Source organism: Mytilus trossulus, chromosome 14 (genome assembly GCF_036588685.1).
Source record: "Mytilus trossulus isolate FHL-02 chromosome 14, PNRI_Mtr1.1.1.hap1, whole genome shotgun sequence".
Taxonomy (NCBI): Eukaryota; Metazoa; Mollusca; class Bivalvia; order Mytilida; family Mytilidae; genus Mytilus; species Mytilus trossulus.
In genome coordinates this window covers 44,667,365-44,807,785 of record NC_086386.1, presented here as the reverse complement: position 1 = coordinate 44,807,785, position 140,421 = coordinate 44,667,365, and the positions used below count along the sequence as shown (strand labels likewise).

Here is a 140,421-nt window from a genome sequence, read left to right as displayed (position 1 = left end):
AGATATGGAAGATGACGTTATTCTGGTAAATCCATCTAATACAACCTTTATATATACAGAGTCAATGATTTGGTTGAATTTTATGGACATTGAAAGACCCGGGGGGTCTCAACCTCATTTAAGCGGTCTCGGGTAGGTTTTCGCTATATATTTTGAATATCCAACTGGCACTTTGGGCGCTCCGTAAACATAGAAGACAGGAAGTATACCCAAATTCCTTTTAGTCACGTTTGTATCTACCTATTGACTAAATGTCTGTCAAATATTAGAAAGATTGAGAGTTCAGGGGGCTCTCACCATTACCCTGTGCCCTTTGTCCTAAATTTTTGACATTTTTCGACTGAAAAGTGACAATCTTAGCCCTCCGTAGATATGGAAGATGACGTTATTCTGGTAAATCCATCTAATACAACCTTTATATATACAGAGTCAATGATTTGGTTGAATTTTATGGACATTGAAAGACCCGGGGGGTCTCAACCTCATTTAAGCGGTCTCGGGTAGGTTTTCGCTATATATTTTGAATATCCAACTGGCACTTTGGGCGCTCCGTAAACATAGAAGACAGGAAGTATACCCAAATTCCTTTTAGTCACGTTTGTATCTACCTATTGACTAAATGTCTGTCAAATATTAGAAAGATTGAGAGTTCAGGGGGCTCTCACCATTACCCTGTGCCCTTTGTCCTAAAATTTTGACATTTTTCGACTGAAAAGTGACAATCTTAGCCCTCCGTAGATATGGAAGATGACGTTATTCTGGTAAATCCATCTAATACAACCTTTATATATACAGAGTCAATGATTTGGTTGAATTTTATGGACATTGAAAGACCCGGGGGGTCTCAACCTCATTTAAGCGGTCTCGGGTAGGTTTTCGCTATATATTTTGAATATCCAACTGGCACTTTGGGCGCTCCGTAAACATAGAAGACAGGAAGTATACCCAAATTCCTTTTAGTCACGTTTGTATCTACCTATTGACTAAATGTCTGTCAAATATTAGAAAGATTGAGAGTTCAGGGGGCTCTCACCATTACCCTGTGCCCTTTGTCCTAAATTTTGACATTTTTCGACTGAAAAGTGACAATCTTAGCCCTCCGTAGATATGGAAGATGACGTTATTCTGGTAAATCCATCTAATACAACCTTTATATATACAGAGTCAATGATTTGGTTGAATTTTATGGACATTGAAAGACCCGGGGGGTCTCAACCTCATTTAAGCGGTCTCGGGTAGGTTTTCGCTATATATTTTGAATATCCAACTGGCACTTTGGGCGCTCCGTAAACATAGAAGACAGGAAGTATACCCAAATTCCTTTTAGTCACGTTTGTATCTACCTATTGACTAAATGTCTGTCAAATATTAGAAAGATTGAGAGTTCAGGGGGCTCTCACCATTACCCTGTGCCCTTTGTCCTAAATTTTTGACATTTTTCGACTGAAAAGTGACAATCTTAGCCCTCCGTAGATATGGAAGATGACGTTATTCTGGTAAATCCATCTAATACAACCTTTATATATACAGAGTCAATGATTTGGTTGAATTTTATGGACATTGAAAGACCCGGGGGGTCTCAACCTCATTTAAGCGGTCTCGGGTAGGTTTTCGCTATATATTTTGAATATCCAACTGGCACTTTGGGCGCTCCGTAAACATAGAAGACAGGAAGTATACCCAAATTCCTTTTAGTCACGTTTGTATCTACCTATTGACTAAATGTCTGTCAAATATTAGAAAGATTGAGAGTTCAGGGGGCTCTCACCATTACCCTGTGCCCTTTGTCCTAAATTTTTGACATTTTTCGACTGAAAAGTGACAATCTTAGCCCTCCGTAGATATGGAAGATGACGTTATTCTGGTAAATCCATCTAATACAACCTTTATATATACAGAGTCAATGATTTGGTTGAATTTTATGGACATTGAAAGACCCGGGGGGTCTCAACCTCATTTAAGCGGTCTCGGGTAGGTTTTCGCTATATATTTTGAATATCCAACTGGCACTTTGGGCGCTCCGTAAACATAGAAGACAGGAAGTATACCCAAATTCCTTTTAGTCACGTTTGTATCTACCTATTGACTAAATGTCTGTCAAATATTAGAAAGATTGAGAGTTCAGGGGGCTCTCACCATTACCCTGTGCCCTTTGTCCTAAATTTTTGACATTTTTCGACTGAAAAGTGACAATCTTAGCCCTCCGTAGATATGGAAGATGACGTTATTCTGGTAAATCCATCTAATACAACCTTTATATATACAGAGTCAATGATTTGGTTGAATTTTATGGACATTGAAAGACCCGGGGGGTCTCAACCTCATTTAAGCGGTCTCGGGTAGGTTTTCGCTATATATTTTGAATATCCAACTGGCACTTTGGGCGCTCCGTAAACATAGAAGACAGGAAGTATACCCAAATTCCTTTTAGTCACGTTTGTATCTACCTATTGACTAAATGTCTGTCAAATATTAGAAAGATTGAGAGTTCAGGGGGCTCTCACCATTACCCTGTGCCCTTTGTCCTAAATTTTTGACATTTTTCGACTGAAAAGTGACAATCTTAGCCCTCCGTAGATATGGAAGATGACGTTATTCTGGTAAATCCATCTAATACAACCTTTATATATACAGAGTCAATGATTTGGTTGAATTTTATGGACATTGAAAGACCCGGGGGGTCTCAACCTCATTTAAGCGGTCTCGGGTAGGTTTTCGCTATATATTTTGAATATCCAACTGGCACTTTGGGCGCTCCGTAAACATAGAAGACAGGAAGTATACCCAAATTCCTTTTAGTCACGTTTGTATCTACCTATTGACTAAATGTCTGTCAAATATTAGAAAGATTGAGAGTTCAGGGGGCTCTCACCATTACCCTGTGCCCTTTGTCCTAAAATTTTGACATTTTTCGACTGAAAAGTGACAATCTTAGCCCTCCGTAGATATGGAAGATGACGTTATTCTGGTAAATCCATCTAATACAACCTTTATATATACAGAGTCAATGATTTGGTTGAATTTTATGGACATTGAAAGACCCGGGGGGTCTCAACCTCATTTAAGCGGTCTCGGGTAGGTTTTCGCTATATATTTTGAATATCCAACTGGCACTTTGGGCGCTCCGTAAACATAGAAGACAGGAAGTATACCCAAATTCCTTTTAGTCACGTTTGTATCTACCTATTGACTAAATGTCTGTCAAATATTAGAAAGATTGAGAGTTCAGGGGGCTCTCACCATTACCCTGTGCCCTTTGTCCTAAATTTTTGACATTTTTCGACTGAAAAGTGACAATCTTAGCCCTCCGTAGATATGGAAGATGACGTTATTCTGGTAAATCCATCTAATACAACCTTTATATATACAGAGTCAATGATTTGGTTGAATTTTATGGACATTGAAAGACCCGGGGGGTCTCAACCTCATTTAAGCGGTCTCGGGTAGGTTTTCGCTATATATTTTGAATATCCAACTGGCACTTTGGGCGCTCCGTAAACATAGAAGACAGGAAGTATACCCAAATTCCTTTTAGTCACGTTTGTATCTACCTATTGACTAAATGTCTGTCAAATATTAGAAAGATTGAGAGTTCAGGGGGCTCTCACCATTACCCTGTGCCCTTTGTCCTAAATTTTTGACATTTTTCGACTGAAAAGTGACAATCTTAGCCCTCCGTAGATATGGAAGATGACGTTATTCTGGTAAATCCATCTAATACAACCTTTATATATACAGAGTCAATGATTTGGTTGAATTTTATGGACATTGAAAGACCCGGGGGGTCTCAACCTCATTTAAGCGGTCTCGGGTAGGTTTTCGCTATATATTTTGAATATCCAACTGGCACTTTGGGCGCTCCGTAAACATAGAAGACAGGAAGTATACCCAAATTCCTTTTAGTCACGTTTGTATCTACCTATTGACTAAATGTCTGTCAAATATTAGAAAGATTGAGAGTTCAGGGGGCTCTCACCATTACCCTGTGCCCTTTGTCCTAAATTTTTGACATTTTTCGACTGAAAAGTGACAATCTTAGCCCTCCGTAGATATGGAAGATGACGTTATTCTGGTAAATCCATCTAATACAACCTTTATATATACAGAGTCAATGATTTGGTTGAATTTTATGGACATTGAAAGACCCGGGGGGTCTCAACCTCATTTAAGCGGTCTCGGGTAGGTTTTCGCTATATATTTTGAATATCCAACTGGCACTTTGGGCGCTCCGTAAACATAGAAGACAGGAAGTATACCCAAATTCCTTTTAGTCACGTTTGTATCTACCTATTGACTAAATGTCTGTCAAATATTAGAAAGATTGAGAGTTCAGGGGGCTCTCACCATTACCCTGTGCCCTTTGTCCTAAATTTTTGACATTTTTCGACTGAAAAGTGACAATCTTAGCCCTCCGTAGATATGGAAGATGACGTTATTCTGGTAAATCCATCTAATACAACCTTTATATATACAGAGTCAATGATTTGGTTGAATTTTATGGACATTGAAAGACCCGGGGGGTCTCAACCTCATTTAAGCGGTCTCGGGTAGGTTTTCGCTATATATTTTGAATATCCAACTGGCACTTTGGGCGCTCCGTAAACATAGAAGACAGGAAGTATACCCAAATTCCTTTTAGTCACGTTTGTATCTACCTATTGACTAAATGTCTGTCAAATATTAGAAAGATTGAGAGTTCAGGGGGCTCTCACCATTACCCTGTGCCCTTTGTCCTAAAATTTTGACATTTTTCGACTGAAAAGTGACAATCTTAGCCCTCCGTAGATATGGAAGATGACGTTATTCTGGTAAATCCATCTAATACAACCTTTATATATACAGAGTCAATGATTTGGTTGAATTTTATGGACATTGAAAGACCCGGGGGGTCTCAACCTCATTTAAGCGGTCTCGGGTAGGTTTTCGCTATATATTTTGAATATCCAACTGGCACTTTGGGCGCTCCGTAAACATAGAAGACAGGAAGTATACCCAAATTCCTTTTAGTCACGTTTGTATCTACCTATTGACTAAATGTCTGTCAAATATTAGAAAGATTGAGAGTTCAGGGGGCTCTCACCATTACCCTGTGCCCTTTGTCCTAAATTTTTGACATTTTTCGACTGAAAAGTGACAATCTTAGCCCTCCGTAGATATGGAAGATGACGTTATTCTGGTAAATCCATCTAATACAACCTTTATATATACAGAGTCAATGATTTGGTTGAATTTTATGGACATTGAAAGACCCGGGGGGTCTCAACCTCATTTAAGCGGTCTCGGGTAGGTTTTCGCTATATATTTTGAATATCCAACTGGCACTTTGGGCGCTCCGTAAACATAGAAGACAGGAAGTATACCCAAATTCCTTTTAGTCACGTTTGTATCTACCTATTGACTAAATGTCTGTCAAATATTAGAAAGATTGAGAGTTCAGGGGGCTCTCACCATTACCCTGTGCCCTTTGTCCTAAATTTTTGACATTTTTCGACTGAAAAGTGACAATCTTAGCCCTCCGTAGATATGGAAGATGACGTTATTCTGGTAAATCCATCTAATACAACCTTTATATATACAGAGTCAATGATTTGGTTGAATTTTATGGACATTGAAAGACCCGGGGGGTCTCAACCTCATTTAAGCGGTCTCGGGTAGGTTTTCGCTATATATTTTGAATATCCAACTGGCACTTTGGGCGCTCCGTAAACATAGAAGACAGGAAGTATACCCAAATTCCTTTTAGTCACGTTTGTATCTACCTATTGACTAAATGTCTGTCAAATATTAGAAAGATTGAGAGTTCAGGGGGCTCTCACCATTACCCTGTGCCCTTTGTCCTAAATTTTTGACATTTTTCGACTGAAAAGTGACAATCTTAGCCCTCCGTAGATATGGAAGATGACGTTATTCTGGTAAATCCATCTAATACAACCTTTATATATACAGAGTCAATGATTTGGTTGAATTTTATGGACATTGAAAGACCCGGGGGGTCTCAACCTCATTTAAGCGGTCTCGGGTAGGTTTTCGCTATATATTTTGAATATCCAACTGGCACTTTGGGCGCTCCGTAAACATAGAAGACAGGAAGTATACCCAAATTCCTTTTAGTCACGTTTGTATCTACCTATTGACTAAATGTCTGTCAAATATTAGAAAGATTGAGAGTTCAGGGGGCTCTCACCATTACCCTGTGCCCTTTGTCCTAAATTTTTGACATTTTTCGACTGAAAAGTGACAATCTTAGCCCTCCGTAGATATGGAAGATGACGTTATTCTGGTAAATCCATCTAATACAACCTTTATATATACAGAGTCAATGATTTGGTTGAATTTTATGGACATTGAAAGACCCGGGGGGTCTCAACCTCATTTAAGCGGTCTCGGGTAGGTTTTCGCTATATATTTTGAATATCCAACTGGCACTTTGGGCGCTCCGTAAACATAGAAGACAGGAAGTATACCCAAATTCCTTTTAGTCACGTTTGTATCTACCTATTGACTAAATGTCTGTCAAATATTAGAAAGATTGAGAGTTCAGGGGGCTCTCACCATTACCCTGTGCCCTTTGTCCTAAATTTTTGACATTTTTCGACTGAAAAGTGACAATCTTAGCCCTCCGTAGATATGGAAGATGACGTTATTCTGGTAAATCCATCTAATACAACCTTTATATATACAGAGTCAATGATTTGGTTGAATTTTATGGACATTGAAAGACCCGGGGGGTCTCAACCTCATTTAAGCGGTCTCGGGTAGGTTTTCGCTATATATTTTGAATATCCAACTGGCACTTTGGGCGCTCCGTAAACATAGAAGACAGGAAGTATACCCAAATTCCTTTTAGTCACGTTTGTATCTACCTATTGACTAAATGTCTGTCAAATATTAGAAAGATTGAGAGTTCAGGGGGCTCTCACCATTACCCTGTGCCCTTTGTCCTAAATTTTTGACATTTTTCGACTGAAAAGTGACAATCTTAGCCCTCCGTAGATATGGAAGATGACGTTATTCTGGTAAATCCATCTAATACAACCTTTATATATACAGAGTCAATGATTTGGTTGAATTTTATGGACATTGAAAGACCCGGGGGGTCTCAACCTCATTTAAGCGGTCTCGGGTAGGTTTTCGCTATATATTTTGAATATCCAACTGGCACTTTGGGCGCTCCGTAAACATAGAAGACAGGAAGTATACCCAAATTCCTTTTAGTCACGTTTGTATCTACCTATTGACTAAATGTCTGTCAAATATTAGAAAGATTGAGAGTTCAGGGGGCTCTCACCATTACCCTGTGCCCTTTGTCCTAAATTTTTGACATTTTTCGACTGAAAAGTGACAATCTTAGCCCTCCGTAGATATGGAAGATGACGTTATTCTGGTAAATCCATCTAATACAACCTTTATATATACAGAGTCAATGATTTGGTTGAATTTTATGGACATTGAAAGACCCGGGGGGTCTCAACCTCATTTAAGCGGTCTCGGGTAGGTTTTCGCTATATATTTTGAATATCCAACTGGCACTTTGGGCGCTCCGTAAACATAGAAGACAGGAAGTATACCCAAATTCCTTTTAGTCACGTTTGTATCTACCTATTGACTAAATGTCTGTCAAATATTAGAAAGATTGAGAGTTCAGGGGGCTCTCACCATTACCCTGTGCCCTTTGTCCTAAATTTTTGACATTTTTCGACTGAAAAGTGACAATCTTAGCCCTCCGTAGATATGGAAGATGACGTTATTCTGGTAAATCCATCTAATACAACCTTTATATATACAGAGTCAATGATTTGGTTGAATTTTATGGACATTGAAAGACCCGGGGGGTCTCAACCTCATTTAAGCGGTCTCGGGTAGGTTTTCGCTATATATTTTGAATATCCAACTGGCACTTTGGGCGCTCCGTAAACATAGAAGACAGGAAGTATACCCAAATTCCTTTTAGTCACGTTTGTATCTACCTATTGACTAAATGTCTGTCAAATATTAGAAAGATTGAGAGTTCAGGGGGCTCTCACCATTACCCTGTGCCCTTTGTCCTAAATTTTTGACATTTTTCGACTGAAAAGTGACAATCTTAGCCCTCCGTAGATATGGAAGATGACGTTATTCTGGTAAATCCATCTAATACAACCTTTATATATACAGAGTCAATGATTTGGTTGAATTTTATGGACATTGAAAGACCCGGGGGGTCTCAACCTCATTTAAGCGGTCTCGGGTAGGTTTTCGCTATATATTTTGAATATCCAACTGGCACTTTGGGCGCTCCGTAAACATAGAAGACAGGAAGTATACCCAAATTCCTTTTAGTCACGTTTGTATCTACCTATTGACTAAATGTCTGTCAAATATTAGAAAGATTGAGAGTTCAGGGGGCTCTCACCATTACCCTGTGCCCTTTGTCCTAAATTTTTGACATTTTTCGACTGAAAAGTGACAATCTTAGCCCTCCGTAGATATGGAAGATGACGTTATTCTGGTAAATCCATCTAATACAACCTTTATATATACAGAGTCAATGATTTGGTTGAATTTTATGGACATTGAAAGACCCGGGGGGTCTCAACCTCATTTAAGCGGTCTCGGGTAGGTTTTCGCTATATATTTTGAATATCCAACTGGCACTTTGGGCGCTCCGTAAACATAGAAGACAGGAAGTATACCCAAATTCCTTTTAGTCACGTTTGTATCTACCTATTGACTAAATGTCTGTCAAATATTAGAAAGATTGAGAGTTCAGGGGGCTCTCACCATTACCCTGTGCCCTTTGTCCTAAATTTTTGACATTTTTCGACTGAAAAGTGACAATCTTAGCCCTCCGTAGATATGGAAGATGACGTTATTCTGGTAAATCCATCTAATACAACCTTTATATATACAGAGTCAATGATTTGGTTGAATTTTATGGACATTGAAAGACCCGGGGGGTCTCAACCTCATTTAAGCGGTCTCGGGTAGGTTTTCGCTATATATTTTGAATATCCAACTGGCACTTTGGGCGCTCCGTAAACATAGAAGACAGGAAGTATACCCAAATTCCTTTTAGTCACGTTTGTATCTACCTATTGACTAAATGTCTGTCAAATATTAGAAAGATTGAGAGTTCAGGGGGCTCTCACCATTACCCTGTGCCCTTTGTCCTAAATTTTTGACATTTTTCGACTGAAAAGTGACAATCTTAGCCCTCCGTAGATATGGAAGATGACGTTATTCTGGTAAATCCATCTAATACAACCTTTATATATACAGAGTCAATGATTTGGTTGAATTTTATGGACATTGAAAGACCCGGGGGGTCTCAACCTCATTTAAGCGGTCTCGGGTAGGTTTTCGCTATATATTTTGAATATCCAACTGGCACTTTGGGCGCTCCGTAAACATAGAAGACAGGAAGTATACCCAAATTCCTTTTAGTCACGTTTGTATCTACCTATTGACTAAATGTCTGTCAAATATTAGAAAGATTGAGAGTTCAGGGGGCTCTCACCATTACCCTGTGCCCTTTGTCCTAAAATTTTGACATTTTTCGACTGAAAAGTGACAATCTTAGCCCTCCGTAGATATGGAAGATGACGTTATTCTGGTAAATCCATCTAATACAACCTTTATATATACAGAGTCAATGATTTGGTTGAATTTTATGGACATTGAAAGACCCGGGGGGTCTCAACCTCATTTAAGCGGTCTCGGGTAGGTTTTCGCTATATATTTTGAATATCCAACTGGCACTTTGGGCGCTCCGTAAACATAGAAGACAGGAAGTATACCCAAATTCCTTTTAGTCACGTTTGTATCTACCTATTGACTAAATGTCTGTCAAATATTAGAAAGATTGAGAGTTCAGGGGGCTCTCACCATTACCCTGTGCCCTTTGTCCTAAATTTTTGACATTTTTCGACTGAAAAGTGACAATCTTAGCCCTCCGTAGATATGGAAGATGACGTTATTCTGGTAAATCCATCTAATACAACCTTTATATATACAGAGTCAATGATTTGGTTGAATTTTATGGACATTGAAAGACCCGGGGGGTCTCAACCTCATTTAAGCGGTCTCGGGTAGGTTTTCGCTATATATTTTGAATATCCAACTGGCACTTTGGGCGCTCCGTAAACATAGAAGACAGGAAGTATACCCAAATTCCTTTTAGTCACGTTTGTATCTACCTATTGACTAAATGTCTGTCAAATATTAGAAAGATTGAGAGTTCAGGGGGCTCTCACCATTACCCTGTGCCCTTTGTCCTAAATTTTTGACATTTTTCGACTGAAAAGTGACAATCTTAGCCCTCCGTAGATATGGAAGATGACGTTATTCTGGTAAATCCATCTAATACAACCTTTATATATACAGAGTCAATGATTTGGTTGAATTTTATGGACATTGAAAGACCCGGGGGGTCTCAACCTCATTTAAGCGGTCTCGGGTAGGTTTTCGCTATATATTTTGAATATCCAACTGGCACTTTGGGCGCTCCGTAAACATAGAAGACAGGAAGTATACCCAAATTCCTTTTAGTCACGTTTGTATCTACCTATTGACTAAATGTCTGTCAAATATTAGAAAGATTGAGAGTTCAGGGGGCTCTCACCATTACCCTGTGCCCTTTGTCCTAAATTTTTGACATTTTTCGACTGAAAAGTGACAATCTTAGCCCTCCGTAGATATGGAAGATGACGTTATTCTGGTAAATCCATCTAATACAACCTTTATATATACAGAGTCAATGATTTGGTTGAATTTTATGGACATTGAAAGACCCGGGGGGTCTCAACCTCATTTAAGCGGTCTCGGGTAGGTTTTCGCTATATATTTTGAATATCCAACTGGCACTTTGGGCGCTCCGTAAACATAGAAGACAGGAAGTATACCCAAATTCCTTTTAGTCACGTTTGTATCTACCTATTGACTAAATGTCTGTCAAATATTAGAAAGATTGAGAGTTCAGGGGGCTCTCACCATTACCCTGTGCCCTTTGTCCTAAATTTTTGACATTTTTCGACTGAAAAGTGACAATCTTAGCCCTCCGTAGATATGGAAGATGACGTTATTCTGGTAAATCCATCTAATACAACCTTTATATATACAGAGTCAATGATTTGGTTGAATTTTATGGACATTGAAAGACCCGGGGGGTCTCAACCTCATTTAAGCGGTCTCGGGTAGGTTTTCGCTATATATTTTGAATATCCAACTGGCACTTTGGGCGCTCCGTAAACATAGAAGACAGGAAGTATACCCAAATTCCTTTTAGTCACGTTTGTATCTACCTATTGACTAAATGTCTGTCAAATATTAGAAAGATTGAGAGTTCAGGGGGCTCTCACCATTACCCTGTGCCCTTTGTCCTAAATTTTTGACATTTTTCGACTGAAAAGTGACAATCTTAGCCCTCCGTAGATATGGAAGATGACGTTATTCTGGTAAATCCATCTAATACAACCTTTATATATACAGAGTCAATGATTTGGTTGAATTTTATGGACATTGAAAGACCCGGGGGGTCTCAACCTCATTTAAGCGGTCTCGGGTAGGTTTTCGCTATATATTTTGAATATCCAACTGGCACTTTGGGCGCTCCGTAAACATAGAAGACAGGAAGTATACCCAAATTCCTTTTAGTCACGTTTGTATCTACCTATTGACTAAATGTCTGTCAAATATTAGAAAGATTGAGAGTTCAGGGGGCTCTCACCATTACCCTGTGCCCTTTGTCCTAAAATTTTGACATTTTTCGATGATTTGTTTTTGTTTTTTTGGCTTTCCATATATATTTCTATTTATAGTTATAAATATTTCTAGAGTTAAGGGTTTTTCTTTTTGTCTTAAGAAATATTATACACAAAAGTACATCTTTGAAGTCGTTTTATTGACAAAACTCTATATTACATATAGACAAATATGTAACATGAAAAAGGGTTTATATTCGAGGACAACGAGAAATTACGACGAGAAATTACGACAGCTTGAAAAGGTCATTTAACGATTTCCTACGTATTTTATATGAAAATCATGCTTTTTATGTTATCAAGTATTTAATTTTCTTATAATTTTTTTCACTAAATTTTGAATATCAAACCAGCTGCTAGCAGCTGATTTGATATTGAATATCGAATAACGAATAACGAACCGGCTGCTAACTTCACATACATTCTTCCAACAGGTGATACAGGTTTATCTTATAAAATGTACCAGTGTAATGTTTTAATTTAAAAAAAATAAACTTCAACCCAACATTTAGTGCTATCTCCTTGTCTTCAAAGATCTTCAAACTAGAAATGAGGATACCTGAATGGTTTAAATTCTATTTTTTTTTCCCTTATACCATATTCATATCCCATCTTCGCTAGCCAAGGGTAACGATCCACTCCCGCTCTCTTCACCCTTGGCGGATTGAGCCAACATTTGTGATAACAATGTTGCGCCATCTATCGGAAGATAAAAATCACGCCAATTCTGAATACATTAGTCTTGACCAATGGTAGCACTTGAACTCTTCAATTTGGAGGTAAAAACACGGTAGCGTCTAGATTCTACACACTTGGTAAAGCCGGAAATAGAAGCATACGTCAACATTCATGCATTGGTGCATGAAACATACACAGGAACTTCTATTTGTTGATTAAAAACATTCAAGTTTTCACTAAATATAGTCGTATGTTTAGGTATGTAAAGGCTTGTTGCACAAAAAACACGTGGCAATTGTTTACAAACACTTTCTACATTTACACGTGATCATGTTATAGGCGCATTTTGATTGGATGCAGTGAGTTTTGACTGCAACCAATAAAAATCCTTACCTTGTGTCTCCGAAATGTTATCTCAATCCGCCAAGGGTGAAGAGAGCGGGAGTGGATCGTAACCCTTGGCTAGCGAAGATGATTCATATCCATACAAAATCTTTGTGTGTTCATATAATGTTTTTGTATCACTACTCAGTATTAGACTGATGTTGTAAAAATATGACAGAAACATGCGAAGCAACAGACTGTGTGCTTGCATCATCCATTTTGTTCAGCAGGTCATAAAATACTGATAACTTGTACACAAAATCTGTACAAATTATAATTTGTAAAACATTACAACTTGTACACAACATATTCATTTCATAGATTTAGTAGATAACCTGTGCTTGTTATTAGGGATGTCAGTGCCTTAGGAAAGATTTAGAACAAGTTCCAATCTTTCAAAAAACGATGATAAATTATTTTTGTTTAAAAACCGACCTCATAGACCTAACAATTCGCAAAAAGGCACGTTTCACTAAAATACGGTCAAGTTTAGCGTTTGATAGTTCATTGATAACATTCTGACGTATCACAAACAAACAACTGGTAACGTTTCGTTTCATTGGCCGAAAGATTCAAATACAACATAAATCGTAGTGTGCTCGTGAATTGACATAGATGACCGACAATGTAATGTATTACGAACGTAAATAGTTTACAAATATTTGGTTAAAAAAATTAATCAAATATTTTCTGAATTTTAAGTAGTGGGGTCGAAAACTGATATTTTGTATTAATAATATTCTAAGTTCTTTATGCATGCCGCAAAACAATCATCTTGTATCGCATTATAAAAAATATAAGGATAAAATAAAATACATATGTGCCGCATTTATACGGATGAATATATGAACAATTTTTAATTTCTTTCATACTGACGCTGGGTCATTATCCCGACAATGTTACATCGGCGAAGATTATTTCTTTTGCACATGTGGAAATAGATAATAAATAAATACTTTTAAGAACTGTCGTGGTTTATTAGGAACAATATAAATGTACTATTTTCGACGTTATTTGGATAAACATTTATCTTTTAATTTCATACCGTAAGAATAGAGCTTCACATAACATAGTTGAAATATCCGCCAAAGTTATAGTAGTATTAATGCGTATTTGAAATGAAATACAAAAGCATCACATCGTATGATAAACTGATAAACGAAACATCAAGAAATTAAGGATGACTAAATGCATGTACAAGAAGGAACTCACCTTTTATCAATACATTTAATGAATCACACTTTTCAAAACTGATTGTTTTCTATTTTTCTATTTAAAGATTTATAATATATAATCTACGTTCGTTTTCCAACCGAGAACAGCAAAACCGTTAATTGTAAATTCATGAGTTATATCGCTGGAGTTTATAAAATATATTTTCTTCCGCTGTGCCATGGTTTGCCATCTTTATTTTCGCTAAACAAAGCGTCATGGTTGTTTACATGCCCTGAATTAACTCAGAATTCTGCGATTAATTTTTTTCAAAACCAAGTAAACTGTTTCAGAAAAAATAATTACACTATCCTATGTCAAATACCTAAAACTTGTGGAGGATATAAATAGTGAACATGACAGTTTATAACACAGACCCATTTACTAAAACAAATCGAGCAATATCTTAAAGAGTTTAGTATGTAATTTGGTTAGTTTTCAAGTACAACGATAATTCATCGAGTCCAATTAGTAAAAGAAGAGACTGGATGAGTAACTTGACAAAAGGAAAGGCAGGATGACGATTTTTGTAAAAAAAAACAAAATAAACTAATAAAAAAGGCAGGACTAAATAGACAGAAATTTAAATTGACGGGTTAGAGATTACAATTACAAAAAATGCGGGACAAAATGTTTCATCTCATTAAAGGCCCCCCAACCCCTCCCCCCAATCAAAATAAAATGGTAGCTTTAGGGACGTCATCAAAAGATCAGTGAAGGATAAAAAAAAAATCTAATTCAAATAGTTTGGGGGTTGGGGTAAAAACTGCTGCATTTTTTGTTTATTTGACATCGATTTTACATATATCCATAATTGGTCAATCAATTGTTCCAAAATTTATTTAAGAGGGATCAGTCAAAAAACTATGGGAATTACGTTCTTTTTTTTATCCTACATTATACTTTTCGTTTAGTCCCTTAATCCAGAAAGGAGACAGTTGAATTAAATATTGAGACGTGAAAACTGTTAACATTTTAATGTTTAAAATTTTACTTTTGCGACCAATTATAAAATCAATGAATTTTACATGCACATGTATAAAAGCTAGTATTGTAATTGAGTAATCAAGAACAGAATCATATACGCGAATACGATGATGGAAGCTTTTAACGACCTTGACCAGCTACTTGAATATTTATCAGTCCATCAACGTTATAGTACGCGTGTTCTATTTTTCGAAGGTGTGAGGTCGAAAGTTTGAATTGACCAATGAAAACGATCGTTCCATAAAGAGTTAATCTAAAAGTTTGTTTGAGGCCAAATTCAGATGGACATCTAGAGTAGATGGGATTGACACTGTAAGTTAAATGGGGAGACCAAACAACCCAACATGTCAACATACAACGAGGAATACGTCAAGAAGCTAAACTATCTACTCTCCTGTACAAAAGGTATAACAACACTATCCTAAATGCAATCACAGGCAGTCACCTCGGAACAAAGATAGGTACCATCTGCGTAGCTTCACCAATCTGTTCGGACGACATTGCTCTACTAGGTGAACCACAGGATATACAAGCAATGCTCAATATTATTGAATTCCATACAATGAGAGAGACATGGTGAAATAAACCCAGAAAAATCAGAAGTCCTATGTACATCTAAAGGAAAGCACTACTTACAAAAAACATACACCCTCGTTGAGAAACAAATCTACAGAGTAGACAAGCTAAAACATCTTGGTATCACAAGGAATGTCAAAAGCAAAGTAAACACTGATGAAAGTCTAAAATCTGGTAGACAAACCATATAGGATCTGGTCACATGCACGTACAGGAATGTGCCCGCTAGTGCAAAATCTGGAAAACATTTGTAGTCCCAAGATATCTCTATGGTCAGGAAGTACAAATCTGCACAAAAGCTGATGTATACGAGCTGGAAAAACTACAGAGAAAAATATTTAGACAATTCCTTAGTCTACCTGAAAGGACTGCATCATCTGCCCTCTATATTCTCCTAAGAGCGGAACCAGTTGAAACTATATTAGACAGAAATATGCTATCATTATTCCTTACAATCTCTCCGCTAGATAATGCAATAGAAAAGAAAATCGTACAATGGGAACTTGAAATTGGAAAGGACTTCACGATATCCTTCATAAACAGAATAGGCATAATTTTAAATAAATAGTCTGCCAAATCCAAAAGAAATTTTAGAAAACCCGCCATCAAAATACAAATGGAAAAACATGCTGAAAAAAGCCATAAATATATACTGGTCAAATATCTGGATAGAGGAATGCTTAACAAAAACAACGATTAAGTACTTGACAACCCAAGAAAATCCTACTGAAAACCCACATAATATCTGGAAAGCTGCCAGAAACAATCAGAATGACATTCGAAAAGCAGAATTCAAAAGTAAGCTAATAACTGGAACCAACATGCTATAAACAACTAAAGCAAAATTTAGCAAAAATCAAATATCAACAATATGTGAGCTATGTACCAAAGCTGAAGAGGACATTAAGCACTTTCTGCTGGAATATGAGTCGCTGGAGAGTGTTCGACTAAAACAGATGAACAAAAAAAAAGAGGAGGATGTGCTTCAAGTTATAATGGACTGCTCTAAGCTATCAACAACTAGCATATCCCACCTAAAAGCAAATGACCTGATAGAAATAGAAAAACCGTCTCAAAATTTCTGTCACCAAATGCATAAGAAACACACCAACATGCAAACACGATGATACATGAAGTAGACTCTGAAGTGAAACTGCTAAAACACCCAAGTACTTTTATTCAAGACCCTCAACAGAGTTAATTTAAATGTAAACAACAACATTGTTATTGTATCAAGCTATACAAACTACATATATACAAAACAGGAAAGATGGACTAAGTAAGCAGTCTGCATGGAATGCCAAGCTAACTCCATCTACGACTAGATCAGCTTCTTATATCTTATTATATGCTTAGACCTTGACAGGAGTTCACCTTTTACTTAAATTTTACGATATATGAAAGATTTTTGTTTTGTAACTGATTTTTTTAAAATTTAAATTGGTAACTTTATCTCTTAAAAGCTATTACCATACTGCCAAAATTTAATCCCTTTCTTTTTGTTTTGTTTGATCAATTTATTTTTACCTTTTATACTTTGATTTTATCATTTTTCTTTCACATTTTAATCCTATAATTTATTAAACAGATGATAGAAATGTCTCATAAAAAGGAATCAAAACGGTTTTTAAAATCATAAACTCTAACCTAGGTAGAATCATAAATAATGTAAATAGCACATTATTTTAAACAATTGTTCTTAAAATTCACAGTTTTACCTGTATCTAAAGTTTTTTAAAACTTGAGCACCCCACCACACTGTAAATATCTGTGTAAATATTTTAAAACCATATATCCCAAAGTGGGCGTGTTCCGATATATAACGGAGGAAATTACCTGAACAGAACAGAACATGGTCATATATAACACCTGTTATGATTGGATATAGCTTTCCCACCTTTAGAACTCGAGAAGCCCTGGGTTGTGGCAGGGTTCCTTGAGTTCGACTCGATATCCCGGATGTTATGACGTCAATACAATCAAATTTGAATGTAAACATATTCAGAGTAGAGGCCTTGTACTTTTAGTAGGGTTTTTTTGTGAAATCGACCCCAGGTTCATATGGAACTCTAGTCAGAACTCGAGTTCCATTCGATGTCGCACCACCATTCGCTAACCTTGGCCGCAGTTAGGTGTATATACGACAGGTTTCAAATGTGTAGATTAGAGCATTCCTGGTGAAAAAATTCAGAAAAAATGTTTAAACGTACAACAATAAAGTGTCATTATTCTGAAACATTAAGACCACTGAACCTGATAAGTATATGCATTCAAATATGAATATTACTTACAACGAATTAAGTGGATGATATATGTAATCTATGTTATGCATCATTTCAAATAAATGAATGTTTAGGCAACAGTAGTTTACTGATGTTTAAATTTCATAAATCGATTAAAGAAGAAAAACCAAGATAACATACAGAAAGAGAGGGATTAACTTGACATCGCAAAGCAGCAAGAAATGTGTGCATCTACTGATATGCATGCGGCATCAATAGACAATGAATGAAGCAAATTTTCAAAAAAGTGGTATTTAGATATTGTGACATTACAAAAAAAGTTTGTGAAGACATTTTGTCTCCTTTCACTCAGTGAGGAAATAGTGAGTGCAAAACAAAAAGGACTCATTATAAATCTGGCATGGTATTTTTACTTGAAACAAACAAAAGAAGAACAAAATTCAAATCTAATCAATCTATACAGACGGATAAGATAAGATATAACATTGATCATGAAAAGTATCAATTAGTTCAGGATACAAATATGAGAAATGACGATGAACGAATAAACTTAAGAACAGACATTTACATTAAAATGTGATGTCAATCAGTAGATTGTAATACTATATACTAGTTTTCATGTATCTATAGTACAAATATGTGTGTCTCTTTGGTTAGAATCATCTAAATATTAATTATGAAATGCGAAAAACAAGAATTATATATAATACGGTTATTTAAATGTGTTGCCTGAAAAAAATAAAAGTAAAACTATTTCTGTTTCTCTGGTAATAACTTTCAGTATGTTCTGAATGCTACTAATATAAACCTTGTAAAGCTCAACATTTACCCATAAACGAATAATCTAAGGATCAAAGATAACTATTATTCGTATGTGTTGCCTTAATGCCCGCGTCACACTGTCCCGATTTTTATATACGATGGACACCCGAATGCGAAAACTGTAAGTTCGTACGAAGTTGGTTCCGATCTCGTTAAAATACCAAAAAGTGACCGAAGCAAGTACGATGAATAACGGAGTCTATACGATGGTGCCGAAATTATATACGATAGCAAAAGATGGACATACGAAGGTTAACCGAAGACGGGTATTTAAGCTTCATATCTCCGCCGAAGACGAGTATTTAAGCTTCATATCTCCGCCGAAGCCTACACGATGGATCACGAAGGCTACACGATGGATTACGAAGGCTACACGATGGATTACGATGATGGCGCGATGGCCATACGATGTATAAAAGACGTCGTGTACAGCTTACGATGCATTTAAATTATATGTCGAAGGCATCACGCGTTTTAAATTGTTTGATCAATACTGAATATATATTATATTGTACATTTCATTTCTGGTTTAATCATAAGACGGAAGACCGTGGGCTTGAAGGGTAAAACTTGACTCTGAGTCTCTGCGCTATTGACTTTAAAGTTCAAAGTTCAAGGTCACAGTGGCAGTTGTAATACAAGGCAATATCACCCTTGTGGACACTCTAAAACCAATACGCTTCAAAAGATTTTAACCACATTTGGTATATTGTTCCTCCTTGTAATGATCTGACAATTTTTACGTTCAAGGCCAAAGGTCAAGGTCATGCAGATGGACTTGTTTTTTCTCATTGAAATAGCTTAATACGCAGGAAATTGGTTGCTCATTTTTTTACCTGCTGGTTCTAAAGACAATATTAAAGGTATTTCCAGTTACTGAATGTTTTGGTTGATTTCTAAAAAAAAATAGTTTATGTATCAAATATGCATATTTAATTTACCATTTTCTGCATGTGTCATATACAAATATAGCGTCCATATTTGTCCCCAATATGTTACATACGAGGGGATGCCACGCTCGGCATTGCCTTGTTTGAACTGTAAAATGTGTGCACTAGTCTGAATAATCATCCATAATTATGCCCATGTTTACTGATCTATCTTAAAGGTAAGGTAATGGGTTCGTTGATCCCTTTTATTCAAAAAGAGCTCTTTCCAGGAGAATATCATAATAATATAGACAAAAGGAAGGATGTGGGGAAAGCAACAAATGCGGCAAAATATGACATATAGAAGAAAAAAATGGTTATGGAGGAAACATTCGTGTGACAACAACTCAGACGATACATAAAAAAACAGAATAATGAAGCAAAAGTTGGTTTCCCTATATACGTGTACCTGCAGTGTTGGTGTACGAGGCGCGTTTATGATTTTCATAATGTTACTTGATATGAAAAATTGACAAAAAAATAATATTTCTCTTGTAAAAGTAAATCCTGAGCCTGTAATAGCTGCTCTTCTTGTTCCATTTGAATTAATAGAAACAACGCTGTCGCCTTTCTTGTTCTCATAGAATCATATGATATGAGCTCCATGTTTTTCTTAACTGTCGTATTAGACTGACCAGTGCATATCGCGCATGGCACTCTAAATGTATTTTAGCGCGAAAATTAACTTACATTTAGCTGGATTTATTTCCGTCGTAGTTCCATCTTGTTGCCTTCGTGTTTTTATTCGATGGCAACACGATGGGATTACGACATCTTCACGAAGTCGTGTTGCCATCGTAAGACCTTCGGGTAGCTTCGTGATTCATTCGTGTAGACATCGTAATGTCAAAACTGCCCGATGGAAACCATGGAAACACGAATGCAATACGATGTTCAAAGATGCATTCCCGGTGACATTACGATGGTGAGGATGGTGATACGAACTCAATACGAACCCTCAACATCGGACGTACCTTCGGGGATTTTTTAACATGTTAAAAAATTTAGAACCCTTCCCGAAGTTGTCCCCGAAGGCTAGAAAAAGTGGCCCATGGTTCTACGATTGTTAAAGATGGCACTACGAATAGCCCGATCTGGATACGATCAGTCCCGATTTTGAAAATTTCCATAATCGTGTTGCCATCGGCGTACAAATCGGGACAGTGTGACGCGGGCATAAACAACAACAACGGTCCAACGATTTACAGAAAAGAGCGACGATTTACTGAAAAGAACCGAAAAGGACCAAAAAAAACGTAAAGGACCGAAAAGAACCGAAAAGAGCATATATATAATTATTATTTAAAGTTAAAACAATGTATAAATATATACACCAATTTCCCCCCTCTTAATAATGGAATGCATAATTCAAATTTAGATTGTACATTGATATGGATATGTAGACTTACAAAAAAGTTAGATTTCCCTGTATCAGATTAAGGCATTTAGATATTTTTGAAAAAAAAATCAAAGTGTCATTTCCGTTTTTAACGAAAATAGAAATTGTAAAAAAACATTTGAAGAAAATGTCAATTCCTGCTACATGTAAACCTTGGCAAACTTTACGATGTTCTTGATTCATTTCAAATTCTTAATTCAATTACGGTATAAAACGATGGGCTACATGAGAATAAAAGGAGATTAATCAATGGAAAAATACATCATTATCTATATATTATAAATTTTGTGCAAAACACAGTCATTGCATTTCGTCTGTCAATAAATATAAATAAATGAAAAGCGCACACGCTTTCGGTATAATTGATAATTATTTACTCTTTATATAGCCGCCATAATAGCGTATAGATTAAAGGGTGTGAAAAAGTTAATGGCCTGTTGATTTCTATTAATTTTATCTAATAAACCACTTAAAACAGATATCTAGATAAGTGAAATTGTGTCAGATGGTGATAAATGTTGGCCTGTGGTGCTACATGTATCTATAGAGATACTTGTGCATGGAGATAACGGGACTTTTCCTTGACGAATTCAAATCCTTGACAGGTTTAACTTGTCAAAGTTATAATTAATGTGTTTTCATTTAATATGTAATACCCATACACACACACACACAAAGAACGAAATATTCGTATTTATTCAATAACTCCTGTAAAGTTTTCCGTCATGTTTTAAACGATATTTTGTTTTATTTTGTTTTTGTCCGATTGTCCGAATGTGTGTGTTATATATATATTCACTGATGAATGGAACACATTCCAAAAAAAATATAAGGAACTGTTATAATGTTCGAAATGAATTAGCGACCAAGATTGAACAAAATAATGATACTTAGATTATAAATATAATTCACGAAGAACGATTGTTTGACAGTAATGAATTGATATCTTTTATTTTCTTGTCTGTTCTATGTTTTCTATTCCATAAGATAGGCATCCGACCCTACAAGTCTATGATTTTTCACATGTACAGTAAGTTATTATATGTAGTCCTGTCGCAGTATAAGGTTTCAAAACCTAATGATAAACTTTGGTGAAAAATATCTTTTTATTTATAATAGACTTATATAATTTTGCAATTTGCTAATTTTCTTCGATTACAAAAAACTTCGATCTCCTTTTCGGTTCTTTTCGTTTTTTTTCGGTTCTTTTTGGTCCTTTTCGGTTATTTTTTATCCTTTTCGGTCCTTTTCGGTTCTTTTCTGTAAGTCTTCGAACCCCAACAACAACAGTGTGAGAAAAAAAAGGGGAAATTTCCCTTATTGATTAATACAATTACTCAAGGGTCCTTTATAGCTTGCTGTTCGGTGTTTAGTTTAAACACAATTATTTATAGTGGATTGGGAAACAAGTTATTGCAACTTATATTAATCCCATTCCACTTTGCGGGTGCGAGTGCTGCCTTGAGCGGCATTAGCCTACTCTGCTGTTCGGTGTGAGCCAAGGCTCTGTGTTGAAGACTGTACGTTGACCTATAATGGCTTAATTTTACAAATTGTGAGTTGGATGGAAAGTTGTATCATTGGCACGCATATTATATCTTCTTATATCTATATACGGCTGGTGTAAGAACACGTGAGCTTAGGTAATGATTACTGTTTTTACCTTCCCATTTCTGTTCATCTGTCAAAAATAAAAATAAACCTATGAAGTACATCAAATAGTTCAGATTGAATTAATTCATTGAATCAAAATTTCATTTTTATAATTAAATAATGTAAAATAAAGGAAGGAAACAATTATCTTATAACTTGGCAATATCTCAACAAGAGATTTACACATTACTCAAATATTGCATTCATTTGAGGATTCGTGAGGAATGGCAACAATTTTCAAAGAAGATCTCAGTACATCGCTATTATCTCCCCTACCCATGACATTTGCACTTGTTATGGAAGGCTTTCAAATGTTAAGATTTGGGCCTTCCTGATGATGGTTTGTTAAAAAAAGCATGTATAATGCACAAATTTATAAACTGTTATTTTCATCTTATAATACAGCTTGTAATTTCAAGTACCTTAAACTTGACAAAAAATATTTATATGAATATAATTATCACCTTTAATAAGAGAAGATAATGTTTTCAATAAGTAATATGATGTGTCATTTCCGAATGAAGGATCAAATAGATGAAAAAGGTTATCTGATAGCCTGTTACACAGACAAATTGTTTAAGCATCTAAACTACGCGAGTTTCCAGCTAAAGTCCAAAATGTTCACCCTTTATATGCCAGGGCACATATCTTTAAAAACCTACATACTATTTAGTCGCATATATATGTACAAGTTCTTGGTATGGTTGCGCTATTTGATGCTTTTAATAAGCATTTACGAATTATTCAATATTCCCTGTACATGTGTCATCCCAATTTTGTCCATATAACGATCAACCTTTATTCAAAGGGGGGAGTTAGCAATTGTTTTTCACTCGAATCGGTTATTGATAACATTTGATTTTGTCAGTTTTTAATGACTTTTCCGAAGACATTTGTGACTTAACCTTGGGGTTCGGTATTTTTGTTTTAAATATTTAAATTACCTTTGAAAGTTATAATAAATCTAACATACATCTAATGGAAATGTATCAATTTCGTAACACACTGCAGGTTTCTAGCGTCACTGATGAGTCCTATGTAGACGAATCTCTAGTCTGGCGTACAAAGTAATATTAAGGTGGTATGGGTGTCTTCCTCCATCTTGGATTGTGAAAAACAGTGAACCAAAGGTCCAGATTTTCTATCAAGTTAGCAAAATTTGATGCAGGAATGCAGATATTTAATATGAATTTTCATTTAAAAGAACCAATTCATAAGAATATAACTTATAAATATTAATATTTTTGCAAATGTTGATTATTTTTGTTTGTTTTTTTAATTTTTTTTTAAGGGGAGGTAACTCTAAAATAGTGCATTTTCTGAAGGATTCTACATGGAATTTTCCTATTTTGTATTTTAGCCGGAAAAAACTCACGGTGACCCGATCTTTTCTTTCGAAATTCTCAAAACATTGTCTGAAAGCTATCTTTTCCTTAAGTATTTAACAATTCTATCATTTTGTTTAGTTTCTAACCACAAAATGGTGTTTTTTCATGTATAATCCTTACAAAATGTGTCATTTTGTCGTGTCCTGTAGCTTGAGAAAATGCGCGGTGACCTATCATTTTTATTATATATTTCAACATATATCAATAGATACTACGTTTTGGCAAAGTATGAACAAATTCTATCATTTTTATTTTAGACTCCCATACCACCTTAAGCTTGAGATCTATGCCGATGATGTGTTTTCACTTACGAATTGAATGCTTCGTTTTGTAACTTCATTGGAGTGTAAAAGACTTGACCGATGTATATTTTGTATGAAGCACGGGAGGCTTTATTCTATAAATGTAAGAACGGTCAACGCTTTTACAACCCTAAATAATAACTAAAAGAAGCATTCAATACATATAATTACATTTATTTTGCTTGGCTCATGAAAACATGATTTCTATCAAGTTTTCTTGTATTTACCTGTGCACTTTATTGTGGAAGCATGTGTCATCATGAATGTTATATTTCATTTTGAAATGAAGGTAAAATGATTCACGTGTTCGGTACAGGAAACAGGAAGTTGTAAAGTGATGAATCTGAAAAACTTATTACACGATATAGCTGACTTATATAAACCCTGAAACAAAATTTCTGAAAATTTCCTCAGTTTTATGCGATGAAAATATTCATGGGACGGACTGACGGATTCATATATGTAATGTAATTATTTATTCATATTATACTTCGTTCAGCGTGGTACGAGATATCTCTTCATGTGATAAGAGAACACAACAATAAAAGAACATTTACCTTGAAGATATTCAAGCCTTCTTTTAAAATATCCATCATCCACCAAAGCTGTAAAAACAAAGACAAAGGCTTTAGTTTATATAAAGAGAGACCAAGGCTACCAAACTGACAGAAAGTCAGGTCATTAAGTATTCCATTTATATTTCATTATTATAATTGAAATCATATATAAATTATAAATAAATTTACATATAAATATAACTCTGGTTCTAAACCTTGGTTCCATCTGGGTTTTTTTTGTTCTGAACCTTGGTTCTATCCGGGTTCTTTGGTTCGAAACCATGGTAACTTGTTCAACATCCGGGTTGTTTGGTTATAGCAACCCAACTGCTTGGTTACATCTGGGTTCTCTTCTAATGTTCCCGTTGAACTTGGAGAATATATCCGCAAGTATCCGAATAAAAAGATAAAGTAGGTCAAAGACGCTTATGTTGTTTACTTCATTTTACATTTCAGCTTTGATGGAAAATGAAGCTGTAAGGTTTTATCTTCTCATTTTAATTAATTTGATTAGGAACTAGTCAAAACTTAAGCATCGTATAGATTAAAAAAAACCGAATATACAATATATCGAACATCCTTTTATTTGAATTAGTAGTTCCGGATGGTACCGCACGTGAACAAAAAGCTAATAACCCAACTAGCGACTCGAGATCATTAAATTTAACCTTCGCTTTATTGTCATTGGTTGAAGTTGAGAACGTAATTTAATAATCTTGGCCACTGGAATACGAACGACCATGTCATCTGTGTCTATTTCTAAGCCAAGAAAAGTTAATCTTGTAGTAGGATGTGTTGTTTTGTCCACAGCTATAGGCACGCCTAACTCACTACAAAGCTCAGTAAATGTGTTCATTAGAACCAAGCAGTCTTCCGAATTTGCAGAACCGCCGAATATGAAATCATCTGAATAATGCTTAACTGAATGCTTACCAGCAGATGAAACAACCAACCAATGCAAGAATGTAGAGAATTTTTCAAACAAGGCGCAAGCAATAGAGCCACCAAATGGAAGGGATTTGTCCACATAAAAATTACCTTCAAAATATATTCCAAGGAAATCGAAATCACCTGGAGAAATAGGCAAAAGACCAAAAGCGGACTTTATGTCCTGGACCCCAAGTCTGGCCCCTTTGCCAAGAGATGACACCATGTCAATTACTTCGTCAAATGATGTGTACTTTACAGATGTTTCATTGGTATCGACAAAGTCATTGACACTACAACCGTTTGGAAAAGACAAGTGCATTATAAGCCGAAAACTCCCATCGGATTTATTGACCAATCCAATTGGTGAAGTGCGCAAAGTTGATAAAGGCATATTTTTAAGAGGACCACACATTCTACCTAAAGTAATTTCTTTATTTAATTTCGACGGTGTTTCTATCTTAAGCATTTCAGCTGATTTGAGATTTTTTTTTTATATGAAAGGAGTACGAGGACCGGAATATTGAAGACCAAAACCATTCCTGAAACCATCCAATAACAATAAAGAAGTTTTTGAGTCTGGGTAATATCTTCAGTATTTTTCTAAACAAGCAACTTTAATAGGTGTTCTGCCTTGCTCCCATAAAGCGTCCGTTTGGTCTTTGAGGTTGATAATTTGGTCTTGGGGAACGAAAATTAGACCTTGGTCAAGTACATCTTGGACCATTGAATCTAGGTTCAGTCCTAGTTTGACTTGACACTTGGCCATGAAACTGGTTTTGCTTATTACAACTTATAATTGGATGATGCAAACCACAACGCAAGCAAGAATGGTTGTAGATACAATAATGCTTGTTACACACACCGTCGAAATTAAAACTGTAACATCTTGATGTAGTAGCTGTTTGGTTTGTGTATAAAGCACGACTATTTGAGGCATGATTTGCGGCTTGGCCTTCCGGTTGAACCGATGCAGACTGCATATACCACATTCCAGTTTTCCGAATCCAATTTACCCCACGACCCACTTGGTTCTCGAGCTTTTGTCAAACGGTACTGTTCATCATAGTATTTCCAACCGATACCCCCATGACGTTTGGCACCTTTTCGAACAGAAGACATGTACTTTACAAGTTCTTGGAATTTACGAGGATGCACAGAACAATATATACTCATAAAAATTAGAAAGGCATCGGACCAAGTTTCGATGTTTGTAATCTTTGTTTGGGGCGAAACTGGATTTATGACTAGTTGTCCTTGCTCAAAAGTGACGTTTTGTTTGTCATGATCAATAACTGAGTTATGCAATAAAAGAGCTAAATTGACATACTCGCACTTATGAATTTTTTGTCTTAAATTCTGATTGACATGTTAGGTTCTGTCATCGTCAAGGCTAGGCGAGAAGTAAGTCGTTTGCATGAACATTACATTAACGTCATTACCTATAAAAGTTTGGCCAAACCATTCCTCTTCTAATACTGAAATTAAAGGAATTGAAGCAAATCTACCTCCCTCCATTTCCACGCTTCTCATGTTGTCTATGGTGTGAGAGGATATACCTATAAGAATATAATTGAACAAACAAACCATATTACTTTATTCTATAAATAAAGTTTTTATTACAAAGCGACCTCAAAAAGTTAATTAACGCATATAACCAAGTACATTAACCATTCAATGTCATAGATAAAATATTTGGTTACTTTACGCAAATGTCGGCCAGCATACGAAAACAACAAAATTTATCTGGATTACACGTGCCAGGAGGCTGATTAAATGTACCAAATGATAAGCTACTAAAATAGAGCATACGAGGTAATAACGCCAGCATACACATGATAATTACCAGAATATCATACATTTGTTATGATAATAGTAACCTCAAATAATGGAGCCTGAATGTAATAAAACTTGTAATAAAGACAGACAGATTACCATCGGTATATCAAAATACAATCCATAACGATACTTCGTAATATTAACTAATTAAGTGGTGATGTAAACTCGGATATAAACATGAAGAACAATTAAATAAGTAGATAAATAAATCAAATTAATTAACATAAAAAAAATATACCTTATCAAAAAATAATCAGATCTATGTCGAGCATGCATAGTATTCAATTAGCAAATTGCAAATACGCTGTGACCGCCGGAGTGAATTTGTTTGCAGATCGGAGTCAAGGATTGTTATCTCGTTAATGAAATAAATAAAAAAATAAAGATATCTACGTAACAAGTATTAGCCTTTCCAAAAGAGCTAGCCGTCTCTTAGCTGATGAAAATGGAAAGTATTCTCGCTTTGTAGATTAATTCATTTACTAGAATAGCCACGCGCATCAATCAAAAACTTTTACCACACACGTGAGGTCACACGTTATGAAGTAGCATATATCGTTTAAACAATGATTTGTATTAGTCTTACATTTATCAAGGTAAAGTATTAATAAATGGACGGAACTGATATACGGATAATCTGTTTGAATGCATTGAAATATGGGAACCAAACGACTTTTAAAACATTAGAATCTTTTATCCAGAGACATTTTGCTCTAAATCAAAGAGTTATATACATAGCACTTATATAGTTCATAGTTCCTACTCATGACAATCCAGAAGTGGGCACTTGTTATATACTGAAGGATTCAAGTAAGTTAAAATTGATATTTAAATGTTTAAATGCCTGCTGACTTCTAAGCAGAACCTATACCTACAGTATTTATTGTACAGTCGAAAACCCGGTTGAAATAGAACAAAAGAATCGAAGCTCTTTGTTAGAGAAGGCGATAAATGCTTACTGTAATGTTTACTATAGTGACAAAAAATTTAAAAGTTAATAGAAACAAAATAAAATGACAATTTTCGTCTCAATTACGAAGTGTTTTATTTCAAAAACACCATTTGCATAAGTTTTTAATTTATCTAGAACATAGTTAACCCTCTTGCTGCCAAAGGGACATTTATGGCTTCTACACACAAATCTTGTTGATTGTGTAGAACGTCAAAGGTCCACTGTAACGTCACAATACTCAGGGGCACTGGCAACGTCAAAAGACTGCGTCAAAAGGACGATTTTGGTGGGAATGAAACAAACTGAATAAAATGCTTTAAAAGTATACTTAAAACGGATGTTAAGAAATGATAAAGGATAATTAGCTTGTTAGTACTATAATACCAACTTTACTAATTATCTAGTTTGTCATTTTCATGTAAAATGTTGCATTCTTTCGAGAAATTTGTTTTACGTCTTTTTCGAACATCTAGATCAATCAGAATATCTCCAGAATATAAATCAATAATCGTATTCCTAAAAAATAACCACAAAAAGGTAATTGTTATACTTGATTACGCGAAATAATAATATGCATTCACAATACACCATACACGTTTTATTTAAAAGAACTGGATAATTTATTTAGGGCTCAAATACCACGATTGAAATCTCAGTATTTTTTTGGTAAAAGTACACATGCACATGTTAACCGATGTATACGTACTTGTATTGCCATACGATATTTCAATACATTTTAAACCTGTTTCATCATGGAAGCACTGACTTAAAAATATTTATTTTTATTCAAAATGGGGATGTTAATATAAATGTGTAGTAGACACAAATTTTAATGATTTCTATTCATATCATAGATATTCTTTTCCAGTGGCAAACTCTTTTTTCTGGCATTCATGACAGATCTTTTACTTTGTAGGACCCACTGAGCAATAGATGTATTGTATATTGAATTTCAGACGTCCTTAATATTGCATGAAATATTTGCCACTGAACGCTGAGAAGAGAATAGTTTTTCAATTAACATATTTTAAAGTGTATGTCAATTACAGTGTGTACTTTATCATAGTAAAGAAAATGAATTATTATTGATTCAGGTTCACTTGTGGACGATAGTAAATTTATTTCTCCCTTCGTTTTAACTGGGTTTTTTTAATTCGTATTGTCTAAAGATTTGAGTAATAAGTGGTCAACAAAATAATGATAAACATGATTCTAATATGACGTTCTTCTTTAGCTTTGTGTACAAAGCCATGTTCTAATTCGAATAGAACATAGGCTGCACGTGATTGACGTCACAATTGAAATTGCAACGTCAGGTGAATTTTGAATAACGCCAGAGATCAAAATGGACATTTTTGTTGGTGTTGCTCGCTAGGAAATTAAATAAAAACATTCTAAAAGTAAGTTTAAATGAATCTGTTCTTTTTTCATTGATAAACTGTTGATTTTTCTATAACGTTTGTGTTCATCAAATCAACATGGCGACATTTCGAGCGTCTACTATAGGTCCGCTTCGAAGTACAAAAGTTCAAAATATTCCTATTAGAATCGAAATAATTCTATCATGCCATGCTCTATGCTCATTTTAACATGGTTAGGCATTATATTTGTAAACATTTAATACCTCGCTAACGCTCAGTATTAAGATATTAACAAATATAATGCCTACCCATGTTAAAATGAGCATAGAGCATGGCATGAAAGAATTATTTCTTAATTAAAAAATAAGCAAAATGAATAAGGATTACAATTTTTATTTAAAAAATATTTCCTCGTCTACCGAAACAAGGATTGAAATCATGATATTTTAATATGACACGTTTGATACTTTACAACAAGAAGTAGTTAATAGAATCATAGAACAGCTGCTCGGATATTTATTTGTTTTTATCAATTTGTTCACGCTTTGTTTTTATTTTCATTTTTATTGGGTGCCGTTATTTGGCCGTTTATATATTAATGATTTGAGAGATTTTTTCACAGTATTTACCAATTACCTAATTAAAAACGACAATACATATTTTAGTATTTTATAGGTGGTTAGGAATCATTTATGCATTTCACTTGACAAAGATAAAACATAGTCGCCTTCAAAGCTAGTATAGCAATTGGTAAATTATTTTCACTTCATTTTAAGACCAGAAAGATAACAAAAATATATATTCCAAGGTTAAAAGTTGTATTTTTAAATAATGTTGTATTAAAAACATCGTTTATGACAATCTTAGAGCAACAACTTCCGTAAAATTACTTATACATCGCTTTTCATAATTACGGCTACATTGACGCGGGAAAAACTATGGACGGCGGGAAAGCGCAGTTCTATAGAGAGACACAAGTTTTGCAACGTCACAGATAAGAAACGTCAAGATGCTTTTGGCGCGACAAAGCAAGAAAAAAACTCGGCAGCAAGAACAATTAGCTAAAAGTTGCCGTCAAATCCACAGTTGACCAGGCGTAACTAAGGAGAGACCCGCCATTTTGAATTGATGAATCAACAAATGTTCGATTACTACTATATAATCAAAAATAGAACAACACCTACCTCGAATTCGCCGTTTTAATGTAATTTTATCCAAATTTGAAGCGTACAGATAACGTAATAACCTCCAGTTCCTTAACTCCCCAATCTATTGTAAACTTTCAGATTTTTTCTTGAGTCACATAATGGAAGGGCAGACACGAAATTTACTGAACTGATAGATTGATATGTTTTCCGTCCTTGGTAAAAAATAAATCAAAAAAATCGGAGGTTATGTATTTTCTACATCCACCTTGAAAGATACCCATATCGTCGAGCTGATATCTAATTGTTCTTGCTGCCGAGTTTTTTTCTTGCTTTGTCGCGCCAAAAGCATCTTGACGTTTCTTATCTGTGACGTTGCAAAACTTGTGTCTCTCTATAGAACTGCGCTTTCCCGCCGTCCATAGTTTTTCCCGCGTCAATGTAGCCGTAATTATGAAAAGCGATGTATAAGTAATTTTACGGAAGTTGTTGCTCTAAGATTGTCATAAACGATGTTTTTAATACAACATTATTTAAAAATACAACTTTTAACCTTGGAATATATATTTTTGTTATCTTTCTGGTCTTAAAATGAAGTGAAAATAATTTACCAATTGCTATACTAGCTTTGAAGGCGACTATGTTTTATCTTTGTCAAGTGAAATGCATAAATGATTCCTAACCACCTATAAAATACTAAAATATGTATTGTCGTTTTTAATTAGGTAATTGGTAAATACTGTGAAAAAATCTCTCAAATCATTAATATATAAACGGCCAAATAACGGCACCCAATAAAAATGAAAATAAAAACAAAGCGTGAACAAATTGATAAAAACAAATAAATATCCGAGCAGCTGTTCTATGATTCTATTAACTACTTCTTGTTGTAAAGTATAAAACGTGTCATATTAAAATATCATGATTTCAATCCTTGTTTCGGTAGACGAGGAAATATTTTTTAAATAAAAATTGTAATCCTTATTCATTTTGCTTATTTTTTAATCATGTTTATCATTATTTTGTTGACCACTTATTACTCAAATCTTTAGACAATACGAATTAAAAAAACCCAGTTAAAACGAAGGGAGAAATAAATTTACTATCGTCCACAAGTGAACCTGAATCAATAATAATTCATTTTCTTTACTATGATAAAGTACACACTGTAATTGACATACACTTTAAATTATGTTAATTGAAAAACTATTCTCTTCTCAGCGTTCAGTGGCAAATATTTCATGCAATATTAAGGACGTCTGAAATTCAATATACAATACATCTATTGCTCAGTGGGTCCTACAAAGTAAAAGATCTGTCATGAATGCCAGAAAAAAGAGTTTGCCACTGGAAAAGAATATCTATGATATGAATAGAAATCATTAAAATTTGTGTCTACTACACATTTATATTAACATCCCCATTTTGAATAAAAATAAATATTTTTAAGTCAGTGCTTCCATGATGAAACAGGTTTAAAATGTATTGAAATATCGTATGGCAATACAAGTACGTATACATCGGTTAACATGTGCATGTGTACTTTTACCAAAAAAATACTGAGATTTCAATCGTGGTATTTGAGCCCTAAATAAATTATCCAGTTCTTTTAAATAAAACGTGTATGGTGTATTGTGAATGCATATTATTATTTCGCGTAATCAAGTATAACAATTACCTTTTTGTGGTTATTTTTTAGGAATACGATTATTGATTTATATTCTGGAGATATTCTGATTGATCTAGATGTTCGAAAAAGACGTAAAACAAATTTCTCGAAAGAATGCAACATTTTACATGAAAATGACAAACTAGATAATTAGTAAAGTTGGTATTATAGTACTAACAAGCTAATTATCCTTTATCATTTCTTAACATCCGTTTTAAGTATACTTTTAAAGCATTTTATTCAGTTTGTTTCATTCCCACCAAAATCGTCCTTTTGACGCAGTCTTTTGACGTTGCCAGTGCCCCTGAGTATTGTGACGTTACAATGGACCTTTGACGTTCTACACAATCAACAAGATTTGTGTGTAGAAGCCATAAATGTCCCTTTGGCAGCAAGAGGGTTAATGCTCTTCTTAGTTGTACTTGTTTGACTTTCTAATTATTTTGATCTGAGCGTCACTGATGAGAATTATGTAGACGAAACGTGCGTCTGGTGTATAAAACCATAAACCTGGTACCCTCGATAACTATTTATTTGGATTAAATATGTTAATGAGTAAGGCGTGGGGGGGAGGGGAGGTATGACATTTGCGCCGATTTTCAAAATTGTCATGCTTTCATTTGCGCCGATTTTTAAAATTGTCATTCTTTCGTTTGCGTCGATTTCATTTTACATTTGCACCGATTTTATATTTGCTCCTAGTTGCATTTACAGCTTAATAAGTTTAATTGTTAAACAGCAATATGTGCAATAAAGAATCAATTAGAGTGTTAAAAAAAATTAAAAAGAAAAGATGGACTTTCTTATAATTGACAATTACAACAAATAAAGAGGAGACGAAATCACAAGAAATACTCGGCAAGAGTAGATTTATGATTTCAATGTATTCCGTTTTTTATGGATTTTAATGTTGTGAATAGATGGTTAAATCGTCATTTTAGTATAAACAGAGTGTTTTTGTCTTAGGTTTTTACTTATTGATTTTAAAGTATGACATCAGTCATACACATGTTATGATTGACAATTCGTATCATTTGTATAATTAGTTAACAGAAGAGTTCAATGAGGATAATAAAAAAAATAACATTTACCTGTAATTTACCTGTAAAAAAAAATCGGCGCAAATGCAAAACGCCGATTAATGGGCAATGACACATGTCAAAGGTCAAACTTAACTGTATTTTTCTTAAATTAAATATCTCAAACAAATAAGCACCTTTCTATGACAAAACATTTCTTATTTTCAGCAAATGATCTCATGGATCATATTTTCAGTAGGATTCGATTTAATGTGTCATTGCATGTGCAACATTGACCGTAGCTACAGAATTAAAATTTGGGAATAAAGATGTCTGCACAAATTTTTAAGGTAATATGACAACGATAAAAAAAAAAAAGGCAACAGTAGTTTCAGAGGAGAAGATTTTTGTAAAAGATTACAAAGATTTACGAAAAATGGATAAAAATTGACTATAAAGGGCAATAACTCCTAAAGGGGTCAACTGACCATTTTGGTCAAGTTGACTTATTTGTAAATCTTACTTTGCTGAACATAATTGCTGTTTACAGTTTATCTCTATCTATTATAATATTCATGATAATAACCAAAAACAGCAAAATTTCCTTAAAATTACCAAATTAGGGGCAGCAACCCAATAATGGGTTGTCTGATTTATCTGAAAATTTCAGGGCAGATAGATCTTTACCTAATAAACAATTTGACGAACCCCCCATCAGATTTGCTGTGAATGCTTTGGTTTTTGAGTTATAAGCCAAAAACTGCATTTCACCCCTATGTTCTATTTTTAGCCATGGCGGCCATCTTGGATGGTTGGCCGGGTCACCAAACTCATTTTTTTGCTGTGGTCACCGGACACATTTTTTAAACTAGATACCCAAAGATGATTGTGGGCAAGTTTGGATTAATTTGGCCCAGTAGTTTCAGAGGAGAAGATTTTTGTAAAAGATTACAAAGATTTACGAAAAATGGTTAAAAATTGACTATAAAGGGCAATAACTCCTAAAGGGGTCAACTGACCATTTTGGTCATGTTGACTTATTTGTAAATCTTACTTTGCTGAACATTATTGCTGTTACAGTTTATCTCTATCTATTATAGTATTCACGATAATAACCAAAAACATCAAAATTTCCTTAAAATTACGAAATCAGGAGCAGCAACCCAACAACAGATTCTCCAAAACATCTGAAAATTTCAGGGCAGATAGATCTTGACCTGATAAACAATTTTACCCCATGTCAGATTTGCTCTATATGCTTTTGTTTTTGAATTATAAGCCAAAAGCTGAATGTTACCCCTATGTTCTATTTTTAGCCATGGCGGCCATCGTGGATGGTTGGCTGGGTCACCGGACACATTTTTTAAACTAGATACCCCAATGATGATCGTGGCCAAATTTGGTGTAATTTGACCCAGTAGTTTCAGAGGAGAAGATTTTTGTAAAAGCTAACGACGGACGACGACGACGGCGGACGCCGCCGGACGCCAAGTGATGAGAAAAGCTCACTTGGCCCTATGGGCCAGGTGAGCTAAAAACCCAGATAACCAGTGCTAAGCATCTATCTTTTCTAAACCAGTTTTGTTATTTAGATTAAAGAACAAATTTATTAGATACATCAATAAACTAGAGGCTCTAAAGAGCCTGTGTCGCTCACCTTGGTCTATGTGAATATTAAACAAAGGAAGCAGGTGGATTCATGACAAAATTGTGTTTTGGTGATGGTGATGTGTTTGTACATCTTACTTTACTTAACAGTCTTGCTGCTTACAATTATCTCTATCTATAATGAACTTGGCCCAGTAATTTCAGTGGAATATGTTTATAAAAATTTACAAATTTTATGAAAATTGTTAAAAATTGACTATAAAGGACAATAACTCCTTAGGGGGTCAATTGACTATTTTGGTCACGTTGACTTATTTGTAAATCTTACTTTGCTGAACATTATTGCTGTTTACAGTTTATCTTTATCTATAATAATATTCAAAATAACCAAAAACAGCAAAATTTCCTTAAAATTACCAATTCAGGGACAGCAACCCAACAACAGGTTGTTCGATTTGTCTGAAAATTACAGGGCAGATAGATCTTGATCTGATAAACAATTTTCCAAAGTCAGATTGCTCTAAATGCTTTGGTTTTTGAGTTATAAGCCAAACACTGCATTTTACCCCTATGTTCTATTTTTAGCCGTGGCGGCCATCTTGGATGGTTGACCGGGTCACACCACACATTTTTTAATTTAGATACCCCAATGATGATTGTGGCCAAGTTTGATTTAATTTGGCCCCGTAGTTTCAGAGGAGAAGATTTTTGTAAATGATAACTAAGATTTACGAAAAATAGATAAAAATTGACTATAAAGGGCAATAACTCTTGTAGGGGTCAACTGACCATTTTGGACATGCTGACTTATTTGTAAATCTTACTTTGCTGAACATTATTGCTGTTTACAGTTTATCTCTATCTATAATAATATTCAAGATAATAACCAAAAACATCAAAATTTCCTTAAAATTACAAATTCAGGGGCAGCAACCCAACAACGGGTTGTTCGATTCTTCTGAAAATTTCAGGGCAGATAGATCTTGACCTGATAAACAGTTTTCCAAAGTCAGATTTGCTCTAAATGCTTCGGTTTTTGAGTTATAAGCCAAAAACTGCATTTTACCCCTATGTTCTATTTTTAGCCGTGGCGGCCATCTTTGATGGTTGACCGGGTCAAACCACACATTTTTTAAACTAAATACCCCAATGATGATTGTGGCCAAGTTTGGTTTAATTTGGCCCATAAGTTTCAGAGGAGAAGATTTTTGTAAAAGATAAGTAAGATTTAAGAAAAATAGATAAAAATTGACTATAAAGGGCAATAACTCTTGAAGGGGTCAACTGACCATCTTGGACATGTTGACTTATTTGTAAATCTTACTTTGCTGAACATTATTGCTGTTTACAGTTTATCTCTATCTATAATAATATTCAAGATAATAACCAAAAACATCAAAATTTCCTTAAAATTACAAATTCAGGGGCAGCAACCCAACAACGGGTTGTTCGATTCTTCTGAAAATTTCAGGGCAGATAAATATTGACCTGATAAACAGTGTTACCCCAAGTCAGATTTGCTCTAAATGCTTCGGTTTTTGAGTTATAAGCCAAAAACTGCATTTTACCCCTATGTTCTATTTTTAGCCGTGGCGGCCATCTTGGATGGTTGACCGGGTCACGCCACACGTTTTTAAACTAGATACCCCAATGATGATTGTGGCCAAGTTTGGTTTAATTTGGCCCAGTAGTTTCAGAGAAGAAGATTTTTCTAAAAGCTAACGACGACGGACGACGGACGACGGACGCCAAGTGATGGGAAAAGCTCACTTGGCCCTTTGGGCCAGGTGATCTAAAAATGAAGAATTCTATATGAAAGTTCTAATTACGAGCCTAAATAATAAATGAAGCTGGGCACATAGAGAAGAAATCACAATTATCTGACTGTGTTATTGTCTATCATTCTATGAGTTAGTTAGTGGCATTCAATTGTTGTTACCAGTAAAAACAAAATTTGCTTACAAATAGAAAAAAAAGTTCAAAAGTGGGGTAGCAATCCCCCCTTTTTGACCCTTGCCCTTCGTCAGTCAATAATGAGAAGCGAAGTGAGATTGTATGAAAACAAATTAGAATAATGGAATTTATCTTCGATTGTACTGAAATATTAGACTTACTTTACTTCTATATTTTGTCAAGGCAAGATACTATTAAAGTGCTCCGATTCAAAAAGTTGTCTTAACCAACACTGACGTCATGATTATAGTCACGTGATTTAAAAACAAAATATCTATTGAAACTTTCATATTAAATTTCTTCGTATACACAACAGTTTCAATAAGATATCATGAACTATTAATTTTTTGAATTTCTGTCTTTTAATTGTAAAACTGTATACTATTTTCTGTTTAACAAAATACACAAAATGAGTTTCCTTCAACAACCTCTTTTATTTATACCCGAAGTGGGAAGTTAAATTATAGTAGAGTATTATTATTATTTAAAGTTCAAGATCGTTGAAATATCTAAAGAAACCATGGCCATTGGTTGTAAATCTCTTAAATTAATGGAAGGGTTATAATAACCAACCTTTAAGTTATCAAAATCCAGATCTGGGGACCCCGTCTGCTTCGACAAGAGCAAGCAAAGTGTGATAACAGGATTTGTAATTTGATACATCTAGATATCATAGCATCATGTATAAATATATATCACATCGAAGACTAAAATATTAACATTAGTTTATGGTACTTTCGGCTGGGCATACGACATTAACAAATGATTAAGGATTTAGTTTAAAGACTGGCCAGAACAAATTATATTATTCTAAAATGTTTTCCTTTAGCCTTTTATCATTAAGTATCACCCTTAATGTGTAGACAGAGAGATTTACACTATTTTATCACTTTTTTAATGTGAAAAATAACTTTAAGATTTCTGTCTGAATGGAAAATGTTAATCTGATCTTACCTTCACAGCACACATACCAGTACTGATGTTATAACGCAAATAACCTACTATATATCCTATCAATAAAGTTTGTCTTAATCAAGACAGGTAGGGGTCATGCTAGTTTTTACAGAATTTAAACTATGATAAAACTATTTCAATTAGAATATAAAATATTTTTCATTTATTCGAGTTCTAAACCTTTGCTATACTTTTAACAAAATTCACTCTTAAACTTTAATCTTTAATTTTATTAACGTATCGATTGAATATTCTTCAAACTTTCCTTCAATATCCTTTTTATTTATTTTTAGGTCAGAAAGAAATACAGGGAATTTTTTTGCTATATTTAAATGTTTGTCTTAAACAAGAATAAATAATATCAAGGGGACGTAAAAATTAAAGATTATTGGAATCTTTATTGAGAGAAATCATGTTTTCATGTTTACTTATCAAAACATGAATATGAAGAAGACAAAATGTAGAAAACAAAACAAAAAGGTATACATGGTATAGACATGTAAAAGCCACAATCTTATTTAAAAAAAACATGATATATACGATTGGGTTATAATTTTCTATCAGGGAACTGAGAATTTCAATGTAATAGATTATAATTTCTATAGCGGTGATTCTCTACATTTTAATTCGGATCTTTTTTTTGTATGCACTCATCAAAGGTACCATGAAGGCTTAAAATAAGGTACGTCAGACGCTCGTGTCTTCTACACTCACCAGTGACACTCGAATTAAAAAAAAAATTAGAATGCCAAATCAAGAAGTCACTATACATAAAGACTTACATTATTTCTATACCTTGTTGTATCCTGGTAAACACTTTGATGATTAAAAGAATTCTTTCATTTTTTTTTAAATCTTTTCAGGGATCGGAGAGTATACTGCAATGCATATCGTCTGTGTACATCTACTACATAGAAAGAAAAAAAGAAATGTCGTGATAATGAGTACAAGGAAACTAGGCTCATATGATTTCCTCAAGAAGCGAGTTAATCTTGTTTACATAAGAACCACCAGATGAACATGGTTGAATTAAGTATAAATGAATACTGAACTCGTCAAAAAGAAATGAATTCAGCGAGCAATAATTTGTAATTCATTCATTCATTTACAACGCTTGCGGGCCAGGGTATCATTTTCAAAATCCTCCTGCCTCCCCCAGAAAATCAATAGTCTAGAATTTAGTAGTTGTCTACAATCATTTGCAATTTTGTATGAAAATATTCGCAAAAAAAAGTTCCAAGAGGGAGCAATAGCCTACTCCTCTAAAAGTCAAATTGTATGAAACAAGAAGCTGGTAGAGAAACATCAAACCGAATTGTTCTGCATAAAAATGATATTTGCACATCAGGACCCGCAAACAGGATCAAGAATAAAAGATAATGATTTTTTTATAGGGTTCAGAAATGCCCAAATAAAACTTATAACAGTATGTAGTAAAAAGTCTAAATCTCAACGATGATAAAAGCTAAAATTGTGAAAATCAAACTTGACCTTCATTTAGTAACCGGAAAAAACATACCTAAATTTCAAAAAAATATTGTCAAAGCGTTATCAATTTTTACACGGACAATGTTATAAGTATGAATTTTCGCTATTGAAAGATCGTTTGAATCAACAACGATAAAATCTAAAAAGTCCATAATCAAATGGCAAAATCATAATCTGAAACACATCAAACGCATGGACAACATCTGTCATATTCCAGTGTCAGTCTTTGTAAGAATCGGGGAATTAGAAGAATGTCCGACAATAACCCACCGACATGATCATCCTGGTTAAACTTTCCCTTGTCTTAAGTTGGAAATGGGGGGGGGGGGGGGGTTGTATTCGTTACTGCGCGGTTGGTGATTCGAAAAATCTCTTAGATACCTTTCGGTTTAAATGTGAATAGATAGTTGAGTTTCGTTCAACAACATCGAGCTCTTATATTCATACTCCAAGTAGGAAATAAGAAGTCTATACTATCAGTCAAGATCATTGAAATATTAAAAGAATCTTTGAGAAGTATAAGTTAACCAAAAACTTAAGGAGGTATTATAAAATGTATAATAAAAGTAACCAAGCTTGTCAAGGCAAACAAGATGTGCACACATTTTTGTATTCTAACATGATTATATAATAAAAAGTAATACCAAAATCTATATGGCATGGTGCAATGGAAATAAATATTTTGTTTATATCAAATAATGGTCAAAATTCAGTCAGACTGTTCTGAAACGTTTTCACTTTTTCTTTTATTCTTATAAGAAGTATATGTGTCGTGTACAAGTTGCAATTTTGTACAGGGTATAACACATGTAACGTGTTCACAAATATTGTACACGTGATAATTTGTAAAATGCTAAGATTCAAGTTGTAATGTGTACAAAAGTACCACGTACATGTTATAACAACAAAATATTGCATTAAATTGGTTTAACCTATACAAAATCTGAAAATATTAATTAAGCAGAATATACTTGCAAAATCAAAATTGATGAATAATAAAGAACAATAACTTAAAGCATAAGAAGGTGCATTATTTACAGCATGCATAAAATACTACATTTTCATACATTTTCGAAACAAGTTTTTTTACATGTTGCTACAAGATAAAGACATGTGACACCTTGAGTTGCACAAAACTTTCATTCTTCTAAATTGAAACCTACCAAACTTACCATTGTTTCTGTTTCTAACCGGATGCTTTGTTCGTTTTTGTCTGATGAAGCATGTTTCGGTGTTTGTGTCAGCAATAATATCCGTCGGAATTAAGTTCCCAACATGTCTGAGGGTCTTTACTATCTGTACTATTGAATACAGAACTTGCTTAAAATATTCGGCTTCTTAATTTTCTTCTGTTTGAATACCATGTGAGAATACCGAATAATGTGTTTTGACTACTTGTGTATTTCAAAATCCTTTTTAAGGAATAAAGTAAATATAAAAACTATTTATCTTGTCATTAACTGTATAAAAAAGGGTATTAAACAAACATAAATGGACAATAACAAAAACATGATGAATATATTATTCAGGTTTATGTAATAAAAGAAACATATTGGTATTTTAAAATTTTGTACTAGTTAAAGCCATTTTTAAGCAATATTTTTTACATGTTATAACATGTATGAGGTACTAATGTACATGTTATAACTTGTATTTTTGCAGTGTACAAATACTAACATGTACAAAATATTAAATTTGTAATGTTATAACCTGTACAAAATCGCAGTTTGTACACGACAATTATATACATATGGCATTCGAACGGCGTGTTGATATTGTAGTAAAGACGTTTTTATCTAATTTGTTATAATATTATTACCTTAAAATATAGAAGATTTCTGATTGAAAGGCAACTATATTGTAAAATATATAATCTTACTAGCTTGACAGCACACATACTAGGTCAAGTTTTATCACGCAGATAGCTTACTATAAATAGATTTTGTCTTAACCAATACATAGTTTTACAATATACTGTAAAACTATAAAGGGCCAAAGAAAATGCGAAATATTTACACATGTATTTTGAGATGTATTAGTTTTTTTGTTTTGCTATATACATATTCTTGTATTAAACAAGTCTACTATAAAGGTTCTTCTATTCTTTTATTAAAAAAAATTGTCTTGTAAATTATAATAAAATGTATTTAACAATATTTGAAAGTTATGAAAACATATATACTAATAAGAAAAATTTAAAACTATTAATTCAACAGATATGCCATTGGGTTTTCAAATAGCATACAATTTTATATTTTCCTCATTAATGTATGGTTTATACCAAAGGAGTAAACATTCCTATAGAAATAGATAATTTGTCATCGTTGTCATTCCTAAAAATTGTGTTTTTGAAGGGCACTTTCGTGTGCTGGGAAACGCTTTGGTGAAATAAACTAGTCAAAAATACCAGCCTTAAAGTTTGGTACGCCATACGCACATTTCGTCTTCAACAAAGACTCATCAGTGTTTACTTGAATGAAAAAAGAAGTGCCGAATGAAGTATAAGTACAACCATGACAATCTTGACATGACATTTACTTTGCCATGTATGCATACTGTATGTTTACAAATGTGGGATAAGTGAACAGGTATGCTTGTCAATGTGACAAAAAGAACTACCCATATACCAAAGGACCAAGATGCCAACAATTAAATGTCACATTCCACCTTCAATAATGAGTAAAAGGCTGATACCATATGGTAAACGAAGCTGTAAAAAGTTCATACTAACCAGACAAAATATGTTGACCCATATTCACTGCAGAATGTTGCCCGCTTTCTCCAAAACGAATACAAACTTTTTTTTAAATTGCATTTTTGTTTGGTTATACTAAGTATTTACACAATTACAGGAGTTTTACGTTGAAGAAAACAAGGACCAGGTATGCAATCTCTATAAAATTTAGTGGTGGAAGAATATGTAGATATTTCTGGAGTTTTTTATATAACATAATGATCTGTCAATGTGGGACTGCATTAAAAAAAACTTTACAGTTAGAGCTCTATATTTGAATTTTGAACATATATGTCTTTTTGTGTTTTATTGTTAACTATTTGTTACTAGTAGTTTTTATAGTTATTTTAAAAGTTTTGTATATGTATGTGTATGTTTGTGTGTGTGTGTTGGTGTGTTTGTGTGTGTTTGTGTGCGTTCTTGTATCTTTGTTATTTACATTAAATTTCTGAAAAGCTGATTGGATATCGTGTTCACTGAAAATTTTCAGATTTAATTGCATTGTAGATCAGGTTGACTTGAAAATGTGACACACCAAAGCAGTGTTTTACTATTTTAAAGAAAATAAGTTATATTACACAAACTCAAATCTGCAGTATTTTGTTAAAGTGGTACAATCTGACATATATTATTTATTTTACATTTTCTACTTTCACTACTGATTTTTGTAAATTTATTAAATTGGGAAATTCTATATCTATATTTAGAACTGACATACACCGTATAAATATCAATTTAACTGATATATGTTCAGTATTTCACAACAGCAGCATATATTCAACATCACACAATGGTAAGTTTTATGATTTTATTCTAAGATGTCATTCCCAAAACCAATATATATATGAATATGTTTTATTTGTCAGAATATAACACAATATTAATATTAGATACAATCATACATCGAATGAATAAAATGGTATATCAATCGCGAATATATTTAATTGTATACATATATTTTATGCTAGAAAAAGATCGCGGGACATCGCAGGTCATCGCGGGTCCGTAATTGAATTGAATTTTTGCCCATTGTTTTTAGTCTGGATTATAAGTATTAAATTCCTATTTTTATCTGATAAAGTCTGTATTTGAAAACTGTCCTTATGTCGTAATATGTTTGAACAGATCTAAATTAAGCTGTCATTTACATGGAAAGTTGATCGGAAAAACATCGTAAGTACTTTCACCCAAATGTGCAATAAAATGGAGAAGTTAATCCATTGTTTTGCTTGCTTTCTGATAAGACAGTCATGACAATTTTCATTATTTAAAAAAAATTATCAATATATCAACTTTGTTTAGGAGTTCTGTGGAAAGAGTTGTATACACGGTCATCCATGCAGGGGACTGAATGGTGAAAATGCATGTCTCCCTTGTCTGTCATGTAACAGTACAAACCAAAAACATACAGCTAACGATATGTGTATGATATGTTATACAGAACCACTGCCTTCCTCGCCCTGCATAAAGGTATGTAAATATTATATATTATCAAGCGTTGTAAATGGTCCGAGATATTTGAAAAATGATTGCATTAAATGAAAATAACACTTTTTAAATAATGAGTCGGAAATGTTTCACTGGATAATGGCTTCTTCAAACAGGAACGCTCAAACCCGAACATTTGAAAACCAGTGTAGTATAAAAAAAGTAGAAACGTTAGAAACTGTATGACCATAAAGGATATAAAAATTTCTGAGCTTTATTCATGTATGAAAAGAGCAAAATGAAACTATAGTGTTCAATTCGAATCATAAATTGACTTCTTATGTGATTATTATGTTAAATTCATTGTCGTTGAACTTCTGTTATAATTCAATAATATAAATATACAAGTTATGCTATACATTTTTTTTGCATGATAATAATCAGTCACATCAAAAATAATTATAATGTATTTTATGTTTATTACTTAGTTGGAATGCGATCATATTTTCCACTACGAGTGTATACGCCAGATTCTAGAAAAACGATGGCTAGGATCAAGAATAACATTTGGATTCTTACTATGTCCTATTTGCAAGGTTTGTACTTTATGTAGCACAATACAAAGATTTAAACTCTAACTCCACAGTTTTAAAAAGCTGTAACTTTCTTAATGATGCTTGAAAGCGTAGAACAGTGAAAATAATGGATAGCTAACAGATTACTCTTTCAAATTAATGCAATGTTAGTATTATGAAACAATTATGTAACCAATTATAATGTTAACTGTGTCTTAAATATTTTTCACCAAATTTCCACTTTTAATTGAAATTAAGTTCTACATAGGTATTCCTAGAGGGTTGATTTTATTATATGTTGTTTATCTACAAAAGGGTGTCTCAGATTTGAACATTATCCTCTTTTATGTGGTTATGATGTTTACACTAATTAGAGATTTATGAGAGAATGGAATATCATAGGAACAATTTGAGACACCCCTTTGAAGCCCATGATGTGTTGATTAAGATTTCGTCAACCTTTTCTGTATAGTAAAAGAGATGATAGACCTAAATTCATTCAAATGAACTGACCAAGATTTTGCCACTAATTACATAATAGTTGCATAATAACTATATTGCATCCATTTAAAAGATTAATCTAGTATCTATCTATATATATACCTCTTTTATTATTTTGTAAGCATTCATAAAAAAGTTACATTATTGTAAAGGTTAGTGATTGGAAGTAAAAAAATCTTTGTATTGTGCTACCTTAATCTGATATGGATTTTCATGATCGGTTAAAACCCTGATCATATAAAAATTTAGGACCTGTAAGGCCTCAAAAATGATCTGAAGTTCATGTTTTCTAATGTATAGTTGTCTTATTGGCAATCGTACTATAGATCTGCTTATATTATAATGAAAAATCACTCAAATATTATGCTTTTTACAACTTTACTGCACCATATGCTAGTCTTGACAATTGATATCTCTTTAATGATACTTATAATGTCAATTAATGTTGGTATTCAAAGCCTCCTGAAACATCACAGTGATGATAAAACTATCAAGATCAAAAATGAAACCAAACATGGTCAATGAATCATGGCTTTGGTTAAAGAGAGAACAAGTTGTACAAATAATATAATAAATAACGATAAAAAAGTATATATATGATCATATATGTAAAGATTGAGACAGACTAAATATGCTGTTGTAAATGTTCTATATTTGATAATCTTAAAATACTAATCTGAACTCGATCGAAAATAAAATATATCACTCAATTTCAGACAAGAATCAGTCATCCTTCTTTGGAAGAAGTTATACACCCTATTAACTGTTTATTCGAAGATGTGAAGATCAAATCTTTAACAAGACTACAACATGATGGTCTATTCAAATGTGATGCCATAAACACACCAGGTGGATTATTCTATCAGGATCCAGCAGGATATGCTATGGAAAGATATGCATATTATGAATGTTCAAAATGTGGAAAGGTAAAAAATAATGAGCTGATACATATCATTTAAATCGAGTTTCTTCAATAAGCCAGGTATTTTTGATGAGCTGTTGTAAACATAAACGGATACTATGAATGTGTTTACTTAAAATTGATTTTGGATTCATATAATTTTCTTTTTATTCTGACATAAGGATGTAAAAAGTTAGTTGTATCTGATTTACAACTCGTCAAACACTTCTGATAATTGCATGATCGCTGATGCAACTTCTGCCCTCTTTCTTTTTGTAAGAATGAGTTTCTGAATAAAATATTGATTATCATATCGATTTAAATGGGTTGTTGGAGAGTTACTTAGCTCTTTGAAAGATTGTGTAGCATTCTTTTATATCATAGTTTTTAGAACAAATTGCCTTTGGTGTAGATGCTAGTAAAGCCATCATAAAAGATTACTTACTGTTACATAACTAACAAGCCAACAAGAATATGTATATGTTTTGTGACACGGGTTTGTTTCAGTTCAATCTATTTATGACTATACTGAACAGTGTTCTGCTAGTATTGCCTTCATTTGATACACGGTAGTATCAATTCTAATAGGTTTTGGTCACTTACTAATATATTTGTTATTTCAGGCTTATTTTGGAGGTGAAGGTAGATGTGAACACGAGCATAACGACGATTTTAATCCTGCAGATCTGGTCTGTGGTGGTTGTGTTGATATTTCTAGAGAACAGGTACGAAGAGGTCATATAATGCGTAAAACGAACATATCAAAAGTAAACGCTCTATGTAATAGTTAAGCTATACTATAACAAGGTATAATAACATTTGACAATAGAAACTAAAACAAATCCCCAAAAAGAACAACATAAATTTAACCTTGGAAATATATTGACACAACATACAACAATACTCAAATGCTATATGATGTTTAGTAATCCTAATTTGTGGAAAAAACAGAACCATAAGCTTCTCGGTAGAACCTCATCCTCCCCACATTTCTCAGAGTCATACAAAAAAAGTTGTTATTTTTCTAACATTTACCTTATATTGTTTATTTTCTATTTTCTATTTCAGGAATGTCCAAAACATGGAAAGGATTTTATTGAGTTCAAGTGCCGTTACTGTTGTTCATTAGCAGTTTTCTATTGTTTCGGAACTACACACTTCTGTAACACTTGTCATAACAACCACACTGTTGTCACCAACATGTCAAAACCACAATTACCACAATGCCCGGCAGGTGAGTCAAGTTTCCGTGTAAATAAATTCATCATAGATACCTGGATTAAAATTGTGTATTTGCGCTAAACGAAAAAAAGTCTCATCAGTGGCACCCGAAAAGAAGATGTTAAGTTTTGTATACAGTTAATCTATAAAGCTTCTTAAAAAATCAAACTGAAAAATCAATCACTTCATGAAATGTTACAAGCGACATTGACGAACATAGCATTTCTTTTACAATTTATGCATTTTCCCAAAATTTGGTCTAAATTTACTATTTCAATAGTATCTTTTACATTAGGGAGGGTATAAACATCGGTATTTGTAATACCAAAGAGAGTAAAAAAAAAAATTTATGTCGAGTCATAAACAACATTAATATGCAACTAATACAATATTTATAAATAAAGCAATAGTTGCATACCGCTGTGCAATAGTCATTAATTGATTTTAAACCAATAAATATAAAAATGAATTTTTTTTCAGCTCCTCTTGGGAAAAAGTTAACAGGAACAAAATGTCCTCTTGGATTGCAACACCCTCCAACTGGTGATGAGTTCTCCCTTGGTTGTGCACTCTGCAAAAATCTACAATGCTTTTAATGCTGTTATATTCATTCATCTAACATCTAGGTGCTTAAATAAAATTTATGGTTTAAAATGTTACATTGCAAAAATTATATATTAGTATGATTTCTAGTACATTTGTATGTGTAATGTTTAAGTGAAGATAAGAGAATGTTATTATCATTTCATATACTCTGTTGGCACAATTCAAATGAGGAAGTGTAACTATTGGAGTGTGTTGTCACAGTTTTTTTTTAATGATGACGATGTAAAAATAGCATGCAATGATGATGAAAATGTAAGATGCATGAAATGATTATGATAATAGCATGAAATGATGACAATAGCATGAAATGATGAAAGTTCAAGTTAGCATGAAATGATGATGAAAATGTAAGATAGCATGAAATGATGATGAAAATGTAAGATAGCATGAAATGATGATGAAAATGTAAGATAGCATGAAATGATGGTGAAAATGTAAGATAGTATGAAATGATGGTGAAAATGTAAGATAGTATGAAATGATGGTGAAATGTGATCATAGCACGAAAAGTTCAAGAACATGTACAAAATAGCATAAAATGATGATGAAAATGTGGAAATAGTATGAATGCTGATAAAAATGTCAAAAAGGTATAAAATGATTTGAAATAACATTAAAAGTTAATGGAAATGTGCAAAATAGCATAAAATAACAAACATTACATGATTATTGGAAATAAAATATAATAAGAAAATAACATAGAATGGGGATGAAAATGTCGAGATGATAGAAGAAAGCCATATCAATATTCAAAATAAAAAAAAAAAGTGTTATGTATACCTTCAGCTAAATTGCTAATGTGTATAAAGTTTGTTGGGATGGGTGATTACCAACGACATGTCTAAGACTATATCTTTTTACTTTCATTTCGAATTATTGTGACGGTTTGTAGTACATTGTTTTACTCTTTAAGCAATTGGTGCCATGTGTCCTTTATTTACAGTTAAATTGATATCTTATTTTCACTACTAAAAAGTGTTAAAATTTGATAAAGGTAAATTTCTTTCATTTGGTTTTTCACCATCCCACTTCTCAAGTCAATGTTGAACTACATATTGTGTATGATGTATACAAGTTGATAAAAGAAAATAATGTTGATGCTATTATATGAAATGAATACTTTCCAAATAATCTTAAATGTCAAAACCTAATGTCAAACAGTATTACTGATAGTTGTATATATATATTTATGTGTTCAATATGTTTTCATATGCAGTTCAAATGCATAACTTTCCAATGATTAGATTATAACAGTTTATGATTGTTATATGTTTGAAGATTGTGAAAACAGATATTTTTAAAGGTTATGTTTGTATATGATTTATCATCATTCATGTTACAAGTTATTTACAAATGTATAAAATAAAGGCATTTTGTTTCTTAGTTTTATAATATATAGAAAAACAGTGTTATACACTATAACAACTTGTGGTTAATTTACCCAACACAACCCATTGAAATACAACAAATTAAAGATACAAATTTAGCACACAAGCCAAGCTAGCAACCATATAACTGAAATATATATCCTTATGTATTCATCACAGACAACAAATTTCTTAATTTACTTCAATAAGAGGGGTGAAAGAAACCAGAGGGACAGTCAAACTCATAGATCAAAATTAACTGACAACGACATGGCTAAAAATAAAAAGACAAACAGACATATAATAGTACACATGACACAACATAACAAACTACAGACTAAGTTACACCAACCCCACCAAAAACTGGTGGTCTCAGGTGCTCCGGAAGGGTAGGCAAATCCTGCTCTACATGTGGCACACCTCGTTTTGCTTATTTTATTACAAATCCGGAAAATAGTCAAGTTGCATTGGGCTTAGTAAAAAGCAGCCAACACAAATTATAAAAATGTGAGTTGACCCTGCTTATAATCAAACCATTGACCTCCTGCATTCAGTGCACGCAATTAACAGCGAGATATCATTATATGTGTACCAACTGGAGTACAAGAGTAGATAACATATGCTTACATAGTAGTATTTAACAAGCAAAGGGTTTATGGGGGAAACAAACATAAAACTAATTACAAGTAGTATAACCTTACTTAAAAGGTCATAAGGGGCCAGTTATAATGGACTTTTAAAGCAAGATAAAGTTATCTGAAGAAAAAAGTAAAATCACAAAAATACTGAACTCCGAGGAAAATTTAAAACAGAAAGTCCCAATCAAATGGCAAAAACAAAAGCTCAAACACATCAAACCAATGGATAACAACTGTCATATTCCTGACTTGGTACAGGCATTTACTCATTTAGAAAATGGTGGATTGAACCTAGATTAACATCTCACTTGTACGACAGCCATTTTAAACACAACTCTTGAATATGTCTTGCCTTTTTGTAATTTTGATTATGCAAATGTTGAAATCAAAATAGCAATACTCTAACATCTTACACAAGTTATGCAAATATTCAAAGTCAATGAACCATAACTGAGTTACATGGCTAAACAATCTCCATGTAAATGAGATGTGCCAATGCTAATACAACTGCATATCAAATACTATTGACTTATTGTAAGTCATTCCCAAACCTAAACACAAACATTAACCTGTAACTATGTAAAAGTTTCACGGTCAGTTAACCATGAAGAGTGGTCGAGGCTATATAATATCCATGGAAACGATACTTGCATATGCCAATAAATTTGCAAACAAAATATCATTTGACTTTACATTAGCAGTTCATCTTAGATATATCTAATCACAAACTAATACATGCAAACTAAGAAAAGTTTCAAGGTCGATAGACCATGACTGAGGGAGTGAGGCCAAATATTCTCCATGGAAATGAGATGTGTCAATGCTTATACAACTGAATACCACTAATGGTTCCCCTTGAACTGACCTAATCACAAACTAATACATGATAACTTAGCAAAATTTTTTGAGTCCATAGACCACGACTAAGGGGGCAGAGCCAAATTATCTCCATGGAAATGAGATGTGCCAATGCTTATACAATTGCATACCAAATAAGATTAAACCACCACTTGTGGTTCACCATAAACTAGACCTAATCACAAACTAATACACTGTTGACGCCGCCGCCAAAAACAGCATACCTATGTCTTGCTTTTTGACCACGTCAATGCATGACAAAAATTATAAATGGCCTACTAATTGAATAAATGGATCAATCATGATTGAAGTAGATATGTTGCTAAGCTTATTGACAAAAGATCAAAAGATAAACATACCAAAAATTTTACAACGCTTAAATAAAAACTTATAGGTTGTACAATTATTTAGTAAGTCAATGTTAATCAGTTTTTTTCTGTACAATATTGAAAAGAAAGAAAAAAAAACCTAAACTCCAGGGAAATTCAAATCGGAAAGACCTTTAATTAAATGGTAAAATTAAAAACATGTAATGTCATTTTCCTGACTTGGTACAAGCATTTCCTTCTGTAGAAAATGGTGAATTAAACCAGATTTTTTAGCTAATAACACCTCTCACTCGTAGGATCATACAATTCTATTATACTTACATTGTTTGTGTTAACAAAACAAACAGACATAATAGGTAAAAATGTCATATAGACAAAGCACTTAAACAAAATGAAAGACAAGAATGAAAGAAAGACCACAGCACAACAAAATATTGGACTAAACAGTAAAGATGCATAATTTACAAAAAAAAAATAAAAGAACGTATAGCACATTATTAAGGTGATAAACAATGTCAGTAAGTAAAATGTATACTTCAAGACCATCATGTATCATTTGTGAAGTTAATAAGGAATATTTATCAACAGGTTTTGGTATGTTCAGATGAACTTTTTTAGAAAAAGAATGAGACGTTCTTAAAAATAACCCTTGGTTCATCAACCTTCTGCTTAGACACTGGTAGTGTTTTACAATCTGGGTACCAGACTCAAGCTCTTGAATACCGAATGACTTCAGAAATGTATATCTCTAATGAAGGTGAATTTGGTAAATTGCTACTTAGGTGGAGAAAATTAATAATTTCAAAATTAAAATCCTCCCGTTTGTCATAGATTCTGGTACTAAGATGACTGCTAATGTCAAATTTGAGGTATAAGTCTAAAAATGAGGTGGATGAAAGCGTATCTATTATTTCTTGTGGTATTAAATAATCTACCGTCTTTGATCTTCTTGTTTTTAACAAGTGTCTAAAAGAAATCCAACTCATTTAAATAAGAAGAAGTCAGCAAGGGGAGGAACAGTTTGTTTCCATAGCAATACCAACAATTTGTTGAGAAAAGTCAACCTCCAAAGCAAATAAAAGTATGTTGCAAATAAACTCCAGCTCACTGACAACTTTTTCCTCTGTGTAGGATGTTTATCCTTTTTGATTATTAGTAAAATATGATGTATGATATTCCAAATTAATAAATTCATAGCGTATGCTACCATCTTTATATTGAAAAGCATAGTGGATATTTGTGTTAGATTATTATTTTAACTTCACATGGGGGATAGTGAAATAAAGGATTGAAAAATCAAATGTTTCGATAGAAATAGTTTCAGAGAAAGATTTAGAATCATTCAGAAAATCATAGAGATTTTTAAGAATCCACATATTTTGAATACCACTACACCAGTAAACAGTTTCACAGTATTAAATAAGATCATCGAACTAGTGCCTTGGCTGATTTGCCTGATAGGCAACCATTACATTGAACATTTAGCCAGTTACATTACAAGCACTACTTAGTTTGTAACTTATCCAACCAGATGCTCCGCAGGGCGTAGCTTTATACGACCGCAGAGGTTGAACCCTGAACGGTTGGGGCAAGTATGGACACAACATTCAAGCTGGATTCCGCTCTAAATTTGGATTGTGATTAAATAGTTGACACAGCATAGGTTTCTGACACAGAATGAATGTATTCAAATGAACTTAAAATTTTTGTTTTCTCTTAGAGCAATTCACTATGCTGTTGAATATTAATCCTCTCAAAAAAATGTTTGAAGAAATTTTCTTTTTATTTATGAAATTTCAAATGAGAAAAATTTAACCCAATTTTTTATTCACATCCCCCTTTCCCTTATTCCAAAACTAATTTCAATTAAAATATTCTAATGGAGTTTGCAACAATTACTACTCATTTAAATACATGATGTAAAAAAACTGCTTGTTATCACTGAATGGTAAAGATTATTTAAATTTATCAGTTGGTAGTAAAAAGTGAATATACATTGTATATTGTATATAACAAAGATTTAAGTTGATTCTGGACAAAGAAAGATAACTCCAATTAAAAAAAATTCTTGCAGATATTTCTTGCTTACTATACTGGACAAAGAAAGATAACTCTTAATTAAAAAAAAATTTGCTATTTCACAATATTGTGAAATTAGATATTTCTTGCCATTGCACAATACTGTGCAATTGAAAAGACTTGCTATTGCACAATACTTAATATAATAATTTTAGATCCTGATTTGGACCAACTTGAAAACTGGGCCCATAATCAAAAATCTAAGTACATGTTTAGATTCAGCATATCAAAGAGGCCCAAGAATTTAATTTTTGTTAAAATCAAACTTAGTTTAATTTTGGACCCTTTGCACTTTAATTTAGACCAATTTTAAAACTGGACCAAAAATTAAGAATCTACATACACAGTTAGATTTGGCATATTAAAGAACCCCAATTATTCAATTTTTGATGAAATCAAACAATGTTTAATTTTGGACCCCGATTTGGGCCAACTTGAAAACTGGGCCAATAATCAAAAATCTAAGTACATTTTTAGATTCAGCATATCAAAGAACCCCAAGGTTTCAATTTTTGTTAAAATCAAACTAAGTTTAATTTTGGACCCTTTGGACCTTAATGTAGACCAATTTGAAAACGGGACCAAAAATTAAGAATCTACATACACAGTTAGATTCGGCATATTAAAGAACCCCAATTATTCAATTTTGATGAAATCAAACAAAGTTTAATTTTGGACCCTTTGGGCCCCTTTTTCCTTAACTGTTGGGACCAAAACTTCCAAAATCAATACCAACCTTCCTTTTATAGTCATAAACCTTGTGTTTAAATTTCATAGATTTCCAATTTACTTATACTAACGCTATGGTGCGAAAACCAAGAAAAATGCTTATTTGGGTCCCTTTTTGGCCCCCAATTCCTAAACTGTTGGGACCGAAACTCCCAAAATCAATACCAACCTTCCTTTTGTGGTCATAAACATTGTGTTTAAATTTCATTGATTTCTATTTACTTAAACTAAAGTTATTGTGCGAAAACCAAGAATAATGCTTATTTGGGCCCTTTTTTGGCCCCTTATTCCTAAACTGTTGAAAATAAAACTCCCAAAATCAATCCCAACCTTTATTTTGTGGTTATAAACCTTGTGTCAAAATTTCATAGATTTCTATTAACTTAAACTAAAGTTATAGTGCGAAAACCAAGAAAATGCTTATTTGGGCCCTTTTTGGCCCCTAATTCCTAAAATGTTGGGACCAAAACTCCCAAAATCAATACCAGCCTTCCTCTTATGGTCATAAACCTTGTGTTAAAATTTCATAGATTTCTATTCACTTTTACTAAAGTTAGAGTGCGAAAACTAAAAGTATTCGGACGACGACGACGACGCCAACGTGATAGCAATATACGACGAAAATTTTTTCAAAATTTGCGGTCGTATAAAAACAATATAAATTAATATAAAATAAGGTATGACCGTAGGCAGTATCAATCCTAAGTTTGTTTTATGTTCAAAATTGTCAGTGCCCAGTAAAAGGACAGGCCAATGATTTTCTGTGACATAAATTGATATTGGCATATTAAAATAAAAACACATTTGTATGTATCCCATACTTTAATAATAAACTTCATGTTTTTTAAAATCAAAATTGTCTTTTTTCTTTTAATGTCTTGCCTTTGCTCTTTTCAGTAGTGAATCCCGTAAAGCAATCTGAAGAAAAAAAAAAATAGTATTAAAAATTTTAAAACATATATATATAATTTTTCTTTGAGGATTGCTATATTCAATTCTAACCACTGTGAATTCATTATTATTCGTCGGATACCAATTTTAGATTAAATTATTGGGAAAAAAAGAACTGTAAATTTATATGTTCAACAAAGTAGTAATTTTTATAGCCATGTCATGTTAGCAGACTTTTACAAAACCATGAAATCAAATATCTACGAGAATACCATTTCCCAAGTCCACAAAAGTTAGTACCAACGTAAAATAAAACAGTCAACAGTATCTGTATATTGAATTATTAATATTACTGCATTTATCATCGATAGATTTATATCTCAAATGTTCCTTTTTTTGTGCACATTTTGTGCCTGTCCCAAGTCAAGAGGCTCTGGCCTTTGTTAGTCTTGTGTGATTTTAAATTTGAGTTTCTTGTGTATATTTTTGTGTTTAGAATGATGTCTATTATCACTGAACTAGTATAATTTTTTGTTTAGGGGGCCAGCTGAAGCATGGACTCTGGGTGGGGGAGTTTCTCTCTGAATTGAAGACCCATCAGAGGCCTCAGCTGATGTCTGCTATTTGGTCAGGTTTTTGTCTCTTTGACACATTCCCCATTTCCATTCTCAATTTTATTTGTGAAAAATCCAGGTTATTTGAATCCATTGCTGAAGATTTCAACAACTCTACAAAATCCACAAAACCTGAACATGACAAAGACAAGTCCTTTCAAAATTACTCATTTACAGTAATTCCATACTCAATACAACTCAAACATCATAAATATTATCCATCAGCTCAAGTGTTACCATATGATTTGCTACTGATCCCCTACAGATCCTTAGAGGGCTAGGGAGTGAGCTGAAGGGGGTCAGTTGGGAAGTGATAACAAATTAGGTTATCAACCAAATGCACACAGGAATGTTCCTATAAAAATTAGTATAAACAATAACATACAATAATTTTTGTGTCTTTTGGTCTTTTGTGGAGAGTTGTTTCATTGGCAATCATACCACGTCTTATTTTTTTATATAATAACAATAATAGTAGATTTTACATCATGATCAAGATACCCCTTATGAAATATACTGATACCTTTGGAACCCATAAATGATATAAAGTTATACCTGTTTGTCTTTGAATGATCTTTTTCCTTTTTTCCTCTGTACTTTGTGTTTGACCATCAAAAAGGGCTTGTTTTTCCTCTTCTCTTTATTTGATGTACTGGCATTTGGATTCATTCTCTGTGGACCTCCAGTGAACGTCCCTCTATCTTTCCTTCCAGCCTAAAACATTTTCCTATCTATCTTTAATCATATTTGAAGCAATAAAATATATTTCTCCCCGAAATAAGATGTCATATTTTTCATTTACAACCCAAAAATATTGCTTTGCTACGATTATACACTATACATTAAGATTTAAACTCCATCCATATCAATTCATCCTCGAACTTCAATGCCACCAATTCTGATCCATTTACCAAGTGGAAGAAATCAATTTTGGCACAACATTATTTTTTACATTTTTCTGTTTGATCTAAATGGGGAAACATGTCAACAATAAAAGATGTAAGATGTAAGTGCTGTTGTCAATGTAGCTGAACATTAGTTTTTATAATTACTAATAGACTGTATTGTAAAACTTACAGCAGATGTTTATAGACACTAAACTGTAATAAAACAGAATCTTGGCAATTCAAAACAGTGTTTGGTATGTAAGTTTTTTTGTGGAAGTATCATTATCTGCTTTTTGCATGGGTTTGAATTGTTGTATGGGGTCTATTATCCCTTTCACCTAAAAATTCTACAACTTATAAAGTTATAAGTAATTGCTCAAAACCCTGGAAATGCTGGCTAAACCTTGCATCTAACGTGACGGTACCCAAATTGCACCTATTTTGACAGTTTTTTCACCGATGTTTTTTTATGATCAAGAAAAAAATGTCCATACTGTGTTTATTTTGTAGCCCTATCCTTCTTGATTGTATAGGTACACCAATTTAAATTTTAATCCATATTGAGTCATTGAAAAATGGGTTTGAATCAACCTCCAAACTATCCATGATTCTGTAATGAGGAGTACCCAAATTGCATCCATGCTTAAATTCACATCGTCAAAAGTCTAATAACCGGGCTTTTGTTTAATTTCTTCAAATATTTTGAACAATTGGATATTTGTCCATGCTTACTCTTCATATTTTACGAAATGGATACTTATAATGTATTGTATTTGCTAATTTTAAAAAGATGACGTTTTGATGACGTCGCATGGAGACGTTTTCGTACATTTTGCTTTTTCAGTAAACAGTCCATCTGTTGATAAAAACTATGAACGTTTTATGTATATCTAAATATGTTTACCTATGTTGAAAGACGTGCATAGTATCAAATCATAAAATTACAAATTGTTTAGTCTCTAGGAAATCTTGTAAAATTTTTGTTGCTATTTTTTTCTAAATAGGTGCAATTTGGGTACTCGGTGCAATTTGGGTACCCTTACGTTATGTCTTGGCATTTTTAAAATACAGTAAAAGTGTCTATGTATTGTCAAGGTCTTCTAGTCAATTGAATCTAGGAACTGACAGTTTTTATTATCTTAATTACTTGGTTGTGTCCATTATTGTTTATATCCTATTTTAACACCCACTGTTCAATGAGTATGTCCAGTGGAATGAAAGGAATTAAAATGGCTGGTAATTAATTTAAACGAGGGCACTGTGAGCGGATAAAAAATTAGGTTATCCAATAAAAGTTCACTAGAACTATATCTTACCATAACTGTTTCCAGACGTGATGCTTTATCATGAGCTTTCTTCTTATGAACCATCTCTATAGCCGATAAGTTAACCAATTCTCCACTGCAATGAAAAGAAACCAGGTTTATAACTTAACATATTCCTTTAATAATAAAAATAAAATTAAACACATGATATTTTATGATATTTTTCTGTTTTAACTACCTTCCCATTTTTTAATTATTCATTTTTGAAATATCGTATGCAAATTAATCTTAATCACTAAGTACTGAGTTCTCAAACTGCAGCTATTAATCTTTGTATCATCTAGTTCAACAATATGGATAAAGACAGCTTTCATGTCATATTTGTAATGAGTTTTAATACAATGTACTATAATATGAATGAGATTGATCATTTCAATAGATGTTGAAATGAAAAATTCCAAAATTCCAAATAATTCTATATAGCAGAATAAACTTCATTATAATTTTTCAATGATATGAATTTGTTAAAAAATTGCTTAAAAATTAATTAATTTGACAAATTGTTTAGTTATACTAAGTACAAATGTATTTAATTTGATTTTATAATTTAGTATCGGTTAGTTAAAAATAAGATAAACTGGTAATATTAAAATATCTTTACGTCATTAGGTTTTAAAATAAAGAAATAACAAAAGTTTTCTATAGCAATAAAATAAAAATAATACAGATGTAAACAAATCAACATGGATTGAGAATACATATTACAATGATAAAGGCAAACCATATCAATCAATTTAAAAAAATTGGCTTACTTCCCTTTACATTTGTTTACCTAAATATGCAAATATCCTGAAGCTTGATCATGTAGACTTCACACAATGTTAGATATTTATAGTGTTCAGACCTTTAATGTAGTATGCCAGGTCCGGAAGAGTTGGGTTATCCAATATTGATTACTGCTATACCTACTTCCAGCTCAAAATTTGACCTAGCCCATTTTTGTTTTTTTTCCAGTAAATTTTGAATTTATTCTAATTAAACTGATTAGAATAGATTCAACTTTTAATCATTAGTTTACAAAAATAAGAAAAAAAAACTAAATTTAGGTTGTAAATATCACCAATCTCTATTTTTAACAGCCAAAGGAAGCACATAGTTTGAGAGTTCTTGCTATTTTTGTTAATTTGGATATAAGAAAACAAAATAATGAACATGCATATTTTTCAATTAAGCAAATAATTATAAATTATAAAATTATATATAGTATAATATACTGGTAATAAATATATGAATGAACTATACTCTTGATAAATAACATAAGAGTTATTCAATTGGTTTGGATTTCATCTAGTGATTTTTTTCATTTTTAACTAAATTTAGGAGACGGTACGGTATGTACATTATAGCTGTTATTGTTGTGTCTTTAGAAATAACAAAACAGGAAAGGTCATGCAAGAGAGAGCATTTAAAAGCAATACATAGAAATCTATGACAGTTCATAGGAAAGCCAATCCATTGTTGTTCATTACAGATTTTTATTAAGCAAACAGCAAACAATCTCAATTCCAGAGAAAATCAAACATTGGATATATGTAACAGTGAATAGACTAATAAATCTTTAATCAATGACCAAAAACACAATCTTATGTAAATATGTACATAAATATATGCATACATAACAAAAACAAATTACATAACATAAGATAAACCTCATATTGATTTTCTGATACATGATTGCTCAAGGCAAATAGCTTATCATAGGTTATGTATGTAATGTGTATGTTACTATAAATAGCTTGACATACCGGTAGATAATAGGTTTAACTTCAAGCTACGACAACTCTTGTATACAAATATCAATAATTCTTTACAAAAATGTAAATTAACCATTAATTAAATGCTGGATTATTTTGGGAAAGATACCACAACATTGAAAATTTCATCCTAATCTTGATCTTTATATAATAATTTTAAAAGGTTTTAAAGGTGGTATTTGATTGCAAGTTAAATTTTTCAGATTGAATGCAATGTACACCTTATCCAATGAAATAATCATAAAATAAGACTACAGAAGAATTACAGTTGGTTGGTATCGCTTCTCGGCCTTTTGGCTAAGATCAAAGTGTAGTATCTGTTCTTATCAGCTTAATATCTGATACGTACCCCATGTGGGTACTTCGATATTAAACTGATTTTTGGTACTCGATGAGATGTCAGGGGCTTGCTCCGCTCTCGTCACGGGTTGGCCTGGTATTGCAGTACCTCCAGGATCGGCCCACTCCCCTTAGGGGGAGAACAAATAATTCAAAGTAGTTTCCAAGATTCCCCTTAATCCTGACTTAAACTATTTTATAGATTTAGACTCATGTAGACACATTGCTGTGTAATTTCTTTTTCCCTTTATACACTAGTTATATTTAAGAAGTGTTTCTATAGATTTTAACAGAATTTGGTATGATGTGATTTATTTAATTATTTATCAATAAAAATAATACCAAGTAAGAGCTAATAATGTGATTTAAGATTTAAAAATTGGCCCAGTCACATATTTTTCATAATACTATTGGGAACAAATAAATATGTTTTATGCTGTGAGAGGTAAGAAATATGCCTTTTAAATTTTTTTTTTTTTTTTATCAAAAATGAGTTAGAAAAAACATTTAACAGTAATTATGTTTTATGCTGTGAGAGCTAAGAAAATATATGCCTTTTAAAAAAAAAAAATTAATTAATCAAAAATGAGAGTAAGAAAAAACATTTAACAGTAGCTTAGTGGTTAAGTAAATAATTTATGGAAGTTGGATTTCAAAAATGGAATTTAATAACTGTAGCTAAGTATTGGGTTGGATTTCCAACATATGAAAATTGAAGATTATGTACATTAAAAAAAAATGATTTATGAACTTTGTTGCTTATAAATGAACAAGAAAGTTGCAAAATATAATTGAAATAAATACATTTTACAATTAACTCTAGTAATCTTTTTCATAGTTAACAAAATATGACAGAACAACTTTTATTAGAAACACCCTCTCTGATAAGATAAAACTGACATTTTTACGAAATGATAGTTGGTAAAAAATTGAAAATGATCGTTTTATGAAAATGTCCTGAATAACAAAAAGTAGCAAACCTATGGTATTTGACCATCTGAGGCTAAGTGCAGACAGATTTATTATACATATTTCAGTCAAGTCTGGAATATATGACCTTTTTGGAAGCCATGGATCCAGCTTGAATAAGAAAAATGAAATTGCACATTGGAATACTATTAATCCATAATGGTTTTTTTACATCGTACTTCGAAAATGTGGCTTAATAGGTTTTGAAAACATAATAAACAGCGGTGCGATGAGTGCATGATTCAATCTCCGTCGATTTTCAAAGAAAAAAGTTCAATAACTTTTCAATGTTTTTAAAAACAAACAAAACAAAACTCTGAATCATAGAATCGAAAATTTGTAAAAGATAAAAGGGAGCTTATGTCAATAGATATAACAATTCACCTAAGATTCATTAAAACTGGTCCGACAACACAATTAATTCGTAGTGCATTTCTTTTAGAACATAAATGAAAATTGAAAAAATCCCACCTGCGCTTTCTCGATGAAACTTTTACAGTGTGTTGTACTACTTTTGGGACAAATTATATCAAAATTATAGAAAACTTCATCGTCTCTAACTCAAAATATGGACAATTTTATCTTTAGGGCCTCTTGAAATCTTTTGACAGCTTCCGAAGTGCTATTTTTCACCCTTTTTCACCTGGACCAAATCACTACTTTCCTTTAAAATTCTGGAACCTAATTTTTTTACAGTGTAATTTCACCCCCCTACTTACAATTTGAGGCATTAAACATGGAGAAATAAATTTGGAAGGGGTATAAAAAGTAATGGCAAGTAACCCACTGTTAACACTAGGGACTATATTCATGAACAACGAGAATCAAGGGACGACAATTGTGGTCTCGGACCAACTGCTAAAAACATTTTTGAGTTATTGTCTGAAAATTGGAAAATCCCTTTTTTAATGAAACTAGAGGCTCTCAAGACCCTGTGTCGCTCACTTGTTACTGTATTTACTGATGTAGGCCATCTTGGTTGGAAGGCCGGGTCATTAGACACTTTTTTTTTTAAATAGATACCTTAGTAATGATTGTGGCCAAGTTTGGTTAAATTTGGCCCATAGTTTTAGAATAGAAGATTTTTGTAAAAGTTACAAAAATTATGAAAAGTTGTTCAATATTGACTATAAAGGCAATAACTCCTTTAGGGGTCCTCTAACAATTTTCATCATTTTACTTATTTGTAGATCTTACTTTGTTGAACATTATTGCTGTTTACAGTTTATCTCTATCTATAATAGTATTCAAGATAATAACCAAAAACTTAAAAATTTCCTTAAAATTACCAATTTTAGGGCAGCAACCCAACAACAGATTGTTGGATTCATCTGAAAATTTGTGAAGGGAAAGATCTTATTCTAATGGACATTTAAATCTTGAAAGATTTGCCCTAACTGTCTTTATTTTAAAGATATTAAGCAAAAACTGCATTTTACCACTATGTTCTAATTTTAGCCATGTCAGCCATTTTGTTTGGTAGGCAGTGTCATCGGAGACATTTTTAAAAACTATATACCAAAAGATAATTGTGGCCAAGGTTGGTTAAATTTGGCCACGTAGTTTCAGAGAAAAAGATTTTTGTACAAGTTACAAAAAATGACAAAAAATTGTTAAAAGGGCAAGCATGGACACAATATTTCATCTTAAAACAGCTCTGAATTTGGATTGTAATTGAATATTTGAAACAGCAAATATTGGAAGTACCAAGACCTTCCACACTCCAAACTGAAAGGTCCACAACCTAAGTCCCAGGTCCTACTTTTACATTGAATATTTCATAAATCATTTAGATACAAAATTAGTTCTTATGGTGTTAGGTTAGCTTGTGTCTGATATCATTTTGTTTCTCTTATGAGCTATCTAGGGAATAAACAGTTTACACTCAAAGGTTTTCCTTTTTTTCAACACTGTATGCAGTGTCACATAGTGTATATCTATTGGGTCTATTTTAAGATTTGTGTTCCACTTACAAATGCTATCTTTTTCTGAAAAAAGACCACTTGATTCATCAAAACATAGCCACTGTCGATCGATCTTACGGTGGGACCTAAATTTGCATTATGCTTTTTATGATTATTTTATGGTCTTAAGTGAGATCTCCATTTAATTTCTTTCATTTTGTTCCTGATTACAAGGAAGACGTAATCCCAAAGCCAAACAGACTCATTTTGTTCTAAAATTTCATAATGATATGTCACGCGACTTTTTGTTACTATTTATAACCTTGTGTTTCCAAGAAATACAAAGGTAAAAACATCTTTTATTACAAATCATGAAGGTCAGAAGGAGTTGTGAAAAAAATGAGATAATGACTGAACATGCAAGACAACAGAATGTAATATCCTTATCTATAATACTAAAATAATGAGGTCCTATTTGTCAGCCGTCATCACGTTAAAAGACGAATCAAAGAATTCAACTTTATATATAACTAATATAGTACAAAGGTGTAGATTAAAAATTACACCACTCCAGCAGGGCTCACACTACTTCAGAATTATAGGGAGAAGTGACTTCTCTTTTTGAAACTGATAGGGAGAAGTGATGAGATTTGAAAGAGAAGTGCTCATTCGCGCGGTGCGCTACAATGTTTGGATTTTACTGTAGTATAAACGGTAATTGGTAAATAATGTTCTTTTTATATTGTTCAATTCATATCTGAATATTCAATAAAAGTAACATTTCAAATTAAAAGTTGTTTAAATTTTACTAAGGTTCTTGTGAGAAATTACCAACTAAATGTCTAGCACTGAAAACAATTTTTTTTTTTTTAAAAAAGGTAAAGAATTTATAATATATCAATTACAATTTAATTAAAAACTATCTTGTGTATGAAACCAGTGTTTCTCATCAAAAGATATATAAAGGTAAGCTGGGCCATAATATATTGATATTAGTGTAATAGTCAAAGAGTTAAGCAACTTTACAATAGTTTACAACAATCCATATAAATTATAGGGAATTATATACACCAATCAATGATGAGTTTATTTAGATGTAACCAAAGTCTTTTAATGCCCTTTTGGGATCAATATACTTCTGTCTGCTGTCCCATCCATGCGTCCGTAGTAATTTTTGTAAAAATACGGATTTCAGTCATAGTTGGTCCATTTCCGATACGTAGTTTAGAAATCGGATAATGGCGGACGATTGCAAGAAAATTTACAAAAATAAAAAATGTTTTACAAGTTATTTGGAAAGGATCTTGACGTTTTTATTGCAATAAATGGATTGAACATTTACTGGGGGCAACTTTTATCATGTTTAAATGAAGTAACAAACTTATTTTGCAGTCGAAAGTTAGGTTGATGTACGTTTTTGAGTAACAAGCACCGGAAGTTTCGGATGTGCACGAAGTGATAAAAAGTTGTATTTTTATCAAATAACTTGCTACACACTGCAAAAACGATGCTTCAACCTCATTTTATAAGATAAGTAGTTGTTTATGTCTAAATTTCTTAACTTTTCAATAAAAAGTTGATGTTTCATCAACTTGGTAACCAGATGCTCCGCAGGGCGTAGCTTTATACGACCGCAGAGGTTGAACCCTGAACGGTTGGGGCAAGTATGGACACAACATTCAAGCTGGATTCCGCTCTAAATTTGGATTGTGATTAAATAGTTGACACAGCATAGGTTTCTGACACAGAATGAATGTATTCAAATGAACTTAAAATTTTTGTTTTCTCTTAGAGCAATTCACTATGCTGTTGAATATATATCCTCTCAAAAAAATGTTTGAAGAAATTTTCTTTTTATTTATGAAATTTCAAATGAGAAAAAATGAACCCATTTTTTATTCACATCCCCCTTTCCCTTATTCCAAAACTAATTTCAATTAAAATATTCTAATGGAGTTTGCAACAATTACTACTCATTTAAATACATCATAAAATATTAAGATGTAAAAAAACTGCTTGTTATCACTGAATGGTAAAGATTATTTAAATTTATCAGTTGGTAGTAAAAAGTGAATATACATTGTATATTGTATATAACAAAGATTTAAGTTGATTCTGGACAAAGAAAGATAACTCCAATTACAAAAATTCTTGCAGATATTTCTTGCTTACTATACTGGACAAAGAAAGATAACTCTTAATTAAAAAAAAATTTGCTATTTCACAATATTGTGAAATTAGATATTTCTTGCCATACTGTGCAATTGAAAAGACTATCTATTGCACAATACTTAATATAATAATTTTAGATCCTGATTTGGACCAACTTGAAAACTGGGCCCATAATCAAAAATCTAAGTACATGTTTAGATTCAGCATATCAAAGAGGCCCAATAATTTAATTTTTGTTAAAATCAAACTTAGTTTAATTTTGGACCCTTTGCACTTTAATTTAGACCAATTTTAAAACTGGACCAAAAATTAAGAATCTACATACACAGTTAGATTTGGCATATCAAAGAACCCCAATTATTCAATTTTTGATGAAATCAAACAATGTTTAATTTTGGACCTCGATTTGGGCCAACTTGAAAACTGGGCCAATAATCAAAAATCTAAGTACATTTTTAGATTCAGCATATCAAAGAACCCCAAGGTTTCAATTTTTGTTAAAATCAAACTAAGTTTAATTTTGGACCCTTTGGACCTTAATGTAGACCAATTTGAACACGGGACCAAAAATTAAGAATCTACATACACAGTTAGATTCGGCATATTAAAGAACCCCAATTATTCAATTTTGATGAAATCAAACAAAGTTTAATTTTGGACCCTTTGGGCCCCTTTTTCCTTAACTGTTGGGACCAAAACTCCCAAAATCAATACCAACCTTCCTTTTATAGTCATAAACCTTGTGTTTAAATTTCATAGATTTCTATTTACTTATACTAACGCTATGGTGCGAAAACCAAGAAAAATGCTTATTTGGGTCCCTTTTTGGCCCCTAATTCCTAAACTGTTGGGACCGAAACTCCCAAAATCAATACCAACCTTCCTTTTGTGGTCATAAACATTGTGTTTAAATTTCATTGATTTCTATTTACTTTAACTAAAGTTATTGTGCGATAACCAAGAATAATGCTTATTTAGGCCCTTTTTTGGCCCCTAATTCCTAAACTGTTGAAACCAAAACTCCCAAAATCAATCCCAACCTTTCTTTTGTGGTCATAAACCTTGTGTCAAAATTTCATAGATTTCTATTAACTTAAACTAAAGTTGTAGTGCGAAAACCAAGAAAATGCTTATTTGGGCCCTTTTTGGACCCTAATTCCTAAAATGTTGGGACCAAAACTCCCAAAATCAATACCAGCCTTCTTTTTATGGTCATAAACCTTGTGTTAAAATTTCTATTCACTTTTACTAAAGTTAGAGTGCGAAAACTAAAAGTATTCGGACGACGACGACGACGACGCCAACGTGATAGCAATATACGACGAAAAATTTTTCAAAATTTGCGGTCGTATAAAAAATGAAAATGTCCGATGACGGAAGCGACTGAAAGCGAGTATCGTAAACAACAGGGCGACTTGTCTTCGCTTTTGGGGGTCGGGGAAAGCCAAGTGATGGTCGGGAAAGCGACTTCTTCGCCCAAGTCGCCTGGTAGCGTAAGCCCTGCTCCAGGCCCTTTTGTTTTCCACTTAATTAATATTGCCAATAATTAAGATGTTCTGGGTAGAGTCTTGTACTGATACCAATAGTATATTCACCTGGCCTGTCCCCTATTACATTATCTGTACGTTCCGCATCTGACATGCGCACCACAAAACGGTGTATTCAGGATTAATATGATATATACACGAGTCATAATCACAGGGTTGACACTGTTGTAGTATTTTAATCAGTAAGACTTTCTAAGATAACAATACAAATACTAAAAATCTGGACTAAAAATAAGGTGTATAGGTACAGTTTTCATTTGTTAGCGGGCATGACGTAAAACAACGAATCAAAGAATTCAACTTTATTTATAACTAATATAGGACAATGCTGTTGATTAAAAAGTACTCCATTCCTGGACCTTTTGTTTTCCAAATAATTAATATTACCAATAATTGATTAGTTTCAGTTCTACAGGTTCAAACAGAAAGATTTGAAAGCAGAGAAAACTGTGTATCTTATAATCGGCATGACTTTATTAGATGACAATACTAATCCTTAAATAAGGCTTGCGCATAGTTATATACTTTAATTTAGTCACGGACCCGCGTTATCACGGGTGTGTTCTAGTGTTACATAAAATATGCCAAGACAGAGGAGGGGCACAATAAGACCCCTTCAGAATTCCATATCATCAGAATATCATAAGAAGCTATTTCTTTACCTTTGTGGCTCATCATCTTCATCTGGTACATTTTTTCTTTTCTTCCCTCTGGCTCTAGAGGCTGCTTGTACTTCCTTTGTTGCTTGTCTTTTCTGTATCTGCTGGAATTCTTCCTGAGAAAGAATACGACTTGAGGATACAGCTTGTGCTTTCTTCTTTTCTTCTTCAGGATCCATGTTCAAACTAGTTTCCTGTAAAAATGTAAGCAATATGAAACAAAATGAGATTATGAGATAAAATTCTTTAAATGTACCTATGCTGCTTTACTCAAGAAATAATAACTTATTATGGGGCATCAATTCTTACAGATTATAACCGTGATGTTCAAAATGCATATCATGTCCATCTATTTGATAATAAGGTGAAATATTCTTTTATAAACTCAGTTTTCAAATCAAGGTAAAATAATGAACATTTAGAAAATTTGAATCCATAAAAATTGCAAAGCTGAAAATTGAACCTAATTTTTAAGAGTTGCTTTTTTATACATGGAGTTACATTTGATGTCATGCAAGGTATATTCCTACTTGAAAGACATGAAAGAATAAACAAAATCCAAATCAAAAGGGAGCTTTGAAGACCATACTTTGACCTTTAATGGTTTACTTTCATAAATTGTGATTTGGATGGAGAGCTGTTTCATTGGCATTCATACCACATCTTCTTGTATCTATTTACATCAATAGATATAAATAATTCACCTAAGTTTCATGAGAAATTATTGTCTGAAAACTGGAAAATCTCCCCTTTTTTGATGAATAAAAACCCATAACTCTGAAATGTAAAATCTTAAAGGGAAACTTCGCAAAAAAATAAAAAAATCATATTATGTCCATTCTGTATAAAAATGCTCAAATTTATAAATATTAAAGTTTTATTCCGCTAGATAAGAGATCACCATCGATTTTAAATTTTGAGTATCAGTTCTTTGCGTTCCGCCATTTTGTTATCTTGTCCAAATAAAAATCACGATATGTCTATAAACCATAAAGAAACAAAACTACAGTAACCGATGTTGTCGTAATTACGTGTCGATATCTTGTCAATCGTACAGTTGTTTTATCTGACTAACTAACTTGATTCGGAAAATGTTCTTATATTTTTAATAACCATATAGTCTGTTATTTTTAAACTGTTAATATTGGAATTAGTTAAAAAGTCAAAGTTCAAATCATAAATAAGAGTTCCGTGAAAATTGTTTTCGAAAATCTAATTCGTTCATAATTCTTTAAAGTAATATACTTTATTCAAATAAATTAGGATCTTCGCTCCACTGATCACCCGCATGGCTTAAGGTATTACTCCCAAAGGTATTGTGAGGGGTGTAAGGTGACACGACCAGGTATTCAAGCGATTTCCTGTCGGGCCTGCAAGTTCATGCATCGTTTCACTTCTGTAGGTATTGATCAGTGTACACGGCCGATAACTTATAACTTTCCATTTTGAACTATCAGGTGCATGTATAATATACATCTCTGTCTTGCGTGTCCGAAAGTGATATAATATACTAGTCATTACTTAACTCATACGCTTGTTTATAAATAAAATTTCTGGTGTAAAGAATATTATTTATAAAAAAAAAAATGATACCAAAAAAAAATTAAAAAAAAATTGAAGATATACAAATATACGTATTTTTTCCAAGGGTTAATTTGGGGAAAATCAGAGACATATAATTGTATTATATGTCTCTGGGACAATGTAATATTTACTCGTTGTCAATAGTAAAGGACATAGTTGGATCATTCCAGAAATGTTGATTAAAAAAATGTGCGCACTTGTCGACGATTCGTTTATACGCCCGGATAGAAAGTAACGGAACTACAGCGCAATTTAAAATATATACATGTATACATTGAACATAAGAAAGAAACATACATTTTGTGCAAATTGGGATAAAAGTTTTGTAAATAGACTAGTCCACGTATACCAACAGTATGTAATCATCCAATTCGATAGACTATTGTATACCAAAAGAAGAAGAAGAAGAAGAGGACCAATTTGATTTAAATACAGGTCGATCTATAACTTGCTTTGGTTCATCGAAGTTATGAACATAGTAAAATCACAGATTTATATATCAATTAGATTGTTCTCGAATAAAGAAAGAAATTTGTCATCACCACAACTGTTCCGACATATGCAACTGGACGTACACTAATAATCTCCGAGGGATGTGAATATTTTCTAGGAAAGCTATTGAGTATTAAAGTTTCAAATCATTTTCGGGATTTATTTTCTTTCTTGATATTCAATGACAGCAAATTTAAAGAATAAACTGCTTGTCAGATATTTGTCCGCTTTAGGGGTATTCTTGCCAGTTGAACAGACTTATAATTACATTCAAAAATAGGGAAAGATGACATTAAATTCGTTGTCTTTTGTTTTTAAACATCTTTGGTCAAATAGTTATTAAGTATTATACGTTGTGAGACGAAGACTACTTTAATAAGGACGTCCCCGATTATGATTAAATTTGGTTGACGTTTTTCACACTTGATAAAGAATATCTATTCGTAATTTTTCGATTCCATTCCAAGAAAACCTTTAATTTGCTGTCAATGTTTTAAGACTTCTCAAGTACAAAAGTATTTTTTCTTTATTCGTTCATACTATATTCCGCTTCGGTAGAGTTATCTTCAGTGAGTTCCAGTTATTAATTTGTACGTGGCTTTTAAAAAGTCTAAATCTAAGTGTTCTCATTCATTTATTTGCCTAATAAAGACAAATAAAATACTTTGGTAAAGCTATTTATAATTTCTAAGTTCTCCTTTTTATTAGACATCAATCAAGGACAAAAGGTGTAAATCATTTCAATCGGACATATGAATTAAGTTTCCCGTCTTTAACCAAAAATTGTGTATTTCTTAGTAAATTAACTTATTTGAATTCAAATAAATAATAGCACCAAACATAATTAAATAATTCCACGGCGATCAATTTTTATTTGTCACCAACTTGAATATATATTTTAAATATGTGTATTGGATGCTCCCCTTGTCTTATAATTCACTGATCCGAATAGACAGTCACACCTGGCAAGGTGTGCCCGAGAGGCGTGGTTAAATACCGAAGTGCAAATAACAATTTACCTTTCAACAAGCCATCTACGAGTATTGCTACAGAACCGTGAATACACACATCGTATCAACCAAGTCATAGCAGAGATAGTAAAAGGTCAATAAGAGTACACCAACATATTGTCTTTACAGATTATTGTACTTTACTTTGTTCACCTTATCAGTCCGAAAATACATTAATTAAAAATCCATTTATAACTTTTTGTGTTGTCTACAAAAATAATTCGAATATATACGTTTAACATAGAAAATTTATCGCATGAATATGTACAATTGAACGTATGTGCGTTTTATCTTCTTATTATCGGATGGTTATTAGATAAAGCATAAGTCATCGGCGCGCTTACGATTACGTTAAAATATGATTAAAAACCAAGACTTTTAATGATTGTTTTTTAAATCCCGGCATGCAAAAACCAGGAGAAAACGTCACGACCTACAGGAAGTAGTTAATATTTTTTCATTAAATACTGAATTTCTCCTTTATTACTGCACATATAGCGATAAAACTTTGTGAATATATATATTATGTCATAATGAACATATTTAAACCATGAGTAAAAAATCGTGAATTTTCCCTTTAAATTCATAAATACTGTGGATTCATTTATTTTCGTCGGTACCAATTTTCGTGGATTAAAGAAAACTTGCAAGTTCGTAGATATTTAATTTCATGGTTCTGCTGAAGTCTACGGTACATACAAGCCTAAAGAAAATTTGTTATTCGTTGAACAGTTAATTTCGTGGTTCACCAGTACCCATGAAAGCCACGAAAATTGGTAACCCACGAAAATAATGAATCCACAGTATGAGAGGGAGCTCAAGTCAATAGATATAAACAATTCACTAAAGTTTTATGTAAATATGTATAAGCATTTTTGAGTTAATGTCTAGCATGTTGATGGCAGATGGACAGACAGAGGTATACCATAATACGTCTCGTAAACAGGTGTATAAAAATTCAGTGCTCAACGGATAAAAAAAAAGTATCTAGAGAGAAACCTAGCTTTTAACAGTAGAAAAGTGGTGAATGAATCAAACAGAAACAATCAAAGGTCTGTCAAAATTCTCCACATAACACAGAAAGGAGTGGGTTCCGTAAGGTCCTAAAATGGACCCCTTTAGTAGCGTAAATTTCAAATTACGATTTATTGACCAATATCACAATAAATTACTGCTAATACAGTGACTAGATAGGAAACAAGCCATTTTGTTGAAAATTTATGTTCCTGTGATTTATTATGGCGTTACGAGTTGTATTCATGTTGATTTTCTACGAAAAATCATTGAAAATGGGTAAATTTCCATAGATTGTTGGACAGGAAACATAGAGCGCATACATCGACAACAAAGATCTTTTAAAATAATGTTTGTGAAGACATTTCACATGTCACATTTGAATATTTAGTTTGTCCACGCCTGCACTCTATGTTTCCTGGTTCTAAATTTCGTTGAAATCCAACCGGTTTTGACAAATTTCACTAAATTCTTCTCTTAACTTGACCGTTTTGGGATCTAAAAATCAACGTGTTAGAATCAAACTTTGACAAAAATAGTTCTATTTAACTTTCTCACATGTCTTTAAGTCAACTTAAAACATCACTTTTTGTCTTGAAACATTGAACTTTTCAATCGAGGCAAAATGTGGGCCTTACCGAGCTTACTCCTTTAGATATGATATTAGAATAAACTGATGGGGTTCCTAACTTGAGACAGCCACAAAGAACCGTTAATGAGTCATTTTCAATTTCAAAGGAATTATATTTGAATGCTTCCACCAATACTTGATAAATAGATATCAATACAGTACAGTTAACAAGACGAGACAATATTAATGAAAAACAGAACTTACCATATCTTCTTCGTCTGAAGAATGATGAATATCTACCCATTCATCGTCATCATCACCATCGCTAGCCTCTTCTTCACTACCAGAATCCCAATCGTCTAAAAAATAAAAGCCACATTGTAAAAACATACCGGTTACGACATAAATGAACTCTATATGTTCATTATTTAACAAAAGGCAACTAACATCATACACTCTACAATTATACATCTTACTGCTATTTGTCCTACATTAATGGACATTACTAAGCCTCCCATAAACTACCCTTCTTTCAGAGTAGTCTAGTCCTACAAACAGATAGATTGGTTATCTATTGGACAAGTCTACTCTGAAAGGAGTGTAGTTAACCTAACCTAATAATGAATTCATTTTTTACATAAATAAGGCTGTTAGTTTTTTCATTTGAATTGTTTTACATTGTCTTATCAGGGCCTTTTATAGCTGACTATGCGGTATGGGCTTTGCTCATTGCTGAAGGCCATATAGTATATGTCTGTGTCATTTTGGTCTTTAGTGGATAGTTGTTTCATTGGCAATCATACCACATCTTCTTTTTTATATTGGAAGTTTTATTTTCATATTATAGTTTTCTAACCCAGGATAAATGCAGTCAAAGATATGGTACTGGTTATATGATTTGAATTTATATTCTATTAAAGATTTCTGGCTTTTCTGCAATTCAATGTGCTGTTGCACGATACTTGGCTCAATATCTTAAATTGTTTTACATAGGCGGTAATGGTAATGTTTTTTCTTGTAGCTCAGTCCATACCGTAAACTTGGATATGTATGATAGCTCGTTTCAAAGCTGTGACATTTTCACATATGTGGTTAAATTTTCGGGGTACGAAGTGAGATTACTTTTTCCGTAAATTAGCAAACCCCAAACATCCTTTTGTGATGCGGATCCTTGTGGTAAAATATCCCCTTTTTAACACAATAAGTTCTTTGAAAATTTAATACTTTGAACACATTCAATAGCTCCATAGTTTTTACACATTGATTCTATGTTCCTCTACTTTCTTAATCACCACAAATAATTAAGTTCAGTCATTTGTTAAAAATAGAAACATGTCCAATATCACTACACAGAGATTTTTTCTTTACACATGACTGAGCATTTCGAGGCACATTAGGGATGTTGTCCCACTTAGGAAATCCATTTTAAGACTAAAGATTAAGAATAAGCTAAATAAATTGTGACCCCTAATTTTTCTTTGGAATTTCTTAAATCTGGAGGGAAATAATATAACATGCCCAAAAAATAGTTTTTGTTATTTATCAAGATAATAACAGGTGTGCATTTATAGCAGTTCAGTCAGTTATAATTGCACAAAAAAACAAATTATATACTGACCCTCTTTTTTCTCTTCCCCTATTACTTCAGCCCCTGGTATATAATCCTTTGTGTCAGGCTCTGCATATTTTAGTGTTCTGTGTTCTTTCATAGACTCTGTTGGTTTACCCTGTAAATTCATCACAATTTAGTAAAACAATACACAATAGACAAAAGGTTAATATTTCAGCTCTATAATGACTCAAAGGAGTAGGGCAATAAGGCCCTTATTTGGCCAAATATTACCGGAAATTTAAAAGTTATCATATAAAAATTTGTCCTAATAAGACCAAGGTACAAGGTATTAAAAAAATATAAACAAATTTCACATTGATTGAGTTACCATTGCAACAACCCATGACAAAATTTGCATATTTTGAAAAAAAGTCTTTATATATATTGTCCTTTAACGGACATTCATTTCGAATTGGAGCTGCGACAACAGCTGGAAAATCTAATATTGAGGATCACTTAATTTAAACATTAGGTAGATGGAAGTCTAATAGTTATTGTCGCTATATAAGAACTAGTAAAAATGTATTAAAAAAGCACAACAAAAGTTATCATCATGATTCTTGTATATTTCCATTAGGGATATCCCATGTAAAATAATTTTGCTTTTATTCTTATTTTATACCATATAGTGTACATTTGCACATGTACAATACATACCTGTGGATATTAAATATCTGAGTATTTATATATCATGTATTTGATTGTTTTATTTTTAAAACTGATTCATATGATTAAATGCATAGTTAATTATTTCTATCTTTATTATCAGTGAAGTATTGAAGGTGTCCAAGGAGTCCATCCCTCTTACAACCACATTCCTATTCAATTCCTTGGGGGTCACTCAGCTGTTTCACATCTGATTTTTGGACCATTACGAAATTCACCACTGGTTAATTTCTCTTCTAATCCCCAAGTAATTAACTACTTTTCATCTCTCCACCGTCAATTCAACCCCTTTTCGTAGCACCCTGCTACGAGATGAAGCATCGCTTCATCCCCTTTTTGGAACCCTCTGCGTTCCAGTTGATTGGCGGAGTGTCCATGTCCACGGGGCTTGGCTACCCACTATACCAAGTGTCGTCGACAGGGCCTGGAGCAAAATTTTCCTAGCTGAGATACTGACTCCCAAAGGGCAAACTTATATTATAATAAAAGTGAAACTTTATCAAGCCTTTGTTATCAACAGCCTTATCAATTTGTTGAAGTACTTGCGTCAGGTTTAGTCATTTGTTTGGTTCTGGTTTTTATATGTTCAGTAATTGTGGTTCTTCATCTAAAGACTAGCCGAGAGACTAGCATTGGTCCCATGTGGTATATACATGTACATGTTTATGATGAGTATGATTTTCCACCAGCTGTTCCAGGGTTAAAGGGCAACACACAAAGAAACTATCTTATAGAGGATCCTCAAACTTAAGTTAGAGGTCTAAAGGTAATCATGAGGCACAGTAGTATCCAGGATCACATAGAATGTGTTAGAGGCGTCACTTGGCATTCGTTGTCCCTTATATGTGCTAACATGTCATGTAGGTCTCAAGTCATCACTAGGCATCCGTCTGTCAATATAACTTAAGATGTCGTCATACCCTCAAGGACAACAGAATAAAAGTATATTTAGATTGGAAAACTATGTGTGCAGCCAAGAAACAACTTTATATTTGGTGAGATAATTTCAATAGTCATAATAAAGCTACTCTTGAATTATTTTGTTGTTTCTTAGCTGTGCACGGTGTTTCCACAATGGAAATGACAATGAAAAACTGCATAAATTCTGTATTTTTCATCGTTTTAGAGAAAAACGGTACACTATGACATGATTTTGACGTCAACAGATAAAAATCTTAATGTTTTTTATTTACATTTTTGGACCCTATGCATTTCCAAACATTTCCTTTCTCAATTTTATCATGTGTTAATTTGAAATAGTTGTCCAACAATTTATTTTCATTGGGCCAAAACCAGGCCTAAATGCCCCTTCTCCTTTGGACAGTGCAAGTTTGAAGAAAGCACATTTGGTGGTTTTAACAAGAAGCTCTAAATAGCCTGTGTTGGTAAGCTGCATCTTCAACAATTTTCATTTTTAGTATAAATCATCATCATTAAAGGCAATATTAAACTTCAATCAGGAGTTGACTAACTATGTCAGTAATGTTGACTTATATTTAGATCTTGTCTTGCAGATAATATTTTATTTTTCAAAGCTTATTTCTATCTACTGTAAATTCAGAAGTTATTGCATGCATTTATTATTACAATTTTGTCATTTAAGACTGAAATGCGACTTAAATTTTTGCGATATCGAGAAAAATCCTGTTTGGTTTCTATTAAAAAAATCAATAAATTACGATTATAACCCTGTCGCATTGTTCGCAATAATATAAACCTCGCAATAATTTAAACCTCGCAATAATTTCTGAATTTACAGTATTCAAAATATTAAACTACATGTATAGGTACAACTGATTGGCCATCTGCAGCAAGATAAGATAAGAAAAACAAATTAACTAAAAAATGTCTACCTTATCTTTTTTACGCAGTAACTCTGGGTTAGCTTTTCTGTACAATGTAATTAATGATCTGGCTGCAACCATAACAGCTGAAATATAAACAATTTTGCTATTAATAGTTAATTATGTTGTACAATTAAAAATTATTGAGAAAAAAAACCCTGAAATTTCTATTTATTTACAATAACTATTATTGGAAGATTAGTAATTGTACTATGCAAGAAAAGGAAATATTTTATCCTCAGTGTTTGTTTTAAAAAGTACAAATACATTTGTCTACTTTTTTTGGTAAATCTCTTCCCATGGAAACAATTTTCAATTTCAGAATTTAATTCATTTCGTGTAAAATATTTAAATCATACAAAACATTATTGTGATTGGCTTACAAAGCACTAAACAATGAAAATTCAACCAATGAAAAAATTTGCATTTTGAGAATCTAATTTATTTTGGGTACTAGTTTTAAAAGTGTACATTATTATGATTGACTAACAACGCCCTAAATAATGCAATTTCAACCAATGAAACAATTACTGTAAACCAACTTATTTTCACGACTTTCGCGACTTTCGCAAGTAGAAAAATAACGCGTATATATATCGTCCCGAATATGTCAATCTTTGATCTTTTCTTTATAAACTTCAACAAGTAAATCAGATAATCGTGAAATTAAATAGCCGTGAAGTGGTCAATAAAGAGTAAAACGCGAAATAAAGTATCCGCGAAAATAAGTTGGTTTACAGTAATTGGAACAATGAAATTATCAAAAGTCTTGAGATACTGAATTGGAGAAATCTCAGTTTCCTAAAGTTCCAACTTGGTATATAGTAATGAATTAAATTAGTTGACAATTCACCAATACTCATTTCAAAGAATTTTGCAGTTTTCCAGTCTTATTTACAAAGTGCTGTTTTTAAGTCTTCATTTAATAGCAATGTATTTCAGACATCTTATTAATTTCACTTTAATAATGTGTTTTTTCTGTCATTTATTCCACTGGTCATATTGATGGGGAAAATCGGGTCCTCCTAAAACTTAACATTCTTCAACATTTGAAAATCTGATTAAAATATAGATGTGTTAACCTTTCACTGAAACAGATCTGAAAACTTCCCGTTCTAAATTCTGTTTTAACGACCTTTCAGGAACTGAGTTTGTTATAATGATATTCAAAATTTGGAGAAGAAGTTTCATTGGTTGATATTAATCTATATGAACAGAAAATAAGACAGAGAGTTATTTAAAATCCTTATAAGTGAAGAGTGGACACAGGATAATGTATCAGATTGAGGAAACTTACTTTTATTTTTATGTGTCTTGTATTCTGTTAAATCTTTAAGTAAAGTTTCTGACAGTGATAATGGACATCTATTACTTATTTCCCTCACAGCATTTAATCTGAAATTAGAAAATAATCATTAAATATACATGCATGTTTTCTGGCATGTAATTTTTTTACTGTTTCTATTAAAAGAACTACTGCACTTCAAAAAAAAAAAAAAAAAAAAAATTTTTTTTATGTCCTTGCTTTTTTTTTTTTTTTTTTTTTTTAAATCTGACGGTGGGCAACTGAAAACAGTAAAATTTTCAGAATAGCTTTTCCATGGTATCAGCAATCTACATATGTGAATTGTAATGTGCCAGCAATTTTTGTTATTCAAAATGACAGTCTGAATTCAACTTAGGGGTTATGATGCCAAGCACCATATTTTGTTTTCTAATTCATTGAACTGTCTCCATTACAATTGAGATGAAACCAACATTACATTTTTATTTGTATGCATCAACTTGTTTACAGTGCATGAAACTTAAAAGCAAAAAGGACCATGCATATATATAATGAAAGTTATATAATTACATGTGTAGAGATTCTATAGATGCTTAAGGTGGTACCCAACACTTTCACTAAAATTAATTTGGCTTGTTTAATTTTCATAGTATTTACTTTGACCCTTTAATAAAAATATAAAAAAATTGAAAATTTTGAAACAACAGTTTTGTCATAAAAATTACACTGGGTATATAGCAGTTTGACAAACACAAATTTTGATCATTGAGAAGCTTAATATTGCTTTTACAACACAACATTATTAAAATGTTTAGCTGACTTTAGTGAGTTATCGCCCTGTAGTGTTAAGTACCACCTTAAGATTTTGAATTCTATTTAAATTCCCTCCTTGTGTGATTAAAACCACCTTATCAACCTTGCTGTAAGAGTATACATGAGAATGTGTACTATAATCTCAGTTAAGATAAATTGTTTATATCTAATATATATCAATCCTTACCCTACTCCCATGACATCACTAGAATTTCTGTCACTTATAAAGTTGTTTGCTATTGTTAAAAGTACACTTTCCAATACCTGAAATTTCAAAATCAAGATTTTTACAATTAGTAAAAAAAAAAAAATCATCGCTTAAAATTCAAAGTACTTTATTGACTACAGTAGACTCCACCTAATCGGATATCGGTTAAAGGAATATATCGGCTATTGTAATATTATTTCAAAACACCGAACCATTTCCTATACATTTCGGTCAAAATACATCGGATAATCGAATATCGGTTATTAGAATATATCGGCTAATTGGATAGGAATATTCATGAAAAATGTGTGAAAACCATGTACAATCGAATATTTTGAAATAATTTCATATTTTTCTTGACAGGAAATGAAGCCGGAAGTTGCGCCATTACGAAGTTTTAAGAAAACTTCAGTACAGAAATGTTTCATTTTATTAATAAAACGATCTTTTATAGTCAAATAAAACATGTTTTTTCTTGTTGTCTTGTTTATTTTATGAATCTGATATTATATTTTGCCTCAGATGTGTTTGTTATGTGTTTATCCAAATGTGATCGTTATCTTTACTTCACAAACAAGGACACGACAGAAATAATAAACTGTGCGTGATGTTCATCAATATTTATTAAATATGAATGAAAAGTACCTCTTTCTCAACAATTTATTAAAATACATATAAAAGTCCCGTGTAAAAATAAGGAATCGTGTGTCAATAGCATATCCCAGGTGAAATAGAATTATGTAACTTGTAAACATGTACGCCATTTTCCTAATTTACATAATATTCAGTCTTTTGTTTTGAACCACGACAGAAAAGATAGAAAAGCAAATTAATTTTACTCATCTTGATGTCCAATTTTATAATCATAAAAGTAGTTGTATTACTTGAAATTGGAAATGTGTTTCATAATTAAAAAAAAGTGTAGAAAATTAGATCTGAGTTCGATCAACTTCTTAAGCTATTAATAGATTTACCTGTGGCCTACTTCCGAGAATTCATAGTTATTTTTAGCTTTTACCTGTTTTAACACACAAATGAAACAAATCACGCAAAAACAACAAGTCTCATTATTTCAGAGGTACATATTTTATTCAGATAATCAACACATAATTATAAAAAATCAACAGACTGACAGATAAACAAAATACATTTTAATCAACTGATTGATCTATTTCTCAATCAACCGAATTATCCACACGTGTTCCTGAAAAAAAACATTGAGATTAGTTACAAATTTCCATTAATAAAGCAGCTATAATAGCTATTGGTATTTTGGGGTTGTGTCTGTCAATTTTGAAAAAAAAACTTGGAGGCATATACGTTCATCGGCTAATTGAATATATCGGACAATCGGATATTTTTAGCTGACATTTTGGGTATCCGATTGGCCGGAGTCTACTGTATTACATTCCTCCCTTAATACTTCTTTAAGTTTTTATATTGTATGAAAAGGGTAAAAAATGTCATGGATACATCGGAAACAACATAGACATAAGAAGTACTTTGAACTATTTAGTGGTTTAATTAACAATAGTTCCTTTTTTCCAAAAAGTATGTATAAGTAAAATAAGACTCAATGACACTGAAAACTTAATATAGCTGTTATAATGGCTAATTATCTACTATAAATATCTGACTTTAATGAATATCGTGGATTCAGGTTTTTTCTTTGATGCATATTTTTGTGAATACTTAGTTTCAACAACTTCTTCATATAAGCTCTTTGAAATTTTTATTATTCTATTTTCATATTTGAGATTCACCTATACACAACGTAACACAAGATATCAACAAAAATTAGTATCCCAGAAATAATAATAAATCTACTGTATCTACTGTCAAAAACTAACTTAAATGCCTTTTAAAAGAGTTTTGAAGTTAAAAGGATGCTAGGTTTTAAACAGATTAATGGAAACATTTGAAGCAAGAAATATGTAAGCATATTTTGCTAAAAGATCTTGTCTCTCAAGAGGAACTGATATAGTATTTAACAACCAATAAATCATTGAACATTTAATAACTAAATGCAGTTATTCATTTTCTACTTTAATATTGACTTATCACAAACTTACATCGGGAGGTACTAATTCATGACTAGACTGGGCTGCAAACAACAGTAACTTTGTTACCTCTGAAAAAGTAAAACAATCACCATTTTCATAAAGCCTGACAGAATCTAATGCTATTAAAGTCAATATACACTTTCTATGTTAAATGGTAACAGTTAAGGATGTTTGCTCGTCATGTTTTGGAATTTTTGTCAGATTTTTGAAATCCTCTGTTTTATCCATTTGAATGCCTTAAAAAAAAAAACATTTTTCTATTTATAAATCTTTTACATGTATAATTATAAGCCATTACTAAAAGACTAATAAAATTTAAATTATTTTCTAATAGTTTTTGAGAACTTAAACTTGTCAATGATTAATCTATGAAAAGTCAAGAGAGAATATTTTCCCGCCAAAATTTCTATGGCTAATATCTCGAAAACATGCATGGTGATCTATATATTTTTTTTGCTCTTTTGATTTCTTTATTTATCCCCTACCAATATATACTAGTGTAATGAAAAGTTAATTATTCTGAAACTGAGAAGCGAACTCCTTTGATTTGAAAAGTTAAAATGAAATATAATTAGTTTATAATGTCATTCTGTAAGTTTTATATCAAGGAATAGTTTAAAGTAATTGCAAGTATTAGACACATATTATTGTATATAGTTTACACCAAGATTTTATGGTCAATGCAGAAGGATAGCTTTCAATAATGAATGGAGGGGTTCTTTCAGCAATTTCACCATATGTTATTGAAAAGCATGATTAATGCAAGGTATCTAATTTCATGAAACAATATCTTGGCATTAGTATGGAAAGCATGGTTTTGTTAGGTATGTATGCATTGGAAAATAGTTAAAGGATTTTTTTTTATATTTATGTGAAATTTTCTAAGCTTGTTGATTAACCTAGAGTTAATACAAAAAGGCCATGTAGTGATAAAGAATGCCGGATAAGTGTAAAACTATATGACAAGGGTACATCATGACAGATATAGAAAAATAAGTCTTAACATGTTATGTGGACAGCAGAAATGATTACGAACCTACCTCTTTGATGAGGTTGTAAAAACCTCTGAATATAAGGATAAAAGTTTAACAAAAATAACTGATGAACACCAATCAGTCTAGATATAAGGTCCATCATCATTATCTTTACTTCAAATCTTTCTGTCGTACTTTCTAACTGTCTGAATAACTTCTCAGAAAAATCTGAAATAACATATAATATATTACAAATGTACTATTAGTTTGAAATGAAGCCATGTTAATTAACCTATATTAGACTATCGTCATGTTCATTGGATAACTTGTTTATGGCATAAAAGAAATTCTAAACTTTTTGTTTGTTTGTATTAAACAGCTACCCTGGTTATATCAAGGTTTTAAGTTTTTTTTCTGGTTTAGAAAGTCAGTGTCTGGAGTAAACCATGGACTTTTTGCAAGAAAACTGTAAAACCTTGTCAATTGAAATTGGAGTCCAAATACACCTCACATAATTAATCAACTCATAGTTTAAAGGTTAGTTATCACTATATAGAAACTAATCAGACCACTCTACCACCAAAAACCTTAGACTGTTTATCTGTTAATCATTTAACATAAGTAATCAAATTTCAGTATCTAATCTTTCAAAAGTCTGAAACTCATTTTTGAACTCATCAATTTCAGATTTTTCAATTAAGCTTAGTGAGGAAAAAGAAAGCAGATTGAAATTCTTTCTTTTTTTTATACATAGAGAAAAGTTATGAATAATACTTTTAATTATAAACATACCTTGGGGATCATGTATCAGATGTAATGCTGAGAAATTAAACACTTCCCCTGTCTTCTTTTTCTTCTTATTTTTCTGCAAAAATAACAATACTTTAACTATAAACTACATGTGCTTAGTATGTCAGTTTAAGAAAATAAGCATTTCTTATCTTTAATATGATTATGCTTGAGAGGAACTAGCACTTAATATTTGAACTAAACTTGGTAGGTTCTCATTACCTGATGTGATATAACAAGTGAAACTGCGAGCTACTGCTCACTGATGATACCCCCGCCGCAAGTGGATAATATTAATAGTGTAAAAATATGCAAGTGTCTGAAAACGCATCACACGGTATAGCTGACTTATATAAATCCTGAAACCAAATTTCAGAAATCCTTGTATTGTAGTTCCTGAGAAAAATGTGACGAAAATTTTCAACTTGGCTATCATGTGTAAAATCATACAAGTGTTCGGTAAACAGGAAGTTGTCAAGTGATCAATCTGAAAACGCATCACACCGTATAGAAAATGTGACGAAAGTTTCTTGGGACGGACTGACTGATGGATGGACGGACTGACTGACGGACAGACAGAGGTAAAACAGTATACCCCCCTTTTTTAAAGCGGGGGTATAAAAAGCAAATAAAACTAATAAAAATATAAACAAAACAAATAAATCTAAAGTCAGTGGTGAGTTTAAAATTAAATATAATATAATAAATTGATACATTCAGAATTATTCTTTTTAAAGAGAAAATGTACTGAATCAACAATGATTTACACGCAATTCATCAACATGTTCATAGACTTCAATCTTATAAAGTTTTCTGAAAATATATAAGAACATTTCATATATTATACCTTTAAGACACCAAGAGCTCTGTCCAGTTTCTTCTGTCTTTTCTTTGTCTTTTTAGCAACTCTGTGACCCAACAGTAAGTTCTGTGTTTCTTTTTTCTTGGTATACTGTTAAAAACAATAAATTGCGATTTTATATGGACAATAAGAAATAATTTGTTATATAAAGGTGTTCTTTAACACTTTCTGCATATAATAATATAGCCACGCCTTTTGATGCCTGCATAGTAACTCAGTTGAAACTCTTTGACTACAAAGTTTGCATTAGACGTTATAAAGTTTGTATCCAATATGAAAAAGAATATCTGACTTAAATTTATTTGATGATTTTTTTTTATTCACGATACATTATATACTTTAAAGCATATTTTCAGCATTTTATTAAAAAAACATATACAAGTGTAACAAAAAATAAAGACTTTAAAATGTCATATAGTTTTGGTTTTCTGCTTTCACTTGAATCTAATACTCACACTTCAAAAACAATGTGTTTGAATTACCTATTTATATTGCTAACCAGACAATGTTCCAACTGTATACTAACCTCATCTTCACTTTCACTCTCCTCTTCATCAGGTTTTTCATTATCATGTCCTATGAAAAACTTCAGGGCAGCTACCAGCATCTATGAATATTTAAAAATCTTTTTTGATAATCTGATTTAAAACTATTTCACCATTCTGTTATTACTATGTTTTTATTAATTGCATCTCTGTATATTGAAATGCTACTATATATGCTACTATATATGCAGTATGGGTTTTCCTCATTGTTAAAGGTTAAATGGTGACATATACTTGTTCACTTTTAAGTCAATTGGTCTATAGTGGAGAGTTGTCTCATTGTCAATCATACCACATCTTATTTTGGAATATCATTTTTTCAATAAGCGAATCCAGTTTGTTAATGCACACAAATTTCTAGTACATGTATATAAATCAAACAGATAAACATTTTAACACTACTATATTCTGTATATGAATGTCCAAATTCAGGAGTCTTTAAATCAGTGATTGTCATTTGCTGCTGTATATCATGTATATCATTATTGCTTTGCTATTTACGGTCTTGTTCATAAATCAAGTCATAAGTTTTTTTCTTTCAAATGTTTTACATCGACAATGACAGTTTTTAATGACCTTCACTGGTTATACAGCCCTTGCACAGTTGGTATGTTTTGCCTTTGCTACTTCAATGCCAATTATAGCTTACTATGCAATATGAGTTTTGTTCATTTTTGAAGGGAGTATGTGGAGAGTCACTCATTGCCAATCATACTAAATATGAATACTTTTAATAACAAACTTTACACTTCAGTAACTTTGATAAATTGGTTATAATAACTTTATTTAAACAAACATGTATTTACCTTTGTAACTTTAGAGAAACAAGCTGTGGTTATAACGTTTACAGTTTTGGCATCTCTCCAAATATTCCTTCTATACAGTTCTATCATAACATCCTGTGCAGAAAAAAAATAAAGACCTGCAAAACGAATTTCTTATTCTTCCTATGAAAGAAAATCATTTCAAATTTGATTTAAATGGTTCCGGGGAAAATTTTTGCATCTTGTCAGAAAACACAGAAGTTCCCACCTGACTTTATTCTTCAGAATCTTACGCAATATTAAGTTTACAATTAAAGCTATGTTAGCTTAATACATTAATACTGTCAGCTAGTTAATCTAAAACAATCATTATATACTTAATGACACAAAAAAGAAGTGTGACCTTTTAAAAATCAAGTACATTAGGGAAAACAAGGATGTGTCCTCAGTACACGAATGCCCCACTCGCACTATCATTTTCTATGTTCAGTGGACCCTGAAATTGGGGTTAAATCTCTAATTTGGCATTAAAATTAGAAAGATCATATCATAGGGAACATGTGTACCAAGTTTGAAGTCGATTGGACTTCAACTTCAACAAAAACTACCTTGACCAAAACTTTAATCTGAAGCGGGACAGACGGACGGACAGACAAACGGACGCACAGACCAGAAAACATAATGCCACTCTACTATTGTAGGTGGGGCATAAAAAATATATGTCTGTTTAAGGTTACATCATCAAAATAAATAGGGTAGGTAGGTCAGTATTCCATTCCTTTCTTTTTTCCATTTTATTTTTTGCACCATAATTTCGAGTTAATTGGCAACCCTTACTTCGCTTTTGACACAAGTTCTATTAATTTTACACTTTATGACGGAAATAAAATGGCTTAGGGTCAGCAGTCAAATTAAGGTCAGTCTGGTGACCGTTAACAGACATATATTTTGTTTGGCCTTACATTTCATCTAAACATTACAAACATAAGTCACAGACAGGTATAATGGAAATTTATATTTAAATCTATAACCTATATAAGTGCTATAAATTTTCAGTCAAATGTAAATTTTTTAGATCAGTTCCTTACCAATGACATCTTAGCTGCTATAGGGTTACTGTCTTTTAACATGGTATACATAAAATTCTGTAATGTCTGAAATCAAAAATCATGTCAAATGTTTGTAAAATATAATTGATTACTGTAGCTTAAAATATATTGTTTACAGTGGTAGACACATCAAGTAAATTCTAAAGTAGTAAGTGCATAAAGATCAACAAGAAGCAAAACTTTACATTTCAAGTAAAATAACTTGTTCAATTTTATGCAATGTTTTAGGTCTGTCTTCTCATCATTTTTTTTAGCCATAGTGTTGTCTACTTTTTCTGTCTTTCTTATAATTATGATATGTATAATTAATTACTACATCACTTGTTTTGTGGATTGTTTGTTTATTCCATTTTTTTTAGCAGCTGTTGTAACCTGTACTTCTAAAACTTTTGAATTTAACTGACCCTTTGATATCTTCTGTTTTTTCTTACAAATTTAATTGACAATTTGTAGCTCACTATTTAGTAAGGAAGTGTGTACATCTACTGATCCATATATGGAGATCTGTGAATGTTCAATATTGTTTGTTATACATTTTCAGGTTGCTGTCTTAATAATGTTTACCACCAACATATCTATTTTTATCTTCATTATCACAAATACTTACAGAGTTTAATTTCATATTCTTATGTTTAGAGTTGACGTTTTTAATATCAGTGACAATATATGAGTATAATGTCTTCCTTAGAACTTTATCTTGACAACGAAATAGTCCAAAAAACAGTTCCAGAAGCTTGGTGGCCTGAATTGTACCTTTATTTCTCAGTAGAATAAGAGCTCTGCAAAATGACTGAAAGAAAATAAAAATCAATAAAACTAACACCTGTGTTACATATTTGTTTTTTTCATTCATTTTTTTATATAAATTAGGCCGTTGGTTTTCTCGTTTGAATTGTTTTACATTGTCTTATCGGGGCCTTTTATAGCTGACTATGTGGTATGGGCTTTGCTTATTGTTGAAGGCTGTACGGTGACCTATAGTTGTTAATGTCTGTGTCATTTTGGTCTCTTGTGCACAGTTGTCTCATTAGCAATCATACCACATCTTCTACTGGTCGATGAAAATGTGTACTCTCGAAAGTATTTAACACAGAAACTGCTACCAAAAATAGAATGTTATCATACATCAATAATATGAGCATTTCATTCTTATGAAATTACTTTATTTTCTGAATTTGGCTGGGGAATGTGCTATATCTATAATTTTTGACTTACCATTCTCATATTCCTGTCCAGAACTGTTGAATGTACTTTCAGGACATCCCATAACTGTTGTGGAAAATCTGATGAGTCCTCTGGAAATAATCCTGAAACCTAAAAAATATATATCTCAAATGTCATTTTTTAATCTTTGCACGCAGATATTATTACATTAATATTCTGGAAGTCAGAAAATTTATATATCAGTAAATAATTCAATTTGAAAGAGGATATTTGAAGTTCTTACATTTGGTATATCAGTTACAATACAGACCAATTTTTTTTTCTATAACAATAAGTTGCAACATAATTTAAATATATCATAAATTACTTACTTCTGATCAAGACATGCATGATGATATTAATCATTTAGGTATTACTATATTTCATTACTGTTTTATACATGAAACTTATATTCTAAAAAGACATAATTATAAAAAATATTTTTCTTTTCACATAATCTTTCCAATTTAACAACATAATTAACAGTAACACATTTCTGAAATTCAGCAATTTTGAAGTCAAATGACCATGCTCACATTTAGTAATTTACATGAACCATTTTTCATACACATGTTCATATTGTAACATATCTAAATTGATAAATTAGATTTATCGCTATTTTGTGCATTTTTCCTTTGATCTTTTTTTTGTGATAATTTTCATATCATGCTTCTCGCTTGAGATGGAAAAATTATTGCCAAAAACTAAGGAGCCACGTGGCGTTGCTAACGAAATTGACATGAAATTGACAACGTCGTCATAGGTAAAATCGCGATAAACAGATTATCATTGGTCATCTCAACTTGATTGCTTTTCTCACTTTCCCTGTACCAGCTCAAGCGAGAAAATCAATCTTGTCGTGATAATCAACGATAATCTATAAATATAATATGATTTAACTAATGTATTACTTACTTGAGACAGAAACAAAACTAGTTCTTCTAATGTTTTGGAATATTCTGATGGTTTCAATTGGAAGATTTGTAAATTTGACTGGAAGTGACGATATTGTTGCAGAAACTAAAAAGAAAGAAAAAACATTATTCACTTGTTATTATTTTTTATATAAACAGTTTTAAGAAATCTAATACATTCAAGACAATTCAATCAAAACTTACTACTTGTTGACACACTCTACAATGTTAATGTCACTAGTACCGGTAAATTCATTGAACAATTAATGATCCATATTTAAACAAGCCATAAACTTTTAAATATTTCCATGTTTCCATAAATTTTAAGAATATATACCATAGAAATAACTGAATAAGTATATTCAACTTCAATGCCCTGAATATTAATATTTTTTTAGTAGGGCGAACGGACTCAATGGGCGAACGGACCAAGGGTGAACATGTTACTAGGGCGAACAAACCTGATACCCTGAAATACATGCAGTCCAACATGTCCACTGGCATATATTTCTGCCTCAAAACATCTTTGATACACACCCCTGTCTGTTAACTGGGAATTTCAACTATTTATATATAATATGGGGACAAAGTCTCTATTACAGTAGAAAAATCAATAAAAAAAATCAACAACAAAAAATCAGGAAATATATATCCCAAAATTTTCATTGTACTAATGAACTCAAGATCATTCAAATTTATTTTTGTCGCTTTTTTAATTCCCACATTTGCCTGGAACGCAGAAATCTACTTCCTTCTTCCAGTCTCGTTGTCGTGAGACTTTGAGTAGTCTAGTCAAATATAGGAACTCAAGGAACACAATACCAATATTTCATTTTTTATAATTCATTTGTCTTTGATGAATTAAAGTTACCTAATGCATTGCGTTTCTTTGTTTACATTGAACATTTGGTCATAACTTAAATAACTTCACAAGTAAAATCCCTAACAACAGAACCAAAATCAGAAACGTTACGATAATTTTGTTTCTTTTTTTATATAACAAATATGTAAGTTACAAAAAAAAATAATTCATACAGACTTTGTCCCCATTCACAGGTAATGCCTGCCTCAAATTAGAAGTTAATATGAGGTAGGCATTACCTGTGAATGGGGACGAAGTCTGTATTAATCATTATTTAAATTTAATCATGTTGATAAAAGAAATGGAAATACCTTTACATTTCCGAAATTGGTTCTGTTGTTCTGGATTTAGTTGTGACGTTATTTAAGTTATGATGTCATATTCAATGTAAATAAAGAAACTCTGTTATCAGGTAACGTTTTTTTCCATATCAAACAGTTTTCAAAAATGATTTGGTGTTGAATTCCTGAAGTATATATCTTGATATGTTGATAAATATAATGATAAATATACATTCTATTCAAAGTCTCATGCAAACAAGACCGGAAAAAGAAGAAGATCTGAAAAAAAATGTTAACGATTTTGAGTTCATTCATGTAAAACGAAAAATTCAGGAAATTTTCCTGGATTTTATTTTTTTTTATTGATTTTTCTACACAGGCACTTGTCTCAGAAAAATATTCCTATATACCTCAGGCTTAACTTGCATTTTAGAAAAATGTCAGATGGTGACGAAGTTCCGTTATATGCTGCTTTATAGGCTGTCAACCCCACTAAAACTTGTTTTATCATAAATCTAAATTGATTTATCATTACAATGGTGTATAACATGCCTACATTTGTTGTCGGAATCATCAGTAGCAGTCCTACCAAAGTATGTCAATCGTAATAATTAAGCAAACTGCTGAAGAATTGGCAATAAACGTGTCACATCTCCATGTACATGTATATATTCTCACTACATTGAAGACCTGTTGGTGACCTTCTGCTGTTGTGTTTTTTATTTGGTCGGGTTGTTGTCTCTTAGACACAGTCCCCATTTCCATTCTCAATTTTATATCTCCGTTTCCAATTGGTCAATTCTAAGGAAAGTCTAAATGATTGTCAGAGTTTTCTGATCTTGTTTCATTTCATACTTAAAGTGAAGAGAGTCTGCATGACATTGACATCATGGGAAAATTTGTAACTTATTAGACATACCGCAAACAACACTTGTTAGATTTTTTTGACGGTACATGTATATCATACAATTTTGTTAACTGAATAAGTTATATTCATACAAAAACTAACAGTTTTTTCTGATTTTTTTTTAATAAATCATTTACTGCGAGACGTGTATTGCCAATTGCGTGTAGGTTGAAGAAATAATTATAACTGACATACTTAGGTAGGATTGCTACAGATGATTACGAAAACAACAGTAGGCGTGTTATACACCATTGGGAAGATAAATCAATTTAGATTTACAGTATAACAAGTTTTAGTGGGGTTGACAGCCGAGACACTGCATTTTCAATGGAATTTCGTCACCGTATGACATTTTTCAAAATCGCGAGTTAAGCACCTTGAGTTATATAAAGGTTTACCTAATTCTATGGAAATTTATCCCTTTCCGAACCCATTGAATAAAAAAAATTAATCAATGTGTGGTTGTTGGTGATCTCAAAAGATCATTGGATGATTTTAAAGGTCATGACCTTTTTAGTTTAAACATATTTATTTATAGTGGATTGGGAAACAAGTTTTGCAACTTATATTAATCCCTTTCCACTTTGCGGGTTCGAGTGCTGCCTTGTAGCGGCATTAGCCTACTCTTTTTCGAAATCTACAAGGGTGTCTTTAACGTGCAAGAGATATGACTCTCTCTTAACACGGGTCAGCCATTTATCGTCACCGTCCGACAGACTATCATCGTTTCCTCAAGACCATACTCGCAAATGGTGTCAAGGGAGAGCCGAAAATTGAGTTCCTGAAATTTTCATCCCAAACGGGAATCGAACCAGGAACCTTTGTGTTAGTAGTCTGATGCACTAAGGCCATAGTTGTTTTTTTATTTGTTTTGCGTCCGCGTGCGGGTAGGTTTTCGGCCAATTTGTGTGAAAAACAAACACAAACTTTTTTTGTTCGTCAGTAGAAAATCCGTATTTTCCGGGTTTTTCCAGCCGTGTTTTTGTGTATTCTTATACTAAAATCTATTTTGCGCTTTAAATAACAAGTACGCTCCTTATTTAAAGCATTTAAGCGATCTTGACTTGGCTACATGTGACAGCAGAAATGGCCAGTATAAATGTGCCGGCGAGCGAGATCGTTTGTGTTTCACTTTTCAAAGATAAAAGGATCGTTCTGGCTCCATATGCCTTTCCGCTCGCCGGCACAGAAACTTTTTCTCAGATCCTAGAGAGCCTTTACGTAGCCAGCATAAGAGACACGTTAAATACAGGATTCAATGAACATATCACCATAGGGGATAAAACTCTGATAAAATGTTATGTTTCATCTAGCTCTAACGGGGAAAAAATTGAAATGAATACATCTCTCAAGGCTATAGATGCTGTTAAAATGTTTTGTGCATATGTAAGCTTTGAGCTGACTGACATATTTTGTGAAAAAACTAATTCAAATCAACAAAAGAGTGCCTTTGATGTGCTTATGTCTTCAAAAACACCTTTATACTTTAGTTCTCATGTTAAGTTTTGATTTATTTGTTTTAAATTTTGTTTTAAGAATTGTTTTCAATTAATAAAACATTTGAATGTATCAGAGCTTTTATTTAATATTAAGATTCACTTAATTTGATATTGAAAAGATCAACCAATTTCACTGTAATGGTTCTTCCTTGGTACAGGTCTTACAGTAGGCGTTCCTTACTTGCTTGAAGAAAGAGTTACCTCCCATTTGCAAAGTTATCTTATTTTATAATTGAAATAAATTTTTATACTTTTTTAAATGAAAAATAGTAGTTTTTGCAAATATTTCTAAAAAAATTCTTTAAATGATATCTACTGTCTGATAGGATAGGATAAATTATTAATTCCACAAGATATTAAGATATAAAACATAATTTCATTAGTTTATTTTCTGAAAAAAAAGTATGCAGAACAAAATATTAATATATTGCCAAAAAGTTTACATAAAGTATTTAAATTATAGGAAGATAACTCTGCAAATGGGAGATAATTCATGCTTAAAGCATTATTGATTTGATACAGGGAATTATTGATTATACATACTATTAGGTTTTAACACAACATGACACATCTCAGATCAAAACATGTCTCTTCTCAAAGGCTTCAGTATAAATGGGAAATGTTTGAAATACCAAGGCCATTTATGATTTCTCAGAATATAGTCATATCAAGTTTGTACATTGCTAAATTTCCTGTTTGTCATGTTTGCTCTTTCACTTAGATATGACAGTATTGATCTAAAGTCACTGTTAATCAGTCCAGAACTTAAGCACTTAGCAGACTCTTGTGTTATTTTCTTTGTGTGTGTTTTTTTTCCTTGCTGTCTGGTAGGTTTTCTCAGAATCAGTTGACGCAAAACAAAGAAAAAAACAGACACGGCCTAACCACTACACCACGGCTCTCTCTTTTTAGCTAACTGGATGTATCAAAATATGATAACAGGTGTTAATGAAATTGACAACTTCATGCAATGTGAAAGGCACTCCAAGGGGATTTTTGGTTAACAAAAAAAGAAAATGTCTTTTTTTAAATCATAAAAGAAACAGATTCTTACATACATGTACATAATTTTGACATAGTCACTCGTGGATTATCAGATTTATCAAAATCTCGATAGTTAAATTATATAAATGTTAAAGTTCTTGTCAAGGCGGCTCTGACTTTAAAATTGATAATTTAACTTTCTCGATTGGATAAATCCGATAATCCACTGGTATCAATGTAAGAATCTATATATATAGGGGGCGGGGGGGATCTGATTCGAGTGCCTGTGTTTTTCTACCGTAATTGCGAACTTCGTCCCCATATAAATAGTCGACCTTTCCATGGATGGATACACATGCCTATGGTTGTGGATGTACCTCTATAAAATACACTTTTATCATATAAATGATATAAAAATGTATAAAAGACAGGTTGAAATACACAGGTAAATTGTAATCAAAATCTTGTAAATGGATTTGACAATGTAAAATTACCTCCTCTCTGTATGAATTTGGATCTCGTTTTATCAAGTTTTGTAGCTGAGGGAGATTGTTTGGCAGTTTGTTGTGATTTCTGTCAGACATTCTGTTCTGTTTACATCAACCACGTGTGTCTCTTTAAACCGGAAATATCAATGGCTGCACCAACTAAGTACCATTCATGAAGTTTTAAGAACACTACACAGAAATGAAATATTCATGTTCTGTATTTCACATTTTAGTCATTACGTATTGGTAGTGATTTTGTGATAAAGTATTTGAGACAAAAAAGTATTGATTTTATTTATATACATTTATATATATGTGATTTACAATTTAAAAACATGATATTGAAATATTTTATTAAGACCGTTTTGTGTCGGATTGTTGTGGTTTTTAGATTTTAAAAGTCTAGATCACAAAACTTCTTCAGATAACAAGCAATTTGTATAAAATTATAAGCTTTTAATCTACCCAGAATTAAATGTTTAGAATTATTATTTTGAAAACAATCTTTACAAAACTGGTGCTAATACTCAGACACTGGTAGCATGTCATCGTTTTTCCCTTCACTTGTACCAAGTGCATCAGATCCTTTGTGGTTTACTGTTGATAAACCATGCGATGACGAAGAAGAAATTTCAAAATTGGAAGAAGAACACACTTCATGGGTAAAATACAATCTTGATCTCAGGTGCTCCAAAATTGTTCGTAAATCCTGCACCACATCTGACTCATGTAATTACAAGTCCGTCAGAAGGGGACGATAAATGGCTGACCCGTGTTAAGAGAGAGCCATATTTCTTGCACGTTAAAATAAAGACACCCTTGTAGATTTCGAAAAAGAGTAGGCTAATGCCGCTACAAGGCAGCACTCGCACCCGCAAAGTGGAAAGGGATAAATATAAGTTGCAAAATTTGTTTCCCAATTCACTATAAATAAATATGTTTAAACTAAGTACAACTTTTGTGATAAGCTTGGTGATGTAACATAACTGGAAAAGAGGTTGAGTTTTTTGCAACAACAATATTGAACACATTTACTGTTGTCATCTCTGAAACTGATATTACGGTCAACTAGCACATGTAGTTTAATAGATCCTTTATAAGCATATATCCTCTATCTAGAAATCAACTGAGAGATAAACATGGGTAATCTGAATGCAGGCACAGCTACATTTTTAGCTGGTACCTAGCTATATTATAGAGATGAAAAGTTCACAAATTGAAAGGCTAAAATCATATATTCTGTTGTATACCTTGTTCTCAACAGATCCTCTGTGTCAATTCTGGTGTAAGTCAAGCTTGAAGATATGATTCTCTGCATTCTTTATTTCAAGTGTGATGGGTTAAATGTATGCATTTATTATAGTCACCAAGTGAATATATATAGTATTGGGTTAGAGAACATCATCTTTATACTGGTAAAGGTGTCAAAATAATCTTGTAGTGTTAGGTTTAATCTAAGTGAGGCCAATAAAATATATATGCTGCTTCATGTATTATCATGATTATAAACCAGAAATATAGGTAATTGCAATATCTGATTCAGGAACAGATAAGGCTATTATGAGTATGCCGATAGACTACTTTCGAGTTATGTCCTTCCCCAGATAAGTTCGTCAATTTGGATGCCTTTGTGACATCATTAAATAGATAAAAGGGATCCCTATGTATCTCCATGCATCTCTGTTCTATTAAAAGTTCATCTTTAAGAGTCATTTTGATCGTCATATTTATGCAGGATAAACTAAAAATAATATTTGTTCTGTATGTACTTATTCTAATTAATCACAAGTTTGTAATGATGACAGTGCTGAAATCCATGATAAAGAGTTTCAGTGCAGAAAAAAATCTTGCAATAATTTTGACTTTGCTATAAATATATTTTTAGATGGAAAGCATTGCAAAGAAAGACAGCAATATTGTTCCTATTGGAAAAACAGCATCAGAGGTATGTTTTCTATATTCTAAAGTAATAGATTACAATGTAAAAAAATATAAAATTGATCATATGAATCTTTTACATCACCAGTCAAGGGTAAAGAGGAAGTGCTGTTTTCATTTTAGTGATAATAATTAAATACAGAGACTAACATGAACATTATAACTGTGTTTGACTTGTCTAAGGTTATCTCTCATACACATTTTTGACAGTTTGAGAACCATGTTGAATTATGTAGTTTATAGTAAAAATGAGGGAAAAAAAATCAAATAGAATTGTGATTTTTTTTTATCACAAATGGGTTTTTTCCTGTGACAGGTTTAACTCTTATAATTACACTATTTATTAATCTTTTTCCTACATCATGTACATGTTACAAATTTGAGACTTTTTTCTGCCAATTTTTTGCATTTATTGCAAATATTGGTTTACAAAGTTGTTTTACATTGGGTAAATGTAATGAATTTTCTTCCTAATGAAAACAATTAAATTGCTCAAGTTATCATAATAAATAGCAATGAAAGCACACTCTCCTACCTGTCCTCACAGTAACAAATGTATTTCTGACATCTGATTCATAGTTTAATAATTAAGACCTGCTTTGATACACAAAATGTAGGCAATTAAAAGACCTGCTTTGATACACAAAATTTAGGCAAGTGTCATTAAACTATTTGTTACACAGTTTTCTACTAACATACAGGGTAAAACGATGAATAACAGGCATATGACAGGCGTTGCTTTCAAAAATAATAGACAACAACCAACTATGTCAACACAATACTGACTACATTTATAATTTAAGTGAGTACCAATTTTGGAAAACTTGAATTTTATGGATAGATGATTTCATAAAATTTGTATCCTTACTAGTAGTGAAGGATCCTAATGTACAGGAGCAGTCACAATATTTGTGATATTGATATATTTATAAACATGTATTAAGTATATGGAAGAAGATGCTTTGATACTTTACATTTGAAATACATGTATGTAAAAAAAAATTGTTAAAAGAATCAGTTATAAAATATGTTCTGAAAGTAACTTTTATTTTTCAGCACATGGAGGATGAAGAAGAAGACGAGGAAGATGATGATGGAGATGATGATGATGAAAGTGACACAAACGATGATGAATTAGATACAGATATGTTAGATGACAGGGAATCAGGGGATGAAGCAGGTGATTATCTCCCTTGTAAATCAGTCTAAAACCATGAGTTTTTTGTGTGTATTTAGTGTTGATTGCTTTCTGTCCCATTGAAAATGACAAAAAAAAAAGAAATTCTGTACTGTATACATGTATATTGTTTTCCTTTATTATATATATTGTGCATGTTTATACTATATAGAAATGATATAAGTCTGAATTATTTTTTTATTCTTTTTTTTAGGTTGAAAAATTATGGGCTTAGATAAAACTTTAACATTAAATGTTGGAAGATGCTTGTTGTTAAATGCTGTTCCTTCCAGATCAAGTTACCATGGACATTTTACAACTTGTTTGCAATTGTTGTTGTACTGATAAATTAATGGTTCAAAGAGACTATAAATATTGTAATGAAGAGTATATTAAATGTATTTTTAAATGATTGCATATTTTTAACTTGTCAAACAGATAAAGCCTCAGTATCCTCCATTGGGGTTTTGTACATCAGGTAGGACCTCCGTGACTGAGTGGTCAAAATAGTCCATCTAGTAACTCCTATCTAAATTGACTTATCCTGATTCTGATTCTAAGGTCAATATTATTTGACACAACTGGTCTCTTTGTGCTGTATTTTTTCATCCTGGTACTTAAACACCAATAATTAATTGATTTTAACCTCAGGTAGCTCAGATGCTCTTATTTTATTTTATGATAATATATTAAGGGTTTGATTATAGTATTTTACTTTCCCTTATGCATGTTATGCAATAAACAAAGTAACAAGATTCAATTTGTAAAAATTCTTATGCCAGTAATAAAACACGGATGTCATTGGTCGGCATTTAATGCAAAGTAAATCAGAATGCTATTTTCAACACTATTTTTAGAATAGTGCATTTTTTTTCATGTTTTTTGTGAACAGAGTTGTCATGTTTCTTGTGTACAGATTTGTCTTGTTTCTTGTGAACAGAGTTTTCATGTTTCTTGTGTACAGAGTTGTCATGTTTCTTGTGTACAGAGTTGTCTTGTTTCTTATGTTTACAGAGTTGTCTTGTTTCCTGGGACCAGAGTTGTCATGTTTCCTGTGTACAGAGTTGTCAAGTTTCATGTGAATAGAGTTGTCATATTTCCTGTGTTCAGAGTTGTCATGTGTCCTGTGTACAGAGTTGTCATGTTTCTTTTGTACAGAGTTGTCATGTTTCCTGTGTACAGAGTTGTCATGTTTCTTGTGTACAGAGTTGTCTTGTTTCTTATGTTTACAGAGTTGTCTTGTTTCCTGTGACCAGAGTTGTCATGTTTCCTGTGTACAGAGTTGTCAAGTTTCATGTGAACAGAGTTGTCTTGTTTCCTGTGTACAGAGTTTTCATGTTTCCTGTGTACTGAGTTGTTTTGTTTCCTGTGAACAACGTTGTCTTGTTTCCTGTGAACTGAGTTGTTATGTTTCTTGTGTACAGAGTTGTCTTGTTTCCTGTGAATAGAGTTGTCATGTTTCCTGTGAACAGAGTTGTCTTGTTTCCTGTCTACTGAGTTGTTTTGTTTTCTATGAACAAAGTTGTCATGTTTCCTGTGTACAGAGTTGTCATGTTTCCTGTGTACAGAGTTGTCAAGTTTCATGTGAACAGAGTTGTCTTGTTTCCTGTGTACAGAGTTATCATGTTTCCTGTGTACTGAGTTGTTTTGTTTCCTGTGAACAAAGTTGTCTTGTTTCCTGTGAACTGAGTTGTCATGTTTCTTGTGTACAGAGTTGTCTTGTTTCCTGTGAATAGAGTTGTCATGTTTCCTGTGAACAGAGTTGTCTTGTTTCCTGTCTACTGAGTTGTTTTGTTTCCTGTGAACAAAGTTGTCATGTTTCCTGTGTACAGAGTTATCATGTTCTCTGTGAACAGAGTTGTCATGTTTCCTGTGAACAGAGTTGTCATGTTTCTTTTAAACAGAGTTGTCATGTTTCTCGTGAACAGAGTTATCATGTTTCCTGTGTACAGAGTTGTCTTGTTTCTTTTGTAGAGTTGTCTTGTTTCATGTGAACAGAGTTGTCTTGTTTCTTGTGAACAGAGTTGTCTTGTTTCTTGTGTACAGAGTTGTCTTGTTTCTTGTGTAGAAATGTCTTGTTTTTTGTAAACAGAGTTGTCTTGTTTCTTGTGTAGAAATGTCTTGTTTTTTGTAAACAGAGTTGTCTTGTTTCTTGTGTACAGAGTTGTCTTGTTTCTGGTGTACAGAGTTGTCTTGTTTCTTGTGAACAGAGTTGTCTTGTTTCTTGTGTACAGAGTTGTCTTGTTTTTTTTGTGTAGAGTTGTCTTGTTTCCTGTGAACAGAGTTGTCTTGTTTCCTGTGAATAGAGTTGTCTTGTTTCTTGTGAACAGAGTTGTTTTGTTTCTGGTGTACAGAGTTGTCATGTTTCTTGTGAACAGAGTTGTCTTGTTTACAAAGTTTTCTACTAACATACAGGGTAAAACGATGAATAACAGGCGTTGCTTTCAAAAATAATAAACAACAACCAACTATGTCAACACAATACTGACTACATTTATAATTTTAGTGAGTACCAATTTTGGAAAACTTGAATTTTATGGATTTATGAGTTGTCTTGTTTCTTGTGTACAGAGTTGTCTGTCTTGTTTCTGGTGTACAGAGTTGTTTTGTTTCTTGTGAATAGAGTTGTCTTGTTTCTTGTGTACAGAGTTGTCTGGTTTTTTTGTGTAGAGTTGTCTTGTTTCCTGTGAACAGAGTTGTCTTGTTTTTGTGAACAGAGTTGTCTTGTTTCTTGTGTACAGAGTTGTCTTGTTTCTTGTGTACAGAGTTGTCTTGTTTCTTGTGTAGAGTTGTCTTGTTTCTTGTGTATTGTATTGTCTTTTTTTTCTGTGAACAGAGTTGTTTTGTTTCCTGTGAACTGAGTTATAATGTTTCGTGTGTACAGAGTTGTCATGTTTCTTGTGAACGGAGATGTCTTGTTTCTTGTGTACAGAGTTGTGTTGTTTATTGTGTACAGAGCTGTCTTGTTACCTGTGTACAGAGTTGTTTTGTTTCTTGTGTACATAAATGTCTCGTTTCCTGTGAACATAGTTGTTTTGTTTCTTGTGTACAGAGTTGTCTTGTTTTCTGTGTACAGAGCTGTCATGTTTCTTGTGAACAGAGTTTTATTGTTGCTTTTGAACAGAGTTGTCTTGTTTCCTGTGAACAGAGTTGTCATGTTTCCTGTGAACAGAGTTGTCATGTTTCTTGTGTACAAAGATGTCAACTCTGTACACAAGAAACATGACAACTCTGTTCACAGGAAACATGACAAGGCTGTTTACAGAAAACAATACAACTCTGTTCACAAGAAACATAACAACTCTGTTAACACAAGAAACATGACAACTTTGTTTAGAGGAAACATGACAACTCTGTAAACACAAGAAACATGACAACTTTGTTAAGAGGAAACATGACAACTCTGTACACAAGTAACAAAACAAATTTGTTCACAGGAAACATGACAACTCTGTTCACAAGAAACAAAACAAATCAGTTCACAGGAAACATGACAACTCTGTACACAAGAAACAAAACAAATCTGTTCACAGAAAACATGACAACTCTGTACACAAGTAACAAAACAAATCTGTTCACAGGAAACATGACAACTCTGTTAACAGGAAAGATGACAACTCTGTTCACAAGAAACGAAACAAATCTGTTCACAGGAAACATGACAACTCTGTACACTAGAAACATGACAACTCTAGAGATCTGTTCACAAGAAACAAAACAAATCTGTTCACAGGAAACATGACAACTCTGTACACAAGAAACAAGACAACTCTGTACAGAAGAAGCATTACAACTATGTACAGAAGAAACATGACAACTCTGTACACAAGAAACATGACAACTATGTACACAAGAAACATGACAACTCTGTACACAAGAAACATGACAACTCTGTACTCATGAAACTAGACAATGCTGTACACAAGAAAGAAGACAACTCTGTTCACAGGAAACATGACAACTTTGTTCACAAGAAACATTACAATTATGTTTACAAGAAACAAGAGACCTACATTCGCAAGAAACAATACAACTCTGTCACAAGAGACATGAGAAGACAACTCTGTACACACGAAACAAGACAACTCTGTACACAAGAAACATGACAATTCTGTACTCAAGAAACAAAACAACTATGTACACAAGAAACAAGACAACTCTGTACTCAAGAAACATGACACCGCTGTACTCAAGAAACAAGACAATGATGTACACAAGAAAGAAGACAACTCTGTTCACAGGAAACAAGACAATTCTGTTCACAGGAAACAAGACAACTATTTACACAAGAAACATGAAAACTCTGTACACAAGAAACATGACAACTATGTTCACAAGAAACAAGAGAAGACAACTCTGTACACAAGAAACATGACAACTTTGTACTCAAGAAACATGACAACTATATATTCAAGAAACAAGACAATGCTGTACACAAGAAAGAAGACAACTCTGTTCACAGGAAACAAGACAACTCTGTACACAAGAAACATGACAACTCTGTACACAAGAAACATGACAACTATGTACACAAGAAACATGACAACTCTGTACGCAAGAAACATGACAACTCTGTACTCAAGAAACAAGACAATGCTGTACACAAGAAAGAAGACAACTCTGTACACAAGAAACAAGACAACGCTGTACACAAGAAACATGACAACTCTGTTCACAAGAAACAAGAGACCTACATCCACAAGAAACAATACAACTCTGTCACAAGAAACATTGGAAGACAACTCTGTACACTAGAAACAAGACAACTCTGTACACAAGAAACAAGACAACTCTGTACACAAGAAACAAGACAACGCTGTACACAAGAAACAAGACAACTCTGTACTCACAAGACACATGACAACTCTGTAAACAAGAAACGTGACAACTCTGTACAAAAGAAACAATACAACGCTGTACACAAGAAACATGACAACTCTGTTCACAAGAAACAAGAGACCTACATCCACAAGAAACAATACAACTCTGTCACAAGAAACATTGGAAGACAACTCTGTACACACGAAACAAGACAACGCTGTACACAAGAAACAAGACAACTCTGTACACAAGAAACAAGACAACGCTGTACACAAGAAACAAGACAACTCTGTACTCACAAGACACATGACAACTCTGTAAACAAGAAACGTGACAACTCTGTACAAAAGAAACAATACAACTATGTACACAAGAAGCAAGACAACTCTGTTCACAAGAAACATGACAATTCAGAACAAAATTATTTTGTGTTTTCTGCAGGATGATGTTTTTGTCAGTTTTAAAATTGCATTATTGTGTGAAATCTGTTTTAAATTTGGAATTTCTGCTGCTTCTATTAGAGTGATATATGACACCATCTCAAATTCAGAATAAACCTTTTCATTTAGTGACTGCATGCCTTTTTTGTTACATTTTATAGTAATTACTTATAACTTTAATTGTCATCTATATTACATTATTGTTGAGAAACCAAATTATAATCGCAAAAATAGTATACTGGTATCTCATAAAACTATTCAAAATTGAGGTTGTGTTGCAGCCATTCTGTTTAGATGATTTTTGCTTTCTTGCAAAGGACAATTATCCAACTATTTATGAAATCCTACTTTTTTTTAATTAAAGAATAGGAAATATACATTAGTTTTTATTATGTCATAATTTAACTATGTACAAAATTACAAAACCAATCAACACACATAAAATCTGAGTATTAATATGAGACAGAGAGTCCAATTAGAAATAGTCATTCATAATTCATACTGACAAAATATTGTTACGGTTAATGTACACATTAAAGGTTGTAATAAAATATATGTCTCGACTAGTTTCATTGAACATGAGAGACGAAAATCATCTGGTTTAAATCATGATCCCGTGAAAAAACAGTTGACCTCTTTTTTTAAAGTTGCAAATACTAATGTGGATTCATTCTTTATCTGGGTACCAATTTTAATGTATTTAGTAAAACTTACATTTTCATAGATATTTCAATGCATGGTTTACTCCTATAATATAAGACTCTGAAGGTTCATATCATTTACGTTCAACGTTTTTTATTGGATATTTTTTTTTACTATCAATGTTGAACCTCAGATTCAAAATTGATAGTAAAATAAAAATATACGATAAAATACGTTGAATGTAAATGATATAAACCTTCAGAGTCTTATATTATAGGTCTATGCATGGTTTTACAAAAGTCTTCATACAAGCCTTTAGATAATAAGTCATTCCTTGCACATTTAAATTTGTAGTTCACCTGTACCAGAAAATCATGAATATCAGTATCTCATGAATAATAATGAATCCATAGTATATTTTTTAAGTTATTTTCACAACTGATAAAACAAATATGGAATTATTATGTTTTCTCTTCTTCCTCTTTTTGAGTACGATAATTTGAAATTGATTGTCACAAATTCAAAAACATTTGCAATATCTTTATAAATGAATAAAGGTGCTGATCTTGAATTGAGATAACACGCTCTCAAAATCAACAGAGAACCTCCTCTAATTATAGACCTCGTATCCATGTAAAGTTGTCATACCATGTGTAAGATTTAGCATCCTAAAAACACTATTTTGGAACAAATGTCATGTGTATCAGTCTATTCTAAGTATAATTTTTCACATCTGTTTTTAGTAACTTTGACCTTAACCTTTGAATTATTGACCTCAAAATAAATCTGATTAAAATACAGATGTTGTGTTTTGACTTTGCTTTCATGAATCTTGACATGGCTCCTTTCCACTTTCTATTTTAAGACCTTTCTAGACACTCTGGTTTTGTCATGATGAAACACACCTTCAAATATTTGAAAGCAAACATTTCATTGGCTGATGCAATAATCATCAGAGCAGAAAGAAAATGTTGTCATATTCTTGTATAATTATATTTTGGGTTGATAATGCATACCATTGATTGTGTTTCTATGTCTGTGATGATTGACTGATATTTTATCCATTCAGGTGAAGAAAACATTTGTCAATCATTCTGACAAGACAAATTCTGTCAATTCTACCATAATATTCACTTTTATTCATGGCGTACTGGTTTTTAAGAAATTCATTGATTCTGGTGAACCACCAATAGTTTGTTATGCAAATGAAACTGAGTACTGTGGATTCATTAATATTCATTGGATACCAATTTTTGTTGATTTCGTGAGAACAGGAGATCCACTAATTTAAATGTTCAACAAAATACACCTTTTTTAAAGGAACGTATGCAAACTTTCCCAAAACCACAAATTTATATATCCAGGAAGATGCAAGTTTTCCTCAATCCACAAAAATTGGTACCCACGAAAATAAATGAATCCACAGTATCCATGAATTCAGGAATATAGATTTCACATCAATCCATCAATAAGTACTTACATTAGATGAATCCACAGTAACAAGCAATCTAATTAAAATTGAATCTCTCACTTGCTCATTTTTTAATGCTTGGTCGCTGCATTTAATTTTAATTAGATTGCAGTAACAAGTGTCTAAGAGTAAAATCTACTTTAAACAAAGAGTCATTTGAATCTGGAATAATTTTGAATTCTGGAAAACTGATAAGAAATGTAGGAAGAAAACTAACATAGCTTTTGTAAGTATGTCATTAATGCATGGGTAAGGTAATAGTCACATTCACTGATATTTCAGCTTGTACTAAATCAGTGTTTAGTTTGGTTAGTTTTCATCCAAACATTTCTTATCAATTTTCCGTAACGTAAAATTATTCCTTATTCCAATAATTCTTTTCTTTCAGTAAATCTATAAAGATAATGTACTTTCAAAGGCTTTTTTTAACTGCAGGTTAGGGTAGTTATATTGAAATTTTATGAACATTTATAAAAACATATGCATAATCTGTATAATCAATGGTTTAAGATATAATTAATGATAATGGATTATCATTTGTGTTTAAGTTCATTTTCTGTCAAATGTTCAATAATTTCACATGATCTATGCCATAATTGTTCTTGTAATAGTCTGTCATGTGCACTGTCATGTGGTTTGTTTTTAACACAGTTGTCATAGTAACTGCCGGTGTCTCCCTCTACATTTGGTGATAATGCTAAATATAGTACTGTATCTGCTGCCATTTCTGGAGTCTAAAGAAAAAAATGATGAAAACAAATTCAGTTTAACTTCTTTAAAGTGTTGAAAACATTTGCTCACATTTACAATGGTTTCACAATTATTTGAAATGCACAAAGTACCCCTCTCAAATAGTTTGTATATATCAAAATTGATGTATAGTTCTCAGTCATCATTTATTTTACCAATTTGATCCCTGCACCAAACAAGTGAAACTGCGAGCTACTGCTCACTGATGATACCCCCGCCGCAAGTGGATAATATTAATAGTGTAAAAATATGCAAGTGTTCAGTAAACAGAAAGTTGTCGAGTGATGAATCTGAAAACGCATCACACAGTATAGCTGACTTATATAAATCCTGAAACCAAATTTCAGAAATCCTTGTATTGTAGTTCCTGAGAAAAATGTGACGAAAATTTTCAACTTGGCTATCATGTGTAAAATCATACAAGTGTTCAGTAAACAGGAAGTTGTCAAGTGATCAATCTGAAATGCATCACACGGTATAGCTGACTTAGATAAACCCTGAAACCAAATTTCAGAAATACTAATATTTTAGTTCCTGAGAAAAATGTGACGAAAATTTTTAACTTGGCTATCATGTGTAAAATCATACAAGTGTTCGGTAAACGGGAAGTTGTCAAGTGATCAATCTGAAAACGCATCACACAGTATAGCTGACTTAGATAAACCCTGAAACCAAATTTCAAAAATCCTTGTATTGTAGTTCCTGAGAAAAATGTGACGAAAATTTTTAACTAGGCTATCATGTGTAAAATCATACAAGTGTTCGGTTAACAGGAAGTTGTCAAGTGATCAATCTGAAAACGCATCACACAGTATAGCTGACTTATATAAATCCTGAATTCAAATTTCAGAAATCTTTGTATTGTAGTTCCTGAGAAAAATGTGACGAAAATTTTCAACTTGGCTATCATGTGTAAAATCATACAAGTGTTCAGTAAACAGGAAGTTGTCAAGTGATCAATCTGAAACGCATCACACGGTATAGCTGACTTAGATAAACCCTGAAACCAAATTTCAGAAATCCTTGTATTGTAGTTCCTGAGAAAAGTGGGATGAAAGTTTCATCGGACACACTGACTGACGGACAGACGGACTGACGGACGGACTGATGGACGGAGGTGAAACAATAATGTGAAAATAAGAAACATGAAATATCAGGTGAATCCAGAAATATAACATCATTTAAATCTCATTCTAGGGACTCTTCTTGGTAGATGCCAAACTGCAAAAATAAATATGGTGTCAAATTCATTTTTGGCTGAAATTAATTCATAATTGTTTGGTGAGATATGGATAGAAAATTTAATCACAGGACAGATAAAGAAAATATTTAATACTGTTAACATCCAACTAGCAGGACATTTGTTAAAAATTTAGACTTACCTTGTATAGAAGTATGGCAACAACGTCTAAGAACCATTTTATACTCCAATGTACATATCTGTATAAGCTTGTCCTAACAACTCCTGGATGAAGGACATTGGCGGTTACTTTACAATTTTCATCATTTATTTTCCTTCCAAGCATGAATGATGAAACAGTAATAGCTAGTTTGGAATCTGAATATGCTGCATGAGGTGAATATTCCCATGAATTCTCATACCTGTAATCAGAATTATCTACCATAATGAATTTTCAATCAGTAATTAAAATCAACTCCAATTATTTTGTACACCTGTGTTTTAACAATTTTCTCCCATGAATTTGTATACCAATAATCACAATTATCTCCCATGTTTTTAAAACACCAGTAATTCTAATAATATTCTATGAATTTCCATGTCATTAATTATAATTATCAGCCCTAAATATCAAATCCAGTAATAATAATTATCTCCCCTGAATAGTCCATTTGCTAATTACTGATTTTATTTGGTTATTACACACTTTTAAAACAAATTATAATCCTTTGTAAATCGTAGATTGTTTCTATCCCGGACAAGATTGGCTTTTGCCAATGTAATGCATGATGAATTGAAAGTGATGTATCGGCGGTTTAACTTATTTTTCATGAAAATTAACTACTGATGTCAAAGTATTTAGCTTAACAATAAATTAATGTAATTTAAAGATTTGAAAACCTTAAAAATTACTCACATTACACTCAGGTAAATTTGCTCTCTCTGCTAGCTCTCCATTGTAAATAAAAATTAATGTCCCTCATAAGGGAGACAACTAAAAAAATAATTTCTAATTACAGGGTCAATTAATTGAATTGGCAAATATCCTATTTTTAAACCAGTATTTGTAATTATCTCCCCTGAATTTTCAAACCAGTATTTGTAATAATCCCCCCTGAATTTTCTTATCAGTATTTGTAATGATCTCCCCTGAATTTTCAAACCAGTATTTGTAATTATCTCCCCTGAATTTTCAAACCAGTATTTGTAATAATCTCCCCTGAATTTTCTAATCAGTATTTGTAATGATCTCCCCTGAATTTTCAAACCAGTATTTGTAATAATCCCCCCTGAATTTTCTTATCAGTATTTGTAATGATCTCCCCTGAATTTTCAAACCAGTATTTGTAATAATCCCCCCTGAATTTTCTTATCAGTATATGTAATGATCTCCCCTGAATTTTCAAACCAGTATTTGTAATTATCTCCCCTGAATTTTCAAACCAGTATTTGTAATAATCTTCCCTGAATTTTCTAATCGGTATTTGTAATGATCTCCCCTGAATTTTCTAATCAGTATTTGTAATGATCTCCCCTGAATTTTCAAACCAGTATTTGTAATAATCTCCCCTGAATTTTCAAACCAGTATTTGTAATTATCTCCCCTGAATTTTAAAACCAGTATTTGTAATAATCTCCCCTGAATTTTCTAATCAGTATTTGTAATGATCTCCCCTGAATTTTTAAACCAGTATTTGTAATTATCTCCCCTGAATATTCAAACCAGTATTTGTAATAATCTCCTCTGAATTTTCTAATCAGTATTTGTAATGATCTCCCCTGAATTTTCAAACCAGTATTTGTAATTATCCCTCCTGAATTTTCAAACCAGTATTTGTAATAATCTCCCCTGAATTTTCTAATCAGTATTTGTAATTATCTCCCCTGAACTTCAAACCAGTATTTGTAATAATCTCCCCTGAATTTTCTAATCAGTATTTGTAATGAATTTTCAAACCAGTATTTGTAATTATCCCCCCTCTGAATTTTCAAACCAATATTTGTAATAATCTCCCCTGAATTTTATAATCAGTATTTGTAATGATCTCCCCTGAATTTTCAAATCTGTATTTGTAATTATCCCCCCGGAATTTTCAAACCAGTATTTGTAATCAGCTCCCATGAATTTGCGTTCCTGTAATCACAAAAATCTCCCATGAATTTCAATAACAGCAATCATAATTATCTCCAATCAATTTGTATTCATGAAGAAATCACAATTATTTCCTATGAATTTCCATAGCTTGTAAATATGACAATTATTTAAAATTGGAAGCTTACTTGAGTCCATCCCTGAGATTGAAATTGACATCTAGAAATACATACTCATTTGATAATTTTCTAACCTTGAACAAAGTCTGTCAATATCTAAGTTTCCCTGTTTATGTACTACTGATGATACATTTATGATTCTGGAATAAGAGTTGTCTGTCCCTGTTTTCTTTAACACATCTAACAGTAGTAATGTGAGATAAAAATGACTGAGGTAATTGACTTGGAAATGTTCTTCTAATCTGTCATCTGTCTCCTGGTATGGAGCAAACATTATTCCAGCTACAATGTAATAACTATCTGTTAAATATTTGGTATGGAGCAAACATTATTCCAGCTACAATGTAATAACTATCTGTTAAATATTTGGTACGGAGCAAACATTATTCCAGCTACAATGTAATAACTATCTGTTAAATATTTGGTATGGAGCAAACATTATTCCAGCTACAATGTAATAACTATCTGTTAAATATTTGGTATGGAGCAAACATTATTCCAGCTACAATGTAATAACTGTAATAACTATCTGTTAAATATTTGGTACGGAGCAAACATTATTCCAGTTACAATGTAATAGATATCTGTTTAATATTTGGTACGGAGCAAACATTATTTCAGCTACAATGTAATTGATATCTGTTTAATATTTGGTATGAAGCAAACATTATTTCAGCTACAATGTAATTGATATCTGTTTAATATTTGGTATGAAGCAAACATTATTCCAGCTACAATGTAATAGATATCTGTTTAATATTTGGTATGGAGCAAACATTATTTCAGCTACAATGTAATTGATATCTGTTTAATATTTGGTACGGAGCAAACATTATTCCAGCTACAATGAAAAAGATATCTGTTTAATATTTGGTATGGAGCAAACATTATTCCAGCTACAATATAATAACTATCTGTTAAACATTTGGTACGGAGCAAACATTATTCCAGCTACAATGTAATAACTATCTGTTAAATATTTGGTAAGGAGCAAACATTTTTCCAGCTATAATATAATAAATATCTGTTAAAAGTATTCAGTATGGAGCAAACTTTATTTCAGCTACAATATAATAAATATCTGTTAATTAAAATAATTTTTACAGTTGTCAAGACACTAAAGTCCTGTAGCGAAATTAATAAAAGACACATCTGATTAATTAGCTAAATTAGGTGCACATATTTAACTACATAAATCTTTTTTTCAAGTGTATAATGCAGTTTCTTCATGTTAAATTTTGATGAAATCCAGTTTTTATTGACAAATTTGGTTCAACCCATAAACATCATTTAGTTATGTGAATATTTGAGTAAATATTCCATTGATAAATTGCTTGAAATGTACATGGATAATTTGTGATGTAGCTCCTCTAAATGCACTAAATTTTTGTTCTCTAAGAAATAGTCAGTGATCAGGTCTGGAAATATAGCTGGTTTTTGATAGCATGAACACAATCTTTACCCAAAAAAGGAAAGACTGTATAATCATGATAATGAACTCTTGTACTAAATTTTTCATAAGATTTTTTTTCATGGATCTCTCATAATTATATAGTATCCATTGTTTTACTTTATTTTGACTTGTCCTGCCTCATACAAATGTCAGATATCATTTAAACAATTGCAAACAAATGATGCTGCATAAATCTAAATATTCTTCTAAAATTCATATGATTAAAGCAAACATATTCTGTAATGAAGTTAATGTTTAACTGATCATCTAACCTACGACGAGAAATCTTACCATTATTTATGAGGATATTTAATGGCAACCCCATTGCTAGAAAACTGTCTGTAAACTCTCTAACAGACTTCAGTGATGTGAGATCTATGTGTAACCAATCCACTGAAATATATAATATGGGAAGATATGTAACTAACTTTTTACAAATATCTGTTTAAAGCCAATTAAATATATTATTGTTTTAACTTCAACTGACAGCCCTATTTTTAACCCTCTACCTTATTTTTTTGAACCATTTTCAATTAAGTTCTGTTACATTCACAGTTTCTCTCTGTTAGGAGGTTAAGTACACTTTTCTTTAAGTTGTGACAATAAACAAGCTTTTCATTTTGGCCTAAAATGTTGTTGTTTTTTGCTGTGTATCATATTTGTATTTGGTTCAATTGTTTTACATTAAATAAGGCCGTTAGTTTTCTTATTTGAATTGTGTTTCATATGTCTTTTTAGAACCTTATATATGGCTGACTATGGGGTATTGGTTTTGCTCATTCTTGAATGTCATACATTCACCTATAGTTGTTCTGTGTCATTTGGTCTCTGGTGAAGAGATGTCTCTTTGGAATTTATACACCTTCTTGTTTTTATACTTCTACTAAATTTTAATAATAATTACACAATCAACTCAATCAATAGTGTGATTGCCATTTTTCTTTAGGAACTACGACTAGATTTCAGCACTTTTCAACCATCTTTAATAATACATGTATAAATGTCTTTTTTTTCTGATTTTAAATATTTTAAAATTTTATTTTCCATTCAGATGTAATGTAATCATATTTTGTAATTTTGCTTCATGTAAAAAAATGCCAAGCCTTATATTAACTTGGTATCATTTATATTTTCTATCAATCTATAATTTGATTAAAATCTGGTAAGAATTTAATGGACCTACCCTTAGCATTAGGGTATTCTTCTCTTATCTTCGCTACAGCTTTCTTTCCTTCTTCTATACATCTTGATCCTACAACAAATCAAATTCTAATTAAATACTACATTCTTTTAATATACAATATTACAATAAAATAAGAATTGCTTATGTACATAGTTTAAGCTGGATACAGGAATCTGACAAAACAGTAAGCGGGATCCGGAATCAGAACCCCCCAATGAGACCCCTCAATAATTGGGTTAGTTTCATCATACATTTCTCATTCTTGATTCAAATAGTTCCTTGTTTTAAAGTATCTTTTTTTGGTACAATTATACTTCCTTTTACAGCTGATTCAAATTACAGGTAATAAGCGCACAACAATAAAGACTAAATATAGGGTGCAGGTTTTTTTAAGCAATTTTATGAGTGCTGTTCATGAAGTACCATTATACATGTTATAAAACATGAAAGAGCTACATTTTGTATTTCTAGTGACTAACTATGAAGTTGATTTTGGTCAGAGCATGATTAATTTGGGTTGTCTTAACTAGCTTTATCAAGGAAAAATATTTATATTGATAAATAAAAACAAACCTATCACCACATGCACATTTTTAGAGACTAAACCACGAGACACTTCAAATCCTATCCCTGCTGATCCTCCTGTTACTATAGCAACATACCCTGTATGCAGGCGCTGTTCTGAAAAAATAATATCACTGTTAAAATACAACTCAAATGAAATAATGTTAAATTTACACAAAGAAAGAAAAGATTCTACATGTATATAAGGATGAATGATTTGCCTTAAGTTTGTTATATCTAATGCAGTTACTATACCAGGTTCTGCCTCTATGGGGTGTATGGAAAAGGTCATTTTTGTCTCACGTTAGCGTCAAATTGGTTAAAATTTTACTGTGATTAGTCAAAATAGTCTTATTGTGATTCTTCAGAGGTCTCAAATTATTATCGTTTTATCAATGTTATGAAAAATATAATCATGATTCATCAAAACCAGCCAATTTTTCATTGTTTAAGGTTCATCATAACAAACGGACAAATATGGCTGTATTTACATGCCAAAATTTACTCTCTGAGTACAGACTTACCTGTAAAGTTGGGAAAGTTTTAATGCCTAGCATCCACTAGATATAATAAAGTTAAATCCATTTTGTGTTTCAGAAAGATAAAATCTCTTTTGGATTTTGATGGGTATTTTTTTTCCTTCATGCAAAAGGTGTAAAAATTGACTAAGTTGTGGAACAACTATGAGATGCTCCCTCAGGTAAAAAACCGGTTTGTATTGTTTTCATTGTCCTTAATTGACATGGACACCAGGTATCTTTAGAACTATAGGTGAGTTAAAGAGTTTATCTGAGTCAGTGAGTGGACAGTATCAATGTAATTCAGGTGTTTGTTTATTTTTGCACCTTCTGAAAAAAAGGAAAAAAAATGCCCATCAAAAACCAAGAAAGATTTTATCTTTCTTAAACACAAAATGCATTTAACTTTTATATATTAAAACTTTCCAAACAGCACAGGTAAGTCTGTACACAGAGTAGTTTTTTAGGTAAAAATACGGCCATATTTGTCCATTTGTTATGATGTACAAAAAAAATGTACCTTAAAAGAATGGGTACATTTTATCGTCATGCACCAAAAATGACTGTGTTCAAGAACTGTCACTGTTTTCCTTATGAAGGTACCCCATAAAGACCCTTATAAGAGAGTTGAGTTTAAAAACTGCTTATTTTTCTAGAAATACATGTATTACAAAATTCTATAGATGTTTTTAGACATATAATCTATAGTTGATTTAGTTTAGTTGCTCTCATCTGATCTGATTTACAATAACCTAACATTCAATGAAATTACCTTCTTTTTTATGTGCCTGCAATATTTGTCTTAAAAGAGCAAAAGCACCATAAATATAAATCTTCAAAAATGAATAAACAATATAAAAGAAACACAAAACTTTCTTCATGGTTGTTTTCAATTTGGCGAACTTTTACAAACTGATAGAAAACGTCCGAGGGAGTCCGAGGAGTTCCAACATCCACCCATGAACCGAAAAGAACATTTAAACAACAGCGCACAGCTGCCGAATATAGGAACGTTGTTATGTTCTCTTATCATACAGATTACATTGATTTATTTTGAAATCTGATTTAGTTAGGCAGCAACCATTTGATGTTCTGTGGGGGCTATGGTTTTTTTTGGAAAATAAAGTTTGTTTCCAGTTTTTGGTGAAAAAAATAATTTGTTTTGGACCCTGAGAAAAAAAAATATTGTTTGTTTCACCCTCAGCTGCCCCACTATATGTAATGCTAAAATTGAAAGGAAAAAATTGTTTTCGGTTTGTCGCTAAAAAAAATAGATTGTTTTTCGCCTTTGTACAGAAACCCCCCCCCCCCGAAAATCAAATGGTTAATGCTGCCTTATAAATGATTGATTGAATCTTCGATTGATTGTTTGATCCAGAGAATTTCTATACTAGTATAGAAAGTTCCTGTTTGATCTTCATAATTAACATTTCACTAGCTGTAACATATACTTTTTTGTCTGTGATTTGATTTTGATACATATTTTGTAATTTTTTTGAATTTTCTTTCTATATCATAATCCTCATTCCACAGGGGCCCAAAATTATCTTATTTAAAACAAATCTTATCTTATCTTTATATATATTTTTTTTATATCATTGTGGTTTTAAAAAAACTTGTGTATAAAAAACATTATTTTATCTGATTGATTGATTGATTGATTGATTGATTGATTGATTGGTTGATTGATTGATTGATTGATTGATTGATTGATTGATTGATTGATTGATTGATTGATTGATTGATTGATTGATTGATTGTCAAAGCACATGATACTTTATAGTACAGCCCGAAGAATGCCCTCAGATTTGAGGGAATCTCAAATTACACAAATGATTACCTTCACAGTTTGAAGTCCTTGTAATTTATATATCACTCTTCCAAATAAACTGACCACAGATGTTACACATAGATTATCTGATAAGAAAGTCAACATTTTGGCATTTTCTGTCTTTTCTTGAAGAATAAATATTTCTACTACATCAGAGACATATAATACAATATTGTATTATATGTCTCTGACTACATGCAATATTATCTATATATTCTTCATAAGATTTTGACAATCAAATCACTGTTTTTTATCAATCATGTTCAAATACAGTTAAAGGAATATAAAATAAAATTATGATTTTTTTTATTAATTTTCATTTTTTTCAAATGTTGAATAGATTGATAATTGTTGTCATTTTGAAGATTATTCTTGATAAAAAACGAAAATTCTTTGTAATTTTCACATTTTTTTGATAAATTTGATATAATGATAAAACAAAATCACTTATTTTCTATAAAACATATTCATGAAGCAAAGACAATTAGGGATAAGTACACCCCTCCCCCTTTTTATACGCCTGGTTAAAGGAAGTCTTGTGGTATATATTTGTCCGTCCTTCTTTAGCATGTCAGACATTAACATTATATGTATCTAGTATTTAGAGAAAAACTCAAAAACGCTTTCAGTAGTTCTTGTGAAACTTTGGTGAATTGTTTATATCTATTCATTTAAGCTCCCTTTCGCTTTTTATAAATTTTATATTTCACATTTCTGAAATACTAGTATGGGATTTTAATCATGAAACGGAGAGATTCTTGAAAAGGAGAGACAATAACCTTGAAGTGCTTTGACCATTTAAAACTTTGTTGATTGATTTATATATCTATTTAGATAGCCCCCGTTTTTCATAAATTTCTAGTATGACATTGAGAAGTTTTTGAACGGTATTCTTTAACACTGTTAGACGTATCATACGCTCTAGCTCATGGTGTAGCTGTCTATTATTTTTATGCCCCACATACAATAGGAGAGAAGATTTATGTTGTCTGGTTGTAGTGTACGTTCGTCCGTTTGTTTGTCCGTCCTTATGTCTGTCCAGCTATAGGTTAAAGTTTTTGGTCAAGGTAGTTTTTGATGAAGTTGGAATCCAATCAAGTTGAAACTTACTACACATGTTCCCTATGATATGCTCTTTCTAATTTTAATGCCAAATAAGAATCTTTACCCCAATTTCAATGAACATAGAAAATGATAGTGCAGGAGGGGCATCCGTGTACTGTGGACACATTCTTCTTGTGCTTAGATTTCATTTTTAAAACATCTTCAAGTGCTGGATTTTCCCCGTGTTGAAGAACCATTGGTGGCCTTCATCGGTTTTCTGCTCTTTTGTCGGGTTGTCGTCTCTTTGACATGTTCCCCATTTCCATTCTCAATTTTATTTCATATTTCAACTTATTTTCCCTTATTCTAAGCGTTTGATCTCACTCATTTCAATATGATACTGTAACAATAAAAGTGGTTTATATGCATATTGCCCTTCTATTTAGTGGGAATAGAAAGGTATGTGTGTCCACTCCACATTTGCCCGTGAACAGAATTAGGTAAATTTTAGCCTTATAATGAAGAATATATGGATTGGCCCTGAACCTGATTTATTTCAATATAGTTGTTTGAGTACACAAACTTCCTTAGAGATGCCTTCTCCGGTCAGGCTTCAGTGATTCCCTATTTAATTAATCAAATTTCTCCCAGAATATAAGGGGCGGGGGTGTGTCTAAATCACTCTCTGGAGTATCACCATAAGTGAAACCGAATTCGAACCATTCTAAGTATTACAAGAAAGGAAATATATAGGTTAGGGATTCCACCAGATGATGATATGTGACTGTAACCGAAACACCGCCTTTAGTATTAGAAACACAGATCAGTTTGTTTTTTTATTTATATTCTAAATATACACACACAATAAACATACTTCAAGCTTGCAAGTGGGAATTCAAAAATAAATCAAAATAAATGCTAAAAAATGTATTCCATAAAAACAATATTTATCATAGCATTTCCAATTTAGCTGCAGGAATCCTAAAGAAAAATTAAATTTATTTATTATTCAAATGCATTTTTAAGGTATTTTTTTTTCATTCAAAATGCATTTACTGAGAATATTTTGTAGCCAAGAATATAAAATGTATTTAGTGCAGACAGAGACATATTATACAAATTGTATTATATGTCTTTGGTGCAGAGGATATATATGGAAATTAAATAATCTTGACCAGCTAACCATCTGTGTTCAGTGGCGGATCCAGAGTGGGGTTCCGGGGGTGCGCACCCCCCCTTTATTTTTGCCGATCAATGCATTTGTATCGGGACATATGTTTTGCACCCCCCCCTTTTGCCCTGGGTTAGCACCCCCCCCTTTCGAAAATTCCTGCATCCGCCCCTGGCTCCTGGTGTTCATTTGATAACATCAGTGGACACCAACTGTGATAGAAGCACTTAACCTTATCATTTAATTGGTTGTATAAACAATCAATTACATGGTTTCAATGTTGAATATCAGGGAAAATCCGGGCTGTTCTCTAAAGTAATGAGACAACTATCCACTTAATTAGTATCAGATAATATCAAATAGACGTCAAGCAAGCATATTTCATGTGGTATAAACAGCTGGATGATTAGAGATTTTACAAAATCCCTAAATAACAATTTACAGTTGTTTTGTAAAGAAAATGTATATCTAAAAAAAATGCAATATTCTACGGGAAGTCTTTAATTGCAAATCAAATTTATCATGGTTACTAAAAAGTTTTGCCTTGGACTATTATACATTATCGGGGCAGTTATGAATGTATTTTCAAGTAATTGCTAACTCTTTTGGTTTTATATTTGTACCCATTACTCTTTCCACAAAATCATGAATATAACTCAAAGAGTCAATTTACAATTTTAAATTTTCGGAAATAATTTTCAAAGGAAGAAAACTACACAAATACTGGAAGAACCAAACAATGATGTACGAAGACTATAAATCACCAATCACCGGAAGTGGAGGAGATTTACATATAGAGACTGATGAAGAGGAACTTTAGTTCCTGTATCAGTAAAACAACCTATTAAAGTAAACCTAAGTAAGTAAAACGAAAAATATCATATCTCCCGCGTTTCTTACTTTTTATTCTGATCGAGTTACTTCCCTTAGAAGAAGTTACGGGAAAACGTCATCAATCCATGAGGGTTTACGTTCTTCGCATACAAATGTCAAACAATGGCAGACTTCGATACTATTTACGAGGAAAATGACGATGAACCACCTATTCCAGCTGAAGTGGTTGTGAATTTACCTGATCCTATCATAATTAGAGGAGCTGGAAATGTGACAATGTATGAAAAAAAGTGTTCATTCATATAATTTTCAATGAAGTAATCTTTTTGTTATCCTGTTTTCATATTCACAACAGTGATGTCGATACATGTACAGTAAACAAAGACATGATGCAACGGAAAACAAATAAACAAATCACAACAGAAAAAATGACATGATAAGCTTTATTTAGTCATATTTTCATATCAGTTTTAGACATTTTGTACATATCAGCCTTGTTTTTTCTGTCTGTTTATATAAATTATAACATTAGTCATTACTCATTACTATCATTAGTCCGAGACTACTCTGATGTCCAAGGGCTGTTTTGCCAGACAAGCCAATGCCATATCTTGTCTGGCAAAACAGTCATTGGACATCAGCTGAGTAATCTTGTACTAAATGTAATATAATAAATACCTACCTAAGTCTACCTAAGTGTTTCCAAACGCAGAAGATCAGTTTGCTCCTCTATATTTGGCTCTGATTCATCGTAACAAACTACACTTGTGCTACTTCCAGTGTTACAGGTGTATTCAGTGTCAAAGTTATATATCATTGGGTGTTCTTTCCAATGCTTGTCTAAGCGATTTCCAAAAATCTTTACATTCTTTGCGGTCACTACCATGTCTGGTAGGCTGTTCCATACTTCCACTACTCTGTTAGTAAAGTAGTATTTTCTAATGTCTAGTCTGCTTCTATATTTTACCAATTTCATAGAGTTGCCTCTTGTTGTCGAGCTGGTATTCGGAGTAAATAGACCTTCTGTCACTTTTGAGTCATATACACCTGTTGTTATCTTGTATGTTTCTATCATGTTGCCTCTTAGCCTTCTAAATTTTAAAGTTGGAATTTTCAGAATTTTTAAGCGTTCTTCGTATGACAAATCTTTAAGGTTGGGTAACATCTTTGTTGCTCTATGTTGGACATTTTCAATTGTCTCAATATCTTTCTTTTTGTGGGGGTTCCATACACTACTAGCATATTCAAGATGAGGACGGGCTAATGCCTTAAATAGTAAGGCAGAAGCTTTTATAATCTAAATATTTAAAAGTTATTCTAATACATGTAATAATCCCAGATAGTTGGTTTGCTTTGTTGACTTGTGTCTGTATGTGTTTATCAAACTTTAGCTTTGAATTTATAGTTACTCCATTTACTCTTACATCTTTCTCGGATTGAACTGTAAATGACAAATGTAAAACAATTCAAACAAGAAAAGTAACGGCCTAATTCATGTACAAAAAAATTAACGAAAAACTAAAATGTAACACATCAACTAACAACAACCACTATAAAATTACATGCTCCTTCTCTATATCTATCCTGAGAAGGAATATTCTTTTTCCTTCCAGCAATTTCATAGAACATTTGTTCTCAGGTTTAAAATGTATTGTCATTTTGTATGATGTCACGTTGATGTACCAAAATCATTCATGAATTTTAGCGGAGTTACAATTTATGTCAAATTGATATATATATTTTCGATATTGTTTCCTTTATGTAATACAAGAGATCATTTTAATTTAGAATAGGAACTTATTTTACGCATTAATTAATGCTTTTCTAGACATCAGGAAACAAATTGTTCTGTTTGTTTACATGTTCTGATATTGTCTGTTGCTATGAAACAAAGTATCGTCCAATCTTGTTCAAAACTCAAGGGCAAAATTTTGCCCTACAAAATTGTGGCAAACCTGTTGTTTGACTGTAGCATGATACAAGCGGATTCCAGTTTGGGTCATGCTGAGCTGTGCAATACATACATGTACGGTACAAGTCTAACATGTGTAATAATATAACATGGAAGTTAACAACAATCATGACAATAGGTCACCATTCAACCTTTAAAAATGAGCAAAACCAATAGATACAACCATTGACCACATAAACATATAAGATATCAAAAGGCATTGGAAGTGACAAATGTATAACAATGACCTCCAACATGGCTACAAAAGGGAACTCTCTCTATCTCAACTTGTGTCAATAGAAATCTATCTATGGTAAGTGCTGCTTTGAACCCTTGGGATAAGTATTGTGCTGTCACGATGTTGTAAAATAATACTTACTTCCAGTCAGTGAGACTGTTCTGATCATAAGAATGGGAGTTCTTATTACATTAGAACAGTTTTAGTATATGTATACACATTTGTACATTGTATTTGCAATTGGCATTTTTGGGTTTCATGCACCCTCAATACAGTTTTGTTACAAAATGTGGAAATGTGTTATGATTGCCAATGAGATACATTTGTAACTAACAAATCCACCAGAGTCCAGATGTGTCAGATGTAAGCACTTACTGCAGGTTTATGTACAATCTTCAACAATGAGCAAGTAAGGTTTTGCAGTAACAGGGACATGGAATGGAAGACTAGAACTTTTTTTTACTTTTTTCATTCCTAATCCTAGCATAAAAGCTTTCAAACTACTGAAGTATCTGATTTTTATCCATGTAATTACCTGTTGCCAAAAAAAAATAAGCCTTAGGTCAGATACTCAAGGTCAAAAGAATGTGAATTTTAACATATATATATATATGCGGTTTTTATCCAACGCAATCATAGGTTTGAACGTAGTTTTCAATTTAGACTCGTTTATATTTTTTGTTTGGGCATGTATCATATTTTCCCTCCGGTTTATATGATCCGTTCATCCTATATTGTCTCTTAAAATTCAAGAGTCAATCTTAAATTGAGAGTAAATTATATGGCCTTCCAAATACCGTTTCGATCCCTAACATCACTGAAGAGACATATATTGTCGAAAATCTAGATCTGGTGTACTAAAGAAATATTGACACCGAATGTTTGTGGCACAACATCGTAGCCACAAGTTAACAAAATTTTTTTTTCTGGTACGTATTAAATTTATATTCAGATCCATTTTGTTACATTTTGTGATCAATTTTATTTGGCAATCGTCAATGGCAGTCAGCAGGGTTAAAGAACATCAGTTGTTCGACCTGTAAGTCAAATGCGTTTTGTTTAAATATACTTTTTCACTTTTTTGGTCTTTTGGGAAATGTTGTTTGTGATGTTTTTAGACCCTTCTACAACGAAATTTGTTTGACATGCACACGTATAAAAATTGTGGTTTTTATCCAACGCAATCATAGGTTTGAACGTAGTTTTCAATTTAGACTCGTTTATATATATATATATATATAGAGAGTCTTATAACAACAACACTTTAGGGACTGCTGCAGAAATTTATTGATCGACATGTTTCGGTGCCTAGGGCACCGTCATCAGGATAAAAACAATACATAAAATCATGTTGAAGTACAAAATCGGGTTGTTAAAATTTAAACGTCACAATGTTACAATGGTAAGAAACGTTATTAATAGCAACGTACTGAAAGTGAAAGTGAAAGTTCATTGTAAGTGTGTAAATAAACTATAAAAAGAAATTAAAATAAAATAAAATGTTTTTGTTGTTTGTTAAAATTATTCTGCCAACATGTGTTTGTCCTCTTGCATCGTGGAAAGAATAATACAATAAGTTGTCAGGCTGTGTATAGACTGTATAGGTTGTGTTGTCTGAATGTTCTGTTAACTTTCTTCCCCAAAATAGACTACATTTTATCAGCAATTCCGTACCATTTCGACTGGCTTCCCTTGGCCAGAGGTACTGCTTCCAATCGCGTCAGGAATGCTGTAAAATGTTACGGTCGCTGAGAGTAAAGGACAAAGTATGAATATCACTTGTCTATGTTGAATTTTAACTATGTTTTCGTTCATCAAACTATCGGGAATGGCCAGTAATTTGAAAAAATGGTTATATCTCGAGGGTTGTATGTTTGATTAACATATTTTCGGGAGCATCAGATTGAATTTGAAGAATACGAAATCGGGTGCATTTAATTTCAAATGAATTATATATATATACACTGTATGTATTAGTTACCTGGTTTCTAACATCTGATAAAACAATTAAAAAAATACAACTTAAAAAATGATTTTTTATCTAATTTGTTCTTCAACTTAGTAATTGTTTGGTTTTATAACTATTTTGATCTTAGCATCACTGACAAGTCTTATCATGCTCATGTAGACGAAACGCACGCACGTCTGGCATATTAAATTATAATCCATTCCTAATACCTGTGATAACTTTTGTCATATATCATTGTACATTGCCATATGGCAGATTTTACAGTATTGTGTTCTGTCTCCTACTTTCATGTTGCTAACGTGACGGAGACAAAAATAAGTAACGTTAGCGACATTTGGACATGTAACATGAGCAACAACATCTTTAAAAGTTCAAATGTATGCACACAGTGATGTTTAATATATGCCTGAAGTAATAAAATTGTACAGTCTGGTTTAGAATTTCTAAATATACAGAATGTCATTTGCAGGTGTACTTTATATCAAATGAATACACATGAAACCAATTCGTAATAGTAACATTAGCAACATCTACTATCATGACATTACGTTTTGTTGCGAACGTCTTTTTGATGGACGGAATACATTTAAGGTCCTCTTGTAACGATATTACATACAACTAACCTTCTTTGCTACCCCATCATGTGAAGGAACTGACTCCGAATCTAATTCTGCAAAGGGCGATATCGTAACTCCTATACAGGAGAGTTACAGATCTAAATATATGTTGCTCACGTGACACTGATTTGGACGGAAACCTCAAGTAGTAACGTTCGCAAAAAATAAAACAGCCAATGATATTGATTCCTCAAGTCCTTTGACCCCCTTACGTCATCCAAATTTAATATGATTGCTATTTTCAATTATTTATAAAACCCGGGATAAAAATAACTACAATTGCCTGTCTGAGAACCAACAAGAAAATTGCGATCGTGACATACCACAATGGACGGAAAAGATGTGACGTTAGCAACAATATTATTAAATTACCTTTTTTAGCCTTTACCAATAAAAATCTGCCTTAAAGTTATGATTAAAACACAAAAGAAGACTTTTTATTAAAATATAAGTCCATGTGATAAGGCTCAACTTATAAATAATACTTCAAAATTCCACTCCAAATAAGCTGGATGTCAGTAAAGTAGGTCATGATGTCTATTCCATGTCCAATATTTTGAAATTGAAAACCCTCTAATTCTAACAAAAAACACAAGCACAGAGTAATTTTTATTTTTATTTACTCAGAAAGACACATTTTATTCAATAACATAATGCATTACTCCATTACACAGTCTGTTTCACAGTTTCAGCAATTGCTTTTTTGATGGATACAAAAAAACAATAATTCCTTCTTATTGTAAAATCTGCCATATATATGAACTGTATATTTTTTTGCAGATTTGGTCTAAGTAACAGATTTGAAGCAGAGTTTCCAACTAGTCTTTCAGCAAAGGTATGCATATAGTTACAGAAAAAAAGATATCTAAAAGTAGCATTAAATTGTACAGATTACTATGTCCTCCAGAAAAAACTCCTACAGAACAAACAAACTTTAACTGTGCTTTTTGCAGTCAATTTTTCTTTCATCTGTATTAAACAACTGGATGATACCTCTGGAAATATTAGTGATACATGTACATATACTTGAACAGATAATATTATAATCTCAGGATTTCTTGTGTAGATTTCAGACAGAAGACCTATGGAAAGATAATATCGATAGTATAATACAATGTACCACCATAAGTTAGCAAATAAAACATTTTTAAGGATTTGAATTCAGTATGCATTTCAAATTCATTTAATAAATTGTATGGTTTTGCAATGTCTCAGAATGATTTATTTTTCATTGAAATGATTTTTTCAGGTTGCACCAGAAGAGTTCAAAGCTACTATAATTAGATTAAATGGTGTTTTAAAGAAAGCCCTACCAGTGAACGTAAAATGGTTGTTCTGTGGGTGTATATGTTGTTGTTGTACCCTTGGCTGTTCATTATGGCCGGTTGTCTGTCTCAGTAAAAGAGTAAGTTCAGTGAATATAATCAGTGAAACATACTAAAGGGTTATGATGGGAGAATCTTAAGAAAATATAAAGATTAAGATGTGGTATGATTGCCAATGTGACAACTGTCCACAAGAGAGCTTGCTTTCCACATAAAATGACTTATAATGTATATTTGAAGATTTTTTTGTTTTTGTTTAACCTTTCCTAAGTTTAATAATGAATGAAGCTACAGTATAACTTAGCAGTTTTTTTTGCCTTTTACCATAAAAAGGAAAGGAAAATAGTAATTATATGGACATTTGTCTCTAATATATATGGTCCGAGACCACCATTGTCGTCCCTTGATTTTCGTTGTTCACAAATATAGTCCCTAGTGTTGACAGTGGGTTACTTGCCATTAATTTTTATACCCCTTCCAAATTTATTTCTCCATGTTCAATGCCTCAAATTGCAAGTAAGGGGATGAAATTACACTGTAAAAAAATTTGGGTCCAGAATTTTAAAGGAAAGTAGTGATTTGGACCAGCTGAAAAAGGTTGAAAATGAGCTCTTCGGAAGCTGTCAAAAGATTTCAAGACGCCCTAAACATAAAATTGTCCATATTTTGAGTTAGAGGCGATGAAGTTTTCTATAAATTTGATATAATTTGTCCCAAAAGTAGTACAACACACTGTAAAAGTTTCTTTGAGAAAGCGCAGGTGGGATTTTTTTTATTTTCATTTATGTTCTAAAAGAAATGCACTACGAATTAATTGTGTTCTCGGACCATATGATTTATTCATAAAACTGCTTATTCTTATAATCTTATTTGACTGCATGATTTCCTATGTTATTCATCTCAATTTTGTAATCTTTTCATTACACTGTATGAAGATTAGATATTTATATTTTGACCATTTAAAATGAATTATAATTTTTTATTTATGTATTGTCCAATGATTACATACCTGCCTATGCAACTGTCACTAATTGCGGGGAATTTTCCATATTGAGGCTCCCAAAATTTAGAAATTTTTCATCTACTAGTCCAGAAATTAAATATCAAAACTTGTCCCTATATGAATATATAAAATTTTGAAAATTTTCTCTAGTCCGAATCAATATTTACTAGTCTGGGACATCGGACTAGTGGCTAAGGGTACAGACTGAGTAAGTTGAAGATCCTGTTAGAAGTTTTGTAGGACTATAAGAGCCATCTTGCATGTATAACCCCCACAAACATTTTGATATGTTTGCAGGTACATGTGTAATTGATTTGTCCAACTTTTATTAAGTTATCTATTTTACATATTGTGACAAACATATTTAGATTTGAGTTTTGTAAAAAAAAATAGGTAGAAGGCAATTTTGTTAATATTCATTTAAGATTATTTTTATTTTAAATCTTAAACTTTTGTTATGTTTCTTTTTCTAGACACGTCATGCAATAGAAAAAGTATTAGATTGGGAAAACAATCATCTATATCACAAAGTAAGTAAACAAATCATGTATAATATAAAAAAGAAGATGTGATATGATTGCCAATGAGACAACTATCCACAAAAGACCAAAATGACACAGACATAAAACAACTATAGGTCACCGTACAGCCTTCAACAATGAGCAAAGCCCATACCGCATAGTCAGCTATAAAAGGCCATGATAGGACAATGTTAAACAATTCAAACATAAATAACGGCCTTATTTATGTAAAAAAATGAACGAAAAACAAATATGTTACACATAAACAACAACAACCACTGAATTTACAGACTCCTGATAAATTTTCACTATTTTAGATATTCTTCATTTTGACCTATATTTTTAGGTCTTGAGTCCCAATTTAGTCTGATAAACTCAAACGTACAGAATATTTCTTAGGGTAATGGCTTAATTTTCAGTAACATGTAAATTATTTACTATTCCAATACTGTATTGTACATTAGGCTTTCCCAAATATGTACTTTTATTAAAAAAAAATAAGATTTATACAGATTAATATAAAATAGTATGCTTTATTTGATATTAAGGACTGTCTTGACCTATTCATAACAGTTTTAAACCTCTTTGCAACCTTCATGATGTCGAATATCAATAAAGCAATCTTATTTTATATTAATGCTGCATACATTTATTGCTACAGAAATTCTAAATATGAGTTTATATTTTGTGAAACCTATCATTTTTGCAAATATATCGTTAATAAAAACTTTAAAAAATTTCAGAAAAAGTTCTTTAATATTGTACGATGTGTCTTTTATGTAAAAAAATCTTTGACCTTGATTATATATTTAACCTGTTATTTCTGATTGTAGTTAGGCTTACATTGGAAGTTAAGTAAACAGAGATGTGATTCCAGTAGTATGATGGAATATGTAAGTATTGTTTATCTGAGTAATATATTGTAGTATACTTTGAAATCATATATTTTTGTTGGAAGCTATATTTGTGGAATTAGGAAAACTTACATTATCGTCGATGTTAAAATTTTACTTTCTGCAAAGTCTGAACATTTGAATTCATGGTTTACCTTATCTACCTAATCCACAAAAAATAGTTTTCAACAAATATAAATGAATCTGCAGTACATATAATTTTTAAGGAATACAAATTCATTAGTTCTCTAGTTCATAGAACCATGAATTGACTCTCCTTTTGTTGCTGAATTAAAATAAAATGTTAAAAAGTGGATTGGATAAAGAATTAGTTGGTACGGTTTTGAAAAACGAAATACAAATATTAGAAAAAAAGACATGTGTTCTGAATTTGTTAATAAAAGCAATATCATTGAAGGATCCAGGGGGGCTTCAGCAGGGTTCTCACCAAGGGTCCAGAAATGGTCATATTTGCCAGTCATGTCCTAAACTGAAACTATAATGTCCTAAACTTTTAATTGGGATTTAGGTCAAATTTTATTTTTCACCGTAATAATTTCGGTCTTTTCGTTGAGATCGACTTTCAAAATCGCCATTTTGAACATATCTTTGTTTTGATATATACTTCCTGTAATTAAACTGCCACTGCAATAAAGTGTTATAATCCTGAAGGCCCTCCTAATAACTTTATTAATGCCTCAGGGAGTTATTGGCTAATGATTGCTAATCTCTTTACCTGTGTTTTTAATTCACACCTGGCAATTAATCACAAGCTCCAAAGTATTATTATAAAGAAATTACCAATTGGCTTCATTATTTAATTACTCAACAGGTCAGACAATTGTCAATAATGATTTAAAATTAAATTAAAACTTGGTTTGATGATTTCCTGTGATTTGGATAAACAAAACTAATCCTGGAAATGAGTCCGGAATTGTTCGTTTTAGTATAGTCGCAGTACATCCGGTTTGAATTTTGACTTCAGAATCAAAGGAAACGTAAGCGATAACTGAGAATATTATCGTTTTGAGTCATTAAAATCATTTTATTTTTAAACTGTTGCCTTCCCTTTATTGTTCTTAAACGATTTTTGGAAAATGGTAGGACAAATCATGAAGTAAATGTGATGCAACAGTGAAACAAGTTTGTTGATGCTACGAACATGACGATCGAGTATGAGCATACTCATAATGAGTCTCTTGCAGTAATGTGATTTTGACAATCATTTTTGGAAAAGGGGCATCAACTTTTAAGTTATATGAAAATGACCGAAATTAGGTGAAAAAATTTCCGGATCCTTGGTTCTCACTAAGGATTTTTGAAGGTGGGTCCAGGGACTCATCATTTTTAGCCATGATGAGTCCAACAGAAAGAAGAAAATATTTTATTGCAATATAATGTAATATTTTAGTCTCCATTTCCTAACAGAGCAATGAAATGACATTAAATTCAGATAACTTTTAAACTTTTGGTATAAAATGATGATATTTGTGTTAAATTGACTGTGTTCAGTTTATACAAAATATTTCAATCTTGATGCATCTATGGACTCACCAGTTTTGAAAATGGTGAGTCCAGACAGATTTTGACGAGTCCAGGACTCATGGACTCGCCTTAGTGAGAACCCTAGCTTTAGGGGTTTGGACCCCCCATTTTATTGGCAGATCAATGCATTTGAATGGGGACATATAGTTGGAAGCCTACCTTTATAAAATGGCTGCATCCGCCCCTGAATATATACACCTTTTCAATATTTGTTTACCATTTAATACTATAGGATTAAACACATTTTTTCTAGAGGTTATTGATGTGTAAACCGGGGCGATTAACTCACAAACTGAATAAAAGTTGTCAAGTTTGTGTGTTAGAGACCCGGTTTACACATCAATAACCTCTAGAAAAAATGTGTTTAATCCTTATAATTCTTCAGCCAAACATTTGCGATTATTAATTTACATTATTACTTTGATGGCTACTATATGTACCATCGCTGAGAAACACAGTGGCATGTCGTAACTAACAGTACACTGCCAGCTTGACTTTCTAAAAAACTTAAATGTCCGATAAATGCAACAGAATCTAAAATGAGATAGCACCTGCCTCAAAAACTTCATTTTAATTAGATACTATTCGAATTTGAAGCGTACAAGTAACGAAATAATCTTCTGTCTGAAAGTTTTTAATCGTATAACGTCGTGTTTTGCCATGACGTAAATTCGCCAAATCATATGTGAAATTTCATTTAAATTTTATTTTTGTACTTTTTCGAAGCTTTATTGCATTTTTTTTATATTATTATTATATATGCATTAGAATAGAAACAGCTGTTTATATGCAATTGTTTTATAATCTCAACTTGCTGAAAATCCCAATATCCCTGCAAGAATGTGTATCGCGCATGAATAGATTAAGAAAGTATTTTCAGAAATATGGTTTATCGAAGTGTAAACCAAGAGAAAAATTCTAATTGGACCAATCCAATTCAAGTATTTATAGATTTGCAAATGATATAAGAATTATTAGACATTATAAGGCTCTCGTAAAATATTGATGTGCACAATAGAAATTATGTGATGCCACAATGGAAAAGTGATAGTTGTATGACATTAATAGTTCAAGAGGCTCAGATTCTCTGGTCAAGCAAGGCAGATTTCCAAATAATGACAAATTCCATTCACTCATAAGTCCTAACTTTATATGCAAAACTCCAATCTACCCATATTGGTATAGCATTTAGGATTAAAAATAATAAAAAATTACTAGTATTCAAAAATATATGAATTTTTTAATGATAAATCAAGTAGTGATTACAGAATTTTACATTATTTAAGATAAAATTAAATTTCAGAATTATAAATCATTAAAACACATGAAATGTTTCTCTTTTCAGGTTATGTTAATAGAATTTATACCAAAAATACCAATATTTCGGCCAGACTGAGGATGAATCTCATTACTTGTGACATTGTTGACTATGACAGTAATCATGACTGATCATATAATTCCATTAAAACCATTATGTTGTCAATCATTATTATATATGTATATGTGTATTTGTGTATGTGTGTATTATGTGATAACTGAATCTTGATGCTTTATTGTATGTTTGAAGATGTTATGGACCACATCAAATGTTCAATGAAGGATAAAACTCAATTCACATAGTTTTCACTGACCCCCCCCCCTTTCCCCCTCTTAACTTAATTTGAGAAAAATTGATTGACCCATATGGATATGTGTAAAAATCAATGTCGGATAAACAAAATTTGCAGCAGTTTAACCCCCCACCCCAAACTATTTGATTTAAGTTTTTATCCTACATTCATCTTTTGATGTGATTCCTTAGTTACAATGCAGAAACTAAGAACAAAAATGTCAAAAATATTGAAATTTTCTCTCTTGATGAATGGTAATGAATAGAAAATCGTTTTTCAGAAGTAGGGCTAAGATCAATTGAATTTTAATATTCTAAATATAAATGTGATTGTCACATACAAGCAAATAATTTTCTTGAACATTTAGGCTTCTATTAATTAAGGTAATTTCCAATATTGTTTTACAATACACACTTTGCAAGTGTAATCAAATTTTATAAAAAAACCAATTACTAGTAATTTGAAAAAAAAATGAGTCAAGGAATAATTTAATCATATTATTTCCCACTTTCAAGGGATAAAATGTTAAAAACACTTCAAACTTGTGTGATATTGAAAATGAAATCTGTCCTGTTTATTTTAATTTTGTATATATTATAAAATAATTGTTGTTGTATATATTTTATTTTTCATCATATTTTATAATGCAAATATGATAGACCTGACAAAATGATGACCAATTTGGTCAAAATGTTTATCAAGCACTGTATATTTATTTTATTTTCACAATTAGTACAAGTACATGACAGGTTAAAATTAGAATAGGGTGTACATTTCGTAATTATGATTGTTTTTCAGAAGCTGTTTTGTTCTCTTTCATTTTTTTGGGAAATATTAGATTATTTGTATTTTCAAAACTAGATTGAAATTTTTGGCAATAATCTAATTGAATCAAGATAGCTCTGAGATGAAGCAAAGAGACTCCCTTGAGGTGAAAGTGTACATCTTTTCATCCCTGTGATATTGACTTATGAGGTCATTATTGATCACTGTTCTCAGCAAAAATAAAAATTATCATTTGAATAGTTTGAGTTAAAAAAAAATATCACACAGAAAGATCAAAGAAAAATTGAAGAAAATGGTGATAAAAAAGTTTTGTGAAGTAAGCATTCCAACATTTGTGTATAAATTTATGCTCTGTAACTAAAATCTGTTCATACTAAATGTAAAATACTATTGACAGGGATAAGGACTTGACATCTGATTCTTAAAAATCAATTGGATGCATTTAAGGGGGTACCCAACACTTTCACTAAAATTTATTTGGCTCGTTTAATTTTAATAAACTTTTAACAATGTATTTACTTTGACCTTATAAAAATTTCAAAAATTGGGAACCAACCGTTTAGTCAGAACAATTTCACTAGTTATATAGCAGTTTGACAAACACCAATTTTGATCATTTTGAAGCTTACTATTCCTTTTACAACACAACATAATTGAAACGTTAGGCTGACTTTACAGAGTTATCTCCCTGTAGTGTTAGGTACCACCTTAAAGCATTTCAACAACAAATGAATAGGGAAAAGAGTGATTTAAGTATATACATAAATCAATATTTTCATCTTAATTTTTCATTGTACTCTGTACATACATTAGGATGTAAAGATTTATGTCTAGGATATATACTTTTTATTCATGATGATATGTTTTATGATGAACACATTCCAGTATTTATAGTTTTTAATTTGTTGCCATCATTACAAAGCTGCTCTTAGAAAATATATTTTGGATAATGGATTGCATTTTGATTTCATCTAAAAGAACTTGGCAACAATTCATATCATGTAACAGGTAGCATTGTTTCAGCAATCATATACTAATAAATCTAGGACAACAATATAACTTCATATGCAAGTTGACCTCCAAATTGAAGCCCACTGAATGACCTTGAACAACATTATCAATTTAAGAAGACCACATCCCTGAATGAATAATATCAAGGATTCTTTATATGTACCAAAGTATTTTTTGGAGCAGCTAAATGATGGCAATTAACTCTTATGTAAAATATTTTAAGTGATGATAGGTAAGTGGATTCTTGATCACATGGTCAAGCCGTGAGAAAGAATATTGTATTTTAAAAAATATTACTGCAAAAGTTTTTAAGGGGTTTAAATGACAGACAAATTCCATAATAGTTAATAATTGTACAGAGATGCAAGCTGCTGGTCAGCTTATTATACTACAAGAATTTATATATAACTGTATTATTTAGTAATGATCTCATTTAATATATGTTGGTTATTTTTTTAATATTTAGATAAAAAAAATTACCTCCTTTGAAATCGTGTCAAAAAAAAAAAAATTAAAGTGATAATTTTTTCCAGTTGGTTTTCTTAGAATATTTCACACATGTTTGGGACCAAAATTGATATATTGTGAACATTAAAGTTTTTGGTTTTTTTTTATCATTCTATTATTGTAGTAATGTCATTGTATTCACATGTGTATAGTTCAGAAAGCATTTTTGATGTTTTTTGAGAACAGTTGTATTAGATCTCAATCAAAATTCAATGTTGTAGTACTTCAAAAAAAAAAAAATACCATTTTATTTGAAATTTTCTCATGGTTGTTAGAGACGAAATATCGTAAGAACCATTATTTTCCTCCCTTTGAATAACATCAGCAGATCCAGAGTTGCCTTTAGTGGGGAAAATATGGTTGATCATATATTATTCACTATCAATTTACACTAAAAACATTTAAACAGTAGGTACTGATATAAATTCTTTTCAAATAAAGTTTCTGAAGCAAGTAAACTTTTTTGTTGTCTTGTCACGAAATAGAAGTTCCTTCATAATATAAGTTCCAAACGGAAAAATATTCTGGAATATTATTTCCACAGGAATAAATATTACAGTAGATGTTCCTAACGGAATAAATAGTATAGAATATTTGTTCCGACAGGTACAGGTATTATGACATTGTTTATAATAAAGTTTCCACTAGAACTTCTGTTAGGTGGAACAAATATACGTTGACAGTCTGTCCTTGGTAATTGGCAACTGGTTTGAATTTCTTCTTCTTTAACTTCTGAAGCAGATAAATAAGGCATAAAATTTCATTTCTTAAGGTGGTACCCAACACCTGAACTAAAATTGATTTGGCTCGTTCAATTTTCTTAAAATTTTGACAAAGTATTAACTTTGACACTATGACAAAAATGCAAAGATTTCAAATAATTTGAACCAACCGTTTAATCAGAAAAATTACACTAGTTATATAGCAGTTTGACAAAAACTTATTTTGATCATTGAGAAACTTAGTAATTCCTTAACAACATAACATCATTAAGACGTTCTGCTGATTTTACAGAGTTATCTCCCTGTCGTTTTAGGTACCACCTTAAGACACAAACCAATCTTCAATTGTATGTTTTCTAACAATTTTTGGATCATTTGAATGGTATAACATGCAGAAAGATCTGAAAATCAATATTTGCAATTTATGTATACAATGTATTTTAAAATCTCAGTTCTTGCCAAAATTTTGATTTTATATGTATAAACATAATGTAAGTTGTCAATCATGTTATATTTAACAATTAACAATGTTTAAACTTAGTCTTTATATTAATACATAACATGTACCATAGCACAAGAAATTGTCCTTGAATGTTACTACTGACAGTTACTTGGCATTGTATGGAGTAAAAACACACTTGATAGAATGAAAAATCAGCTTTGCTATGTCATGACTGGTAGTTTTTATACGACCGCAAATTTTGAAAAAAATTTTCGTCGTATATTGCTATCACGTTGGCGTCGTCGTCGTTGTCGTCGTCGTTTTCGTTGTCGTCGTCGTCGTCGTCGTCCGAATACTTTTAGTTTTCGCACTCTAACTTTAGTAAAAGTGAATAGAAATCTATGAAATTTTAACACAAGGTTTATGACCATAAAAGGAAGGCTGGTATTGATTTTGGGAGTTTTGGTTCCAACATTTTAGGAATTAGGGGCCAAAAAGGGCCCAAATAAGCATTTTCTTGGTTTTTCGCACTATAACTTTAGTTTAAGTTAATAGAAATCTATGAAATTTTGACACAAGGTTTATGACCACAAAAGAAAGGTTGGGATTGATTTTGGGAGTTTTGGTTTCAACAGTTTAGGAATTAGGGGCCAAAAAAGGGCCCAAATAAGCATTATTATTGGTTTTCGCACAATAACTTTAGTTAAAGTAAATAGAAATCAATGAAATTTAAACACAATGTTTATGACCACAAAAGGAAGGTTGGTATTGATTTTGGGAGTTTCGGTCCCAACAGTTTAGGAATTAGGGGCCAAAAAGGGACCCAAATAAGCATTTTTCTTGGTTTTCGCACCATAGCGTTAGTATAAGTAAATAGAAATCTATGAAATTTAAACACAAGGTTTATGACTATGAAAGGAAGGTTGGTATTGATTTTGGGAGTTTTGGTCCCAACAGTTAAGGAAAAAGGGGCCCAAAGGGTCCAAAATTAAATTTTGTTTGATTTCATCAAAATTGAATAATTGGGGTTCTTTAATATGCCGAATCTAACTGTGTATGTAGATTCTTAATTTTTGGTCCCGTTTTCAAATTGGTCTACATTAAGGTCCAAAGGGTCCAAAATTAAACTTAGTTTGATTTTAACAAAAATTGAAACCTTTGGGTTCTTTGATATGCTGAATCTAAAAATGTACTTAGATTTTTGATTATTGGCCCAGTTTTCAAGTTTGCCCAAATCGAGGTCCAAAATTAAACATTGTTTGATTTCATCAAAAATTGAATAATTGGGGTTCTTTGATATGCCAAATCTAACTGTGTATGTAGATTCTTAATTTTTGGTCCAGTTTTAAAATTGGTCTAAATTAAAGTGCAAAGGGTCCAAAATTAAACTAAGTTTGATTTTAACAAAAATTAAATTCTTGGGCCTCTTTGATATGCTGAATCTAAACATGTACTTAGATTTTTGATTATGGGCCCAGTTTTCAAGTTGGTCCAAATCAGGATCTAAAATTATTATATTAAGTATTGTGCAATAGCAAGTCTTTTCAATTGCACAGTATTGTGCAATGGCAAGAAATATCTAATTTCACAATATTATTGTGAAATAGCAATTTTTTTTTTAATTAAGAGTTATCTTTCTTTGTCCAGTATAGTAAGCAAGAAATATCTGCAAGAATTTTTTTTAATTGGAGTTATCTTTCTTTGTCCAGAATCAACTTAAATCTTTGTTATATACAATATACAATGTATATTCACTTTTTACTACCAACTGATAAATTTAAATAATCTTTACCATTCAGTGATAACAAGCAGTTTTTTTACATCTTAATATTTTATGATGTATTTAAATGAATAGTAATTGTTGCAAACTCCATTAGAATATTTTAATTGAAATTAGTTTTGGAATAAGGGAAAGGGGGATGTGATTAAAAAATTGGGTTCAATTTTTCTCATTTGAAATTTCATAAATAAAAAGAAGATTTCTTCAAACATTTTTTTGAGAGGATTAATATTCAACAGCATAGTGAATTGCTCTAAGAGAAAACAAAAATTTTAAGTTCATTTGAATACATTCATTCTGTGTCAGAAACCTATGCTGTGTCAACTATTTAATCACAATCCAAATTTAGAGCGGAATCCAGCTTGAATGTTGTGTCCATACTTGCCCCAACCGTTCAGGGTTCAACCTCTGCGGTCGTATAAAGCTACGCCCTGCGGAGCATCTGGTTTTAGGCTGTCTGGGGAATTCAATGTTTATTCTTTTTAATTTTCCTTAATTTTGGAAAAATTTATATCAGACAAAGCTATATTCAAGCTTGCTTTATAGAACTTATTTCTTTCAAAACAATTAAAACATGTTAAAATTTCCTATTGTGTACTAAGTTCTTTGTTTCCCATGTTTAATTGTTCCATATAAGTATCCATTGTAGATATAGTGATGTTAGTATCCTTTCACAGTTAGTTATTGTAGAACAACCATTTAGAATACATTAGGGCAACTGACTTTTTTCAGTTTCTCTGGTCTATCAGGGTTCTCGGTCATAAAACTTTACTCAGTGCTCGGAGTACAAAACTAGTGCTCGAAACTCAAAATCCAGTATTTTGATTGGTTGATTCTTGAGTCTGAGTACAAAAATCGTGCTCGAATGTTTTATGACCGCAAGGCCTGAACTACATGTTAAGTCAGTCACTTTTCTCAATGCATTTAGATATGACAAGTTGCAATACTTATTGCAGAAAGAAGTTAAAAATGTTGTAGGTTTACTTACCGGTTCTTTAGATATTTCATCTTTTTGTTGTGTGTTCCCAATTACTCATTGATAGATAACATGATAAAAAATTCTCATCAAGGTTTAGTTTTAGGAAAACTGACACAATGTCAGTTCCTTCTCATTTCTAGAGAACTTTTTCTTTTAAATTCAAAAAATAAATCACTTATTTCACACATTATTTCTTTCGTAATATAGGTATCACTGATTTAGATAGTTAATATGCTCAAGGTTAACATATGTATGCATTTGTTTTAATTGATGATATGTAATGTACTAATGTGTATACCTCTGCTTCAAAGGTGGGGTATAATGACTTATATCAGTCACACCAGCGGTTTATCAATCTACATTTTTTTTGCTTGTTCAGAACACATTTCTGTCACATTTTCTCAACTTTTACTGCAATAATTTCTTGATATATGGCACTTAGCTTCATCTGTTATGCTATACTGTATTACACATGAATTAGTTCTTTATATGGTCTACTTCCAGCTTGCTGGAAATATGAATATGAAATATGAAATTTTGTCACACATGGCTTTTTAATTATTTGGCATTTTTTTCAAAAAAATATTGATTCACATATTGATTGCAAAATAGTCAACAACATTGAGCTTTTGTTACATCAGTGAGCCATAGCTCCAACAGACCATTCACATTACCGACTTTTGATCCTGGGTTCTACAATTATTTGACAGGTTAATTAAACTGTGGTAGGCCATCCTGGTACTCCGTCAATTACGAGCAGCCATAAAAAGTAAAGTTAAATATATGATCAGTGCAATTTGGGAGAAAATTACTATTTTTCAATGACTAATTCATATATTTAAAGCATTTAAACAGTTACCTTTCCCTCAAAATTGTATCAATTAAAATATTGAATTTACTTATTTAAATGCTCTTGTTTGACCCAGTACCAGGATGTCCTACTACAGAGTTGGTAACCGCTTGAAAAAATAATAATTCGGGAGTAAAAAGTTGGTACATTTTTTTTAATATGAAAATGGACTATTCATCTTCTTTGTCAACCTAATTTATCCATCTTAATATTCCATGACTGCTCAATCTGGCAGAGCCAGTAATTTGTTATTATCATAGAAGTATTCTAGTCTTCATACAATTTCAATTAATCATTTAAGAACAAATTTTCCTCAAGTCTATGGCAGCCTACAAAAATTTCAGTATAGCATACAATTTCCACCAAGAATTTGTGCAATTTAAAGATAATCAATTGTATGAACATTTGTTATTTTGTAAAAAATATGAAGACCTGTATATGTCTTTGTCCAATTGGTAATCATTGGAGTTGCTGTCTCATTAACATATATCTCGTTTTAATAACAATCGTAATTTTTATTCATAATTAAAACTTACTCCCATTTCATTCCCACTGGAATAAAATAAACTACCCCAATAGATCATTTTCATATTACTGACTTTTTACTTTGGATTCTACAATTATTTGACTGGTTACCTCCTTTGTAGTAGGACATCCTGACCAATTAAGAGCAACAAAAAAAAAGTAAAATCAAATGTATATTCATTGCAATTTAGGGTGAAATTTACTATGATACAATGATTTTGACATGTGTAGAAATCATTTGAACAGTTAACTTTCCCTCAAAATTGTACTGATTAAAATCTTCAATTTACTTACCGGAATTTGTCTTGCTCTTGCTTGACGGACTACCAGGATGGCCTACCACAGAAAGGGTTACTTGTCGAAAAAATATTAATTCTGGAGTCAAAAGTAGGTAATATGGAAATGGACTATAGGGGAAGGGTTATTTATATGTGTATCTGAAGTACTAGTAAATGTGTTGATACTTGATTTGTATGCTGTGTAATAGTTAGGGAGCTACCATTTGATTTTTATGGGGGGCTAGGATGAAATTTGAAAAAAATAGGCAGGACAGGAGTTTTGAGTAAAAATAAAAAGGCAGGATGAAACACTTGCAAAAAAAAAAGTCAGGATGACAATTTATGTAAAAAAAGTCAGGATAAACTTAAAAAAAAAAGCAGGACTGCATAGAGTGAAAAATAAAAAGACAGGACAGAGATTACAACTAAAAAAAAACGCAGGACAAAAATGTTCATCCTAGCCCCCCCCATAAAAATCAAATGGTAGCTCCCTTATCCTGTAGATTTTGCTTCCTGATATTGTCTCTCATACTTGACCCGAGACATTTTGAGTACATTCTACTTATAAATTGTAACTGTGGTAAATATGTATTATTGATAAAATAAAATGTGTTCTTTCTCAAAAAGGGAGAACATTTACTTTTAAAATATTGATGTACTTGTGTTTTTTCTTAATCCCCAGACAATTAAAATTAAACAATAAAACTGATCTCATTGCGGTATTCTATTCACCTGTTGAGTTATTCTTTAGATAAGTTTAGGTAGTTCTACTACAGTAATCACTAGCCAGTCAACACAAGAGGTTGTGAGTTCGACCCTAGGGTGCACTCAACTTCAATCATAATTGACTAGGATTATCAGTTTTCCTATTGAAGGTCTTTGGTTTTCACTGGTCACTCCGGCTTCCTCCACATATAAAAATTGGCTGCCAAGAAAACACCAAAATGTGGCACTTCAAAGTGGCATTTAAACATTAATAATCAATCAATCAATCTTTAGTTCAAAATAGTAAATTCCTTGTAGGACATATGAAGATCAAGAACAGCATTAAAAGCTCTCTTCCTTTGGTGTACATATATTTTCCAGAACATTTGTGAAACATTCAGTTGTAAATGAAATGCATATTCAAGAATAGAACATGGATATTTATCGAGGTAGTTAACATGGTAACAGTAATACATCACAATACCTTAACTCATTATTCTGACTCCAGACAGATCAGTCTTTGCTCTTGCTCCTACTTGCAATGGAGAAGCAGGAAAAACCAATTTTAAAGTAATGCAAGCATTATACTACAACATCCTAAAGGCAGTGAAAACAATTGAAACTTTGAACAAGATTTAAACATACAGAAGGGTGAAATTGACCAGTAATTCATATCATCTATTGGGTGCTGTCTGAATGTTTTTTATTTATTTTGAGAATTTATATCACAGAACTTTGATTGTTTCTGTAAATTTTTTCACAGCTTTTATAGCCTGGAGACAATTCAGAACTGTCTGTTGTTGAAGATTGAATGTTTTCTTCACAGCTTCTGTAAACGTCAAATGATTAAGGGCTTGACATTTTTCTAGACCGTAAGACGCTTGTCTTTTGATGAAAATGGTATGCTGTCTTTGTCATGTCAAATATTTCTCTTGTTTATTTATTGGTCTAATTGACATACACAGAACACCTTCTTTTATTAATATTCAAAAAAATTGATAAGGGTATGATTGACTGTACAAAGTGAAATTATGATTCATCCCATTTAAGCAGTCGCTTTTAGAAGATCAGTTTGCTAATGCCTCATTTGACTGATGTGTTTATATAAACCATTCAAACTTAGTATTGATAATATTCTTTGGGCACAGGACGTTTGCTTTTAATTTTGATTCACCTGTATTAAATTGACCGGACATTTGTGCTTTTTAGCTCACCTGTCCCGAAGGGACAAGTGAGCTTATGCCATCACTTGGCGTCCGTCGTCGTCCGTCGTCGTCCGTCGTCGTCTGTCGTCCGTCGTCGTCGTAAACTATTTCAAGAATCTCCTCTGAAACTACTGGGCCAAATACTTTCAAACTTTAAGTGAATGTTCCTTAGGGTATCTAATTTATAAATTGTATCCGAAGTTTTGATCTATCGACAAACATGGTCGCCATTGCTAAAAATAGAACATAGGGGTCAAATGCAGTTTTTGGCTTATAACTCAAAAACCAAAGCATTTAGAGCAAATCTGACATGGGGTAACTTTGTTTATCAGGTCAAGATCTATCTGCCCTGAAATTTTCAGATGAATCAGACAACCCGTTGTTTGGTTCCTGCCCCTAAATTGGTAATTTTAAGGAAATTTTGCTGTTTTTGTTTATTATCTTGAATATAAGTATAGATAGAGATAAACTGTTAACAGGAATAATGTTCAGCAAAGTAAGATTTACAAATAAGTCAACATGACGGAAATGGTCAGTTGACCCCTTTAGGAGTTATTGCCCTTTATAGTCAATTTTTAACCATTTTTCGTAAATCTTAGAAATCTTTTACAAAAATCTTCTTTTGAAACTACTGGGCCAAATACTTCCAAACTTTAACTGAATGTTCCTTAGGGTATCTAGTTTGGAAATTGTATCCGAAGTTATGATCTATCAACAAAAATGGTCGCCATTGCTAAAAATAGAACATAGGAGTCAAATGCAGTTTTTGGCTTATAACTCAAAAACGAAAGCATTTAGAGCAAATCTGACATGGGGGTTATATTGTTTATCAGGTCAAGATCTATCTGCCCTGAAATTTTCAGATGGATCAGACAACCTGTTGTTGGGTTGCTGCCCCTGAATTGATAATTTTAAGGAAATTTTGCTGTTTTTGGTTATTATCTTGAATATTATTATAGATAGAGATAAACTGTAAACAGCAATAATGTTCAGCAAAGTAAGATTTACAAATAAGTCAACATGACGGAAATGGTCAGTTGACCCCTTTAGGAGTTATTGCCCTTTATAGTCAATTTTTAACCATTTTTCGTAAATCTTAGAAATCTTTTACAAAAATCTTCTCCTCTGAAACTACTGGGCCAAATACTTCCAACTTTAACTGAATGTTCCTTAGGGTATCTAGTTTGTAAATTGTATCCGAAGTTATGATCTATCAACAAACATGGTCGCCATTGCTAAAAATAGAACATAGGAGTCAAATGCAGTTTTTGGCTTATAACTCAAAAACTAAAGCATTTAGACAGATCTGACATTGGGTATTATTGTTTATCAGGTCAAGATCTATCTGCCCTGAAATTTTCAGATGAATCAGACAACCTGTTGTTGGGTTGCTGCCCCTGAATTGATAATTTTAAGGAAATTTTGCTGTTTTTGTTTATTATCTTGAATATAATTATAGATAGAAATAAACTGTAAACAGCAATAATGTTCAGCAAAGTAAGATCTTCAATTAAGTCAATTTGACCCAAATTGTCAATTGACCCCTTAAGGAGTTATTGCCCTTTAAAGACTTTTTTCACAACTTGTTCATCATGTTGACTTACTTTAAAAAATCTTCTCCTTTGAAACTGCTGTATCAATTTCAGCCAAATGCTAAATGAGTTTCAGAGTATCTAGTATAAATTTTATATTTTATTTCCTTGTATGTCAAGAAACATAGCTACTATGGCTAAAATAGAACATAGGAGAAAATGATTATTTTTTTTGGCTTTTGAAGAAAATAGGACGATCCAAAAAACATTTAAATAAATTGAAAAGCCAAAATAATCATTGACGAGAGATTTAACCAAAAGAATTAAGGTGAGCGATTCAGGCTCTTGAGAGCCTCTTGTTCCTTATAGTCGTCTACCTGCAAATGAATTTAACTATCAATGTTTATCAATTGATCATTAGTAAGACAAATGGTCCAGAATCCATCCATGCCCACTAAAATGAACAGTTCTATTTGGCTCATCCAATTTTTTTAAAAATATATATTTGAAGAGTATAATATAACAACAGTTGGCGAATTACATTAAGATTTGTTCTTATAATTTACAAGCACCCCAGTCAAGAATTGAGCAAGAGAAACTAATTTATTTATTTGAAATGTTGGCGCAATACCAGTCAGAACAGATAACAAGGGCTAAATTTGTCAACTCTTTGGGCATCAGATATGATGCGAAAAGTGACCTGTGAAGACTGAACGTGATTTAATGCCTTCAAAATGCTTACTTTTGGCTCCATATAAACTTTAAATATATATCAAAGTGCTATGACATGAATGTGCTATGCAATGTGCTATGAAGTGATTTTCAAACTTCTAACCATAAAGGAAAATATTACTTTAACTCTGCCAGTCCCAAGTTCAGATAAAAGAGAATGAATACTGTAAACCAACTTATTTTTCGCGACTTTCGCGAGTAGAAAAATAACGTGAATATAAATCGTCCAAATATGTCAATCTTTGATCTTTTCTCAATAAACTTCATCAAGGAAATCAGATAATCACGAAGTTAAATAGCCGTGAAGTGGTCAAGAAAGGGTAAAACACGAAATAAAGTATCCGCGAAAATAAGTTGGTTTACAGTAGTCATAATAACTAAATATTGCAAAAACTCAAATGTATTTTTAAAAAAGCCCAAATGTCCTATGAAAAAGCGCAAACGTCCCGCGCCATATTCTTTGAGGATTATTATTAAAACATGTGTTGTGATATAAATTACCACATTAACATGTATATATAAATAAAAAGATGTGGTCTGATTGTCATATATGTATATGTATATATTTATTAAAATCACTCTCCTATCTACATCCCAATTGTAAAAATAAAACAGACATATAATTTAATATAGATAGTAAAATAAAGATGAAATATAAACTGAAGACTTTAAAAAATAAATGCATACAAATATATCAAATGTACAAATTATAGTTTCTTTTGCAAAATTCTTTTTAATAAATATTATGTTTTACATGGTAATCTTTTTATCATTACAATACGATAGATATTTGTTTGTAGAAAAACAGGTTCAAGATTCCACATTAAATATATAAACAATGCCCTTTTTCAAATCAATTCAGATTTCAACAGATCTTTAGAGTTGATAAGATAAGCTATGGTTTTCTAAAATTGAGAATGGAAAAAGGGAATGTATCAAAGCGACAACAATCTGCAGGGGCGGATCCAGCCATTTTAAAAAGGGGGGTTCCCAACCCAGGACAAAGGGGTTCTAACTATATGTCACCATTCAAATGTTTTGATCGGCCAAAAAAAAGGGGGGTTCCAATCCCTGGACCCCCCTACCCCCCTGGATCCACCAATGATCTGACCATAGAGCAAACAACAGCCGATTCTAGTCTGTTTATGTACAAGGGAATAAGACCAAGTGCAAATGAAGAAAAAAAAATAACAACCCACAAATAAGTATGACTAAACTGCTAATATCAGCGTCCTAAAAATTCCCTGAGGACTA

General features: G+C 32.1%; 6 protein-coding genes, 1 long non-coding RNA gene and 1 other non-coding gene across 8 annotated transcripts; 5 read left to right on the top strand and 3 right to left on the bottom strand.

The window, feature by feature from the left end:
• The first annotated feature begins 43,164 nt into the window (after window positions 1-43,164).
• Window positions 43,165-48,438, top strand: LOC134695731 (E3 ubiquitin-protein ligase MYCBP2-like). Its single transcript, XM_063557124.1, has 7 exons — window positions 43,165-43,310; window positions 43,820-43,987; window positions 44,434-44,541; window positions 45,738-45,947; window positions 46,546-46,647; window positions 46,991-47,156; window positions 47,624-48,438. The coding sequence occupies exons 1-7, from the start codon at window positions 43,308-43,310 to the stop codon at window positions 47,737-47,739; spliced, it is 873 nt and encodes a 290-aa protein (XP_063413194.1). The 5' UTR covers window positions 43,165-43,307; the 3' UTR covers window positions 47,740-48,438.
• Window positions 48,439-54,552: 6,114 nt separating this feature from the next.
• On the bottom strand, window positions 54,553-92,318 carry LOC134697157 (protein SDA1 homolog). The gene is made up of 20 exons (XM_063559231.1): window positions 92,160-92,318; window positions 87,134-87,238; window positions 86,231-86,329; window positions 85,623-85,805; window positions 84,995-85,060; window positions 83,949-84,041; window positions 83,124-83,204; window positions 82,583-82,687; window positions 81,739-81,811; window positions 81,013-81,174; window positions 79,982-80,040; window positions 77,889-77,965; window positions 76,901-76,998; window positions 75,613-75,689; window positions 73,100-73,208; window positions 71,746-71,840; window positions 66,814-67,004; window positions 57,458-57,542; window positions 55,810-55,968; window positions 54,553-54,667 (listed from the first exon to the last, which is right to left on the bottom strand). Exons 1-20 carry the CDS (start codon window positions 92,247-92,249, stop codon window positions 54,620-54,622), a joined length of 2,055 nt encoding a protein of 684 aa, XP_063415301.1. The 5' UTR covers window positions 92,250-92,318; the 3' UTR covers window positions 54,553-54,619.
• LOC134698478 (U2 spliceosomal RNA) lies at window positions 59,498-59,690 on the top strand. The gene has a single exon (XR_010103430.1). It is a non-coding gene; the product is annotated as a U2 spliceosomal RNA (small nuclear RNA).
• Window positions 92,319-92,565: 247 nt separating the features above from the next.
• Window positions 92,566-95,681, top strand: LOC134695771 (anaphase-promoting complex subunit 15-like). Its single transcript, XM_063557182.1, has 4 exons — window positions 92,566-92,815; window positions 94,039-94,098; window positions 95,148-95,271; window positions 95,483-95,681. The coding sequence occupies exons 1-4, from the start codon at window positions 92,696-92,698 to the stop codon at window positions 95,485-95,487; spliced, it is 309 nt and encodes a 102-aa protein (XP_063413252.1). The 5' UTR covers window positions 92,566-92,695; the 3' UTR covers window positions 95,488-95,681.
• Window positions 95,682-96,342: 661 nt separating this feature from the next.
• On the bottom strand, window positions 96,343-98,353 carry LOC134697801 (uncharacterized protein PF3D7_1409500-like). The gene is made up of 3 exons (XM_063560086.1): window positions 98,239-98,353; window positions 97,313-97,709; window positions 96,343-97,138 (listed from the first exon to the last, which is right to left on the bottom strand). The coding sequence occupies exons 1-3, from the start codon at window positions 98,351-98,353 to the stop codon at window positions 96,343-96,345; spliced, it is 1,308 nt and encodes a 435-aa protein (XP_063416156.1).
• Window positions 98,354-102,817: 4,464 nt separating this feature from the next.
• Window positions 102,818-111,458, bottom strand: LOC134696504 (dehydrogenase/reductase SDR family member on chromosome X-like). Its single transcript, XM_063558340.1, has 7 exons — window positions 111,334-111,458; window positions 110,053-110,160; window positions 109,480-109,548; window positions 108,588-108,689; window positions 106,918-107,125; window positions 104,775-104,994; window positions 102,818-103,376 (listed from the first exon to the last, which is right to left on the bottom strand). The coding sequence occupies exons 1-7, from the start codon at window positions 111,440-111,442 to the stop codon at window positions 103,176-103,178; spliced, it is 1,017 nt and encodes a 338-aa protein (XP_063414410.1). The 5' UTR covers window positions 111,443-111,458; the 3' UTR covers window positions 102,818-103,175.
• A 4,089-nt stretch (window positions 111,459-115,547) lies between these two features.
• On the top strand, window positions 115,548-127,114 carry LOC134697201 (cysteine-rich hydrophobic domain-containing protein 2-like). The gene is made up of 6 exons (XM_063559295.1): window positions 115,548-115,719; window positions 120,997-121,051; window positions 121,466-121,621; window positions 123,018-123,074; window positions 123,899-123,958; window positions 126,849-127,114. Exons 1-6 carry the CDS (start codon window positions 115,604-115,606, stop codon window positions 126,897-126,899), a joined length of 495 nt encoding a protein of 164 aa, XP_063415365.1. The 5' UTR covers window positions 115,548-115,603; the 3' UTR covers window positions 126,900-127,114.
• Window positions 127,115-132,215: 5,101 nt separating this feature from the next.
• LOC134698138 (uncharacterized) lies at window positions 132,216-135,643 on the top strand. Its single transcript, XR_010103124.1, has 2 exons — window positions 132,216-134,050; window positions 134,273-135,643. It is a non-coding gene; the product is annotated as an uncharacterized LOC134698138 (long non-coding RNA).
• The last annotated feature ends 4,778 nt before the right edge of the window (window positions 135,644-140,421 follow it).

Bases quoted from the DNA above. Each gene is read 5' to 3' on its own strand.
- LOC134695731 (XM_063557124.1), top strand. The intron at 44,542-45,737 runs GTTTGTACTTTA...ACTCAATTTCAG, and splicing joins TACTATGTCCTATTTGCAAG to ACAAGAATCAGTCATCCTTC. The intron at 45,948-46,545 runs GTAAAAAATAAT...TTGTTATTTCAG, and splicing joins AATGTTCAAAATGTGGAAAG to GCTTATTTTGGAGGTGAAGG.
- LOC134697157 (XM_063559231.1), bottom strand. From the start codon at position 92,249: ATGTCTGACAGAAATCACAACAAACTGCCAAACAATCTCCCTCAGCTA. The intron at 77,966-79,981 runs GTAAGTTTGTGA...TTGAAATTTCAG, and splicing joins ATGAATTAGTACCTCCCGAT to GTATTGGAAAGTGTACTTTT. The intron at 73,209-75,612 runs GTAGACATTTTT...ATGAATTTACAG, and splicing joins TACTGCGTAAAAAAGATAAG to GGTAAACCAACAGAGTCTAT.
- LOC134695771 (XM_063557182.1), top strand. From the start codon at position 92,696: ATGTCATCGTTTTTCCCTTCACTTGTACCAAGTGCATCAGATCCTTTG. The intron at 92,816-94,038 runs GTAAAATACAAT...ATATATTTTTAG, and splicing joins AAGAAGAACACACTTCATGG to ATGGAAAGCATTGCAAAGAA. The intron at 94,099-95,147 runs GTATGTTTTCTA...TTTATTTTTCAG, and splicing joins TTGGAAAAACAGCATCAGAG to CACATGGAGGATGAAGAAGA.
- LOC134697801 (XM_063560086.1), bottom strand. From the start codon at position 98,353: ATGACAGCTCTGTACACAGAAAACAAGACAACTCTGTACACAAGAAAC. The intron at 97,710-98,238 runs GTAACAAGACAG...TATTTTTGAAAG, and splicing joins CAAAACAACTCTGTACACAG to CAACGCCTGTTATTCATCGT. The intron at 97,139-97,312 runs GTACACAAGAAA...CTCTGTTCACAG, and splicing joins ACAAGAAACAAGACAACTCT to GAAACATGACAACTCTGTTC.
- LOC134696504 (XM_063558340.1), bottom strand. From the start codon at position 111,442: ATGAAGAAAGTTTTGTGTTTCTTTTATATTGTTTATTCATTTTTGAAG. The intron at 110,161-111,333 runs GTAATTTCATTG...TTATTTTTTCAG, and splicing joins GCAGGCACATAAAAAAGAAG to AACAGCGCCTGCATACAGGG. The intron at 107,126-108,587 runs GTAAGATTTCTC...ATTACATTGTAG, and splicing joins AAATATCCTCATAAATAATG to CTGGAATAATGTTTGCTCCA.
- LOC134697201 (XM_063559295.1), top strand. From the start codon at position 115,604: ATGGCAGACTTCGATACTATTTACGAGGAAAATGACGATGAACCACCT. The intron at 115,720-120,996 runs GTATGAAAAAAA...ATTTTTTTGCAG, and splicing joins GGAGCTGGAAATGTGACAAT to ATTTGGTCTAAGTAACAGAT. The intron at 123,075-123,898 runs GTAAGTAAACAA...TTCTGATTGTAG, and splicing joins ACAATCATCTATATCACAAA to TTAGGCTTACATTGGAAGTT.